This window comes from Carettochelys insculpta, chromosome 16 (genome assembly GCF_033958435.1).
Source record: "Carettochelys insculpta isolate YL-2023 chromosome 16, ASM3395843v1, whole genome shotgun sequence".
In the NCBI taxonomy this organism is placed as follows: domain Eukaryota; kingdom Metazoa; phylum Chordata; order Testudines; family Carettochelyidae; genus Carettochelys; species Carettochelys insculpta.
In genome coordinates this window covers 35,542,073-35,683,846 of record NC_134152.1, presented here as the reverse complement: position 1 = coordinate 35,683,846, position 141,774 = coordinate 35,542,073, and the positions used below count along the sequence as shown (strand labels likewise).

Sequence of the window (141,774 nt, the reverse complement as noted above, 5' to 3'; positions counted from 1 at the left end):
CAACTTGAAATCTATTCAGCATGATGCACTGCTTTCCCAATCTTCATGCTTTACGGCAGGGGAGAGGAGGGAGCTGATGAAATATTTGGAACAGTTGAGAGATATGGTTCTGCACATCCAGCATTATGCAGATTTTCCTGTTGATCTTAGTCCTGAAAAAGCCTAAGAATCCACAGCCGTTGAATAATTTCCACATATTTTAAATATGCTAATTGAGTAACTGTTTATACACAGGTGGTTAATGCACTATTTTTCACCCAAAATGTACACAAATCAAGCCATAAACATCTAGATGGGAGCTTTTCATGTATAGAATGCCCTACTTTTTATTTCAGGGTACACCTTAACTACTGATTACATCACAGCCACTTTGTTTTTTTTTTGTTTTTTGTTTGTTTTTTTTTGTCATTGCCATATCACTGCTCTAATCATGTCCTGACAAATGTTCTGGGAACCTAGAAAACAGTTTGAACTGTACTAGGCAGCTACTTTTCAGCAGCCTTCTTGTCACCACTATCCTACTAAAGTCAACTGCAAACTTCCTTCCGACCCGCATGGTGCAGGACTGAGTCCCATATCATTTCAGATCCCTCCCGAGTATTTGCCATCCAGGCTGAGATGGGTCTGCCAGGTCAGTTCTCCACTTCGGGGTCTGATTCATTTCCCATTGAATTCTACAAATGGGATTCTACAATTTGTCTCGAAATTGTTTTTTGAATTATAAAAGGAAAGCCCATTCCATAGCAGGCTCCATCAAACTGGAAAGGCTGCTGAAATTCACCCAACTCTGGATACATTTTCATCACTGGCTGTGTACTTGGGCAGTCTTCATATGTGTGTTCTGTGCTTATTTAAATGAATTGTTATGGTTGGAATTATTGACTTCACTGATCAATAAATAATACAGGCCAGTTGTATTTCATGCACTCAATCTTATACATGTACCTGCAACTATATTTCACAGGCATAAATAATACTGGTGCATCAGTGGAAATCAACAACAAACAGTGATATCTTAAAACAATTTGTAATGCATGCTTCTTAACGTAATGGGGAATTTAAGGACCTGATGTATATCTTGTTTCTTTGATCACACGTGATGCCATAGTATCAAGTCCTTCTGCTTTCTCGCGCAGGTTTATGGTTGCCAGCCATCCAGTCTAACCAAGATCTGAAAGAGACCGTGGCCTTACCTGTGGATTGCCCTGATTCGTAATCTGCTCTTGAGTTTGCATTGGTTGGCCATCAAATGTTGGAAAGTTGACTTTTACAGTGGAGGAGCTTGTCCCTTCTTGAAACCACAGTTAGCCTCATTGGAGCAAACAGCAGTTTTCCTTGTTGGCACTTGTGGTTTGCAACTTGAGCACCTATGCTAGTGGCTTACTCTTGTTTGCAGGAATTCAAGCAAATTATCAGCATAGACGAGAGTTGCGTTCTGCCCTTGGGACTGGCAACAGGGTCTTCTTCCCAGGAAAAGAAAAATGCTTCCTAAAAGCCCTCTGGGGAACAGAGGCGCGATAAACAAGGGCTTTTCTCTGGAAAGGGGGATGCTCTTTCTTTGGACTGATGGAAACAGAAAAAACAGTGCTTGTATTTAAGTCTCTCTTCCTCCACCTTGTGAGGCCTAAGAAAAGCAGAGCAACTGCGAAGTGATTGCTCTTTGTTTTGAATCCTTTGTGCGGATTGAGATATTTATGATGATACTTTGTGTAGGGGTTACCTGATTTTTTTTCACATAGCACCTGGGTGCCTCTCAGACCCTGGGAACTTTGATAAATAAGAGTCATTTTAGGTTTTTAGGATTGAAAAGGGAATGTTCTGCAGGCAGTGGTATCAAAACATGTTCTCCAGGTGGAATGGGACTTGGTTGAGCTAGATGATACCTCTTCACTAAGCGCACAGAACAAGTGGCAGATCCTCAGATCAACCTTGATTGGTAAAAGTGTAATTGTCATAGGGTGGAAATGCTGTTTCCTTCCAGAGCCCCAGGCTGGAGATAGAAGTACATGAAACTATAGCACACATGAGTCTGAATTAAGACCTGAATCATGAAAGACATTGAGATGAGTGACCAACAGACCTGTATGCTCTATTCTGCGTCTGCGCTTGTGCCATTCAGCAATGGCTTAGCTTTAACAGACACAGACCCTCGTAACATGAGCACAAAGGGCAGTGTGCTGTAGTGTATACCAGGCCAGCCTTGTAGTGCAGCTTGGAAGGAGAGAGGTCGTGTCACAATATACTGCAACTTGCTGCTGGGTCAGAAACAGACAGAAATGCTGAAAGGGTGTAAGATCAAAACCCAAGGAGGGCCTGTTACCCTACCATGAGTGAGTGAAACCCAGCCTGACACACAGCTGACGGGTCTGCCTTACACAACAGCAACACTTGCATGTCTTGCTATGCTACCACTGTCACACTGAAATTACAGGAATGGAAAAACCGTGAGCTGGGAGCATTCTCTGCGGATGGCCCTGTCATGTTAAGACTGGAGGGCAGTTACAATCTGCTCCACTGGTGTGAAATGTCCATGACCTTGAGCTGGACAAGAGGTGAATGCCCCTGCACTGCGACTTGGCCGTGAGAGATACAGACCAGCTGTGCCATGCTGAGTGCCGGGCTGTAGAAGTGAATGAATACAGAAGCGAACACTCCTAGCTTCAGACCTTCAGTCTGTAATCTGGCCCCCTGTTGGGGTCAACTTTCCACTAAGCCCCCATCCTGTCCCAACTGGCTATGACTGCACCAGTGTTCATTTCAATGCCATCTCTTTCCTTTATGCCTATTTTCTCCTCCTGCCATTTATTTTGGCAGAGGGTATGTAATCCTGCAGCGTGTGCTGCTGTCTCTGAGCTATTTGTTTTCCCTGAAAATTTAATATAGATCTAATTATGCGAAAATGAAGTACAATAAATAGACCAATTATTCAGCCTTGCCATCTGACCGTCAGCCATGGGGATATGCCTCTTTCATCCAGACAGACATGCAATGCGTGTGTGCAATGACCTCACAGTTAGCATTTAACCGTTTCCCTCACCCTGGCAATGCAGAAGCCAAGCCTAAATCAATGCAGGTAGAAGGGCATGTGCTTTGCTTTTGAAGGGGCATCAGATCTCTGAACAGAGGGCTTCTTGCTGGGTGATCCTGCATTTCTGGTTCTAATTTCCTTGTGCTAGGTGGGTCTGGAGCCCATTTTGTGTGTTTGGAGAAGGCTCAGTGGGGTGGCGGGGAGGGAGACAAAAACAAATGTCTTAGCTTTGCTGACAAAACCAGTCTTGACACCATCCACCTGGAGAGCCATTAAACCCTCCCGGCACACTTATTTACTAGGAAAGGTCATACATATTGATTTAGCAGTAATCAGAATTAAATGCAGAAAGGTCTGGGCATTCAGGGATTCAGAAAGGCTCCACCAAGGCAACCTGTTCTTATCAGAATCCCAGTCTGAGGCTTGATCCTGCCAGGTGCTGAACAGCCCCCAGCTCCAAGTCACTGGCAGGGGAGGTTGCTCGGTATTGTGTAGGATCAGAAATGAGCAACCAACTGAACACACTCAGCCAGGTCAGACACACATCAGGCGTTTCCTTCACCTTGACCTCCAGGCTACCATCATCTGCGTTGCTGACTTCATTTTGCATGTTGCAGTTTTATCACCTGATGAGAAGGCTATGTTAAACTGAGCTGGTTGGGACAGAATATCAGTTACAATGAACACATCAGCAATCAGCACAGAGCAAACACTGATTCCCCATCGATTGGTGCCAATCATTTTTGGCATGTACATCTCTTAACCGCACTGTTCTGAAGCACCAGAGACCTTTGCAAAATGTCAGTTTGCTGGTATTGTTATGCATGCTGGCCATTTGGAAATGAGTGGATATTGAACTGTAATGAAGCGATTAATCCACACATGTCATCACTGCCCTATTCTGGGTGGAGTCAGCAGTGCTGAATTTTGTGCCATAGTCCCCATACAGGTAACTAGATTCTCCCTGAGCTGAAGAGGAAATGATATCTTTGAAGCACTGGTGGAGAACATCCATTACAGCAATTGGACATACTAGAACAGCTGAGTGTATGTGTACGTTTTGGCTACCATAGTACGCAGGCAGTAGGATTGGACAGGTATAGCTGAAGACACAATTTGGCTCACCCTGTTTGGCTTTTGTGCTTGTTTCCTGTGTCCATCAGCTGGCTTGAAGAAGGCAGTGGCTTGTTTTCTCTTGGCTTAGCAGAGTTTTGTGCTAGTGACAAGCCTGGCATTTCCCCACTTGAAAAGTGGTCATGCTGTGTGTCCAGATGGGCTCTTTGGAAATGGAAACCCTTTGTTGCAGGGATGGTTTGAACGTGAGTGCATGCCGTCTTCCCCTACCAGCTTCAAAGGGGACGGAAAGTTATTGCAGACACTGTCGTGCTTGCTGGTTATTGGAGATACTGTCCCAGTCTGTTTGCAGCTACTTTTCCTGTCCAGTTCCAAAACTGTGATTTTATACAGGGAAGGAGCCTGAGTTAAACAAGGCGTAGTTTCTACTTCTCTAAACCTGTTAAAACAAGGAGATAAAGTGCTAACAGGGAGGCTCTGCACATAGGAAGAGTTGCTGTTTTCAATCCCATTGCACAGTGTACCTGAGCCAACAGTGTTCGCATTCATCATTCTTTATTACTCCGTGGACATTGCACTTAACTGAACAATAGATGGTGTGACAAAGTCCCTTGTCAGCCTCTGTGGGTCCCTGCGCTTCCTGGCGGATCTGAGCTGCCTCAGAGACTCACGGAGGCCCCCCTTTTGCCCAGGCCCTTCCAAAGGCAGGGGTCTCTGCTTAGCGAGCCATCCTCATCATAGGCAGGACCAGTACAGGGAGAATAATACCAGTCCCCTTGCAGGCCTGCGCCTGCTCCAGTAAAGTGATCCCTTGAGGGAAGGGTGGGGGGAGTCCAGACCCACCCTCTACCCTGGAGTCCGGCCCAGGGTCCCTATGAGAACAAGAGGCAACTGGCAGGACTTTACCCCTGCCCCAAAGTAGTAGCCTCACCCTGGGCCACTTCGCCCACCACTTCCCCGTGGTACCTTTTCGCTGTGCTCCTCCTCTGGTGCATCTCCCAAAACCTTCCCCCCGCTACCAATTGGGGAGCACAGGGCCTATCTGACCAATGAAGGCCTGGGCCTAGACAGTGAACAGAAACACTCTGTCCTCTAGGCTGCAGGGCTGCCGCGGGGATCCCATCTGGAGAGCCCCGCAGTTGGGAGGTGAGGTGCTGGGGGGTGGGCAGCCTTGGGCTGCTTCAGGCCCCCCTGGGGCTGTCCTTTCTGGGCCAGCTTCTCTTCCCTGCCTTAGGCAGGCTGCTTTCTTCTCCCCGCCACCCCACCCTTCCCAGCTGGTTTCTTCTGGCCTTGCTGCATGGGTGGTGTGAGGAGGGACTCCTGCTGCCCTGCCTCTTGGCGGGGAGGGGGGTACCCCCCCTTCCATCTTCTTGGGGGGACTCTGCTGGCCCTCTGCTTGGGCCCACCTTTCCATCCACTGGCTGCTGCATCCTCATTGCTCCAGAGGAGGTAAGGGGCTTTCTGGGGCGGCGGCTGGGCTTCCCCCCACAGCTTGCTGTGGAGTGGCTTGGGGTGGTGAGTTTGGGTGGGGGCCCCCCTCCCCTCCCCTCCCCTCCCCTCCCCACCCCTCCCCACCGGGGCTCCAGAGGGGTAGCTGCATAGATGGGGGTGGGGTGTTAGGGTGTGGTCCCTGCCCCACCCCTGCAGCCACCGCCTCCTTTAACCCACCCCCCACACCCAGTTGCCGCCGGGGCCCTCTCCAACTGGGCCCCACCCAAACCATCTGCCCCTTCCTCCTTCCTGCATCTGCGGGGCTCTGCCGCAGGAGCTGCTGTGGGCCCTCCTTCAGGCACCCGTGGGCACCCCCTCCCCCTAACACCCCCTCCCCTTCCTGGTTGGCTCTGCCACCCTCCTTCTTACCCCTCCCTTTGTGCCCACGCCCCCCCCCTTTTGTGTTTGTTAGGGGCCTGAGTCCCTCCCCTGCTCTCACACTCACCTCCCCACACATACATATATTGACCCCCCCATCCCAGTGCAGTAGTAGGAGCCGTTTACCATCTTGTGCTGGGAGTTGTGCCCTTCTTGCACCTCCCTCTCTCCTCCCGCCCCACCCCCACCTGACCAGGTCCTCAGCCTGGCCAGTGGGGGAGGGGAAGCCACTTCCTCCCTCCCTTCTCCCTTCCTCCTCCCCTCCCCCACTCCTTCTTAAAGTGCCCCACCGCTATAAAACTCCTTGCCCTGCGCCCCTCATCATGACCTCCACAACCGCCGGGGGGACATCTGGTGATGCCCCCCTCCCTCTTCCCTCCACTGCTACCCCTTCCACCCTTGAAATGGTGGCCCACTCGTCCAGGGCTGCTGAGGATCTTGCCATTGCGTTGGTTGAGGGCGCAGGCGTGGGCTCCGGGGCTCCTGCTGCCTCCGCCGCGGCGCCCTCCTCCAGCAACCCCACCCCGAATCCACCCCCCCGAAAGGGCAGGAAGGGCCAGGGGACCAAAAAGGGCAAGAGCCCTGCCCAGAAGGCCAAACCTCCTGTGGCCGGGCCCTCCACCCCAGCTGCCGAAACACCTGCTGCAGCTTCCCCTCCTTCCCCCGTCCCGTTCCCTCCACCGATCCTGGGAGCTCTGATCCCCCGGCCCCCAGGTCGTATGCCCAGGTGGCCATGCATCCTGCTCCTTCTGCTTCCACTCGGAATGCCATCCCCGATGGTCGTGGCCCCTTACCTGCGCTCACCAGGAGGCATGGAGTCCGCTGCCTCGTAGTGTTGGCTTTGCCCCACGTCGAGACCTACGTGCGGGCGTTGGCGTGGGTGGTGGGGCCCGCGGCCGTGGTGGCGGCCTCTCGAATGTTCAGGAAGATTGTCTTCTTCCTGGCATCGGAGGCCGCCACGCAGGAGGCGGTGGAGAGGGGCTTGGCGGTCGGGGGCGTCCACGTGCCCCTGGAGCCGCTCGAGGACCTAGGCATATGGGTGGTTTTCTCCTCTGTCCCTCCCTTCCTCCCCAGTTCCGCCCTTCTGCCGTTCCTCATCTCCCTGGGCTGGCCCTTGTCGGTCCTGAGTCCCCTCCCTCTAGGCTGCAAAGACCCCGCCCTACAGCACTTGCTTTCCTTCCGCCGGCACGTGCGAATCTAACTGCTGCCAGCGGCAGCACAGGGCAGGGTGGCCCAGGAGGGGACTATACTGGTGCCTCATCAAGGGGCCCAGTACCGGGTCTATTACACCTTGGGGGAGGCCCGGTGCTTCGTGTGTCGGGCAGCGGGGCACGTCCGGAGGGATTGCCCCCTGGCCCGGCATGAAAGAGGGGAGCCGGGGATCTCCTCCAACCCAGGGGGCGCCAGCCACATGACCGGCAACACCCCGACCGCGGCAGGCCCTGGGACTGCCCCTCCTCCTCCCGCCCCAGATGGAACCATTGCTGCTCGGGCATCACAGGACGCCGAGGCGCATGGCGAGTGGCAAGAAGAAGCAGGCGCCGGCGCCCGAGCGGGCATTCAAGCCGGGTCTGTGGAGGAGAGGGAGGCAGGGCTGGTGGCAGGACCTGGACAGGGCCCACCCAAGGGCGGGCCATCCCTTTCCCTCGCTGTCCCGTCCTCCTCCTCCTTCCCTCCCTCCTCGTTACCTCCGTCCCCTGGTCCTTCCTCCTCTACCACCGAGCCCACCTCTTTGGAGGACTGGCTACTAGTAAGGGGGAAGCGCAAAAAAAGAAACGCACGTGCCCGGCACTGCACCCTGTTGGAGGATGGGGTGGATGTGCCGCGCAAGGCGTTAAAGAGAGCCGCCAGCCCTGATCCACCTGCTGAACCCCCGGCTACTGACCATCTGCCGGGGATGACTGAGGCTGCCGCAGTGGCAATGGAGGATACCACCCTTCTGTCCTGGGGCCCAAGCCCAAAGGGGCAGATGAGGCCTGTCCTGAGCCCGTGCCCTCCTCTGACACCCCTCTGGCCGCTGCCCAGACCGCCGTCGCGGAGCGCCCGGAGGAGGTGAGCCCCAGCCTCGCCCTCCTCTCGCAGGAGGTCGAGGCCCTAGCCCTAACCCCGGCTGCTCTGGACGTAGAGGGCCTGCTACTAGAAGCCTGTGGGCCGACTGCCTACACTCAGCCATCCCCATCGCTTTCCCCACCTGCCGGCGAACCCCCAACCACTACCCCTCCTTGTTCGGGGACGTCGTGGGGTGCGACCACCCCCCTGGCTGGGGACAGCCTCCCAACTGCAATTCCCCAGCCCCTGGATGCTCCGGGAGGATCTGTGTTCCCCTCTTGCTCTCCCTTCCATCCTGGAGTCGAAAACCCCAATACCAACCCTCCCACCTCATCGGTGCCTGCTACCGAATGCACTGGCACCTTGTCCTTTACACCCTCTCCCTTCTCGCCGCCCGGAAAAGCTCCCCCTCCCGAAACCCCTCTTATTTGCACTCCCGCCCCCACTCCCACCTTAGCCCCTGCTCCCGCCCCTGCCCCCGCCCCCACCCCCTTTTCCAATCAATGCCTTGCCCCAGAACCTGTGCCCTTACCCCCTCTGGACCCTCCTCCTCCCCCTCTCTCCCCACTGCCTCCCCCACCCTCCCTCCCTCCTCCTCCACCTCCCCCTTTTCCTCATGACCCCTCCCCCTTCCCTAAAACCTTTACCCCTCCTGCCCCCATCCCTTTCCTTCCTGCCCCCCCCCCGGACCCTGTCTGTTCATAACCACTCCCGAGGCTGCAACCCCTCGGGAGGCCCCCTTTGCTTTGCCCTCACCCAGCACTTTCGGGGCTGCTCTCCCTCCATCACCCCTACTCCTCCCAAAACCAAGCCCCAGCTCCCATCCCGATCTTCTTGCCAACCGTCGGGCCCAAAAAGGTATGAGGCCAAGGGGCATTCAGGACCCCGAGGCCTTGGCACCCCACGTGCTGGCGGACGAGATGCGCGAGTTCTTGGAGGACGTTCGCGGCTCCAAGAACAAAGTAGCTCTTGCCCTCCAGCGCTGGGGTGACTTTCACTTCATCCTTGAGTCCATGAGGGCTCTTCTAAAGGAGGGCAAGGGGACCGGGAGGAGGGATGCCGCAGCCTACCAACGGGCCCGCGGCTTCCGTGACGCTCTAATTACCTATGGCGTCAGCCACGGCTTGCTGTGCAGCCCCATGGGGACTGTTGGCGTTCCCTCCGGCGAGGATCCTCCCCAGCCCTCAATGCCGCCGATCATCTTTGCCACCTTGAACACCAGGGGCTGTGGGTCGGGTCTCCGCAGGTGCTGGCTGCTCTCCTTCCTCCGAGGGTGGGGGGTGGTACTTGGTCACCTTCTTACAGGAGACCCACACTACTCCGGCCGCCGAAGCCAGCTGGCAGCTGGAGTGGGGAGGCGGGGTCCATCTGAGTCACCTCTCGGCCCATCGGGCCGGGGTAGCGACCCTGTTCTCCCCAGGCCTACAGCCCGAGGTGCTGGGGAGCGTCGAGGTCGTGGCAGGCCGCCTGCTGTATCTCCGGGTATGGATGGAGGGGCTGCCCCTCCACCTCATCAATGTTTACACCCCAACATCCAGCCCGGAGAGAACATCCTTCTTCAGGCAGGTTGTGGCCTTCCTTGACTCCATCGATCCTCGCGAGTGCTTGGTCCTCGGCGGGGATTTTAACTGCACCCTCGAGGAGCGGGACCATACGGGGACGGAGCAGTGCCAGGCCACTGCGGATGTCCTCAGGGAGCTCATCAGTCATCGCTCCCTGGTGGACATCTGCCACAGCCACCATCCGGACGAGGACACCATCTTCACCTACGTCCAGATGGTGGGCCACAAATCCATGCACTCCCGGTTGGACCGCATCTACATCTCCTGGCAACATCTCTCTCAGGCCCACTCCTCCAGCGTGCGGCCGGCCTCTTTCTCGGACCACCACCTGGTGGCCGTGAAGGCTTCCCTCTCTCCGGGGAAGCGAGGGTTGGCCTACTGGCACTTCAACAACAGCCTGCTGGGGGATGTGGGCTTCGTGGCATCCTTCCAGAGTTCTGCCTGGCCTGGCATGGGCAACGGCGCGCCTTTCCCTCGGCACGGCGGTGGTGGGCTCTGGGAAAGGTGTGCGCGCAGCTCTTCTGCCACGACTATGCCCGGGGGGCCAGGCGGCGGCAGGATGCGTTGATAGGACAGCTGGAGCGGGAGGTTCTTGAGCTGGAGAGGCGCCTGGCCGCGAGCCCCAGAGATCCATCCCTCTGCAGCATGTACCGGGAGAAGCGGGAAGAGCTCGGGGCCCTTGACACCCTTCGGGCACAGGGGGCCTTTGTGAGGTCGCAGATCCAGCTCCTCCGGGAGATGGACTGCGGCTCCTGCTTCTTCTATGCCCTGGAGAAAAAGAGGGGTGCCAAGAAACATATCCTCTGCCTCCTTGCGGAGGACGGCACCCCTCTTACGGTTCTGGTGCAGATGCGCGAGAGGGCTCGCACCTTCTATGCCACCCTTTTCTCCCCGGATCCGACCGACGCTGACGCCTGCAGAGTGCTTTGGGACCAACTCCCTTCGGTCAGCATGGGCGACCGGGACCGGCTAGAGCTTCCTCTCACTCTAGCTGAGTTCTCGGAAGCCCTCCGTCTCATGCCCACCAACAAATCCCCGGGCATGGACAGGCTGACCGTGGAGTTCTACCGCATGTTTTGGGATGTCCTCGGCCCAGACCTGCTCAGCATCTGGGCCAAGTCCTTGCAAAGCAGGGTCCTCCCCCTGTCATGCAGGCGGGCCATCCTCACCCTGCTGCCCAAAAAGGGGGACCCCTGCGACCTTCAGAACTGGCGTCCCATCTCGCTCCTCAGCACGGACTACAAGATTATTGCTAAAGCCATCTCCCTTCGCTTGGGGGTCTGTGCTGCAGGATGTGGTCCACCCTGACCAGACCTACACCGTCCCGGGCCGCACCATCTTTGACAACCTCTATCTGGTCCGGGATCTCTTGGAGCTCAGGTGTAGGGATGGTCTGTCGTTCGCCCTCCTGTCCCTGGATCAGGAGAAGGCGTTTGACAGGGTGGACCACGGGTATCTCCTGGGCACTCTGCGGGCCTTCAGCTTCAGACCCTGTTTCGTCGGGTTTCTCCAGGTGCTGTACGCTGCCTCAGAGTGTTTGGTCAAGCTCAACTGGACCCTGACTGCTCCGATCAGCTTCGGGCGAGGGGTGCATCAAGGCTGCCTGCTGTCGGGCCAGCTCTACGCTCTGGCCATCGAGCCCTTCCTCTGTCTCCTTCGACGAAGGTTGACGGGGTTGGTGCTCTGTGAGCCAGAGCTGCGGCTGGTTCTGTCAGCGTACGCCGACGATGTACTCCTCGTGGTCCAGGACCTGGGAGACCTGGCGCGGTTGGAGGCCTGCCAAGCCATTTACTTGGCAGTCTCCTCCGCCCGGGTCAACTGGGTCAAGAGCTCTGGCCTGGTGGTCGGGGCTGGGTGGCAGGCAGGCCGCCTCCCACCCACGCTTCAGGCCATTCGGTGGAGCGCAGGTCCGCTGTCCTATCTGAGCGTCTTTCTATCTGCCACAGATCCCTCTCCACCAGAAAACTGGCAGGGTTTAGAGGGCAGGGTGGCTGAGCGGTTGCGGAGATGGGCGGGGCTGCTCCAGTGCCTCTGCCTACAGGGGAGGGCACTGGTGCTTAACCAACTAGTCCTGTCCGTGCTCTGGCACCATCTCAACACCCTTGTCCCACCCCCAGGTTTCCTGGCCACCCTCCAGAAGGTAGTTCTGGAGTTCTTTTGGCCATGACTGCACTGGGTCCCTGCAGGGGTTCTTCATCTCCCCCCAGAGGAGGGAGGACAAGGCCTGACCTGCCTCCACGCTCAAGTCCATGTCTTCCGCCTCTGGGCCCTGCAGGGACTCCTCAACAGCAATAGTGCAGATAGTCCAGCGTGGAGCACGCTTTCCTCCATCACTTCCGAGGGCTCCGATACGACCGGCAGCTCCATTATTTGCCTTTGAGAGGCCATCCACGAGACCTCTCGGAGCTGCCGGCCTTCCACCAGGACCTTCTCCGCACCTGGCAGCTGCTCGCAGTCTCCAGGTCCTTAGGGGCCGCCGCGGGGGAAGACCTCCTTGCAGAGCCCCTGCTACACAACCCCTACCTCCGTGTGCAGGCAGCGGAGTCCCCCGTGGTGTGCCGGAGGCTGGTCCTCGGTGGAATCACCAGGGTCGGAGACCTCCTGGACTACGACCGGGGAGATTGGATGGAGGCCCCGGAGCTCGCCTGGCGCATGGGGCTCTCCACCCTGCGTTCTCCCCGGTGCATACTTGAGGAGGTGAAGGCTGTCTTGCCACCTGCTGCTCACGCCTGCCTACGCCGGGTCCTGCGAGAGGGTACACCCCACCCCCCTCTCACTCCTGGCCCTCCGGATCTCTCTGTGGGCCCCTGGCTCCGCGAGCCATCCCGCCCCTCCCCCCACCCCCGGCATCATCCCAGCCGGCTGCACGTGTTGCAGCCGATCCCCTTTCGAACCGCGCCCTAACATCATCTGTACATGCTCGTGCTTCACACGCTCCGTTTCCCCACCCTCACGTCCCGCCCAGATCACAAGTGGCGGGACCTTCTACCACCTTCGGAGGGTGGGGAGCCCCTGTGGGCCAGCCTTTATTCTACCCTGGTCCCGCGGCCCACCAGGGACATCAGCTGGAGAATTCTTCATGGGGCGGTGAGCACGGGCGTGTACTTGGCTCAGTTCACCCCTCTCCCGGACACTTGTTTTTTCTGTGGAACGAGGGAGACCCTGGTGCACATTTACATTGAGTGTGCCAGGTTGCAGCCCCTCTTCCGGCTCCTCCAGAACCTCCTGCTGAGGTTCTGGCTGCACTTTTCCCCACACCTTTTTATCCTTGCACACCCCATCTGTGGCCCCACTAAGTCACAGGACCTCCTCATCAGTCTCCTCCTGGCTATGGCCAAGGTAGCCATTTATAACACTCGGGAGAGGAGGCTGGCTGGGGGGAAGCCTGCGACTGTGGGGCCTATTTCCGCTCTGCTCTTTGCTCATGAATCCGGGCAGACTTCCTTTGGGCGGCATCCACTGGCTCTCTCGACACCTTGGAGGGGCAGTGGGCGCTGTCCGGGGTTCTCTGCTCGGTGTCCCCTTCTGGTTCCCTCGTTTTAAACCTTTGACCTCCACTCCCCTCCCTGTTTTCTCTTTAGTTGTCCCCCGTACTTTGTTGGGGCCATGGGTTTTTTTTTAATGGGTTCCCTCTCCCTTTAAGAGGGGCCTTCTAGTCGTGGGCGGGCTGTGCCTGTCGACTCCCTAGCCTTCAAATAGAACCCAGTATACTGTCCTTCTAGAAGGCTCCGGAAGCTTCCAGGTAAGGGTCTACTGCTGGGTTTACCACAATGGATATATCCCCTCCCTCGAGTCAATTACACACGAGCTCAGGTATCACATGAAGGCCAGAGAGTTTGAGGGAGAACTATTCCCTTGCTCCCCACAGCATAAGGAGCTAGTCGCAATGTGTTCTGTTCTATATAGATTCTTATACCATGCTCATCCCTGTAGTATCTGAGAGCCTTCCAGTAGTGAATTAAGTGACGTAACTACACACTTGTCATGTGTTGTTCGTTCTCTTGTCCACTCCTCAGTGGAGGAAGCATATGCAGTAGAGGTGCCTTGTTTTGGTTGGGTTTATTTTATTTGTTCTGCTGTTATTTAGATTAGAGAAGGCAAGATCAAAGAAATACACCCTGGCACTTTGAGTGGGAGGTGGGGAGATTTGGGGATGGGCCTTAACTCTTTGAGGTGTTCATTTTACCATCTCATGTACCACCATGGTCCTTGTGTAAGGTCGGGCTCCTGCAAATATGAACTGTAGCTGGATTTTGAGAGCATTGTATCAGAGGAACGCAAGTGCTCCAGGATTAAGACCATGGTCAGCTTCAATTTATTTTATGTTTCCTGGGCTGAGGTCATAGACCACCCCAAAGATAAGGGCTGAGAACTTGATTTGAGATGATAGGGAAAGCCAGCATATAGAGCAGCAGAGGGTATGATGTGCTTGTGATACCCTGTGTTGCACAATGTAGAGAAGTTATAGTGCAGTATATAGCAGTTATTTCGGTGTGGGCCTCCCAGTTGTTACAAAGGGAGGGGCAGAAGAACCAGTCACCTTGGAATATATTGAAGGGGACCATTTGACAGATCCTTAAATGCAATTTCAACACGAAGCTTTGAGCAACAGCTTGTTTGCTCTTCTGTCTTGCTGGGCCATTTCCATGACAGAGCTGGTGAAAGCCAAGCTGTCAAGTGAATGTTCAGGCTGGCCATATGGAGCTCACCTTTGACTGATTTCTAGCAGAAAGCCAGTCAGGGCCAAAATTCACGGCCCTTCTCCACAGGGACGATTTGTGTGAGTAACGGCTACTCGTCTTAAATAAGAGTTGCAAAATCTGGTCCACAGTGCTTATCTACACATGAAAGTCAGTGTTGAGTAAAGTAGGGTATGAATTCAAAGGGGAGTCCATTCTGAACGTGGATTAAGATCATTTGGAATAAAGCACTCTTTTGCTTGAATAAGAGCATCCATGTAGGGAGTTAATCTGGATTAGCTATTCTGGAATAACTCTCCATGTAGACAAGACCTCAGAAAGAAGAGATATATCTTACCTTTGACTGAGAAAAGCACTTACTCAGATGCTTAACTTTAATCACGAGTACGTGATTTCAGAGTTTACTTCAGTGCTTAGAGTTAAGCCCATGCTTTGTTCATTCGAAGTCCTTACCATTTCATTTGTGTTTCCTTGAATCTTCTCTGGTTAAACTAGTGTCTCATCTGCAGAGACATTCTCATAGCTTGAGAAGCCTGAATTTACCTTTAGCATTTATTTGGATCATTATCTATCTTAAAGACCTCAGAAATGAGGAGATTAAGTCAGAATTGCTAGATAATTGCTTTGAGCAAGGTTACTAAGGGCATGTGTACACTACCCACCGGATTGATGGGTAGCAATCGATCCAGAAGGGGGTTGATTTATTGTATCTAATTGGCCTCCGAGCACTCTCCTGTCAGCTCTGGAAGGCCACCAGAATGAGAAGAGTAGGTGGAGTCAACAGTTGAGTATCTGCCGTGGACTCACCACAGCAAAAGCACTGCAACAAATAGATCTAAGTATGTCGACTTCAGTGCCCCTATTCTCATAGTTGAAGTTGTGTGAGCTAGATCAATGTCAAGTAAACTACACCACAGTGCTTGGTGTTCCTGAACAAAACTAGTACATAGAGAAAGAAGTGTACTTTCACATTCAGAGCCATCACAAGCTGATGGACAGTCCTATATGGCTCTAGTATGTAGTAACAGAGCCAGGCATTGGGAAAGCTGTTTTGAGAAAGCAAACCGGGACACCACTATTCTCCATTTATTATTTGTATTACCATGACACTCAATGACAGCACGTGCCACAGACTAGGGCCCCACTGAACGAAGCACTGTACAAGCACAAAACAAAATGCTAACCCTTGTCCTGTGGAGCTGGTGCTGCAGATTTCCTTGGTCTTAGATCAGCTTTTGAATGCACATGGCCATGCATAGGGCTTGCTTGAGAGAAGTACAATAAGAAGATGTGTGATAGAGGCTTACAGAATAATGTGTGGTGTAAAGATGGTGAAGCAGGGAGGGGTGCCATATTTGCCATTTCCCACAAGAGAAGTAAAGGCAGAAATACACAGAAACTGAAAAGACGGCATATTTAGAACTGTGTGTATTTAACTTGTGAAACTCCATGCCACAAGGTATCACTGAATCTAAAAGTTTAGCTGAACAAGAATGAGCCATGGTTAATGAGAACAGCCACCTTTCTGTGAAATAGGGTATGTTTTTAGCTATATAAACCCTAATGCTTCAGGTCACAGGCCAAACACTGAGATTATTCTATAATGGTCTACTGCAGGAGTTCTTGCACCTTCCTCTGAAACATTTGATTTCTGGCCGCTGGAGACAGGACCCTGAGTTAGATGTTCCCTTGCTGCTACATTCATTCATAATGTAACTCCATCTGCTTCAATGGACTTACATCAGAGAGACATTTGGCCTCTTGTATCTACATATTCAAGCTTTACTTTTCCTCTTCACATCATAAACTGGTAGTTAAGTACATTAGCAAGTTATGTGAATCGAGTTAATGAGCATATAAGTACGCTCTAGAAAAGAAATATTAATTTATAGCAAGTCAAGAACAAATTAAAAAAGCATAGAACAAGTTGCTTGTTAGAAATGAAGTATGCTGCCAACTCAATAAATGTGGTTATAGTTAGAGGTGTATGGTGTACAGAAAATGGTCTGTAGGGTTTAATTCCAGGGGTATCTATTTCCAGTACAAGTTGTTAGATTGACCTCTAGTGTTCATATTCTTAATATAAAATTTGTTGGGAAAGTCCACTTTTGATCACCTCTTATATTTGCTGCATCCGCAACAGATATTCTAGATTTACAAATGTGGGTGACAACTTTAAATATCAGTATCAGTCTGAAGGAATTTTCTAAACAGCTGACTGGACACAATTCAGGCATGTAAAAGAAATGTTGACACCATATTACTTTTAGAAAAAGACTGAGTGAAACACTAACTGGTGAAGTCAGTGGGAGCTTTGACTTCTTGGGAGGCAGGATTTTACTTGTTATATTAAAGATATATTTATGCTGTAATATTGAACTTGGATGTGTCGTTTGATTCTCACCAAAGCCCTGTTTCTTTGTGGTGGAAAGCAAACACATCCAATCATTTTCAAATATTTTCTCCTCCCAAATCGTTATTGCCAGTTTCCCTTTGTATGTATCATTTGTTTAAAGCTCATAATGTTCTGTTGCAAGATGCTAAATTTTGGCTTGCCCAGTGTTGGCCAAATTCTGCTATCAGTGATACTGACGTAAAACTGGACTAACTCTTTTGACTACAGTGGAATAATTCTGGTATTATATTGAGAATAATTTGACTCCCAGAAGCACAGATGGTTAAGCAATAGCTCCTTGGCTCCACAAGAAAGTCCTTTTCAACTCTACAGATACAAGCAAGCTAAATTTCCAGCTGATGTCTTTAAAATCTCAGACAAATGGAGCCTGGCAGTCAAAGAAGCAAACATGGCATTAGTCAGTGCACAGAGACGCAGGCAAAGCAGCAGCTAAAGGTTCATCATGCTGTTTATGAACACCAAACCGCTGCACAGACAACCTATTTTAACTATCTGCAAAGGAACTAAGGTTGCAAAAATAGTCATAGTTACAGACATGCAGACAGTAGCTAAAGACACCCAGGTTGGGAAAAGTTCTGGGAAGGCTATTGTCAACCATATTTTAATCCTGCCCCCCCACCCCCCGTTTTTAGTGTTAAAAATTATCTACAATCATAGATTTGCACTATTTGTTCTCACCAAACTGCTCAGTGATCCTGGGGTCTGGAGTGGCTCACGACTCCAGGTGCCTACCTCAGAGCAAACGGTCAGAAAATCAGGCAAATGCCCCTAACTGGTGGCATGTTCCATAATTATATTTCACCAAATCATTTGTACACGTGAACTCCTGGATCACTATGCCAGTAACACCATGGAGTCTCCAGCCTCTTTGCCCACCAAGACAAACTGGATTTTATGATAAAAGGTCAAGTACACCAAAAAATCACACTGCATCAGGTTGCTTTCAGTCCCAAGAGACCAGTCACTTGCCCCAGATCATTTTGTACTCCAGAATTACCCCAAAGACAACAGTAGCAGCCACTTCTATAGTAAACTAACTAAAGTCTTATTAGCTGAAATAAAAGGGTGAGGAGAGATATTGAGAGGCGAAAGATTGTAGAAATGAATCACAGCCCGTAATTCCAAATGGTGGCAGAGATGTAGTAAACTGCTAGTTTTCCCCCAAATCTTTCAACAATACACAGGGTAACTGTGGAGATCAGTTGTTCTGCTCTCTTAGCATCCAAGCAGGCCAGAGATGAAGGATCTTTCCATGAATCCATATTTATAGCTTCTTCTCAGATAAAACATATTGACAAGGTCACTACCCCTGTGGGCTTTGCCTTAGATGAAGGGAGTGAGGAATCCTTTTTGATTCTTTGACCTTCGATCATCACACACAGTGACGACTTGCTTTGACATTAGCACTTCTCTGTGAAAGTTCTTCACTTGCATTCCGGGAGGAATCTGGATTATTTGATAGGCTATTTTGTTACAGTGGTATACACAGTGTAAATGTTTGCTAGTACATAATAACAGGATACACATAAATTAAAGCAAGACGAGTGATATCCCATTAGTTTTCATGAAGCGTAACCCCCAAATACACTGTCACTCATTTAACAGTCACTTGGGTCTACACTAATACACAAGTGTAAGTGGCCTGCAGCTTTGACGTGAGCTGGCACTTTGTCCATCAGTATCACACAGGTAATGTGAACCTATTTCAGCATATGGATTCATTTGGCTATTTGCATTATTCCTGGTGAGTGATGGGTCACCTAAGCCAACACCTAAGCAGTGTTTCTGCTCTCTGGCTGGATGACTGAAGGTTCTCTAAATTAGATTTTCAGCTCTTTGCAGGGAACAGCTCTACCAAGGCACAGCTTGGGGGATGTGAGAGGAACCAACCAGTAAGCCAGGCAAGGTGAGGCCGTGGTCTGACCCCTTTGTGCCTGCCACTGCCCACCTCAGGCAGGTAATGGTTAGGTCAGGAAAGGGGCAGGGAAGGGCACCACTGGAGGAGTGCCCCACCTGCAAACTGAGGTGGGAGCTAGTGGGCTGGAGCAGGGAGCTGGGCCCTGCCCACTGCAATGAGAGTGGTTGTGGGGTGAGCACAGGGTGGGCTTGTTCTCCAACCCCACCACCACAGGGCAGGGGTGGTGAGTTGTATGGGTCCATGGTGCCCAGGCTCCAGGAATATTCAGCGACTGGGGGCTCAGCTCCACCCACCTGCCACCTCCTTGTGTGCCTCCCAAGATAATTGCCCAGCCCTGCCTGCCACCTGTGGGTGATTTAAAAAGGCGCAGGGCTAAGGCAGTTTCCTGTCCATCTGTTTTGCACCACTTTGGGAAAGGGCTGGCACATCCCTGCAGCCCTTGGCGGGAGGATGTCTCTGTGCACTGCTCTCCCCGAGCCACTGCCAGATTGTATGGGTTGCTTTCAGGAGTTGGCAATTCGAAGTAAGTGCCAACCCCCTGACCCCCTCTTACACCCCAAACTCCCTGCCCAGTCCCAGAGCCCACACCCAAACTTCCTCCCAGAGCCCAGCCCCTCTTTTCTTTGCACACCCAAGCTCCCTCCCAGAGCTCAATCCCTCACCTTTCCTGCACCCAAACTCCCTCCTTCAATCTAATCTCACCCCTAGATTCCCTCCCAAGCCTCAGGTAGGTGTTTGGGAGAGATGGGACTTGGACCTGTTCTGGGCATCATCAAAAATTATCCAAAATTGGTGCTAGTGCCCATGGCCCTAACCCCATGTAACTCTCCACAATTTCATTGGTGCTCTGCAAACCCTGTTTCAAGGGGTTTCTACAACGCCGAGCATGATGGGGCCTGACCCTGCCTGGAGACTTTTGGCAATGAGAAATAAAACATCTAACTGGGGGAAGGAAATCAAAGCAATGCCAAGATGGTGGCATGAACACTTCCACTATGAAATTATTTTGAAATAGCAGTTGTGTTGTGCCCTCACTCGCAAAGTTATTTTGGAATAGTGGCCGTTATTCCGAAATAACTTTGCAGTGCAGACACATCCTAACATGGCCTACTGCACCTCTTTAGATTGAAGTGACAATATCTGGTTCACCCACATGGGAAGAGGATTCCTGAGCTCTGGGTCCTGCTTCTGAAGCTGATAACCAAGGGTAGTTTGCAGTTCTAGAGCTACCGGCCAAACTTGCAACAGCTGGACATTAGGCAAAAGATCATGCTTTGACTTGAATGTTCCAATGCAATGCGAGACTTACATTTTGTTTTAAAAGATCTTCAATTGAACTTGCTGATTACTAGGCATTTGGCTCAGGTTCCAGAGAAGAATTGCTAACTATCATAGACAGATTCTTGGGAAATTGTTTTGATTCTCCATTTGAACACCCTTGATGTCGTTTACTCATCTGCAGTCCTGTCCCTTTAAAATTCCTTCTGCCCTCTAGGAAGGGGGAATCTATTTTTAAACAGGCACTGCATTTTATTAAGAAGGTTTGCATTGTATGGCAGCCAGAATTTAAAAGGGCTAGGACAATAGTGACTTATGTTAGTAATGGGAGCCATTTTTACAAAGCACCATGTTTTCATAGATGTCAAGTGCTGTACAGTTTAACACAGTAAGATATTCCATGGTTCTTCCAAGTGGCATTATACTAAATGCACCTCACTAATTGTAATGGTGTGTCCCTTTAAGACCCTCACAGTGCAGTCCGAAAAGCGCAGCACAGCTGAAAGCTCCTTTAGTGCACAATTTTAGGGATATGGAGCAGACTTCTGGAGCTCTGCTAATAAGCACATTAGCCTTGTATGTGCATCTTTGCATGGAGTAACTTACATAAACCTTTGCATTACTCACATGCACAAAATCAAGTAGGTTTATGCCTAAAGGCTTGTTCTTTTCCATCCCTCTTAACACACAGGCCTCACCCGTCAGGCAGCAAGCGTGAGTCATCCTTTCTAAATCTAACCCAACCGCAATTTCTCTCTCCTGCTTGGATACACATATACATCCATACCATTCACTCTGCTGTCTGCTAGGACCCTCAAGTCCAAGCAAGGCAAATCATCTTTGTGGTGGAGCAGAGGAGTCAAAGGTAGGCACCACAGTTACATATATGAGTTCGGGACTAAAGACTACAGTGATTCATTTTCATTTTACAGTGGCAAATGAACATGCATTCCTGCCTCCTTCATGGGCTCCAGGAAATTGCACAGTTACTCAGACTAATGTTAGGACCTGGTCAAAACCTTGTTATGGCGTGAAATCAATCACAATTCATCCATCAGTTGACATAAGTAAAGCAAAAGCCCTGCCTAAGACAAAAGGCATGTGTGAATCACACAGGAGTTTTTGGCTTGAGTACTGTGTTGAATGTGGAGAGGAAAATACAGAGAAACTGAAAACTGGCAAGAACAGAGAGAGGAAGGTGCAAGACAGCCAAGCAGGCACTTGTAGCTCAGGAAACACTACCGGTTGAATCTCTCTAGTCTGGCACTCTCTCTTCTGGAAACATCTGTAATCCAGCATGATTTTAGTTAGCCAGATGACCACTTATGTGTAGTACCCAGAGACACTGAGACCTCATCTGGGATGAGTCAAGTCTCTGCTCTACAGGTTCAGCTGAGAGTCACCTGGGCTCTAGCTCACATGGTAGAGTGCAGGGCTTTAGCCCCTATGCTTGTAGGTTCTATTCCTGGGGCCTGCGATCCAGGTCTGTCAACATTACATATGGATGTAGCTAGGTTTCCTGTATACCCATGAAGTTTGCTTCTAGCCACCAGTCCTGGCTCTTCATATTCTGTGCTGTTACTTTGCTCTAATTTACCCCTAAATGTTTTCTAAGAGTTCAGTAAGCAGTGGAAGTGTTGGTAATGCTGCTAGACAATATTAACCTCCTGTGGTCTGGCAAATTCTCTTGTTTGGCACCAGAAAGGTCCTGAGGGTGCTGAATTAGAGAGGTTCCACCTGTAGAGAGAGACAGCTTTTGGTTCTGAAGTTGGCTAAAGAAGATGGAGAACGGTAAGCTAAGAAACAGATCATTTTGTGCTTGATTTCTTCTGCATTCAGACACACAGGATTTGATGCAGTTCTTGTAAATAAACAAAGTTGCCTCAAAGAAAACACCAGACTCCACCAGTTTCTGCTTCCAGCTGGAACATTCTGAGATCCCAAAACTTTTTTGAGGAAAGGAGCAACAGTCAGAACCTGATGCTACAAATCCTCATGCACACAGGCAGTGCTACTGAAATCAACACAAGGACTACTTGAGCATGTGAGGCTGTCAGGGATCAGGCACTGCATCGGTGAAAGCATATAACAATGGCTTACTGAAGTGATAGTGAGAAGGTTTCGACTGAATAGCTTTCAATGTAGCAAGCATCCATTTCATTGCATCAGCACCTGTATTACTTCTATTAAAGATGTCATCATTACTCAGTCAACGCTCCCTCCCAGCCAGTTCAGGTATCAACCAAAGGCAAAGAACAGTGACTACTTTTAATAATCTGCTGTTTACGATGCAGTCAGTCAGGTCTATTACGTGAAATTACAGGTCTGTCTTTTTCATTTTACACATTCTTTTGGGTCTAAGCATTTATAAATATTAGATGAGTCCACTCAATAAAAACAGGGAGCGGCAGAAAGTTTATGGAGCAAATATTGTGACATACTAGGGCTTTGAGCCTTTTAAAGCTAAAAATAGACATCTTAAATGTCCACAATAGTGATGAGTTCCAGATTAACTCTCCCTGAAAGCATGCAATGTTAACTGTGGTATAACAAATTACGAAGTGAATTTACGAGATGACATTTGGACTCCATGATCATACTGATGAGCATAATTCAAACAAACACACTTCTCAAGGTATAACTATCCAGGCCCATTGGATGCTGTGTAGTATATGGAAATTCTCTTTTCTAGTTACCAGCTCATTCATGCCAAGTGCTGAGTGCCAGTGAAGTCAGTGAGAGGCAAAGTTGCTCAGTCCGTTGCAAAAACCATACCCTAAAACTGAAAAATGCTGATCCCACAGTGCACCCTCTTTCAAAGGGGCAGTCTGGTCTAAAATATAGCTCTTTGGGCTAGAAGTCAGGGGACCTGGGCTCTCCTCCCAGTTCTGCTAGGTGACCTTAGCCAAGTCCCTCCCACCCCATCTGTGTATCATAGTTTTACCAGCTATAAAATATAGACCTCCTTTGTAAAGTGCTTTCAGATATACTGATAATAAGAGCTAGGAGTCATTGTCCTTGAGATAACTACATCTTTTTTTGCAGGTTCTTGTTAATTGTTTTAAAAATCCCTAATGTTGAGAATCTCCTTAAACCACTGTAAACTGGCAGAATATTTTCAAATTGGAGTATTAATTTATTACCCGTATTAGTATTAGCACTATCATTTATGGTTAATATGCATTGTGGTGGCACCTAGGATCCTCAGTCATGGAGCAGGACCAGGCAGATTTAGCAAACTTTATCTTGGGCCTGATATTCAGGCTCACTGACACCATGGAGAGAGAGAGAGAGGGTAAAAGGGGCAGCTGTCCTGGGGCCTGGTGATTTTAAAAGGGCCTGGGGCTCCTGGCCACTGTCTCTGACACATCATCAATGAACGCTTGGCTGGGTGAGGCTAGCCTCTAACCCCACCTCTTCTGCCTGAGGTCCTGCCCTTCCAGGGGCCAGGCCCCACTCATCTTGCCCAGAGCTGGAGGAAGTATCAGCCGCTCTGCTGATATGCTAATTAAAATAGCCCTTTCCTTCCCTCCCACCTGCAATTTTTATCAATTTGGAACACAATACATCCTCAGATCTCTAAGCGGAATTCTTTTATTATTTCTATTGTCACCTCCGAGGCCTGTGCACCTATAATGTGTTGGACATGACTACAGCATTGTGCTTTGATTCTTTAATGCCACTCTGTGGCAGACCTGATAAATTCATTTTAACAGGAAGTGTGACTGGAAAGTAAATTAAGATCTTTTCAAAATGCAGGTACATTAGTTAGCTGACAACAGGAGCAGGCAATTGAAAGTAAACTGCAAGGCCAAAAGCTGGCAGGCTGAGTTACCTGCTCATTAAACATTACACGCCAGCTACAGAGCCCCGTAGCCTACAACAGCACCCTTGTTTTACTAGCTTTGAGTCCAGCAATACCTGGTTACCCTAAAGGTGAAGGAAGAAGTGAAGTCAGCGTCAGACTGGACGTAACATTTGTGTATGCATGAGAAATGACAATTAAAACTAGATCAAGCCTAAAGAAGCTAGTAACTGCACTTTGAGCAAATGTGCAGCACTACGGTTCTCATTCAGTGAAGCATTTAAGTACATGCACAACTTTAAATATGTGCTTATGCCCCTGATGGTGTGTCACATGAGGGGGGAGGCTGTGCCTCCCCAAATAGCCTGGTATAACCCCCAGGCTCTTTCCTGAGTCCCATGCTGCTTGTCCTTCCCCTTTGGCCCTCATGCAGGCAGGCTGCTCCTCTTCAGGGAAGTGTGCTGGGGCTAGATCCAGTGGTATCTGAGATGGCTTGGGCTGCCCAGTGCCGGGTGGCCTCTGGATGCTGGAACTACCCTGCCTATCACTGTAGGGTAGAGGGCTGGAGGCTCTGGGGCTGCCTGCCAGTGTTCCTTGTAAGTTGTGCATTTAGATGGCCAGCCAGGAGAGATTCGGGTGTTGTCCAGCTGATTAGCAGAACACCCACGACCACCACCATGTGTTTCTACTGGTGGTGCTCATGCACATAACAAAATCTATTCTGCAAATGGATTGAAAAAAATAGAGGAAACACTGCTACTCCCACATTGCCCTTCCAATGCTCCAGGGCTGGGGTGGGCTGTTGACCATGTGGGGTGACCCTCCAGCTCCAATGGGGGGGGTCTTTGGGTAGGGCAAGTTGGTGCCTATTCTCTTCTAGTCAGCGGTTCAGCAGCCACTTCATGCTTATGTGACTAATGTCCCACTAAGCACATGTTCTCAAAAGTCATTTATAACTGGAATTCAAGTGAAATCCAATAATAATCTTTTAACAATCTTCAAATAAATATGAGGCCTCATTTTGATCTTGCTTATGCTGGTTTTACAGTGGTGAGATGGGACCAGTGGAGTTACTGATGATTCACACAATGCAACTGAGATAAGCTGCAATCTCGTAATCTCTAGCATTTAACTGTTCAGATTTCCTATGTATATTATTTCTTTTAGTGTGATTAGAATCTTGTGGGTCCATGAAATGTTTTCTGCCCAGTCAAACATTAATGAAAATAGTAGCCATGTGGCTAGCCCCTCCTTGTATTTCTCAGATGTCAAGCGTTTGAAATAAAGTTAGATGAGAAGTTCACATTGTACAAAATGGTTACCTAAAATAACAGGCTGTCAGTTCTCTGACATGCCATTTGTCATCAGCACAGTATAATTATAACGGACTCTATTGACATAATAAATAGGAGAGCCCAGGTGGTATCCATTTTCCGTTGTTTAATTGAAGGATTGAAAGATCCTGCAATATGGAGTTGACTCAGAGAATTTTGTCAGACCACACTAAAGATTTCAATATCTGTGACCTTGAGGTCATAAAATTACTGATCAGGAGTAAAACCAATTTTATGACATAGAAGTGAATTCTATTGATTCTTTTTTAATTTTTATACGTATCATAAATGGACAAAATGGTCTGCTCTATTCTCCAGCTGTCTGTGAAAACCAATGAATACGGCATTTGAATCAATACAAATTATGTCTAAACACATAAATTTTAATTCCATTATGAAATACAGCACACATTGGGTTGTTAGGGCTACTAAAGAAGAGAAAGAGCCAGAGAATTTTTACTACAGAGCAAGGAATTCGGCAGTGCATTTGTCCGCTATTTACGCTAGGCATTGAAAGTAGTTGTCACAGTCAATGTGATTAAAAATAACAGGCTTCGTCCTCACTTGGGCTATGTCTACACTAGAGCAATCTGTTGACAGAAGTTACTGTCGGAAGATATCTTCTGACAATACTTCTGTTGACAGTTCGTGGCCAGGCTGCAAAGCATATCAAAAAAGAGGTCCACTCTATTGACAGAGAGAGGCTGGACTACCTGGCCACTTTCTTGACAAAACAGCCAACCGGAACAACAGCAGACAGGGCTTCCTGGTGTCCTGGAAGCCCTGTCTGTCAACAGGCGGACCCCCAGAACACCCAAACTCACTTTCTGTCAACAGACCTCTGTCGACAGGGGTGTTCTGCCTCCTGGGGGAGCAGCAGAACGCCATCAACAAAAGTGCCACCTTCTGCAAGTTTACTGTTGACAGAACGCCTTGGGAATCTGGAGGTTCCCTGGGTTTTGTAGGCAAAATGCTAGTTTTGTCGACAAAATCTTCTAGTGTAGACATAGCCTTGGTGTGAACTACAGTAGCTTCATTGACTTCAGTGGCGCCATACTGATTTACACCAGTTACAGAACCGGATCATTGTTACTTTAAGCTGGGGCAAGGGGAGATCCAGCATGCCACAGCACGTAATAGTCATCAAAAGAATACCAAGCAAAAGATAAAACTCAGTGGACCAAATGCTGAAATCCTGACCAGGCAAATTCTCATAAATGTGAACGGATCTTTCGCCTGAGTAAGAATTTATGGCCAGATCCTAAAGGGGACCACCTCCCATTGAGTACCTAAATACCTCTTAGGATTTGGGATTATCTGAGTAAACTACAAAGAAAACTCGGGACTTGGCCTGGTTGCAATAACTGGGCCCTTTTGGAGGCATACCTCGAGTGTCTTAATTCAGAAACTCTCTTTCTTCTGTGGGTTTTTTTCCCCATCCATTCTCAGTCTGTGACCCAACTACATTTTTTTCACTCCCCTGGCAAAGTAACAATTAGTAGATGTAAATGTAGCAAACAAATCCATGCTTCTGGTATGTCCCACGTAGACAGGCCCAACATACAAAACTTTGCATTTTGAATCTGAACTTTCCCCGATTTTGGAAGTATTTCTGATTCTGCCTGGCATAGACTGGGAGGCTAGATGTGAAGTCTGGACTGAACACAAACGTTCCCCAAATTTGTGGGTATTTGAATCTCAGGGGAGGAAAGGAGTGTTGGAATGGACCCACCTCTAATCCCACAAAATTATTCTTCAAGCTTCAGTAACGAAGCATTTAAGTGTAGTTTAAATAAAATTCATTTTCCAAGGATACATAATTTATGCCTTCACATGGGAGCTTTTTTTGTGATTCATTTCTTTTGGGGTTTCGTGTGTGTGTGTCATGAGCTAACAAATTGAAGTATATCCTTCAATGAAGAGCGTACAAAATCAGGATGTTGTTGTGATCTTTGTACAGTTTATATGCTGCTTCATTGTGTAACTCAGAGATTTCATTATTTCATGTCCATGCTGACTTTGATTCCCATTACAGTTCTCTGTGTGCAGGTTGAAGTTGCTGCCAACAGATCTGGGACAGTCTGAATGAGAATTCAAATTTGTGAAAAATGGGGGATGCTAAATTCTGATATTTAAGGTCTTGATTTAGGAAAGTACTTAACTGTGTGACTTTGGAGGGACTTAAACATGTGGTGGCCTTAGTTTGGATCTCTTTTGGGTATTTGTGGAACTGTCAGCAGGTGGTTTGTTCTGACTTCCCCCATTTTCCAGGAAGCATAAGCAAAGCCCTCTCTGCAAGGCGGGGTGGCCTAGCTGCAAAAGTCAATATAGCAAGGCCCCCTCTCTGGAGCTCCACCAGCACCCCCCTCTCCCAGGCACGGCTAGCCCCAGCTGACTGGCTCCATAGGCCTTTACAACAAGCTTGGAGATCCAGCATGCCCAGCAAGGCCATAGAGCGGAGCCTCCTTGGACAGATGAGCCAAATTTGTGTGCTCTGTTTCAGTGCAGGGTTGATACACCCTGTGACAGGAACGTGTATTATCAAGGTATAGAAACAATCTCAGTGGCTTCCATAGAAAATATTTTAATGGAATGAAGCATAAGTCACAATTACAGATTTTTTGATTTAATACCCAAGTCAGTCCACCTGTAACAGAAAACTGGATGGACTCTTTTCTCACTATTTCAGATTCTGAGGGAAGCAAATCGTACAACTCAAGGAACAATATTTTTAGAGCTTTCCAGGTACAATGTGTTCATAATTCAGTAAGGACCTGATCCAGAACTCAGTCAGATCTAGTGTTTTTTTTGTGATGCAGGATTGCCTGGGGAGTGGGGCGAGAAGTTGGCTGAGTACTGGCTCCTCTTTTTTTTTTTAAATGAAAAAAAAAAGCACTGATCACATCAACCCAAGTTTGTTTCAGTGGGCTTTAGATCAGACCTGGTGACCCACGTTCTCTCCTCATTATATCTACAGGACTTCTTGTCTAAGTAAGATATGCATGATTTGGATCTGTAATTTTTATTTGGGTTTGTCTTGAATATCACTTGAAAATGTGCCCTAATCAGCTACAATTGTTCTCTTTATAGCTTACGAAGTAATATTGAATCATATTCCTTTTTCCTTTTAAATAACATTACCTGTACCATTGATATGGTCACTATGTTTTTTGATGTTTTGGCACCTGCCATTTTCTGAAGAGATGACAGATGCAATCTGATATAATTTCTCTTGCCATATATGCAAATTATTTCAGCTCTGACCTCTGTTCAGTCACCCTTGACTCCTTTATCAAGTGGCAAGAACCAGACACGTGTTGCCCTCATTTCTGTTCATATTCAAGGCTCTATAATATTGACAAGTCGATTCTATTATTAAGAAGAAAAACCTATTTCACACCATTGTTCCCAGAAAAGGCAGGAGCCATTTCTTTGCACATGAGAAATGCTGAGTTCATTTTTAAGACAGTACAGTCCCTCTCTCTAAAGCTGATCTCTGGAACCAAATGTAATGTGCAGTGAAGCAAGATGATTCTCATGAAAGAGTGGCAATGGTGATGTGTGGAGATTGACTGTGCTAGTACACCCCGAGAGGGAGCTTTCAGACATTTTTCATTTATTTAAATGAAAAACACACCAAAACAAATAGATGACAAAAATATTAATTATATCCCTTAATATCTTGATACTGTTCTTTTGTAGAAGTAATTTATATGTACAATTTTATTATAACTGAAGACTATTTATATTATCACTATCTAAAACATGCAAAAAAAATTCCTGGCCAAGCGAGAAAAGGGCTTTTGAGGGTGACAGAACAATTTGCCTACAGCAAATGTAAAGTGCAGCTATAACAGTACTCAAGTACTTGTTAAAAATAACTGCAGGAAGAAAGCATATTTGCAAGGGCCATGCAGAGGGAAGAGAAAGGAAATGATCTTTTTTGGAGGAAAATGAGAATAGCTCCTTTTCAACCTGAGTGGTGTCACATCATTGGACAAATTATTTTTTTTAGCATTATGCAATTTTTGTTTTGTAACCTCAGCATTAATCCATCTGCACAACATTAACCGCTTGCTTAAAAACAAGCAGGAGAACTCCCACCACTGCCGGCATTAAATGCATATTTAAACTGAAGCCCCCTCCAGTCCTAGGGCCAAGCCCTGTAGCAGGGGTTTAGCTCTGTGCCCCTCTCTGCATTACAAGGGGTTGCAAACGTGCTTAAACTCAAACCCCTGCTGCTTTGTGAGCTCAGGGGAGCGGACCTCGCGCCGGCACGTGGCTACCCCTATCGCCGCGCCTGGGAGACGCAGTCACGAGCTGAAGGACTCGGGGGACTGGACGGGTCTCCTTCGGTAACACCTTCCTCGCGGGCTCTTTAAGGACCGGGAGTGACCGCGCGCGCATGCGCTCTGCGGGTTGGCGCCTTCACCTCCCCCCCCGCCCCAGCTCAGTCTGTTGCTCGTGAGGGGCACGAGCCGGAGGCGTCTGGGTCGGCGACGGGTGAGGAGCGCCGGGCTGCCGGGACCCTCCCCCGGCCCGCTCCCTCACGTAGAGGCCCCCAGGCTCCTGGAGACCTTCGTCCCCTCCCTCTGTAGCACTCCCGATGGGGCTTTTGCCCTCCCATCTCCCCGGGGCTCCACCCCTGCTGATCGGGGCGCCCTGTCCGCCCGGGGCTCTGCCGCCCAGGCTCGAGGCCTCCACCTCGCGCACCCCCCATCTAGCCGTTGGGGCCCCCGCTTCTGCTCCTCGGCCCTTGTGGGGGCCCCCAACCTCCAGGGGGGGCCCAGCCCTTGGGGGCCCTTCCTGAGGAGCCCCGTTGCACCCCCACGCTCCCCGCCCTCCCATTCGTGGCTTCCCTGACCAACCCCCACCCTTCCTTCTGCTGCCCCAGCCCTCTGGCTCCCAAGTGCAGCCAGTGCGAGGCAGCGAGGATGGGCCATAAGTTAGGGCCGGTTTGTAGGCAGAGCTGCCTATTGCCTTGGGGCTGCCTGCTGCCACCCCCAAAGGTTGTTGCACCTTTTGGTGTCTGCAAAGTGTGGGGTGAATCAGGGGTGAGCAAACTTTTTACGTGGGGCCCCACTTTTCATCCCTGCAATTAGCAGCCCCGCGCCCCAACCCATCTAATGTAATCCAGACTGGTGGGAGTTTTGGTTATATACATATGAAAAAGCCCCGCTTTTAGCGTCAAGTAGCAGAGGGGTAGCCGTGTTAGTCTGGGTCTGTAACGGCAACGAAAAGTCCTGTGGCATCTTATAGACGAACAGAAAAGTTTTGAGCATGAGCTTTTGTGAGCAAAGACTCACTTCATGATGAAGTCTATAATTATATTATATTATATTAGTTATATAATTATATTAGTCTATAAGGTGCCACAGGACCTTTCGTTCCTTTTAGTGTGTGTAAGAAAATAGGTGGAAAGTAAAAACTTTATTTGTAGGTATGTAAATGTGAATGCACATCCACAAAAGTAACATTTCAACATTTTTGATGAGATAGGTACGCCTGACACATAGCAGGCAATCATGCTGCCAATTTCACACACCCCCTGAGGGGCCCACCCAAACTTCGGTCACCCTGGTATAAGTGATGATAATTAGAGGCCTGCATGGATGCAAAATTTGTATCTGCACCCGATCTGCATAAATGGTCTGGGGATATCAGTAGATTTGCAGGACTCTCTACAGTAGTTGCTTACCTCCCCAGTCCTCCTTGCAAAGCCCCTGTTGATTTTATTGGGACCTGGATTTGAATAATGGGTGTGTAGTTTATTTTTATGTATACTCAAAAACCAACCAAGTAGACACTTAAAAACAAAACTGAAACAAGACACTAGTTGCTTTTCCTTCAAGGGAGGGGATAAACAACATATCAGATGTTTAGTCATATTGCATGGTTAGCACACCACTGAACGGAGCCCAGATACTAGATTCTTATACAATGCTCACCACCCTATCTGGAACAAACAACAGGCAGTCCTGTGGCACTTTAGAGACGAACATACTTATTAAGCTGTGAGCTTTCATGGGAAAAACTCACTTCAGATGGAAATATAGTGGGAAAACATAATTCAGTTTTTCCACTCCATTTCCTTATGAATCAGTCAGTTTTACCTGTGAAAGCTCATAACCATTAGTCTCTAAGGTGCTAGAGGACTGCTTGTTATTTGTGAAACTACAGACTGACACAGCTTTCCCTCTGAGATTATTGAACAGTGTAGGAACAGATCCATATAGCACTAATGCCAAGACTTTGCATTGTCTTAACTGCTCTAGCAAGTTCAATAACCAAATAAACAATTCACTCCCATATTATTTTACAGCAAAGTTACAGTAAGATATGTAAGGTTGGGTCTACCCAGCATGGCTTTCCCGGCAGATCCATGCTAAAAAGCAGCCTTGAAATTGCAAATGGCTGGTCATTAGCATGGTCCAGCGGCTCATTAGCATAGCCGTGTGAGAGCTCAGTCTCGGCAGAGGGGGGTGCCAGCAGTAAAGAGGCTGTGTGGACGTGCTCCTACCGGCAAAAAGCCCCTCTGTTGCCAGACCCTTATGCCTGAATTTTTTCAGGCATACAGGTCTGGCGACAGAGGGGCTTTTTGTCAGCAAGGGCACGTCCACACAGCCTCTTTACTGCTGGCACCCCCTTTGCCAAGACCGAGCTCTCATGTGGCTATGCTAATGAGTGGCAGTGCCATGCTCATGAGTGGCCATTTGCAATTTCGAGGCTGCTCATTAACATGGATCTGCTGGAAAAGCTGCTCTGTGTAGGCACAGCCTAAAGGAAAACTGATGGCTAAAGGGGTGGGAGTGCCACTTTATCAAGATGTTTATAGAATGATGTGGTATAATATGTATTAATGAGATGGGTTGAGACTTCTGACCTACCAAAGATTTTCTGTTAGTTTTTCTACCATAACACACTGTGTGGAAAAATGCTCTTTATGTTCCTCTTCAGTAATGGGGGGAGCCTGGGAAGGTTCTGAGTATCTTCATTTCCCATTGACTTCAGTGGGACTTGAAGGTGTTCAGCACTTGGGGTTGGGCCCTCTGTTTCTCATTAAAAGTCAAGGGAGTCGTATTGAACGTTACAGTTTAACTGTTTGAGCCTGTAGCGTTTTTTATTTTGAAATCTTTAATAGCCTGTTTAATTTCCACTTGATACATAGGTCATTCACGTTAATCTTTTTTACTGCATTCATTTTCAGTGTGTGGTAAGCTATTTAACAACACATTTGAAGAAAGAATATTGATACAGATGCCTTGGAGATATGTTTGGGAATGACCCTCTTCTCATTTAATGTTAATACTCTATCTTTTTTTTTATTTAATTGGCTGGGAAGAAGAATTGGTCCAGTAGTTCTATAATAAAATCAGTGAAATCTTTATTTTTTCAAGTTTTCTGTTTTGCTTTCAGATATTTTGCTTTGATAAGTTGTCTGAATTAATACTTTCTGTATCATGTTACGTAGGAAATGAGGAAATCTATTTTTCATCGTAGAGAAGTTACTGTAATTGATGTTACTGCAGTTTATATGAGAACATTATAAGAAAAACATGTCTCTGAAGGACACTCGTGACTTTACCTTTCTGCTTACAACCACATTTCATAATGCATGTGTCCTATTGCCCCTATGATTGGAACGGCATCCTCGAGCCTTGCTCTGAGTCAGGCATGTAGTTAAGCGTGTTCTTAATTTTTAACCATGCGTTTAAGTTACGTTGCAGTCAGTGAGACTAAAGCACATCATTGTAGAGATTACTTGTTTCTGATTTTGTTCTGTTTTAAATGTTTTGCTCTTGTTTGCCAGAGTCATTTTGTCTTTTCATAACCTGCACGATTTGTGATTGCTGTGAAGGAGGCCCATTACATGTTGATAAGCATTAACTGCTTGTATTAAATAAATGATATGTTATGAGCTTGCTGTTTTTAACTGTAGTGTTCAGGATAGTGTGATACTCATTAAATCATAGTTGATAAACTGAAGTTTAGAAGCTGGCGAGAATTTCCAGATCTGATTATGGGATCTAGGAATGCCTTATTTAAAATGGCCAAGAAATTGTCCCAAAGTAAGTTTGGTTTAATAAAAAATTAAAAAAACATGCAGTGGGAGATGACAAGTTTTGATTCATTTGTCAAGCCAAGTTTATTATATTTTTTTAGTTTATGGTTTTTAGAAGGTTTATATTTTATTATATATTTTTCTGTGCATGGTAATAGAAGAGAATACAAGATAATGGAATAAACGGATGTTGTGTTAGGATATTGTAATGAATCTAGGATCCATCTTTTTTAAAAAATAAGCAATCCAGATAGAATTGCTGTATGTATGGCAAGGAAGAAAAAGGAAACGATGAAAAGTATCAGTAATTTACTTTTCTTGGACTTCTGCAGTACCCTCATGGCTAGATACAGCATAGTGCTGCCAATCTGAATGTTACTTTCTGTGCTCATATTAGAGGTTTGGTAGTTGAGGACATTAAGCTTTCAATGCAGCAAAAGCAACAAACAGATAATGATGTTACAAATGTAACTTCCTTTCAGAGGAATTAGAGGCTCGCCTGAGATGATTTAATACGTAATATTCTGTGTGTGGTGTGGATATTTTGTAGGAATTATTTTTTATCTTTTTCTACATATTTCTGTACATCTTTGTCAAATCATTACAGTATCTAAGCACTGATGTATTTTTGTTTTTATAAACTTTTATTTTGATAGGATCAACATATGACAAATTCTACTTCTTGATTAGTCACTAAAAGGGTAAGAAAATATAAGTAAGATGTTCTAGTGTTTGAAGAAAAATGAGCGTGAACCATATAGTTGTGAAATCCTATAGCACTGACCCTACTCTTACGATGCTAGAAGCTCTTGGGGCAATTTTTGAGAATACTGTATAGAGACATGGGAGATAGTTGGAATCTGGATCATAATCTATTGGAAAAAAAAAAAGATCTTGAAAATTCTGTAAACCACAGTCCTTGAATCCTAAAATTCCTTAAATGTGTGCTGGATGTTTTGAGCTTCTAAACAGGAAGTATCTGTCTTCCTCTGCTACTTTTCATAGTCCTTCTGGCATCCCTATATCCTGGTAGGTGATATTTAGTATTGAGTGTTGTGAGTTGTAAGAAAGCTGTCTCCAGACTTTACAGGTCTGTCTTCTGAAAAAGCTGACAATTCAATAATTTTTTACTTTTAATATGACTTATTATGTATTAGACATCTTGATGGCTCTTTTTATAAAAGGGGAAATATGATGTCTCTTTGAAAAGTATCAATAAATGCCCCAGGGAACAGCACTAGAATTGAAACACTGAAATTGTAAAAGGCATTCAGCCAGACTAACACGGGCACAAGTGGATGTCTTCGGTGCTCATTATTTCACAGAAATGGGCCCTTTAAAATCAAAATTTCCATGTTGAAAATAATTTCATTGTTACTAATTTCAAAACTCTAGCACATAAATAAACTGAGGATGAGAAAAAGTATGTTCTGGAGCTGAACATCTCTTAGAAACACTTTTTTTTTTTGTAGCGGAAGTAGAACATGCTGCTGAAGAATAAGAATAGGGAATAGGGTTTTCTTTCTTTTTTCTTTTTTTTTATTAAATATTATGTATTTAATTAGAACTTCAAATTAAGATTACTAGTCTACAAACACTTCATTCAGTTAAGTAACTTCATATATGGAAGCACTCCCATTAAGTTCAATGAGACTACATGTGTAGGAAAAGCAGTGTGGGTATTTCTAAGGTCAAGGTCTAAGAGAGTCATTCAGTACTAAATATCTCATAGAGCTGGAAGGGACCTTGTGAGGTCATCGAGTCCAGTCCCCTGCCTTCTTGGTAGGACCAGGCCAAGCACCTCCCTGACAGTTTTTTTTTTAAATCTGTTTGCCCCAGATCCCCCAATGGCCTTGTCAAGGATTGAACACATAACCATGGGTTTAAAAGGCCACTGAGCTATCCTACAGTAACCCCCAAAATGTTGCTGGGAAATGTGGATGGAAAATGAAATTACTAGTGTATATATATACAAAAATGAACTGTAAGAAAACTTTGTTCAGAAGTTCTGAGATGCTTTAAATACTTTTATAGAACACATTTTATCAAACTTTTTATGTCAAACTAAATTTCTTAAAATTACTTCTGTTAACAGTCTCAGTATGAGTAGCTCAAAGTGATTAGTTTGGATTTTTAGATCTAAATTTGTTTTATTTAAATTATAGATAAAGAATGTCATACTCCATTTCAGTACAGAACTTGGTTGCACTTTCAGATCTGCATCCAAATTTGGCTCGCCCTGTAAGTCTAAGCAATATCGTACTTTTGTTCTCAAATGAAATTGTATCTGACTAGATTATATTACTGAAAAATAATCTAATTGTAATTTATTTAGAAAATCATAGCATCAGAGTCATTGTTAGGTATGGAGTACCAGACCATCTTTGTGTATATACCAGGAAAATGAAAATTGCAATTGTTGTCGATATTGTGAGTACTACAGTTATAGATATTGCCCGGGTAATTCATTATCTGGAAGTATCAGAGACTTCTCATACCATTTAAAATGAATACTGAATGAGTGATTTACATATACACAGTCAGCACTATGTACAGGGAGGTCCCCTTTTTACATCCTGGTTAGGGACTGTGAATTTGTGAGGCGAAGTGAAACAATGTATAAAGGGGAATTTTCCTCCAAAAGAACACGTCAATACAGGGGCACAGGGCCCTTCCACATTCCTGGTGAGCTGCCACTCTGCAGGGTGCCCCGGGGCTGCCCCCCCTTCCCCAGCTCACTGGGCAACTTGTCAGCTGCAGCGGTGGTGGGGGCACCAGAGGCTCCCAGTGCAGCAAGGTGGTGAGCAGCTCTGCAAGCCCCAGGGAGCCAGGAAGGAGGTGGCAGCCACCCACCCGCCCTGGGCCGCAGCAGCCCCCAGAGCTCCCAGGAGCCCCAGGGAAGTGGCAGGGACTGGGCAGCCACAGCGCTTCTCTCCCCGAGCCACGGCAGCCCCTGGCGCTCACCGGCAGCCCCCAGCGCTCCCGAGAAAGTGGCAGGGACGGGGCAACCACAGCACTTCTTCCCCACCCTCCCCGAGCCTCAGTGGCAGGGACATGGCAGCTGTGGTGCTTCTCCCTTGCCTTACCTGAGCCTCAGTGGCAGGGACAGGGCAGCTGCGGTGCTTCCCCGAGACCTGAAGAAGCAGCAGGGATGGAACAGCCACCCATGCCGCCCCTGCTTCCCTAAGGGGAATTTTTATGTCTTTGGCCACAGTATGTCCACACCGTAAGTGCTAAACAATGTACATTGGGGTGACATATAAAGGGGACCCCATGTAGTCACAGCATCTCATGGATATGTGATATTCTGTGGCTACAAGTTATAGACATAGGACCTGTTCCTGCAATCTCTGCACATAGAAGTTTGGACCAAATTCTGTAGTACTTATTTATTCAGACAGGACTCTTATTGAAATCAGTCTGAGTAAAGATTTCAAGATAATATACTTGATGGGTGGTTTCTTCTTCTTCTAAAACAAAAAGATGGTCTAGACACTTAATAGATTATAAGAACATAAGGAAACATAAAAGATACCGTGTAGAAAGAAGGGGAATGAGGTGCAACAAAAAGAACTCTCACTGAGCAGTGAAATTTAGTATTTCTTTTGAGTTTTATGTTCTTTGTTTAGATTTATATGTGCATATATCTATACTGTGTTTTGTATCCTGTGTTATCACTTTGAGTGAGAATCAAGAGTATTCATAAGAGTTAAAAGGTTGCGAGATTGGGCCTATAATATACACTGGTTTAACTGTCTTTTGCATGTTCGCTCATTGACTTTGTATTATCAAAAGAGGAAATCCTGATGCATTTATTTAATTTTAATTCTTTGCTATTCAAGTTTAGATTTTAATATTCACGACTATATCATTGTGTGTGCTGAAGGAACTGTATCTCCCTTGTAGTCTGCTCAGTGTTGGGTTATAGTGATCTCCACTAGATCACCAGTGACAGCACATCTCATGTTCCGTGCTACTCGTGGTGTGAGCATGGAGAACAGAGAGTGAATTTGGGCATGGCTTCACTGAGAGCTCTGGGGCTGTATCCAGATGATCTCCACAGATCTAGGGGAATATGCGTGGTTGCAGGACCATCCATGCTGCCGTAGTTTTGATGATATGGAAACAGAGTTAAAACACATGGAATTTTCCAAGTACTTTCCCTGTTTCCATAGCCTCTTCTGTGGGGGAGGACTATTTTGTTCTTGTCTATTTTAAATAATGAAAACTTCTTAATCACAAAAGGAACTGAAACTGATGAAACACACATCAGTATATCAACTTTTTATACAGTCTTCCTGTTCCATCAAAAGGCATTCAAAACTTTGTCATTTGCTGTCAGTCACAAATAAATTAATCTAACAGCTCAGTTAAAATATATTTTCTTTTAAAGGCAAAACTGTATTTTGGGTGCAGCAGATTTGCTTTCATCTGAGAAACACCCACTTACTACAAGTTAATCCTGACTCTAATTATCTTTTGATGGGCAGATAATTTAGAAAACTATAAATCTTTCTGTATGTTTGACATGTTAAACTAATGAATATGTATCTTGGTTAAATTTTGGTTTACTGTAGTTTAATTTTATTTTGTTAGTAGAGGCTGAAATAAATTATAGTTTAGCTTGAAGTTTTAAAGAAGACATTAAATCACCTGTTCATATTCCAAGAACTAGCTCCCCATTACCAGTAAAGACATATGGAATGTGTTGCAAACTAATTACCATCCAGCATGGCATAAAAAATTAAACAATGTTATGTGGATTGATAGAAAATGCTTTATGAAAGAAAGCTCTGAAGACATCAAGGAAGTTGCATATGCTTTTAATTAAATCCTTTAAATTATTAGGGGATAGGATAGTTACCGTGCTCCCTCTAGTGACTAAAAATAAATTATAAACATGACCTTAGGTTCTGAGCAGACTTAAACTGTGTTCCTCCAGAGAAACAGGTGACTAGGATGGGGTTGTAAATTAGTGCAGAATTCAACCTATATTGACCATTAAGTTATTACATTTGCAGATACCAATTAGGTAGGGCATATATTCTGTCTGTTGTTGAAACAACAAAATTGCAGGACATCTGCTGAGTGTACATGCAAGTGCTGTGCAGAGATGTTGCCCTTCTTAAAATTAAATTATACATGATACATGCTCTTGACCACTTGGAATGGTCTTAGAGAGCTAGTAGCAGTATGCCAACTAGTGGGAAGTAAAGTTTTGATGCTAAGAGCGCAGAAGCTGTATACAGCTTAACAGTCTGTACTTTTAAGGCTCTTTACATGCTGTCTTCATTCACTTTGCCATCTTGTCTCAGTCACTGTTAAGATGCTGACTCCTGGCTCTTTTCAACCCACAGAGCCAATCCCTATTGCTCACTTGTTAAATTTTCAAGCAACCAGCTTTGTGCTTTTTCCCTTGCTGGCCTTCACCCTTGGGAGACATTCTGCATAAACATACGCAAGTCTACCTCATCTTCCTTCCAAAACCTCCTTTTCTGGGATGCCTACAGAACACTTGACCATGGTTAGTCTGCTGGTATGCTGAGACCACTGCTTATCATGCTGAGCAATATGGATTATTTCTTTGTAACCCCCATTTCTCTGTTATCAATATCTAGTCTACTTTTATATACTTGGATTGTAAATTCTTTGGAGCAGGAGCCATTTTTGTGTTTGTACAACACCTAGCAGGGTGGGATCTTGGTTAGTGACTTCTACATATATAAATAATAACAAGAGTGAGGCTGAAAGCCGCAGTATGTCTCAGTTGTGAATTGAAGCAAATCCTGGCACAGTACCTTTTTGGGAGCCAAATGCTGTGCCAACAACATGCTTTCCTTGTCTATTTGAAGGGAAGATGCTGGTAGACAGCCAAAATTATAGGTATTTTTAGTAACCTTCTTTCCTCCAAGTTTCATATGCAGACAAATATTTGGGCCTCTTTTACCATTTTGTATTAGCTACTACTTTTGTCTTATAAAACTGAGTGTTTATGTGTAAGCCATTTTTTGTATGATGCTGTGGAATTAATACATTAAAATTGTTACCATTTAATATGTTTATTATCATTAGAGTATAACAATCCATGAAATCTAATTTATCATAGGCATCTGTGTTTAATATTTGTATTTTATAATATTTTTTGTTTTTCAGACTATAATTGGTGTAGTTATTGGGAAAACAGATGTCAAAGGTTTTCCGGACAGAAAAAGTAGAGTTGTTTTTTTTAATATATATATATGTAGATAGTTATCAATTTCATGTGTGTAACTTTGGCTTGTTTGTCTAAACCAAAAATATTTAGTTCTCTTGTTAAAAAAAAAAAAAAAGATAAAACTTATTTTTTTCAGGGACAGAAGTAAGAGCATTAATTTGAAAATATTCTCATCAGTTTTGTCTTCCCAAACCCCAAAGCAGAGGTGCTTGAGATCCGTAGTTCTTGACTCCACCTCATGATCTGAAGGGGATGATACCAATTTTGGCCCCTCTCTAACAGCAACATTTCTGGAACATTCTCAGTTTTTTATGTTTTTTTTTGTCTTAATACAAGTATTGAGAATGTATTTTGAAGAATAAATAGGACCGTTTGGCTCACAATGGCACAGGTTCATATCACTGAATACCTTTTAAAATTGTGTGAGAACAGTATGTTGTGTGTGATTTATTGGAATTGAAAGGTACCAAACAGACAACACTGAAGGGTATGATTGTTCATTTATCCAGAGAACAGATATGGCACAGATATTGCTAGGAAATGCGTTCAGGGAGAGAGAATACATTAGCCTTCATCAGGGATTAAAATTACTTAAATTTCTTACAGGTACTGTCTTACAGCAAAACCCCTGCCCACCTCCCTAAGGAGCCTCATAGGAGGCAGTTGGGGTCTGTGTGTTCACGGTACAACAGTTCAGTAAGAAATGTAAATGAGAGATGGGGGCAGGGGACTTGGGCCAGGAGCGTGAGATATATATAACTGCACTTCCTGCGCTACCCAATCCCCAGGGCTGGCTGAGGAAGTGTGGACTGTGCTGTAGCCATGCTGCCCAGAGGCTGTGGGTGTTGGTTTGGGCACATGGGGGCTGTGGCCTTGGCTCCAGCCATTGGGCGTTGGGACCAGGGGCCGTGGTGGGTGCTTTGGGCTTTTGTGGTGGACGCGAGTAGAAGGGTAGGGGGTGGGCCACATATGCCCCCACACTGGCTCCAGAATCTTGCTTTTGTACTGTGTCCGATGGCATCTAGAGCCCCTCACCCAGCTGTCCACACTCGTATCATACAGTTTTTAGTGAAAACTTGCAAATAGCAAATGTTATCGTGGAGTGTGATCAAAGGAGAAGTTAATGGATGAGAGTCTATGTTCAGTATAGTAATAGCAGTCTGGCAAGAAGAGGGAGCAAAGTTGGTTTGTTTTTTTTCCATCTTTGCTCTCTTCTGATCCTGGACTGTGTCAAGTGCTGGAGAGGCCACTAGTAAAACTTAGTTAGGGTGGCTTCCCCAGACTAACTTATGGGCTGCATTTTTGCCTGGAATCTCTGCAGAGCTGTGTCCCTGTGCCACAGTGAGTCCCTTCTGTTCCCAGACATGTCATCTTTGCAAGGATTTGTAAACAGGTCCTCCAGAGGCTATCTTAAGGCTCTTCACCAGGTTGCCTGCCTTTAGGAATCAGTCCTGTACCCATCTGAGCAGTGCAGAGGGGTTGGGGCAGGGGTGATGATCTCAGCCTATGATTTTTTTTTGCCTCACGTCTACACTTCGTGCTAGCTGCACTGCTGGAGAGGTTGCTGCAGGCAAAATTATCTATCTGTTGACCATGGTGGAATTACACCAACAGATAAGTTAACTCAGTTGGTTCTCTGTTGAGTGTAGTTTTATCATGTTTAACTGATACTTTTTTTATAGTTGGCTGATTTTAAATCTTTGTCTGATGTACACATCACATTTTTTGTGTGTATCTACTGAATGACACCCCAAAACTTTATGATGTTATATAATATAATATTCCATGTAATATAGTGTGGGAAGACTCGCACAGTATCATCTGAACAATAGTATTTATTTTTGCGAGATAGCTTCCATTCATGAATACTCAGTTTCGTAATTAAAAAATCTGCTGACCTCTAGTGGTATTTACCAAATTTCTGTACATTAATTTATTTAATGCTTTTATTTAAAGTTATGGTAAATTCTGGTCATGTACAATCATACTGATTTCAGATTAAATGGACATATTTTAATGCATATCTGAAATTAAAATAATGGTTTCTCTTTATAGACATTGGATCTGAAAGATACACCTTCGGTTTTACCATTCGCGATTCACCAGCTTACTTTATAAATGTACATTCTTGGGGCAGAGAGGAGTATGTTAGATCGCTTTCAGAAAGTTTTAGAATAGGTGATTGTGGTGAGTTGGAATTTACTCTTAACATATTTCTGTGTGAATATTTTTTCCTGTAAACCAGTGTTGTGTTTGCAGTTTTACTATATTTTACTGTATTTTCATCTGCAGATTAAGAGAGTTTAACTGGAAACAAATTGTTCGATTGTATTAGCATAGAAAGGGGAGGCATAAGCTTTCTAATATTTAAAATCAAAACTATAACCATTGCCAACAGCACTTGCCACCTCCAGATATAAACACTGAATATTGCTATTCAGAACTTATCAGTAGTAAAAGGATCTACATTTTCATATGGGGCTCAATTCTTATTAATCTTTAAAAGTGAATTGAGTGTTAAGATAATGTAGCATTTTTCCTTTACTTTTTTATTTCATTTAGAATTTTTAAAGTGATCATGCACAACTGCCCTTTCAACTCCAGCCCCGCAATACAGTTGCTCTAACCTCCATCCCACAGCTCGTGATTTAATTATGTAGGTCATATGCCAAAATCTTGAAATCAGTAGCAAGAGTCCCATTGTCTTCAGTGGCCTTTGCATCAGGTCTATGGGATGAAAAAGACTGTGTAAGAACATGCACCACTTTAGATTCACATAAGCTACATTTTGAGGGCTCAGGTGAGACATGTTAAGAAGGAACAATCCATTACGTACATACATATATACATCCATGGAAAAAAACAATCCATTACACACACTCAAAAAGGGAAGTGACTGCCTAGGAAGGAGTATTCAGAAGTGGATCTAGGGGTCTTAGTGGACCACAGGACTTTTATTAGGAGGAGGGTGAAAATGAGTCCCCTTAACCTCAGAGGACAGAACAATATACAATAGGTTTAAATTATAGCAAGGGATGTTAAGGTTGGGCATTAGGAAAAACTTCCTGTCAGGGTGGGTAAGCAGGGTGGAATAAATTGCCTAAGGAGGTTGTGGAATCTCCATGATAGGAGATTTTTGAGAGCAAGTTAGACACACACCTCTCAGGAATGATCTGGTGGTGTTTGGACCTGCTATGAGTACAGGGGACTAGGTCTGATAACCTCTAGAGATCCCTTCCAATTCTATGATTTTATTGATTCCAATTCTATGATCCTTTTATGGCCCCTCTGCACTGGTGTGAATTTTACTCTTAAAGCATTTTTAAAATATTTGTAATAACTATGTATATTTTTGCAATCTAACTTAGAATAAATAAAAAAAATTGCCCAGGTAAATGTCTCTGTATTAATATTTTCAATTTTGTATTTAATTTCAGTGACCATTGAAAATCCTTTAGTGCAAACAAAAGAGCTAGAAAAGGAAGAAAAATTCAATCCCACAACTCCTAGGTAAATTTAAAGTAGACTTCCAGCTTCTTTTATGAAATGATCATAATATTCTTTATAATTACAATACTAGACAGTTATTATAAGGCAATTTCCCTTGGAAATCTTTAATATTAATTTTATGCAAACATACTTTCCTCCGTACAATACCACCATTGATTTAGAAGATGGAATACCTGATTGGTGCTGGTCAATGTTTGGATAAAATGGGACACATACTGGGGCACTGAGTGCTCTACTGCCCATTGGCTAGTTTTTTATAGAGAGATGTGGGCAGAATGGCTCTTGCTTCCCCCAGTCATTTATTTAAACCATGGCATAAGATTTATCAAGCCTTTTGTTCAATTTTAGCTGAGTGACCACCCCCCTCTCCCGTTATGATTTATAGGAATAGTGTTTTTAGGTTGTTTTGTCTCTAACTGATCACATCTTTTATCAGTAAACTGGAAAAATACAACTTATATGGTGCTGCAATAAGGTAGGTGCATAAGTGGCTGGATAACCATTCTCAGAGAGTAGTTCTTAACAGTTCTTAACAGCTGGAAGGATATAATTAATGGAGTTCTGCACGGGTCTGTTTTGGGACTGGTTCTGCTCAACGTCTGCATCAATGATTTAGATATTGGCATAGTGAGTATGCTTATTAAGTTTGCAGATGATACCAAGCTGGGAGGGGTTGCAACTGCTTTGGGGGATAGTGTCAATTCAAAATGATTTGGACAAACTGGAGAAATGGTCTTAGGTAAATAGGATGAAGTTTAATAAGGACAAATGTGAAGTACTTCACTTAGAAAGGAATAATCAGTTTCACACATAGGCTATGTTTAGACTGGAAGGTTTTGTTGACAAAATCCGTGGAGCGTCCAGATTCCCCAAGGTGTTCTGTTGACAGTAAGTCGACAGAATGCAGCAATTTTGTTGACCGCTGTACGCTACTTGCCATGGTATAAATCTTATGCCATGGTTTAAATAAATGACTGGGGGAAGCAAGAGCCATTTTGCCCACATCTCTCTATCAGAAACTAGCTAATGGGCAGTAGAGCACTCAGTAATCAAGATATTTAAGAGCAGGTTAAATAGACATCTGTCAGGCATGGTCTAGACGGTGTTTCGTCCTGTCATGAGGGTAGGGGACTGGACTTTATGACTTCTCAGGGTCCCTTCCAGGTCTAGTGTTCTATGATTAAGTGATCAGAAAAGGTTTTTTTTTTTGTGCATCATGAACACACTGGCTGTGGCCTAGTGTTTGTTTTGCCTTCCTCATATTGTCCAGTTGACACAATCACACTAAAAAAAGTGTAGAATTTCATGTGAGGAATTATATGAACGCTAGTTCATCACAACTTGTGGCCGGCATCCAATGTGGCTAAGAGGCCAGACGGCCATCAAGACCATCAGTACTACTGGTATTTGTCCCAGAAGTTTACAATCTAAGTACTAAAGACTGTAGTTGTTGTTACTGAGTTGCTACCCTAACAATATGTAGTTTAACACTTCAGAAAATACTTTTAAAGGCTACCTCTACACTACAAAGATCTTTCGAAAGAAACTCTTCCAGAAGATCTCTTCTGAAAGAACTTCTTTCGAAAGAATGTGTCCACGCACAAAAAAGTGATTGGCGCTCTTTCAAAAGTGTGTGTCCACACAGCCCCCGTTCTTTGGAAAGACTGAGCCAGGGATCGAAAAGGAAGACTGTTCTTTCGAAAGAAGGGCTCTGCAGAGCATCTACAGAAGTTTTCTTTCGAAATAAGCTTTCAAAAGAGGCCCTCTTCCTGAAACTGAGAAGGAAGAGTGATTTGGAACGGCACACCACATTATTTCAATTTACTTTTGAAAGAATGCTTTTTGTGTGTAGACGCTCCATGGGCTCTTTTGAAGGAGCTCACATCTTTTGAAAAATCTTTCGAAAGATCTTGCTAGTGTAGAGACAGCCAAAATGTTTCATTACATGCAGTACATGTCACAAAATAAAAACTACTTGTGGTGAAAAAGTGATGGACTTATGTTTTAAATTGCCAGTACTCCATGTTGACTTCTTGGTAATAAATTCTGGGAAGTGCAACATAATCATATCATTTTTCCTTAGGATGAAAAACTGCATGTTGCTATCAAGATAGGAAATATAAGTTGTTCTAACCTTTTATCATCCTCAGTATAAATCCTAAAGAAAAAAAATCAACTGACATTATTTGCTATGAACTGATGTAACTTTTCGCAGGATAATGCATTAGTGATATATAAAATACATATTTGTGTATTCATTTTAGCTGCTACAAATTACTGCTCAGCGAATCTCATTCAGTGGTCAAAATTTGTTGTCGTTATGAAGTGGACACCAAATTGCTTTCCCTGTTGCATCTACCTGTAAAGGATCCTCAGGATTACTATTCTCTGGGTGACATTGTTGCAAATGGGCAAAGCCTTGATGGAAGAATCATTAATGTGCTTGCAGCAGTGAAGTCAGTAAGTTAGAAACGGTATAACAAAATGAGGATTTTTTTCTGCTGAAGCCTCAATTCCTTTCAGTGTAGATTTAGATTTACAGGCTCATGTGTGCCTGAAGTAATTATTTTCTTTTGTTTTGGTGTGCAGTCATTAATATGAGGTAAGGGTGTCATTAATCATTGTTTTAATATTCATAAGAAAATAACAAAGGTTTATGTATGTTTATGTTGCTTTATCTGATAAAAATGCAAGGGGATAAACTTACTACAATTTTTATATCATACATATAGATCCACTTTTAGAAACTAAAAACTAGATTGTAAAATTAAGTTCTTAAAGGTAATATTTAAGTGTTGGGACACTAGAACTTCTTTGGGATGTGTAAAAGTCAAATTGTAGGCACACACCAGCAGTAACTTAAAAGATCTGCTTTGCAAATACAATATGAAAAGGTCTGAGAATACAAGATGTACCTACCTTAAAGACTCAGGAGGTGGGTATGGAATTGACTCAAGAACTACTTGAACCTCATGAGACATCTGCCTCTGAGGAGCCAGTCACAGAACCTGATGTGATCCAAGAACCACTCAGGCAGGAAAACCTGATGCCATGGCTGGTAACATTGTCTTCTGGATCTTTCACCAAGTTTGAAGAAATGTCCATCCCTCTTCTACTGTGCTTGGTCACAAATAACATCAGACTAGTGGGTGTTCTGCACTGGAGAAGTTGGTTATTCTTTCCAGTTCTACTTCCCCTTCTCCGTCCTGTTTCAGGGACCCTTCTCATGAGCAGCTCCTTATACAGGGTGTACAATCATCCCTTGCCATGGGGGAAGGATGGGGAGGCAGCTCCTCAGGAGCTAAGGGTCAAGGGATCTGCTCCCACTTCTTCTTTATCCCTAAGCCAAGGGGGAGTCTCAGACCCATTTCAGATCTGTGAGGAACCAGCTAGTTCATGGTGATGTTAAAGTTCCACAAGGCCTCCCTGAGCATGCTAATATTTTTGCTGGGTCTGGGAGACTAGTATACAGCCCTCAGTATGAAAGATGTGTACTTTCACATTGCTATTCATCAGGACCACAGATGCTTCCTGAGTTTTGTGGTCAACCACAAACATTATCAATTCATGGGGCCCTCCTTTGGTCTTTTGACAGCCCCTGAATGTTCACTAAGCGCAGGTTATTTGTTGTAACCCATCTCTGCAAGATAGCAGTTTTCCAACTGAGTGGTGACTTTTGGGGAGGCACACCAGAGGGGGACACATCCCTGAACCACCCCTAGCTCCAGGGGAGGCCTCTGCTTCTTTCCTGCTCCCGCTCCACCGCACGCACAGCCAGCCCCTGCCCCACCCCTTCCTCCATGCTCCTGCCCATACTGTACCCCCTTCCTGTCTCTTTGCATTCCTGCTCCACAGAGCAGGCTGGGGAGGGGTTACTCTGCTTCCCACTGTCAGTGAATGTAGGGGGCCTTGACCCCAGCAACCTCCACCAGGCCCCCTGGGTGGGGTTTGGGGGATGTTGTGGAACTGTCCCTGCACTCACTGGTGGTGGGAAGTGGAATGACATAATTGAGGTTTTCGGGGAGTGGAGCAGGCTCGTACTGGGTTTGCTCTGCTTCCTGCCACCACTGGTGAGAGTGGGGGACGGAGGACCCCCTACTTGCTGGTACCAGGCCCCCCGTGGGACCTACCCAAAATCAAGGGTCCCACGGGCAGTTGAGTTAACTGTGCTCTGTGTGCTACTTGTCTCTTGCCCCTCCACCCCTGTATTTGAAGGGGACACATGATGTGTCATCCCTCCCCAGCGCCAAATGTTGCCTTTGCTTCAATCAGCAGTTCCTTAGCTTTAAGCTCATCTGATTGGAATCAGTGTAAACAAGCACTCAAAGAAGAAGAAACAGTTACTCACCTTCTCATAATTGTTTTTTGATGTGTGGTTCACATTCATTCCAATACTCATCCTCCTGCTCCTCTATTGGAGCACGCAGCAGGAAGAAACTGAGGAGGGGTTGGGTTGGGAGAGTCATATATTGAATGGCAGGAAGGTGCCACTCTTGATGAGAGTTGCTAAGGATAAAAGCTTCCAATGACCATGAATGCAGTGCATAAACACCTGATTAGAATGGATACAAACAATACACCATGAAAAACTACAGTTACACAAAGGCAAGTAATTTTTTTATGGTTGTCAGTGGAGATTATGAGAATGGAAACCTTCCAAATCACACAGGCTACATCTATACTACGGTGATCTATCAACAGAAGTTATTGTTGGAAGAGATCTTCTGGCAAACCTTCTGTTGGCAGATCACATCCATACACAAAAATGAAAGAGCAGTCCGCTCTGTCGACAGAGAGCGGCCAGACTGCCTGGCTGCTCTCTCAACAGAAGGGCCATCCAGAAGCTCAGCAAACAGGGCTGCCCAGTGAACTGGAAGGGCTCCTCAGAGCATCTACACAGCCTTTTTGTTGACAGAAACTGTTGTCAAAGGCATCATACCTCATTGCGGAGAGCCAGAAAGCTGTCGGCAGAAGTGCTGAGTTTTGTTGACAGACTGTTGACAAAACACATTTTGTGTGTAGGTGCTCAGTGAGTTTTGTCAACAAAGCTCTATAGTGTAGATGTAGCCACAGTGTTTTGTAATCATCACATGCATAGAAGATCTACATGTGGAATCAACATGTATTGAAAGAAATGCAATGTCCAGGGATACCTTCACATATATAAGTCATTCAATTTTTATGAAATACACAAGTTTGGTCCTTTCTCTGCAGGTAAAAAACACTGTCAAACTCTACTTGGCAACAGAATACATAAATCTGTGGAACTTGTTGCAAGGGCATGTTGTGAAGGCAAAACTGTAACTGGGTTCAAAAAAGAATTAGATAAGTTCATTGAGGATAGGTTCTCAGTAGCTAAGATGGTCAGAGATGCAAACTCATGCTATATCCTTGCTTGTCATTATTTTTTATATTTTTAATCATTTTGAATCTTCCTTTCTAGCTTGATTCTTTCTAATTCTTCTTTGTATTTTAGGTGTAGAATAACATTTTTCTTACTTTTCAAGGTTGGGGAGCCAAAGTGCTTTACCACTTCAGACAAAAGGAAAGGTCAGAGGTGTGAAGTAAAGCTCTATGATGAAACAGAGTTGTCCTTTGCAATGATATGGTAAATTATGTATGTTATTTAAATATACAAAGCAAAGCGAAAGTAGATAAAGAAAGAACAAATTGAATGCAGTAAATATTTCCATAATCTTACAGTAGATAATTGAAATACATTATCAATTGAATGGTCACTGTGATGAGGCCGCAAGATTTATTAAATGGCAGCAGTATCCAATGAACAATACTACATATAAAGGATATCTGATTGAATGACCTTGGGTTTGTTGCCTATTTCTGTGAGTTATTGACAAACTTACAGCCCAGTAATGTCAGAATGAGCAAGAAATAAATTATGACAAGCCATCAGTTGTATGGAAAATTAAAGAAACTATTCCCAATCAGACCGCTAGACATTTTATTCATGAAAGGAGATGTATTGTTTGCTCCCAGACATGGGTCTGCTTTTGCATGAATGTAAGTATTCATACCTATCAGCACATTCACAGGTAAACAGTTCTATAATTAAATCTCCTGGAAGATATCAAGTAAACATACTGTTTAGATATGCATTTATGTAGCCCCTGCCATTTTAAAATAGCTGTAAGTGCAGAACATTTCCTCCACAAACCAAATAGTTAAAAAGGGAATATAAAATATCATAAAAGACTAAAGCAGAATTAATAATGGGAAGTGAGTTAGGGGAAAATTGAATTAAAAAGAAAATGCTTAGAAATAATATGGGAAAGTTTTGAAGTTATTTGTTCTATGTTTTCAAATTATAGCAAATTGGCATTTTTAACCATAAGTAAATTTTAGTTACATTTTCCATAAGTACAGTATAGTGAAAGTAAATACAAATAAATACAGCAAACACAATATACGTTTACAATGTACAATACTACTGTTGTTGGTAGATAAAGTACTCTGCATACAGTTTTGTTTGTTTCTTAGTTTCTAATCTTGTTTTTTCGTTAATGTTATGGATTGCTAGGTATGCCTCTTCTATTATCCAGAATATTTGAATATCTAGCAACCTCCCTGTCCCAATGTAGCTGGATATGAAAGTGTTTACTGTTTGCCCTCTATATTCACATAATTGTGTTTACTATATGAGTTTATCTGTGATATAATTTGTACACCGAAATGATCTGTGCTTTTACATGCAGCATACAAATTGTAAACCTAGTAGTTTGTGTGTACAAATGAAAGTATGAACATAGAATTGTTCATGGACAATTAAAGATTAGATGAGAGTACTTCTGACCATTTTAACCAGTAACTGCATGTTTGTTAAATATTTTGTGGGATGAGGGGAATAAAAATGCCCCATAATAGCCTAAAGGCTGACAGCTAATGTTTCTCATATTTCTCATCAGTGTTCTCCCATGCTTTAATTATTAAATGAATAGTGTTTTTTTTCATTTAGTTGGGATAATGAATCTATCCAGCTTGCACAGAGTTGGATGCCACGAGAAACAGGTATCTTCTTTCTGTGTTTTTGTGAATGATTTCTCCTGTTATTTTTTATCTTTAGTACTATACTTATAAATAACAACAAATTGTTTTCTTGTTCAGTAATATTTGCATCGGATGTGAGAATAAATTTTGACAAATTCAGAAACTGCATGACTGCGACTGTTATATCAAAAACCATTATTACAACTAATCCAAGTAAGAGACTACTAAAACCCACATATTGTAGGTTATAATATAGACCTAATTCAAGTGAAAATGTTAAATTTTTTGTTCAAGTTTAGCTTGTCATATTTTCAAATAAATTAGGAAGCTTTAGTTAAAGAACAATGTCATCATTTACAATAGCTAATTTCAGTCTCACCTATGAATATATTTTTCTGTAACACCTCTAGCATTGTAGTATTCGCACAGCTGTCCAATCAGTAGTTAATAATTAGCTGTCTTCTTTTCAGCATTGGATACAAAATACAAATCCAATTAAAAAAACATTTCTATTAATAGGTAGGGTTTGTGGGTCAAATTTAGCCCTCAGATTCTCACATGCATCTTCTAATTCCAATCAGTCATGTATATGAACATTTGAGTGCAGAATTTAGCCCAGCATATTCATAATTTGTCTGTTTGCAGAGACATAAGAAAATTTAATTTTAAATAAGAAAAGAATGGTCTGATCTAACACTAGCTGCTACATAATGAGTTATCACCAGCTGGAAACATTCTCCAAAGACTTTGTCTGTCTTGTAAATAGCATTGTGGTTGTTTTGTAAAATTAACAGTTGCATCCTTTCTGAGGGCCACATGTTCTCATTTCATTGTGTGGGTGGTGGGAAAAGGAGGGAACATATGATGATCTGAGCAGAATAATTCTCTGTGCAGGAGAGTTGTTAGATTAGCAGCAGGACTCCCAATCACTTCACTTGAGTCCAAGTCCTCTTGAACACCATAAATTGAGGACTCTAGACTTTGGGGAGTGGAGACAAGTCAGACAAGAGCTGCTAAACACTGCTTACTGAATGTGCTTTATGGTCTCTGGAAATGTGGCACATTATAGATACTTATGTAAACTTACCTTAGCTCCCTGACTGTGACAAGAACTCCATAAAGGGATACAGCCAAGCTGGGAGGGAGAATGGCAGTAAAACCTTGGAGCTGTTCCTGTGCATAGGAGGAGAATCTCTACTTTACAAATCTTTGTGGCATGGTTGGGCCTTTTTAACTTTTGACTTTCTGGCCTAGGCAGCCCTCTCACACCTCTAGGCCATTGTGATACTGAGATGATGTTACTGATACTGTAATATTTTGCTCATATTTTTAGCGTATTCTTCCCCTCTTGCAGGGACAGTCAGGTGCTGAGAGAACAATAATTTCTGATTTTTTCTGCTGCACCTCCACCTAAGCTTCCTTCATGCATCCCATATGTGTCTTAAGGGTTAGAAAAGGAAGGAGAGAAGCTTCTCTCTGCTAACAGCAGAGAGATGTGGCCTTGGTGATACCAGAATAAAAATAGCAATAATTTAGGAATTCAGATGTTTTACTTGTCATTTTTGCAGGAGATATTTAGCCATAACTAATTTTTATTTTATATATTCAAGACACACCAGAAGCGAATATTCTTTGCAACTTCATAAAGGAGAGTACAGCAATGGGAGCTTTGAATGATGTAACTGAGGATCAGTTAAAAGAATCCATAAATTGTAAGTGTACCTTCAGATATGCCTTTAATATAATGTAACTCTGATGTGTACTACTGTCACACCCACACATTCTCTCTCTCTCTTTCTCTCTTGCTGCCTTCAATGGCAAATTGCACCTTAGAATTTCAGAACTCAACCATTACTGAGTGGTTTTAAAAATAATTTGACAGTGTTGTGTACCTCAAATATGGATGACTATGCTTTCTTGTAAACAGTTTGACGTAATATTCGTGGAAAGTATCAGAGAGGTAGCTGAGTTAGTCTGTCTTCAAAAGCATCAAGAAGACCTGTGGCACCTTACAGACGAACAGATATTTTAGAGCATAAGCTTTTGTGGGCAAAGACCTACTTCTTCAGATGCATGGAAGTGCACTGGCCTTGGAGCAAGAGACCAAAACTGAATAAATTTGAATAAATAAGAAAAAGAGAGGGCAAAATATTACATATAAAACACTTATACATGAATATATTTAGAAAAAGAAGCACACAAATTAAAACAGGACATGTACTTTATTTGGAAATGTTTTAGAGTAAACCTCGTTTTCTCCTGATGGAGCTCCCACTTAGGTATTTTCTTTATTTCACGTCTCACTGTTGTATATTAATTATGAGTTTGATCCAAAACCCATTAAGGTCAATCAGAGTCTTAAATTGATTTCAAAGGGGCTTTGGATCTGGCATAATGTTCCTTTTTTAAATTAATCTTTTGTATTTAGTGGTGTTCTGTTGGACGTATTTAACGTGTTCCTTTCACCTTTAGTGCAGGCTATAGTTGACATGTATACTGTGGAGCAGTTGAAAGTGGAAGCTTTGCAGAATGAGGGAAAATCAGAACCAATCTATGGAATTATTTACGCTTATATTTCCACATTGAATATTGATAATGATACATCTAAATTTATACGAAACAGGTGGTAAGCAACTGTTTATATTTTAAATCTGCATAAAAAACCTTTGCCCTCCTCTCCTTTACCCTTGCACAGTTGAGATCTGGACTCCTGAGAATGGAGGGTTTCACATATGGTAATTTGCCAGAGATTATTAGATACAGCACGACTCATCTGACCTTTGGAGCAACAGAGCAGAGTAAGGGCCAGTTTGTCTCTATGGCTACGTCTGCACTTCAGAGATCTTTTGAAAGAAGCCCTTCTGGAAGATCTCTTCCAACAGAACTTCATTTGAAAGAAAGCGTTCACACACAAAAAGTGGATCAAAAGAGTGATCTGCTCTTTTGAAGGAGAGCCTCCACACAGCCCCATGCTCTTTCAAAAGAACGGGCCAGGGATTGAAAAATCAGGCCCCATGAGAACTGCTCTTTCCAAAAACAATAGCCTGTGGAGCATCTACACACGTTTTCTTTCGAAAGAAGCTTTTGAAAGGGGGTGCTCATCCTGAAATTGGAAAGGAAGAGTGATTTTGAAAGCAGCGCCTCATTCTTTCGATTCACTTTCAAAAGTATGTTTTTTGTGCATAGATGCTTCCAGGATCTTTTGAAAGAGCCCCTTCTTTCGAAAAATCTTTTGAAAGAACTTGCTAGTGTAGGTGCAGCCTATATGAGTATGAAAGAAGGACTCTGGCTGGAAGAGTCCATTGTTGGAGTGGGCTTGGAGAAGATCAGATAGGCCAAGGAATAATTTCAAACTGAAAATAATAAATATGTGTATACCTGTTGTAATTAATACCTTATCGTCTGTTTCTTGCAGTTCAGGATGCCACTATGTGGTCAATGAAGCGTCAAACACATGCAGTTTCTGCAATGACAATTCTTCAGATGCAAAGTCTCTCTTTACTAGTTTTGATTTACTAGTTGATCTTGCAGACCACACAGGCACTCTAAGTTCTTGTAACCTCTCAGATGCTGTAGCTGAGGAAACATTAAGCTGCACGGTAAATAAAAATCAGTTTTCACTCCTTGATCTGAACTTTCTTATGATCAGATATAACATCTGTCTGCAAGCTACTGTGAAGCAAGCCCAAAATTACTATTGTTACTCTGTTATATTTGTACTTCTTATATGGTAGAACTTCACAGTTATGAACACCTCAGAAATGGAGGTTTTTCGTAACTGGGATCTATGTAACTGAACAAAATGTTGTTCTTTCAAATGTTTACCCTTGAAATTTAACTTAATACAGCTTTGAAATTTTACTATGCAGAAGAAAATTGCTGCTTTCTGTTTATTGCTTAGATGTTTATGTTTAACACCATAATGTACTGCATTTGCTTCCCTGATCCCCTGCTGCTGCCTGATTGTGTACTTCTGGTTCCAAATGAGGTGTGTGGTTGACAGGCCAGTTTGTAACTCCCATTCATATGTCTGAGGTTGTACTGTAGAGTTATTGCACCTGTCAAAGAATAGGAACTAACAAAATCATGTTTAAATTTGTGTTAGAATTTATAACAGTGCCTCTTAAAAACTTCCTTTGATTAAAAGAGGCAAGATAAGATCCTTACTTTTTCGTTTAAAAATTACTCTTTTTCTGGAGATATCTGTGTTCTGGAACACACATCACTGTGATATTTGATTGCTTTACAAGTTTATTAAAATGAAGAACTTTCTCCATCCCCAAGTTGGTGGGAAGCATTTCTGTCTGCCCTTTTTTTTTTGTGATGCGTGATTGTTAGAACATTAGCACAAAGAAATGAGTTTACATTTTGCTTTAAGATTTAGCATTAGTTTTGTGGTCATTCTAATATCTTCTGAAAGTAATTCCATTCACATGTATATCTTTGTGTGTTTCAGAAATAAGTGTGTAATTTGATCATTTCAACAGGTCCATGAGTTCCTCACTCTGACAGAAGAGCAGAAGACAGCATTAAAATGGCACCTTCTTTTGGAACGAAGCAAAATTTATTTTAAAGTTAGTATGTAGTGTTATCGCTAAACTAGTAAACCAATTGTTGGTGTCAGTTAAGGAAAGGATTCTTTTCAATAGGATAGTCATCTAATATACTAGTTGACATTTAAACTGTATGAATTCATATTCTATTAATAATTGTAATTATTACAAGAAAACAAATGTTCTCATTATAGGGTTTTTGACAGTGGGATGGCTATTTCTGTAGTCTTTATACAAAACACAAGTAAGGCCTCCAGAATATGGCCTCTACTGACTGGGGCTGTGGTCCTGCAGAGTTGTGCGTGTGCTTAGCTATAAACATATTAGTACTATTGACTTAATTAGGACTGCTCCTTCATAAACTTAGGGACACATATGCTTGTAGGATCAGGAACCAAGTTACATCTGATTATATTGTACAGTTAGAGCCCTTCAAATCCCCAGTTACCTACTTTAGACCTGCCAATGTGAATGCAGATATCTGTGGCTCATTTTTGCAGATACAGACATGGATACAAATTTTGTATGTAAAACCTTCAGGTTGCAGATAAGTGCTTTGTATCTGCATGTATCTGCATTCATGGATCATTTTTACAGATGCAGAGACAAATGTTTGTATCTGCACAGGGATCTCTATACAGTATCTACAATTGTATAAATATATTTCATTTAATTATACAAGTTTTTTAAAGCATGTTTTTTTTCCCTTTAGGGAAGGGAATGTGATAGTATGGGCAGTCCCTAGTTGTCTTGGAAATGGCAACAGATGCACACAGCTAGATAATGGAATTGTCAAAACATTTGCTCCTTCGATGCAAAAGTCCTGTTTTTTGTTTGTTTTTTTTAAATTGTACACTTTACTATGCACTGGACAGTACTCTCCCTCTTTTTCTATAAAGTTGCCAGTTATAGAGCTACTGACTGTAATCTGGCTTCAAGCTTTTAATGTTCATTAAACTTACTCTTTATAACATATACCTCTCCTCAATCCACAGTCTCAGGTTAACATAACATTGGAAGCATTAACTTTGATATTTATAAGCATATTAGCAAAATGCTTCATTTAGATGTGATATTTTATGTGACTTTGAAAACTATAAGTTTTGAAATATTTAACCGAAAAAACCAATTCTTTATTTTTACAGCTGGTTGTGTCACCCAGTTTGAGAACTGGCTTGAGAGTGAACATACTTTCATGCAAATTAGCAGATCCTGTAGAGGCCAGTCAGAGCTTGTCAGGAAAAAGAAGAAAATAACATTGTTTGGCTTTTTAAAAGATGGAAGGAATTTTAAAATTTGTACTGCATTGAAACTACCTTATTATTATTAAAAAAAAAAGTTTGATGCAACATTTGTATTTTGTTAAATGTATTTAGATTGCTAAAAGAGAAACAGGTTTACTATTGATCTTTACAAATGGGTCTATAGAATCTTGATTTTTGTTTTATATTATTCTACTTAGAAAAGTTTAGTTAGTGCTCATTTAGAAAAAAATCTGGCATCTAAATGCCCTCTCTGTTGAATTGAGTCCTTAAGTAGAAAGGGGAAAAATTTTCATTGTTTGTAGTAAATTTTGAAAATTGCTCAAAGAAGTAATAAACCATTATCTAATCTAAACTGCAAACATGTTTTTATTACAATATATCCCACAGAAAGGAAATTCTAAAACTATATAATCATTGATTTATTGTAGTAGAGATAATCTGTGATCTTGTATAGCATGGGAGAGTACCAGATCGCAAAGCAGTAAGAACAGAATTCTGTCTAGCCAAAAATTACCATCTGTGACTGCTGGCCCACTGAAGTTGTTTTCTTTTCCCAAAGAGGATAGTAACTTCTTTATGGGAAGTAATTCTAAGCCACAAAACACAGTAGATGAGTGATTCTAAGTCAGGGGTACTTGTAAACTCAGTAGGATTACTTGACTGACTGAACTGCTCATGTATGAGATTACTCCTGTTTAACTGTTTTGGAGGAACACTCTTAGTGAAGAGATGGTTAAACATTAGCAGGAAAATTTTAAAGATTTTTTTAAATCAGTATGTGCTGTTTAAAGACTGTCTTGCATGTAATCAAGAAGTTTAAACAATGGAAGTGGACCTTTAGGCATTATCTTACATAGAAGGTATGCAGAATTTTATCTTAAACCTCCTTCTGTGGCAACTAGCTTCCCACAGTTGAAAAATTCACCAAAACTATTTTTAATAGCTGGATCAAGTGATTCTCTTTACAGACACAGTTTGCTAGAGGTCATGGTATATTTTAAGTTTGGTAAAGGTCAGAGAGTCTTGTTTATCTCCATTTTACAGTTGGTTTTCCCCTTCTGGCTTCCCTATGACTTATATGGATGCAGTTCTCACCTTTAAAATAGGAATCACCATCTTTCTTCCCAATTTATTGTTAATCAGTCACCAGATTGCTCTCACATAGCTGCAGTTATGAAGACCTTCTGGTATTCACTTGCCTGATTTCTCTGACATCTAATTCTAGGTTAGTAGGCCAAGAACACAGAGATGCACCATCAGACCACTTTCTTTAATTTTTAAAACTGCCTTTGAAAAAAGTTTGTTTTAATGACATTCACATAGGAGGAAACACATACCCATCATGCTGTATAGGGCAGTGGAATTTTCTTTTAACAGGACCAAATTCCATATGCCCATAATGTCACTTTACGCCAAACAAAAAAAGGAAACGTTTAAGATTAAATATTTAAGAAAATCAGATTTAATTTGTGGATACATTTCCAAAGGCCTCTGCATGCCTTAGCAAAAAAAGTTCCTCATGCACTAAATTAGTTAAGATTTTGGCAAAATGGTATGACAGAACATTTAATTTACTACAATTTCATTAGCGTACTTCCTAAACTGTCTTTTCATCACAGTTCTTTTTCTCCCATACACATTCCCAGCGCTACTTTTTAAAGCTACTTCTTTAAAGATTTACCATATTAACCAGATTGCCTGAGTGGCACGCGCTATGTATTTTAGCTGGATTTGTGAGCCATTCAATAATGTGAAATGCTGGACCTTCAGAGCAGTGGTAGTCCTTATGAAGGGCCATATAAGAAATCTCACAAAACCTAATTTTTAAGCTTGATATTCTTGATCGTTTCCAAGTGAGCTGAGTAACACATTCTTTTAGGTGACTAGGAACAGACATGCATAGCTATCTAGGTACTTCTTCATTCTTTGACTATTTTAAAAGGCATTTGTAGAGTGAAATTAATGTTCTCTCCAAGTACTCAGAAAATGGTTCCTCCATCAAGATCGGTATGCTTGCTGGACCACCTTAAACTGCATACTGAGGATTCCTTTGATTCCAGCTTGTATCTCATCATGCTCCTGTACCGCTGAAACACCTTTGGGGCTCCCTGTCAAAATCAGATCCCCTTCTTCCAGTGTGATTATTTTACTGATATAGCTGATGATGTACGGGATACGGAAGATCATAGAGGAGGTTTCCCCTTCTTGCCTCAGCTCACCATTTAACTTAAGCCAGATTTGTAGCTTGTGTGGATCTGGTATCTTTTCCCTGGGCAAAAAGTCACTGACTGGACACGAAGTATTGAAGCCTTTGGCTAAGGTCCACGGAAGGCCCCTCTTTTTGCACTCATCTTGGGTGTCCCTGGCTGTCATGTCTAAGCACAGGGCATAACCTGCCACGTGGTCCATAGCAGCTTCCTGGGAGACAGCATCGGTTCTCTTCCCAATCACCACTCCCAACTCTACCTCATGGTGCAGATTGTTACAGTAATAAGGCTTGATAATAGGGTTTCCTTCCCGGACGTAGGCTGAAGAAGGCTTCAGAAAAAAAAGGGGCTCGCTGGGGACAGCATTTTTCAACTCCTTGGCATGCTCGGCATAATTCCTCCCCACGCAGATGATGTTTCTGCCCCATTCCCAGAATTTGGCCAAAGGCTTGGAAGAAGCCATGAACGCTGCAAACTTCCCTGGCTCAGATGGTGAACTCTGACCAGGGCAGAACAATCCTTTTACAGCTACGGCTGGCCAGAGGAGACACATTTCTCTGCACCAATCCAATTGCTCTCAGCTCAGCATGTCTCAACCTGACTACATTGCCCCGCCTCTGCCTTTTTTTTTTTTTTTTTTTGCTGCGGGAAGCTGCCTCCGTAAGCAGCGAATTTCAAGGCTTCCCTCCAGCCGGCCTCCCTCCCCAGCACTTCATTGCCTTAGTTCCAAAGGCTCTGCGACCTTTACAGCCCGAGCACTTTACCGCTTACAAACCAGAACCCCGCGGGTAAATCGCACGTGTCACCTCGTCCCTCACGCCCTAAATAGAAACGTGACCGAAGCCCAAACACATCAGAAACGAAGCGAGCTGAAGAGGCCAGGCGGCAGAACTCGCCCCCTCCCGGCCCGTGTGCCCCTGGGTGGGTGCAATCAATGCGGGACGGCATCGGGGCGCGCAACCCGGGCTGCGGCGTGGGCAGGCGACACGGAACGCGTCAACCGTGCACAGTTGGGAAGGAAAACAGCTGCGTTTTCTCAGGGTTCCACGTGGCCGCAGTGGAGGAGACCGGCGGGGCCGGGCAGAGCAGGGAGCTGCCCCCCGCAGCCTCCCTGCAGCCCGGCTCGTCGTGTGAGCCGCTGCCTCCCACGCCGGAGTCCCGGGCATGGCTCCCAGCTGGGGAGGGCCGGTCCCACGAGCGGCCGCGCGATTGGCTGGCGGCGGGTCAGGGAGGAAAGGTAAAGGGGCTGAGGCCGGGCTGGGTCTTATGTAACCCGCCGGCCGCCGCCCCGGACCATGGTCTACTGGAGCTGGCGGCGGCTCTGCGGCGCGCTCGCGTTCCTGGGAGCTGCAGCAGGCTGCCGAGCGGGTAGGTGGCGGTGGCGGCGGCGTCTCTCCGCAGGCACCACCTGCGGGAGCCGACTCGGGCGGGTGGAGCGCTGCAGGAGCCGCTCGGCCGTGCCCCGCGCGTTACCGCCAGGAAGAGGGCAGGGAAGTAGCGAGCGGTGGGGGAGGCCTCTCCCAGCCGTCTGCCCGGGGCCGCAAGGGGGAGCCGCTTTGGGGCAGTCCTAGCACGTGTCCCGCCGGGCCGGGCCGGGCCGGGCCGGGCCGGGCCGGGTTCGCCTCCGGCTGGGCGCCACTGAGACTGTCGGGATCAGGCTGGAAATCACCTTGAAGGCGGCCGCACGAGGATAATCACGGGAAATCCTCTCCCAGCTAAAACTGGGCCACCGGGCCAGAAAAGGACCCCCCACCCCCACCCCGCCGGCGTTCTCCTGCTGGGCCCATCGCTCTGCAACCACCCAAGGCCAGTGCTGCTGTTGGGAAGGGTCTTTGGCAGGGGAGGCCACTCAGTAGGCTGACCCGCAGAGGTGAGGTTTGTATCTTATTGCAGGCAGCTTGTTCTCGTCTTCCTATTGACCAGGATGATTAGGAAATGCTCCTGGCCTATATTTTTGCCAATGTCCTAACTGGCCTGTGTGTAATAATCTATGGTGGGCCGCGTTCCCAGTCAGCTGAGTCCTTGGGCAGCCACCCAGGGGAGAGTCGGTGGTGCCCAGCTGATCAGATCATCTGCAGCTATTGGCAGTGGGTAGCATGTTTTTCTACTGGTGGGGCACATCCACACATGCTTTGGTGCACATAAAACAACTTGTTTCACCTATGGATGGGGGAAGAAAATCAGTGGGGATGCTGGTGGTGGGTGAGGGATTGTATTAATGAAGTTAGAAACAGCAGCAGCAAAATTTCTTTAATGCTCCAATTTTTAATGTGAGTTCACCACCCCAGATGCTGGTGAAGCAAGAGGCAAAAGATTTTAAATGAGCCCAGTTGTAGGAGTGGCCCTAATTTGACTATTATTAACTAGACTGGTTGTCAAACTTTAAAACCACACGGTATTTTAGGAGAAACTCTGACATCCCTTTAGATCGTTAGGGAGCTCCCAGTCTGCCAGAACTTTAATATGCAAGTGCTATGTAGTGTTAAGTTACCATAAGTTCTTGCTAGCGTAGAATGGATGTGACTGGCCTCTGGGCACTACTGTGCATGTCGTAACGATAGGAGCACAAACAGCTGCATAAGTCATAGTGAAATTCTGAGGACCATCCAGTTGGTCTGACCAAAAAGATGAGAGATCACAACTAATGTCTCCAATCATCTGAGGAAGTGGGTCTTAGCCATGGAAGCTCATGACCTGATAACTTTGTTAGTCTCTAAGGTGGTACACAACTGCTAGTTATTTGTGAAGTTAGAGTAACATGGTTACGTGCCTCTCAGGTCTATCGCAACATGGAGGAGTAGTCCCAAAAGATATGATGAAAGAACTGGATCTAGAATCCACTGAAGGTGATGGAAATCAGTTTCTCCAAACCCCATGGATGCTACATACGAAGTAAAAGTATGACAAACCATTAAGCCTTAATGTTTTAGGGCAGACCTTATTATGGCTGCCATAGTGATTATTGAAATAAATGGCTGTGATGTGGGCCCAGTAAGGCTGCAGCTGACTTGTCTCTCTGCAATCATCTCGCAGTGAGAGGTGTACCTGTAAGAAGATTTAAGGGGCAGACAATTGTAGCTGGTATCTAGCCCAGAGTTCTTGGTTTTTGCCTCTGTCAGCCTTCTGCCTCCTATTAAATGAGCACTGTATGATCAGCAAAGGAAGAGAATGCAATATGGCAAAAAACAGGTTTTGCTACTTAGACAAAGAGTTGCTGCTGTCAGTGGGGTGTGTGTCGCTTTGGACTAAATGGGTTAGCAGTTGCCATTAGAAACTTCAGTAGTTGGGGTTCATTTTTTGTCCTGCTAACAGTGCCTTGGGGGTGGGGCGGAGAGACTGTGCTATCTGGGGATGTGGTGACTTACTTAACAAGGACCATGTGACTAGAACCCGAAGTGACGCTGTGGAGCAGTCAAAGTGCTCCCTGTGTGAAGCTAGTTCTTGCGATTTCAAATCTCTGTTTACTCTTGTAGCTGCTGTTGGTCTCTGGTGAGGTGCTGCATTTTCAAGTGTCCACCTTTTTAGAGGCTTTGGAACCAGGTCAGGAAGGAGGACGAAGGTGGGTCGTTGGGAAAGGAGCAAGCGTAGTGGGATCTCTTGTTGAACTCCTCTCAAGAGCTGTCTGAGTGGCGCACGGAGTGCGTTTCCCTACGCGTCCTCTGGATGCCTTGTCTCCTGTGGCTCTAGGACTGCGTGTTCAATGTAATGCTAAACATCTCCAGGGAAGGGCAGGGGTCAGTGTTCCATGTAAAGCAAGTGCTTGGGTGGCCATCCAGGGGAGGTTCAAATGCTGCACAGTGCCCATAGCCAACAGCGTGTTTCTCCTGATGGTGCCTCTGGTAGGTCACAAAACTTATTCCACACGGATGTGTGTGAGTGGTGAGAGGAGCAACACTGGCCGGGGTTCAAACTGCCTGTGGTTGTGGTGACAGGCTTTTTCATGTGCCAGTGCTCCAACACTGAAGTGTTTGGGCTGTAACGTCAGGTCTGGTGTGTATCGGTGGGGATGAACAATACATCGGCATCACCACCAAAGACTGTTTTGAAACCTCTTCAGCAACAGGGACATTTCTTCTTTCCTTTTTCCTTTGTGGGAGACATGGTGACTTCTGTCCCAGGGATAGCAAGGAGCATTGTGGGGAAAGCAGAGCAGTGGAGGGACTGGATTCTATTCCTGCCTTTGCCAAATGAGCTGCTGCGTCCTTGGGTCAGTCCCTTCCCCTCCCCAGGCCTATGTCTTGTCAGTTGAGATTGCACTTGAACAATAGGACAGGATTGGTCTCCATACAGCATCCAGCAGAGTCAGGCCCTAGTCTTGCCCTGCTGTGGTTCTGTAATACTAATGTTGTGTCGGCCCTAGGGATAACTGGCTTGCACTGAGGGGAGATTTTACAGGCTAAAATCTCTTCTTCCGGAATGGAGCATGTCTCTGGGGTGGGATTTTCCCTTAAACTACATATTGGAGCCTTGAAATTGGTGAGTAGGTGGCTAGCAGCTCTGGAAACATGAGACCAAGTGGGCTATAATCTCTGCCATTTATATGGCTGATGCTTTTGCCCAGGCTGGTCTCTTGCATCCTTCCATGTGGAGTTAGGTTTCTTTGAGCCAGTTCATGTGCAAGGCCATCTGTGGCTGTGCTTAAATGCTTCACCTGAAGCAGACCAGCTTTTTGTCATGTCTGAGCAGCTGCAGCCCACTAACCTGATCCTCTCCTCCAGAGCATGCGTTGATGAGTAACTTGTGTGTGCCGAGGGCAGTCCTGTGTGCTCTCCCCCTTTGCCCGACCTGGTTGCTATGGTGCCTACAAGGAATGAGCCAAAGGTCTGTCTATACCAGTGGCTTTCAACCTTCTGCACTCGTGACCCTGTGCACGTAGCGAACCTCTGAATGTGAGCCCCCTGCCCAGACCCCCACTTCTATGTATTTTACACCACTATAAATGCTGGGGGCAAGGCAGGATTTGGAGGTGGAGGTTGACTTGACCCCCCCCCCCCACCTTCGGGGTCCCATCCCCCATTTGAGAGACCCAGTCCGTGCCAGGGACTGCCTTGCCACCTTCCTGAGCTGTCTGGGACTGGCACTGGTCCCCAAAGTGGCTGACAAACATTGCTACGGAACATGTTCTTTTGGCTTGGCTGTACTGTGCACTGGTCTTTGCTGATAACCCTGCAGTCCTGTTGCTGTGACAGCGCTGTTCTCTAACCCACCCTTCCTCCTCTGTTACTCGTCTGGTTTCACATGAGGCACAACCCTGTAGTCTCATGTAACTTGGCTCATGCAAATGGGTTTGGTGGTGGTTCTAAGGGGGGGGTGAGGGCGGGCCTGTATCCAACCTCTGTGGTGACTTGTCTGCTCTTCTCCTGGGTGGAGCTATAGAGAGCAAGGCCATTCTGCCAGGTGCTAACTGACTCCTTGTGGCAGGTGGCACCCTACCTGGGAGAACTTTCTCTGTTGCATTGACCTTGTTTCCAAATGCCCTCTCTGCCCCAGGTGCAGCACGGCCAGGGGCTGGCTTCCTCCACAGCAACCCTGATCTGAGACAGTCTAAGTTAGTCACGCAGACCAACATGAAGGTGGAGCTGCTTCCGGCCCTCACGGACAACTACATGTATCTCCTCATCGACGAGGAGACCAAAGAGGCAGCAATTGTTGACCCTGTACAGCCCCAGAAGGTAACTCTCCATGGGGCTCTTGCTAACATGCCCTGCTGGGGGACAAGGGGGCTGGGTTTGGGTTAGCTCACCTGTGCTAGCCCTGCGCTGAAATTCAGGGAATGGTTGGCCATGAGCCTTGATCTCAGTTACGGGTCAAAAGGCTGGGCAAGGTCGTGACTATTGGTCAGTGTTGCTGCTAAGATTGGGTTTGTTGGGGTGGGAACAGGAGGGGTATTCTCCACCTTTTGGTTCCTGCCCCGCATCCTATGCACAACTAACTGCATGGAGGATGGAGGTTTTCTTGGCTTCCTATGAAGTAACATGTCTGCTAGAGGTGGGACTTCAGGCTGGATGGCCTAATGTTCTGATCCAGTCTGGCAAGCCCTGGTGACTTGTATTCTGCAGCCCTTACTTGGGCACAGTTCCCAGCAAAGTTAATGGGAGCCTTGCCCGAGTAGGGATGCAGGTTCAGCCTCCTTTGTGAACTGTAGCAGAGGCACAAAAGCCCTTACATAGGTAGTGCCTCAGTCAGGTTCTGTGCAATCTAATGTATCTGTGATGCTCTGTTTGTAGGTTGTGGAGGTAGTCAGAAAACATGGCGTGAAATTGACTACGGTCCTAACAACCCATCACCATTGGTAACCTTTCTGTTGTACAACATTGTAATCTGTATTCCTTAGGGTTGAATTATCTCTGAAGCAGTTCTTCATCCACAATACAATTCAAGACATGGGTCTTCCTGACATCCTGTCCCCACACTTGGCTTCCTGCTCCAAGGAGCAAGGGTTTAGTGGAAACATACTAACTCATCACCTCTGGGATGCCTTCACAAGGAGTTTTCTGTTAGGCTAATGGGCTGGATCCAAAGCCCTTTGAAATTGATCGCAGTCTGCCCATGGGCTTCACCGAGCTTGGTGTCCAGTCCAGAGACAGGAGGACAGATGTGGAAAGAGCTGATTATTGGAGGCAGAGGGGGTGGGTGCATGCGTGCACCTACCACTGCTGAATGTGGGCTGTTCATAATTGAAAACAGACTCAAGCTCCAGGGAAAATAGAAAGAGAAACCAGTTTAGCAGTTGCTCGGGCTTGGCGTCTTGTTCAGATGGGTGTGATGAGTTTTATGTAAATCTGTCTGATTTTTCCCACCCAGCTTGAACACAAGTTCTAATAAAGCACTTCCTATAAACTCACCTTTCTGAGTTGGAGCGACGCTATTTGCTCTCTCATGATAAAGAACAACAAGGTCTCTTAGGAAACTGGCCTAGCTGTGCACCTGTAGAGCACCCATCATGACCATATCCAAAGCCCAGATCCTGTGCAGTATTCAGGTACCCAGCTGCCACCAAAATCACCAGAAGCAAAGTGCCTGAATACTTTTGAGGTGCGGGCTCATGTCCCATAAGCCACTCTGCAGAGAAGACTCTTCTAAAATCTCCTACTGAAGACTAGAAAATGCTGTTGCAGTCTGAATCCAGATCTGTAATCTTCCTCCGGGTCTCCTGTGAGCTGCCACTTCTTGTCTGTCATGTGCCATGGCTTTTGCATAATTTTAGTAATGAGCACATGCCCCACTGACTTCAGCAGGGACACCCATGGCTGAAATTGTCCCACTCTTACTCTTAAAACATAACTGAGCAATGAAATTGAGCAGTAGCTTTGATGGGGGTCGGGGGGCGGGTATTGTTTGTGGCTCATGGTCACTATCTCCTCCCTGAGGATAACTGAGGAAGTGAAATGCAGGGAAATGGGGTTGGGTAGAGATTTCCACATAGAAGATGTTAAATTCAAAGCCTGGCAACTAACCGAACTTTTTTGAGGAACTTTTTTGAGTAACATTTAACGTCTAGCTAGGAGACGCCAAAGTTATAAGAAATTTGGCTGCCATGAGACACAAGCTTTTGACGTTCTAGGGACCATGCTGGGGGTAATGAGAAGCTGGTGAAGATGGAGCCTGGGTTAAGAGTGTATGGGGGAGACAACCGAGTGGGAGCCCTGACGCAGAAAGTGTCACATGCAACATCATTTCAGGTAAAACACAAACAAGTACCTGGCACAAATCTTCCTCAGGAGAAGCCTTTCCAGAGTGGGATGGTGCACTTGTGTGGATAGTTCATACTGTGTACAGTTCCCTGCTCTGCCACAGCTGTCCTGAGTGAGAAGTCACTGTGCCTCATCAGCACAATGGGGATCCTACCTCTGCCTGGCCTCACAGAGGCGCTGTGAGGATAAATACGTTCAAAATTGTGAGGCGCTCAGATGCTCTGGAGATAGAGGCCAGATAAATATCTGAGGCCAGGTTGACACAAGACCTTATTGTCAATAGTAGAGACATCGATTCGAACTACCGAATTGCGAATCTGGAATCAACTCACCTGGCCGTTCTTGCTGAGGAAGGTCGATGGGAGGACCTCTCCTGTGGATCTCCTTTAGGCCTCATGTGACTGAGTACAGGGTTGATTGTCGACCACTGATAATTTCAGGTGCCATCAGACTGAACCCTGGAAGATTGACCCTGACTGGGTCACTCTCTGGGTAGTGTAGAGGTACCCTAAAATGTCCAAAAATTGAGCTGCTATAGGCCAGCAGACCTGGAACACTGGCTGTCTTCTCTTCTTTCCTCTGGCCAGACCACAGTACTTGGCATGAGGAAGTGAGCAAGTGCTTCAGCACGGTGGTGCTCACCTGGAGCCAAATGGCTGCTGTTCGAACAGAGTTTTAATTTGACTGCTGTGGACATATCTGCCCAGGCTCCCAATGCACTTGGCAGGAAAAAACCCTGCTGTGTTGCTGAGGCATAGACATTCTGCTTGTCCCAGAAATACGCAGAGGGAGGTAGTTAGCAAACAAAACACAGGGTGACATGGGCAAGTGACCTTTGGGTAAAATCTTAAGGTACTCACTGACCTGGGGATGTGGCTGGCCCTTTGGGATAAGACAACCTGTGTGGATTTGGTGAGACTGGCTTTCAGAACCTCTCATCTGTGTAAGGAGGGGGCTGGCTGTGGCACAAGGGAAGCTGGAGTGTGTGAGGGGGTTGGCAGAATGGCAACAGAAGTGTTCTGTGTGACTGGCTTGGTGTGCCTCTGAGCGCAGAACCCACAGTCCAGGCATGTACATAGCCTTGTTTGAGGCAATTTGTCATAGTTTGCCTCTCTCAGCTGTGCCTGGAGAAACCTCCTGTATTATAGTGGTGTTGGTTGTCCGGGAAGGGAGTTTGCTGACCTCTCATGGCAACCTGACTGGAGAGCTTTATTCTGCAATGCCGAGAACTTGCCTGTAGAATACGTGTGCCATCTTAAATCCCACAACCAGAAGAGCCTTGAGCTGAACTCCCAGGCCACCAGAGCACAATGGCCTAACTTCAGTTCTTTTGCTTTCTCTTCAGCTGGGATCTCTTCATGTGAAATGCCTTGCTACGCCATGTCACACTTCTGGACACATCTGTTACTACGTGACTAAACCCAACAGTTCAGAGCCTCCTGCTGTCTTTACAGGTGAGGAGCTCGGCAGCTGCTTTTGCCACTGATCTGTTTTGCCAAGAAATGCAAGCCTTTCCTTGGCTTCTGTTCTTCTGGCTATCCAGACTAGCTCTCTTCCTACATAGCTGCAGGTCTCTCTTTGCGGGGGTGGGGATATGCACAAGGTGATAAGCACTGGAACTGTTCTGCTGTTTGGATTGCTAGCTTCTCTGGCCTGGGTTTGGTACTGATGGGGAATGCAATCTGAATGCTGATCTGTGTCCCCCACCCCTTCCCCCTAGCTCACTTACTAGGAATTGCCATAAACTTCTCCTATTAGTGAGACTTGAGCTAAGTAACTATTGCTGATGAAAATGAACCTGGACCCCTTGATCACAAAACTTACTGAGCCTCTTGTGGATAACTTTCAACGCTCGGATCTCCTTGATATTTCAGCACTTATCTCCTGTTTGCCAGAACCCAAGGTACCTACTGTCACAGGTCAAATAGTGGGTTAATGATACAGTTCCATATGTGCTTTCCTGTATTTTCTTACTGCTTTGTTTATATACCTCACCCACCTGAGGTGGGTGAGAAAACACTACTCACTATCATAAACTTTCTCTATAAACCTGGGTGGTGATTTTTTCCTTGAGTGAAATAGGTTAGATGCCATCATGTATCTCTACACAGACCAACCTCCAGCATTTGGATCCAAAGAAACACTTTCTAGCCATGTCTCTTGGCTACAGTGGGAAGCTTGCCTCTTACACTGGCTGGGCAAAGCCATTGTTGCTTTGCGCTCCACCTTGGGATTTTCTGGTTCTGAATCTGTCCTGTCCCCTCTCTTCCCCAGGTGACACGCTGTTCGTGGCTGGCTGTGGGAAGTTCTTTGAGGGAACCCCAGAGGAAATGTACAAGGCACTGATAGAGATTTTAGGTCGACTGGACCCTGAAACGGTATCTACTTTCATCTCTCCTTAGAATATTAACCAAAATTGAATCTATTACAGACTTAAGGAGAAAAAAACATTCCAAATACCAAGTTGCTCAAAATGGGGGAAGTGATCTTTCTGAATGAATGAATGATCTGTCCAGCAACTGACTCATGTAGACATGCCAAAGGTCTGTGAAGAAGGATGTAGCAAAACTTGTCACAAACAGGCAACCTGTTTAAAACAACCAGTGGTATTACTAGATAGTGGAGGTACACACAAGGGTAGGAAACTACATTATTTGCATCTTCATGACTGAGGATATGAAGGAGATTGCCAAGCCTGAGCTAGTCTCTGTGTAGGTGACATATCTGTGGAACTGTCCCAGATTGAGTTATCCTCTGGTAGACAACTGATAGACAAGTACTAAGTGGCTTCTGTACCAAATGACTGGAGGATAGCTAATATGATGCCAATTCTTAAAGGGCTCCGGAAGTGATCCTGGCAGTTAGACTTGTAGGTCTAACTTCAGTATTACGCAAACTGGGTGAAACTATACGATAACTTGTGGGGAAAGAGTGAACATGGCTTTAGTAAAAGACAACTATGCCAACATACTAGAATTCTTTGAGGGAGGTGAACAAGCATGTGGACAAGGGGATCTAGTGGATATTGTGCACTCTGATTTTGTTCAGAAAGCCTTGGACTACAGGCTAGTATTCAGGGGGCTGCAAATGCACACCCATCCCCACATTGGGTTTCCCGCCCTCCTGCATTCTGCAGAGCCTGATTGGGTGGTGGTGAGGGGAACCCAAGGCACCCTGGGAGCTGTAGTTCCTTGGCCAGCTCCCTGCTTAGAGAGCTGGCCCTGGAGTAGGGAAGGGACTACACTTCACAGTATGCCCTTGGCTGCTAGCAACAGGAAAGAGGGGGACGAATGCTTCTGGGAATCTTTTTTTTTTTTTTGCTTACATTATTACAGGAAGATCCCAGAAAATTTCTATAACACCTCTATTGCTGCTTAGTTTTTGGTAAAATGGCTATTATAACATGCTATTCAGTTTCCACTCAGATTATTCACTAACCTCATGCCCGCTCATTGCATGATTATTCTGAATGCCTTTATACTTAAAAATTGTGGTCCACATTTACAGAAACACCTCTCCACCCACCCAGAGAAATTCCTGCATATTGGCCTAGACAAGGTCCCTCGCCATAGCCACTTAAGCGTTAAGTGGTCATGAAATAAAAGGGGAAAGTCCTTTTCTGGGTAGGAAACAAAAGTAAGAACAGATGATCCATTTTCCACAATGGAGATGTAACCAATGGGATCTAGAGGGATGTGCACTGGGACCAGACCTATCCAACATGTTCATAAAGTCTCTAGAAAAGCAGGTAAACCAGTGGCAAAACTTGCAGATGGTACAGACGCTTCCAGCTCATGAAGTCCTAAGCAGACTGAAGAGCTATTGGAAGGATCTCTCCAAACTGGGTGACTGCTCAACAAAATGGCAGACGAAATTCAATGTTGATTAAATGCAAAATAATGCACTTTGGGAAACCTAATTCCAACGATAGCTATAAAACCATCGCGGTCTAAATTAGCTGTTACCACTCAAAGAGCTCTTGGTGTCACTTTGGATAGTTCTGGCTACATCTACTATGTATCGTGTCAGCCAAAGCAAACCACACTGGAAATCATGGAGTGCCTCTCTATAAATCCATGGTGTGCCCACATTTTGAATGCTGCATGCAGGTGTGGTTGCCCCATCTCAAAGATATATCGGAAAAGGTTCAGAAAAAGGCAACAAATGATTTGGGGTATGGGTTGGCTGCTATGTGAGGAGAGAGGAGTACAGCTAGGACTCTTCAGCTTGCAAAAGAGATTACTGGGGGTGGAGTATGATTTGAGGTCTATAAAATTGACTGGTCTGGAGGCAGGTGCAAGTTACTCTTTATAACACAAGAACTAGTGGGGGGGGGGGGGGGGGGGGGGGGGGCGGCGGCGTTACCAAGCTAATAGGCCATAGGCTTAAAACTAACAAAAAGAAGTACTACTACACGTGACGCATAGACAAGAGTTCCACAAACTTATCTAGTTCTTTTTAGGATGCTGTTAGTCCTGGCCTTCACAACATCCTCTGGCAAGGAGTTCCATAGGTTGACTATCAATGGTTACGAACCAGGATGGGCAGAAACGGTGTTCTCAGAATCTGAGAATGGGCAACAGGGCATGGAACTCTTACCTGTTCACTTCCTCTGGGGCACCTGGCATGGGGCACTGTCAGAAGGTAGAACACTGAGGGAGATGTAAGAATGGCCCTACTCAGGCCAGAGGTCCAAGAACTGGTCCATTGATTGCTCTTCTGCTAGTGATGGAGGCTAGTGGCTAGGAGGGAGAACTTGGAGCCAAGAGTCCTGGGTTGTTCTTTTAAGCTCTGTTAGATAATGTCAGGCAGACATCTTCATTTCCCTTGTGCTGCACTCTAAGGCGTGTGTGTTCTAGGGCATTACAATCCCTTGCCATTGATGCCATGGGAGCTAGGATGGCAGCCCTAACTCTTGTAATAGTGTTTCGAAATCCTGGGATGTTAAACATTAACTTTTCTGCCTTCTCTTAGAGAGTTTACTGTGGTCATGAATACACGATCAACAACCTAAAATTTGCCCGTCACGTTGAACCCAGCAATGCTGCCATCCAACGAAAACTAGCTTGGGCTAAGGTAAGTGAGAGATCCTTGGCATTAGGCTTAGTGGATTGTTATACTTTTGGGATACATCCTCTCTTGGGATCCAGGGCCCTGTAAAGTTTAACTGCTCTGTAGACATACCTGGGCACGGCTCTGACTCAGACCTCCCAGTTGAGTTTGGGACAAAATATAAGTGAACCTAACAAATAGCGCAACAGTAGTGAAGCAAGGTGGTGTGCACACCTCCATCACGTAGTGCAAGGTTGTGTGTGTGTGTGTGTGTGTGTGTGTGTGTGGAGCCAGAGGGCCAGAAGGTGAGGAGGCAGGAGAGGTAAGTGGCTGGTGGGAGAGGCAGGAAGATTTTAGTGGAGGGCAGGGGCTGGTGTGAGGAAGGGGCAGTGATGGGGATTAGGAGGCTGAGACTGGTGGCATTCCAGGTTTAAGCCCAACTGTGTGAAGGGCACTGAGGCTGGTGGCAGTAGCAACAGAGGTGGGCAGATCTCACACATTTCCTTGTCCCAAGGAGGCTGTAGCCATAACATTGCTGGTGACTGCAGCCCCTGTGAGGAAAGGGGGCTCCTCCACAGAACACACAGAGGCTGTGGTGCAGAGCAAAGTCATGGGGTTACTTTCAGATAGTTGCAGGCACTCTGAGCCAGCGCTGCTCCCTACCTCAGCTTTCCTGGCGCTTCCCTGTCTTCCCCAGCCCAGATGTATGTGCTGTTCCTGCTTCTGGACTGGTTACGAATGGGGCCACTCAGCATCTTCCCATGTCTTGCATCTGTTTGAATGCTGCCTGTATGAAGGAGGATTACATTGGTTCTCCTCTGTGGCCCAGATCCTTAGGGCATTCAGAGAAATCACGGCTAAGACTGGGGTCTGTCTTTGCTACCTGGAAGATCGACCCAGTCAGGGCTGATGTTCCAGAGTTCGATTTCATGCACCTAGTAGGGATGTGTGAAATCAAACTATTGTGGGTGGACAGTTGACCCCTGTGCTCCTCAATATCGTGAGAAGCAAGGGAGGTCAGTGTGAGTTTCTCCCATCAACCTCCCTCTGTGAAGACAGTTGGGTAAGTCAATTCCAGCTACATTGTTGCCAGATCTGCAATCGACTTATCTACAATCAACTTTAAGGTCTAGAGTAGACCTGACCTCGGTGTTCGCACATTAGCGAATGACGCTGGAGACGGTTGCTTGTAACGTGTACCTGTTTTCAAGCAGAAATCTTTCCCTTTTTACAGGCGAAGTACGACAGTGGTGAGCCAACTATCCCGTCTACTATTGCAGAAGAGTTCACGTACAACCCCTTCATGCGAGTGAGGTATTGGTGTATGCCTGACGGATCCTGGGTTATAAGGAAGCAGGGCAGGCATGACCTCTGAAGAAAGCAACAACCTTAAATTGTTGCTCTCCACTTTCTTGGCAAAGTTCAGTTTAGATGGAGATCCATGACGAAAAAATTCTGTGGAACAACAGAACTTGTGATTCTGGCATCACTAACTGTTCTGTGATGTGACCTCTAGCATAATAAATACATAAGCATATATGAGAAAAGGTTTATGCCCACAGAGTTTAAGGGGTGGTGACTGGCTGAGTCTAAGAATGCTATAAAACTTGTAACTCTAGCAAGGACATGGCTCAACCAAGGAACAATATGTTCCTGGATCACGCTACATATTTTTGGAATGCAAATATGGAGATGTAAACATCCCCTATCAAGGGTGCTGGCTGTATCGTTTGCAGTCTGTTCTGGCTGCTGCTTTCATCTTTAAAAGGTCTTAAGACAGCTGTGAATGCTGGGGTCTGAGTTGTAATATTTCTGGTTTTGAGAAGATTAATCCATATTGCAGTGACAAAATTGGCTTGTTTTTTGCTTCTGCTAGAGAGAAGACAGTCCAGCAGCATGCCGGGGAAACTGATCCCATTCGAACAATGGGAGTCATCAGAAAAGAGAAGGATAACTTCAGGGTACCAAAAGACTGAGTACTTTGCCTGAAACACTTGTCAGTTTTTACAATGTTTTAGGAACTAGAAGTTTCATTGTTTCATTGTGGTGGAGACACATTCACAGTTAGGCTTTTTTAATTGTCTTAAGGAGAGGGAGGGGGTGGAAAGCACTTTGCTCTTGTTGACATGTTCTATAGCATATTTATAAGATGTGAAAATATTTATTCCTGGCTGTCGGAGGCAGTGAGGTTTGCACGAATTCCTTACAAATGTTCAGCACTGGGTAGTGGGAAGAGAAGACAAATTTCAGGGCCTAGTCCTCTCTTCCTGTCTCTGTTGATCCCACAGTTACAACTAAATGTGTGTTGGTTTCCCGCCCCACCCCCCAATAAAATTCAGCTTCCTAGGAGCTCTGCCTACTTCAAGACTGTAGGATTGGGTGGTGAGGCTTCTGCAGTTAAGGCCAGGAATACAGATTGCACATAACCAAATGGCTGTGTAAAGAAGAATCTTTTTGCAACTTACAAAATCAACCTCTCTCATGGTGGCTTTAATATCTGCTACATTCATTCATCATAGGGCTGTGCTCACTCTCTCTAACAATATGCGTCGCAACTTGCTTGGGATATGGATACATCTGGCAGCAGAGAACTGTCCAAGCTTGCACTGGAGACTGCAGTTCCTCTCACGCACCCCTCCAGCCCCTTGATCATCTGTCAGAGATGAATAGCTTTTAAGATGGTGTGTTTTTTCTCAGGCTAGTGGGAGATGTTGCTTGTCCCTTTCAAGCATGAAGAGCTGAGTATTAATGGCTTAATCAGCTTGCATGTAACCACTGACTCACTGTCAGAATGTACTACATACAGTGCCTGTAACAACACCAAGCCTTAGGTAAGGACCCTGCTGATCCTAAAGAGAACTAACCTGGGCTAGTGAGTAAATGTGCATTGTGCGAGCTGAGTAGAGACGCTTTCCTACCTTTGTGCTATCGGGAGAGCTGATGCTGTATGGTAGAGATGCTATTTTAATGTCACTGGTTTGCCTGAGGCTGATCCGTCTCGCCACAAGGCTTGAGAATTCTGGTTACTCTTTCGGCAGTAAGTACTGTTGTGACCAAGAGCCTCAAGGCAGTAGCTCTTTTGGAACAGTGGCTACCTTTCAGGGCCTGGTGTCCCTTGCGGCAGCAACCCTAGTTGTCTGATTTTTTTTAACCCCTTAGCTCCTCCAACCTCCTAATCTTCCAATAGAAGATTCTTTTGGAAACCAGTTAAATGTAAGGAGATCGGAGCTTGCTGTGGTTGCTCGGCTGTGCTGCAGCCTAACATCTGGGCAGATCCAGAATGTCCTCCAATGTTACTCTTGTTCTTTACGCTTCCCTGTCTTTGCCCATGTGGCTCAGAGCCCTCCCTGGTGTGAACCATGGACCAATTTTAGGTGATCATAGTGTGCAGCTGAAATTGATGTGACGGGAATGTCCTCCCCAACCATGGTACTCATTTAAATACTGTTAATCGTGGCAAACAGAACATCCTTTTAGGAAAGCAGAGTTTTTTTGCAAGGAAAGCCAGCCTCCCCATTGGAGACCTGGCACGTCACAGCAGCAGGATTGAAACTGGGCTTTCCCCACCCCTTCTGGGTTTTGGCTTTCATGCTACCTTGTGTTTTTAATAATCTGCACAGAGTAAAAGAGGGTCTCCTAGCTCACAGTGACTGTTGGGGGGTGGGAGGAATATGGCAAGCACAGCCCTGAAATACCAGTCTGGAAGAGCTTCTGAAAACAGCCCAGAGCAGCCAGCCTGCAGTGGTTTACAAGCTGTGGCTCAGGGTTGTAGCATTCTCTGGTAACAGTGAGTGCAGCTTTTGAATAGCAACATTCCTGCTTGGTCCAGGGCCCAGTGGAATTTTGCCATGTCCCAGAACTGCAGCCTGGTGTCCTCAGCATCAGCACTGCATGATCTGAGCTGAGGCAGCTTGCAGGGCACGTGTACCTTCCATGCCAGGAAGCAGAGTTAGCTTTACCCTCTGCCTTGCAAAGGCAGCTTTTTTTTTTTAAGAGGTGGCCAAAAGCAGCCTGTTAACACAAGCTGCTCACTGTCTTAATCAGCAGTGTCCTCATCTTGGAGCACAGTCACTGGAGTCTTCAGAGAACTGTGCTTTCAGGAGGAGAGTCTTTAACTTCTGTCCCTCAATCTCTGCATGGTTAAACAAGTCATGTATTACCCTGCCTGCCAGGGCAAAGGGCTGCAGGCTTGTAAAGTGGTCTGAGATCCCTGGAACAGAGTTGCTATAAATAACTTTCGGCTCCTGTCCCCTTTAAAGAACCATAAGCCTTGAAGTGCCCACACTTTGATACCTGATAATGACTGAGTGGGTGAAGGTTATCCAATATGGGATTCCTGTAGTATCTATTTAGAGCGCAGCAGTGGTTATTGCTGAAGTGCAGTAGAGATGCACGTTGCTATTTATTTTGACTTCTAGGACCTGTCACTCTGATGGTACACATTGTGTCTTTTTAGGCTTGGGTTTGATGCCCACAGTGCAGGTAGGGCCTTAATAGCAAGGTCTGAAGGGAGAGAAGCCTGTGGGGCCAGCTTTTGTAGAAGTTACTGCAACACTGCCCTGTCTCCCCAGTGGGATGAAATGAGCACAAGGTGGTGCAAAATGCACTTGAAAAAGGGCGACGCCTGTACTTGATGAACTGGGCTCCTAACTGCATTCTCCTCCTGGCTCTGCTGATCCCACAGTGCCAACTAAATGTGTTTTTCAATAAATGCTTCACTGCTGACATTGAGTAATGCTGAGTCACTTTGTGCTTATATGGACTCTAGTTCCTCTTCTGTCTATTGCCTGATAAGCAGTGTGGGCATGGTGGACTTGCTCCTCTTGAGATCTAGTTAATCTTGTGCTCGTATTCCACTGAAGTTACAGGATGAATATATTTTCAAGGGACACGCAGTGTCTAATTTTTAAATGAAACATAAATGTCTGAATTTAAAAACTGCAGTACCAAAGATTTCCCCTGTGTCTCAAACCTATATCTATCTCTTCTATTAGAAAAGGGGGGGAAAAAACAGCTGCCTGTTATGACAATGGGGTGAAAAATGTAAACAAGCCAAATCACAATCAAAAGGGAGAGAGTGACATGTTGAATGATCTTAATTATTACTAATGAGGTGAAGAGTAAAGCCAGCAGGCCTTTGGTAACACTCTGTAAAGGAGATCTGGCTTTTAGTTAACAACATTTCTTTGAAACAGAAGTGAAGACCAAAAACATACTGACACTTGAGCCTCTAGTAGTGTCACTTCTGCTAGCAGAAGTTTCTGCCCTCAGGGTCTGGGGAAAACTGGGGGGGAGGGTATAATTAATTTAGTGAAGGAGCACAAAATTAATTACAACTTGTGGCTGCAGAGAAATGGGAAGTTTTGGTACATCAGCCTGAAAATAGGACCCAAACCACCTTATTCATTATGAGAGGGAAAGCAGGTGACATGCAGGTGGTGCTGGGGATTTAATGAGTGGAAAAACAGACAAAAATCCAACTAGTTCATGGTTTTTGTGTCGGCTTTTTTGGTGGGGGGGGCGGGAGGGAAAGAAGCTGCCTTCTGATTTTTGAACACTTGGGGTTGGCAAATGTCCTCTCTGTGTACAAGTTACCCACCTGAAAACTAATTAAAGACTAACAAATTAGTTATTTAGGTGCTACAGGACTGGTTGTGTCATCATTTCCCCCCTTCCTATCCCCCATGCATGTGAGGGAGCTATTGGCTGCTCTCTGTTGGCCAGAGGAGGTGGAAATCGAGGTGTCATGGCTTAAATTAAGCCATGGGAGAAAGAGGACAGAGTTCCACTTCACCGAAGGGAAATTGACCTGCACAGGAGAGCTGCATGGGGGGTGGTTGCAGACAAGCCAATGAGTGGTACTAGTGAGATGAGATGTGGGGAGTGCTAGTCTCTCTCCCTCACACAACAGGGGTTCTCCTTTATTTCAGTGTTGCTCAGACTTTGAGACCACAGAATACCAAACTAGTCTTATGTAGAATACCTGTGGGAAATGTTCTGAAAACCATCAGACCAAAAAAACCAAATACTTCATTTTGTTTCTGCTGTGGATGTTGCAAATTAGGTCTCTTAGCAATGAAGTAACATTGTGTCTGGTTTTAATTACAGAAAATGTAGAGCAGCTGTATATTTTTCCAAACAATTGCAACTCATCTGCTTGTTCATGGAACATTTATTTGCTCTTTCTTTCCTGTGAGGTAACTGCAATGGGGACCATCCAAAAGTCAAGGTTCTCTTCCCTGCTATTATAAACAAACTGATATGACAATAAATTTACATTCAGAAGCAGGCCTCAGTTTCATCATTTTAGCAAAAGAAGCAATTTTTTTTTTTTTTTTTTTTTTTTTACTTAAAACCCACAGTTGCTCATGGACTGTAAAGCCCAATGATTGTTACAGGAGAGCTACTTCACTAGCCTCAGGAGCTCTGTGTACAAGGCTTAGTCCTGCCCCAGCAAGGCTGCTTGACTGAGACAAGCCCTTGATGATGGTTTTTTATTACTATAGTGTTTGAGAGCTCCTACCAGGACCCCATTGTGTTAGGTGCTGTACAGAGTGAAAGTATTAAGACAGTCAATGCACTAAGCTTTTGTGTAGGTTTTCCAAGCTGTAAAATGGGCTTGTATAACATTGCCACCCTGGGGGTGTGTCTACATGTGCATTCCTCTTTTGAAAGAGGCATGTAAATGTGCATATTCAGCACCTCATTTTCATATTCTAGTTTCAAAAAGAGCTGCTTTCAAAAGAAGAAAGCCTGGGTAGATGCTGCTCTTGGGAAAGTAAACCCATCTTCAAAAGAATCCTTCTTCCCTTTATTTAATGGAAAGAAGGATTCTTTCAAAGAGGGGGCTTACTTTCAAAAAAGAGTCTACACAGGCTTTCTTCTTTTGAAATAAGCTCTTTTTGAAACCAGACTGTGCAAGTGAGGTGCTGACTACATAAATTTATACCTTATTTGCATTTTTAAAATTTACCTCATTTGCATGTCTGTTTTGGAAGAGGAATGCAACTGTAGACATGCAGGGAATGAAAGCCCTGTCTGACAAACCCAAACTCCTTGCGTGTATTTGGGCAAGTTGCCAGCAGCCCATTGCTGCTTAAAGCGGTGTATGTTTTCAAGCAGCAGGGTGAGGGAGAGGCTCAGTTTCAAAAGGCTTCTGAAGGTCAAGGGGAAAGGGCTGAGGTTTGCTTTTCTTTCCCTGGCACAGGGGCCCCTGAAACTATCTTAAGACTTCCCTTTCCTCCAGACCCCCTGGCCGAGATTTGGTGCTCCAGCCCTCCTAACACAAGGCCCTGCCAGGCTATCCTAGCTTAGTGGGGAGGGAGTGGGCCACAGGGAGCAGGTGCCTGGCCATGGGTGTAACGGTTACGGCCTTTGCAGATGAGAAGAAATGACCAGGAGCTGCAGCTGTGGATGTGTGAGGCGTGGAGGAATCAGCCAAAGCTCTGCCCCGTCTGAGGCCAAAGGGCTTTTCCCCTTGTCGCTGCACAGCCAGGTTGGCCGCACACAGCTTTGAAGCAGGGGCCTGGACGCTGGCTTGCGAACGGCTGGGTATGGTCAGCCTGGCCCATTCCTCCCCTGTTGTGCGGGGGGCAGCTCCGAGGGCATCATCTCCTTGGTGTTCCTGCTGCACCCAGCCCAGCGAGGAGCACGCCGCTGCCGCTACCCCTACCCGGGGCCTGCTCCACGGGGGCCGCCCCTGCCGGCCCCTGAAAGCGCAGGGAGCTGGGCGCATGCACCAAGGGAGGGCCATCAGCCGGGGGGAGACTCGCCCCCAGGGAGGGGTTAGGTAAGGAGGGGCCCGAGGGGATGTGGATTAGGGGTCTGCGCTGCTGGGGAGGAGGAGGGGGCGGGAGACTCGTGCCCCACCCCCAGCCCAGCCTAGGCAGCTGCAGCTGGTGCAGTGCCCAGTGCGCCCGGGCGGCGGCGAAGGACAACAGGCAGCGGCGGCCGCGGCCTGTAACATCGCCCCGGGCCTGCGTGCGGGTGAGCAGCGGCGGCAGCCACCCCCCCTGCACTGGTCCTGGGGGCGGGGACGGGCCCTGGCGCGCCGGGCTACGCAGCGCCGGCCGGCTGCGGCCTCCCACCTCCGCAGCGCCGCCCGCCTCGGGCCCGGAGCAGGGAGCTGCGCACCCCGAGCAGGTCCCCTGCCGCAGCTGGCTGCGCAGGGCGCGGGGGGAGGGGAATCCGGGTGGCTGTTGCACACGCGTGTGAAAGGGCTGCACGTCGGCGTGGAGGTGACACGAGCAGATCGCTGGGTAACTTGCATTGGGCGGTAGGCGGCTCTGGGGATGTGAACACTGCAGGGGGTGTGTCACGTGGGGTGATTTGCCCGTGGGCGGTGGGGGGTTCACACGGGGGGCGTGATTTGCACATGTATTTGTTGGGGGGTTCACACTCGTGGGGGTGATTTGCATGTGGGTTTGCGGGGGCGGGGGTCACGTTGGGGCAGGGGGATGTTTTGTAGCTGTTCAGGGGGCTTCCATGTATCTGACTAATTCTCCCAGGGTGCATGGTGGGAACTGATTTCCATCTAGCCCAGGCCCTCTCCTGGGAACAGGTGTATGAGGAGGGCTGCGGCCCTGGGCTGCAATCTGAGACCGGAAACCCTGGGTAGGTAATTAGTTTTTGCTGAGGTCCAAATTTCTTGGTCAGGGTGTAGTCAGGGCCCGGGCTCCAGGGGAAGTAATCATAAACCCCACAGTTACGAGAATAAGTCAACAAATAGATATGAGGATTGTTGGAAGGTGTCTGGTGATCCACATTTGGCCTGTGGTCTGACTACTCTGGCCCAGTGGACCCCTGGGCAAGGTGGGGAGGGGGTGGGGTGCTCCACACTGCTGAAGGGCTGGGAGCCCCAGGCCCTTTTGAATGGCTGGACCCCAGGGAAGTTGCTGCTTTTCTCCCTCCTGTTGTCAGCCTGCCCCTGCCTCAAACTAACTGTCCACGCCAACAGCTCTTTGCGGTGTGGCTATGCACAGTCCCCAGAAAGCCCACGTGACAGTTGTAAACAGTGAATTCAGTAGCACTAACTAGGAGATGACCTCCCTGCAAAGTGCAGGTGAGCACCGGGAGGCTGGGGTTCTGTTGCGGGTTTGCTTAGGGCTGGGTGAGAAGGGCGGAGCAGGACAAGAGGGGAGAGGAGCAAACGGCTGGTTTTCATGGTGGCACTGAACCTGTCCCGTTGAGTCACTGGCCTGAGTCACTTGGCCAAAGGCGGAGTCTGTGCAAACAGCTGCAGGAGTGCTGGGACTACGAGCTAGTCTGATGTGGTTTCCGTCACAGGGCCTTGTTCTAATGTTTCTGCTGCTGCTGGCGATATATATTAATTGCCTGGGATGGTTCGAAAATCATTTAATTTCCCTTACAGCTCACATGTGCAGCTTCACACCCCTGGGATGATGAAGGTCAAAGTTATCTCAGTCTTGGAAGACAACTACATGTACTTGGTCATTGAAGAAAATACCAGGGAAGCTGTGGTGGTGGACGCAGCCGTTCCTAAGCGGGTAACTAGAATGTTGCTTTGCAAAGCCTTGTAGTTAAAAGACGTATGGTCAGGGCCCCAGACAGTTTTTCGGAGTAGGCTGGCTGGTTTGTAGCCACCCAGAAACAGAATACGGAGCTCTGAGAATGGTTAGTGGTTTGGTAGTAGCACACAGTGAGGTATAAGTGAAGAGCTGCAGGAACTAGTTATTCCAGGTTGGGTGCCTGCAGCAGGACTGAACTCACTGGCAAGGCATGATAGGAAGAAGCAGCAGCTGTATTTCTTAATCATGTTGTTGCGGAGTGTGAGGGTCCCCAAGCCCTGCGCCCCATCCGCAGGCATTCATTCAGCAGGGAGAACAGAAGGTTTATTGGGAGATGGGGACACAGCATAGAACAAACTTGTCAGCTCAGAAATCAGAAGCTGTCAGTGCAATCCATCTTGGCGACAGAGGGCCCAGAGGGGTTCCCCGAGCGAGGACCCTGGTCCTCCTCCAGCCAGATCAACCTGCCCCACCCCACAGCCCAGTGCCAATTCAAACCAGCCAGGTCCCTCCTCACTCCTTTGCCCTGTTTCCCAGGGAAGAAAGGTGTCACCTGGTTGCCTTGGTTACAAAGAGCAGAAAGGGCCTGGCCTATGTGTGAGAAGTCATCACACCAAAACTCCCTTCACCAACTATGCACTGATGATGTGCCTAGGAAAACTGAGGCATACCTCGGTTTACCGCAGGACAGTTGAAAACACTTGCAAGCTAACCAGGGGAATAAAACCCTCACATATACCACTTTGTCACACATCTATTACGATACCGCCTAACATTCTCAGTCCCAGTGGGTCTCATTGTGCCTAGGTGCTGTACAGAACGGGTCCCAAACCTGTGAATGCATCTCTGGTTGCAGGATTAAAGTTTGCTTGGAGTGGGTCTGCAGGGTGGTAAAATGATACTGGATTGTGTGTCTCAGGCCTCAAATTCATACTGTTTTAGGGGAAAGCTGAAAAAAGATGTCATAAAGTGGACAACAGCAGAACTGCCTGGGAGCGATTCTTTTTTGAAATTGAAATGAAAAAAAAAATGGTTGGTTTTTGTCTTTCTTGATTCGCAGTTTGCTCTGCCTGGCTGGAAACCCCAACCCAAGAGTCCTTTTGTGCTAGAGAAGGGAATGGCAAGTGAAACTGACCAAAAACAAAAGTGAAACCGTCCAGTGTTGTCCTGATCCGAAACAGTATTGTCAACTCTTGAGGATTTTAGGAGTAGCCTAGTAAAATTAAATTTTTGGACTGACGCTGCTGGCGTCTTATCTTTATAGGAGAATTGCAGCTTTGTTGTTTTTTTTAATGAAAGTTTCTGTCCTCTTCCTGGGGTGGGGAGGAGCTTGAAAATCTGACTCTAACATCTCACAATCCAGACAAAAAAGAGAAAAACCCAAACTGATTTTTAAATTATTAAAACATTTTAATACATTATTTTATTAAAACAATTTACTGATTTTTTTTTTTTTAAATCTGTCTTAAAATAGATCAGACTTCTGTGATTTTTGAGGCCCTCTGCGACTTTTGAGGCCTCAGGCTACATTGACACAGCAACAAAACCCTGTGGCACCAAGTGTCAGAGCCTGGGTTAGTTGGCTTGGGCCATGGGGCTAAAAATTGCAATGTAGATGTTTGGGCTCAAGTGGAGCCTGCGGTCTGAGAACCTCCTCCTTTGTAGAGGCCAGCCCAAGTTTGGAACATTGTTCCTTCTAATTGTTTCCATCCATGGGCAGAATAAATTTTGTTATGTGCACTAAGACATACACCATCAAGAGAAACATGCTGTCAGCTGTGGGCTCTCTGCTAATCAGCTGGGCAGCACCTGAATCTCTTCTTGGTGGCTGCCCAAGCGCTTGGCTTACAGGGAACATTTCGAAATAGGGGCTGTGTAGACAGGGAATAGAGCCTATTTCAAAATAAGATAATGTGTCCCATGGCTCTATTTCGAAAAAGAGCATCTACACACAATAGCGCCGAGTTCGAGATAGCTGAGGGCTATTTCCAAATAAGTTATTTTGGAATATCTCTTCCTGAATGGCTTGTTTTGAAATAGCTTTGTAGATCCAGGGTTCAGAGAGCAACAAGGCTTTCAAGGTCATCATCCGGGTCTTTAACTGTCTGACAGGTTAGTAGCGGGGATCTTTTTCAAACTTGTGCCTCTTTGACGAGTCTCTCTTTTTTCCCCATTTTAGCTGCTAGAGATTGTCAGAAAAGAAGATGTTACGCTTAAAGCCATTCTTACCACCCATCACCATTGGTAAGTGCTGTGGAGGCTGACGGGGTACAGTACTGTAGATTAGAAAGGGGAAAGGTACAGAGAAGGGCATCAGATACAATTATCGATAGGGACCACCTTTCACGTGAGAAGAGATGAAGAAGATTGGCAGCCTTCAGCTGAGAAAAGAGACGCCCCGGGGGGCTGTGACCAAGGTTTACAAAACCATTAACGATGGGAGGGAATTGAGGACGTGTTATTTGGGCCTTTGCGTAACGCAGGCCGTGGGATTACCCAGTGACATTAACAGGCAGTGGGTTGAAAACACACCTCCTGGAATACTTCTTCACATAACGCACACACCTCCTAGGGAACTTGTTGCCGGGCTGTTGTGCAGGACAGATCTGCCGATGGGTATTTGCCAAGATGGGCAGGGACGCTGCCCCATGTGCCCAGTGTCCCTAAACCTCTGGCTGTGGGAAGCTGGGAAAGGGCGATGGGATGGATCAATTGATAATAGATCTGTTCTGTTCTTTCCCTCTGGGGCACCTGGCGTTGGCCACTGGTGGCACACAAGTTATTGGGCTAGCTGGATGTGACCCAGTGTGGCCCTTCTGATAATCTTAATATGTTCTCATTGGGGGTGGCAGATGTGTCCTAAAGGTGTGTGGGGGTGCCTGTAAACCCCCACCACCACCACACTGTGGCCCTGCCCCAGCACCACCCCTTCCCTGCAGCCCCACCCCTTTGCACTGTGCCTTTGCCACAAGCCCATGCCCCCTAGCTCCCACCCCCCACTTGCTTCTCTCTGCCCCTCCCCTGTCACACACACTTAGGGCCACGGTCTCCTAGCTGCCCCCTTCCAGCACCCTTGGCTCCCCTCCAAGTGCATGAGGCTGGCGGGCAGATCTGTGCAGAAATCCCTGCTTGTAAGCCACGACCACAACAGTCTGTGATCTGTGTGATCTCAAGGGAGCCGATCCTGCCCAGTGACAGCCGAGTGCTCTCTGTCCGCCCCAGCATCGGGTCCCGCATGAAGAACCTGTGCTGACCTATGGGGAAGTGGTATCCTGTTCCCAGACGTCAGCTGGCCCTTCAGCATCCTGTGAACTCTCCAGTTGTGGTGTTTTTTGTGTCTCTGCATACGCCAGGGCTGTCCCTGCTGTACTGTAGCACTGGGATTCCCTTGGGGAAGGGCCCGAGGCTCATTATAACCCTGCGCCCTCTCCTGGGATCTCAGCAAACGACGCATGGGTTGGCAGGAGGCTAATCTCGCTCCTTGTCTATGCAGGGATCATGCCCGAGGAAATGAGGAACTGGCCAAGGTGTATCCGGAGCTGCAGGTGTACGGAGCGGATGAGCGGATTGGAGCCTTGACGCACAAGGTGACTCACAATGAGGAGTTAAAGGTATGCGACTGGAGGTTTATCATTGGTGTTGTTGCTGATCTTGTTGTGCTCAAAGCTCTTTGCACAGGAGATGGGGTGGCCCCTCTGAGCCCTGGTAGGGATGTCGGAATCCCTGTTTCACCAAGGCTCAGAGTGAAGGATGGAGCAGGGAAGGAGTGTGCCTAGAGACAGGCAATGAGTCAGTATGGAAACAGAGAGAGAGAGAGAGAGAGAGAGAGAGAGAGAGAGGGACACCTTTGCTTGCTGTGGGCTGACTGTGCATGGGATTGCAAAGGTGTAACCCACAGACAGATTTGGTCTGTGTTCCTGCCACACATGTTCTTTGTGTCTTTAGTTCTTCCTGATGTGAGTGTGGGGACAAGGAAGCTAAAAGTTACAGGTGCTGCTAGTCGGCTGCTCCTGGAGACCAACTGCTAAATCGTTGAGGTCTGTCTCTGATCTAGTGTGCGCGGGACTCTATGGAATCTCTGCTCAGGGGAACGTGCTACCACCCATCATCAGAAACCTTCCCTGGTCTATTCCTGCCAGGTCGCTCCAAGGCTGGGCTGAAATTGCAGCTGATTCTCATGTTAAACAAACAGCCAGTAGGTGGTAGCATCTTCCCAAGGTAATATATTTAGCAGGGCTGGATCTGCTCAAAAGCTTTGTTCTGGAATGGTGTTTTAAACCCACTGCGGATCTAAGTTTTGCAAATGACTCTTTTCTATAGACTGTTCAGTTCTTGCAGCGCTAGAAATCAGCATCAAAATTCTGCAGCTTGTCTCTGTTCGAAATAGATCCCATAGATGGACTGCAGAGCTGGCTTTGTGCACTGTGGGGTGGATGTGAGCACAGATCTGCTAGCCAGGAATGCCCAATTCCTAGTCTAAATGTCCCCACGGGTAACATGGGGATAACTCCCACCAGCAGCTAATCTTAGTTTGCTAATCTTTGTCCTGTTTGTGAAGTACCAAGAAGAGGAAAAATTGCCATACACATATTAGGCAGATTTATCACTTACCAGCCTGTGTTGTCTTTGGCGTTAGCAGCTGGGAGCCTGAAAATTATTTTTTTGAACGCCTGCCTTTGGGAATTCTTTTTGGTTTCCATGTTGTCATGTACTTATTGGGGTGAGAGTGGGGCAGGGACAGCATTTTTTGTAAGCAGTGCATTTGTGTGGCTCCTCAGGAGAGATTCAGATGCCGCCTGGCTGACTAGCAAAGTGCCTGCAGCTAGGTTTTTTGTTTGTGGTGCACATGTGCACATGCCTTGGTGCACATAACAAAATTTATTTCACACATGGATGGAAATGATCAGATGGAACACTGGCCAAGGGTCCATAGCCCCACCATTTTTGAAAGCCCCTATAAGGGCTTTTTACCAGCTGGGGAAAGGGCAGAGAGAAGCAAGCAGGGAGTGGAAGCCTTGGGAAGGTGTGATACGGAGTAGAATCATAATTTGGGCACCAATGGACACCCCCCTCCCCCACTTTTAGGAAGCTTCCACAGCTCTTGGGGAGAAATCTTCATCATTTCAGTGTGCCCAGTCATGCACTTTTTGTTCCAGAAAAGATACATTTCTCCTCCTCTGTGAGGGGTTGCTTCAAAACCGGTTGTAAAGCCAGGCCTTTCCGGTGATTCATTGGGTTGACCGGATCTGCTGTGGCATCATGGAGAGGAGCGGAGACGTCCGTATTGCGTTGTTGGGCAGCTCCGGAGGGCAGCACTCATCTCGTTCTTCTGTGTTTGTGCAGCTCCTGGGACAGGGGAGTCTTTGTCCGTGGCTAGGCTCCTGCGGTGCAGCGGCGAGACCGGTAATGGAAGTCCTGTGTCTGACCAGCCCTGACTGTCCCTTTGTCTCTGCAGTTCGGGGATATCAACGTGAGGTGCCTGTTCACACCATGCCACACCTCAGGCCACATGTGCTATTTCATGTGGGAAGAGGACTCCCCAGATGCTCCCGCGGTCTTTTCAGGTATTCAGCACCCTCAGGAGAAGCCAGCAGGAGCTGAGAAGTTAGAGACGGTTTTAACCCCCATCTCTTTGAGTGAGACACGGGGGTTGGCTGGATCATTAGACTAGAATTCTACCCAGAATCATTCACATTCCATCCTCCTTTAGCTGTAACTGGTCCGGAGCCAGCTCCCCTTAGAGTCAGGCTGAACATGACAGGGTTTGTTGTCCTGTAAAGCGATATCTGTCTAGGCCCTTACCAGCGCTGACCCTGCAGGGTTGGCGCAAGGGCAGAGCTGTCATCCCCATTGTGCAGAGGGGACACTAAAACCCAGAGGTCCAGATGCTCTGAGGTATTTGTGTTTCACTCCCACTGGGGCACTGGCCTATGTGACTTGCCTCAGGGCACAGAGCAATCCCTAGGAATAGGTGCCTGCTCACTAGGCCAGTGAACAGTCTCCGGGGAGTGAAGTCAAGTCCTAGTGATCCCTCCACAAATACAACAGCAGGGTCAGCTTCCCCCAGACAACAGCACCTGGCCGTGGACTTCCCACCTGCCCTGCTGGCAAGACCTTCCTGCCTTCCCCCAAATAAGGTGGCGTTTCCCCACACAGGGGACACGTTGTTCATCGGTGGCTGTGGGAAGTTCTTTGAGGGGACAGCCGAGCAGATGTACAGGAACCTGACGGACATCCTGGGGGCTTTGCCGAAGGAGACAGTGAGTGTCTGTCCCATGTCCCTTGGAGCAAGCAGGTCGGAGCTCCCAGCCCAGGGTGCACCGGTGCCCACAAGCGCCCTAGTCTGCCTGAGCTACTTGCCCTGCCCAGATTCTCCCAGTGGGCACCTGCCTGTTGCAGCCATCCCATTAACCGAGTGCCATAGCCACCGGGCAGGTTGGATGTGAGAGATCATAGCTGGGTGACTTCCCTGCTTTGGGGACCTCTGGCCAATTTCTGGGGCTTGGGGCCCAGCTTGCCCCAAGGACAAGCTGTCTGGGCCAAGCTGACCTGCTGGCAGTCCTTTCTACCATGACGGTGTTGGGCCAGGGCCATACGCACCTCCGCTTGCTCCCCCGCAAGCGTGAGCTCTTCTGTGACTGTGGAGACCTGATTCAAGGTGGTGGGTCTCTCCCGAGGCCCAGAGATGAGCCCCGAGGAAGATGTGTGGTCTGCTGAGGCAGCAACTGCTGGCATGAGCTGCTCAGTGAGTGCGAGGACCAGGCCCAGAATTTTCCTCCAGCCTCTGTCTCCCACCATACCCTGAGCACAAGTCCTAGATTCCAAGGCTAAAGGAACCACTGTAGTCATCTAGGCTGACCTCCTGCATAACACAGGACAGAGCACTTCCCTCAGATAACCCCCAGAAACTCTGAACACAGGGATCACCCACGTACATTAATTGCAGTGGACAAGACCCATGCATTAAGTGCATCACCCCACCTGCACCCCCGGGACAGCCCAGCCCACTAGAGAGAAGCACCCCCGAGAATCTCAGCCCAAGGCTGAGCAGCTGCTTGGCCGAGAAGTGAAGCTTTGTGTTGCATTCTGAAGACCAGCAGCCTGTGACTCTGGCTATGGATGTTCCACATACAGGATCCTCTGTAGGAAAGAACATGTGTTCCCATGAGCTTACCTGGGGAACCTCTGCCCCAGGACACCCTCTTACGAGGTGCTCTCCAGGGCAGGGAGTTCCAAGCCCAGGGCAGCGCGCTGGTCATAAAGGCGCATGGTCTCCTTTGTGTTGCAGAAAGTGTTCTGTGGGCACGAGTGCACCGTGCGCAACCTCAAGTTTGCCTTGAAAGTGGAGCCGGAGAATGAAATAGTGAAAAAGAAGCTCACTTGGGCAAAAGTAGGTGTTTCCTCTTCGGAAGTGGTGAGCCCCAGGGGGAGGGGGGATGCCAGGACAAACGTCGCGCTCTGTGATTAGATGCGTTGCTCCTCTGATCTGTCATGGTGTGTCCAAGGTGCCTGTCCCCGTAACATCCCAGAGCCTCTCAGCATCTGTCTGTTATTCTCTGGGAGTTCAGCAGTGGGGATGGGCTCCTCTGGCTGAACGAGCCTGTGGTTTCTCCTCAGCTCCGAGATGATGAGGACTTGCCCACGGTGCCCTCCACCCTGCAGGAGGAGTTCCACTACAACCCCTTCCTGCGGGTCTCGTGAGTAGCGTTCACTGCCATGGGCAGACCCACGGGAGCACGAGACACCAGGCTCCACGCCAGCTGTGGGAACAGAGACTCCCCCTCATACTGTCTGTGCCCCACATCAAGGGGTAACGCTGGCAGAGTTTACAAAGCAAGGGACTGCTCTTCTCCCAGGCCTGGGAACTGGCCCCCTATAAGCTGTGCGGTTGTGCAGCTGCTCAGGAGAGATTCAAATGCTGCCCAGCTGATTAGCACAGCACCCACTGCTAGGTGTTTGGTTTCTATTGGTGGTGCACAGAAAAAAATTATTTCACACACAAGTGGCAAAGATCAGAGGGAATGAGAGCCTGGGAATGCTGCTGCCTTGCCGCAGCAGACCTTGCGCTTGGGGACTCAAGGTGAAGGGAAATCTCACCTTCCCATCCGCATGAGAAGTGACTGGGTGGGGAGGCCTCATCTCCTCCTAGCTCCCTGTCCAGGATAACTCATTCCTGGCCAGCCTCTCTCCAGGCATATGACGGAAGAAGGTACCCTCGCCATTAGCGCCATCTCACCTTAGGAGGGAGAGAAGAGTGACCTCTACTCCCCTTCCACTGGCCTGCTCCCCACCAGTGAGGTTGGTGGGAGGAGAGAGACTACAGCCTGATTCTGCTCTGTAAAGCCAAAGGGAGTCTGAAAACAAAGACTCCGACGGAGCAGCTCTCCAGGTGGCCACTGGAGTAACAAAAAGCCAAACTTGGCCTGGAATCTCCTTTCCCCTTGCGGCTCCAGACAGCGGGTGTCACTTTTTAACCTGCAGGGAAGAATCCGTGCAGAAATTCACCGGCAAGACAGATCCCGTGGACGTGCTGAGAGCTCTCCGCACAGCGAAGGATAATTTCAAGAAGCCGAAAGAGATGCTGAACCCTCAGGCCATGCTGGCGTTCGAGTGGGGACTCTTCGGCCCCTTCTTGGACAAGAAGTGAAATGTGTCTGGGTTTGTGCCAATACAGACGTGCAACCAAGGCCATGGGGAGGCCAGGTATTTACTAGAATGCAGTCTCCTGATTGTTTCAGTGGGGGAAAGCTGCTAAACCTGTCTCCCTCCCAGCTGGGCAAAGATTGTTCCCTGCAGCACGTTGTGTAGTGCTCTGTCCTGTATAGCTTTAAATGACTTAGCCACTGAGGCTTCCCTTAGTGCATGGGCCTTGCTGCTGGGATGTGGGGCTTGTTAAGTCTGTTTTCCTTTACTACTTGCTGTAACCGTTTGACGCAACCTAAGCAATTCCCCTTTGTCCTTCCACTCATCCAAGAATTGTCTGAGTCTCTGAGCTGTGCCTCTTGAAAGGGCTAAGAGCCAGGTTTTTTTCCCCCACACCTGGAAGCAAACGGTGAGCTCCTGGAAAAATGGGAAATCTGAAAAGAAACTTGAGGGTTCTAAGGGAAAGATGCTGCACAGTGCTATTGCTGTTTTTACAAGGCTGCCTTTTGCTGTTCCCTATTCCCCAAAACAGCTACTTGGGGGAGGGGCATCTAAAACTTTTCTTACAATTATGGAACAGAACTATTCTGTGAACCAATGTAGCATTAGAAGAGTCACTTCCATTTTGCACTAAGCCATACCTATCCTCGTCAAGAGTGACTCTCAAACTGTAATTGAGAAACTTGAAGGTGCTAACTTATGTGCCGAACTTTCCTAAAGAGAGGAAAGAATTGCCTGCAGAACATGTAGTCTGATCTACTGGTTGCATGTGTATTAAGCAGAGTATATAAAGCAGTGTGTTTTTGAGGCAGGGGGTCATTCTGGCCCCTTCCAAGACAGTTGGAAAGATGGTCTCATGTAACAGAACTATAGGATAATAAGGGAAAAATTTAATCACTCAATCACAGCAAGTCAAGTCTTCTGAAACTAGCAGCTGGGTCATTAGAATGAGTGGGTTGGAGGGAAACTGTCCTTTTGTTTAATATTCAGCAGTGTATCTTAAGTGGAAGATGGTTGTGTTTGCATCACGGATTTTTTAGAAGTAAAATTATCAGGTTTTTTACTTGGCATCCTTCCAATATCAGTTCAATTAATATAGCTTTTTTAAAAATCTGCAAACTCAATTTGCAAGGCATTTTAGTGGCTTATTACAATTTTTAGAATTAACTGTCTTCATTGAAGGAAGATCCATAATAACTCCATAAACAGCTGTGAATGGGCACAACTTGGCTGAGCTGGAGCAGTTATAGGGAACAAGGTGCTCCATTCCATCATTTCAGAGCATTTGCTTATTAATAGCAAGCCTCGGGTGAAATGCCTTGAAGTACTGTTTACCACAAAGTGGCCGTGCCTACACTAGCCAAAAACTTCAAAATTGTCATGCAAATGGCCATTTCGAAGTTTACTAGTGAAGTGCTAAAATACATATTCAGCGCCTCATTAGCACACAGGTGGCTGTGGCACTTTGAAATTGATGCGGCTCACTGCCGTGCAGTTTGTCCAGCCAGGGCTCCTTTTCGAAAGGACCCCAGCTACTTCGAAGTCCCCTTATTCCTATGAGCAGATGGGAATACGGGGACTCCGAAGTAGCCGCAGTCCTTTCGAAAAGTAGCCGCGGCAATTCCGAAGTGCCGCGGCCGCCCGCATGCTAATGAGGCGCTGAATATGTATTTCAGCACTTCACTAGTAGACTTCGAAATGGCCATTTGCATGACAATTTTGAAGTTTTTGGCTAGGGTAGACATAGCCAGTAGGTGTAAACACTATTCCATTAAGTGCAATGATTTTACACCTCCTTTACACCGGTGAATGAGATCACAATGGAAGGCCATTTGGGCCCACTAAACCATCTGCTGTAAAACATTTTCACATGGCTTTGATTAACTTGATAGTTTTTTAGCACTGGATTATAGATGACCTAATTTTTCTCTTAGGTTATTTAAAAAAAAATACACTTATTACACACTTTGATACCAATAACCACTGAATGTGCAACTCTGAGGTTGTTTTTGTGATGCGTAGAACACAGGTCTTGTAAATAAAATTCAAATCACTAAGGGGTTAATTTTACAGTGCAATAGCTAATTAGCATTTAATGTCTGAGGACTGCATATTTTCAATAGAAACTGAACTGGTCTCTTTGCACTTTAGTACAAAATTCAATTATAGAACTTGTGTAATAAATTTAAGTATCAGTTAATACTAGAATTCATACATTTTTCTGCAATTAAATCCTGTTTTAATGCACTATTATATGTAAAACTATGCATGAAAAGCTATTCACTGAAACTAGGCCGTTGCTTGCAGAATAGAGGAAAAAGCAATGAGAGTGTCTTGCGAGATGAGCACTTTGTACTTGCTGCTAGAAGTAACGACCATAACTTTAAATAAAGCTTTAATAAATTCATTTTAAATTTTGATTTTCATGGCTTATTTTTGGCAAACATATGATTACATTAAAAAGTGAGGTAGCAAGAAAAAATAAGACTTCTCTTTACAGGTATAAAAGGTAATCAATCATTGTCTTCAACAGCTTAACTTTTTGACAAAACAGAGGCAGAGCTGTTGCTACAGTTTGATCAGAAGCTCTGTTTAAGTCGCAAACCACGAAATGTCTAAGATAAATGGCAAGCTACACCAAAATTGCAAGAGGTCAGGTCTTGCATGAATACCTCAGCAAGGTGACAGGTGCAGAAAGCTGAGGTTTTCAAACTTTATACAGTCAAACCAACAGTCCAGTCTTCCTCTAGCAAAGCAGAAGAGACAAGGCATCTTTCTCCTTGGCTATTTAGTTTTCCCCATTTCTTCATTAGACCTATGCAATATTATTTCAAAGGCAGGACTCCACACATGCAAAAGAGAGAGAATGAAGTCAGTAAGGCTATGGCTACACTACAGAACTATTTCGGCATCCCTGTACACCTCAGAGCAGGGGGAGTAAGGGATGCTTCAAAATAGCACATTCTGACATTTGGCACTGTTTGGACTAGCTTATTTTGAAAGTTAAAATAAGATCCACAAATTGCATATCTTATTTAGAGTTTAGGGTGTACTTTAGAAGTAACCTAACTGCACAAAATTTGAGCTGTATATAATATTTCTGAAAAAAAGAAACAAAAAATGCCGTGGTCCTCCCTATGTGCACCTATCGACTTCAGTGGAACTCCTTGGATACATAAAGTTAACCATGTGCATAAAACTTACACAGGCTCAACGACAGTAAAGTCTGCTGCGTTTTTTGTCTGTGACTGACACACAGTGGCTTGAAGTGTTCTATATTATTGCTGAAAGTAATATGTAAAATGATTCACTAGCAGAGAATTGCCACATTATGCACTTCACAGCACTTTGTAGTAGTTTACCTTCCTTTCTCTGCAGCCTCACACACTCCCAGTGAGCTCAAGTGAAACCAAAAGTTCTTTATCTATTGACAATGAACAGCTCTCCAAATGCTCATATGCAGAAGTCAGATGTGCTGATTTGCAACTTAAAGTATGTGTTTCTACCATACTAGAGACCTTTTGCACACCCCGCTGTGGTACACATACCACACTTTGGAAAATACTGAGGTAGGAGGATTGTAAAATTTAAACTTACATCAAGAACATCCAAATGATGTCACTGTTGGCACAGGAGTCAGTCTTAGTTTCCCTGCATACTTTAAATACACTGGTTGACTCCAGTGTGAATGGGAGTATGATAAATAGACATGCCATATCCAAAGTCAGCCTGGGCTCTTTATTCAAATCATTTACATAGTCCTATAAGATAAAGGAACTAGTTAGCAGTACCATGGTGTATACAGATAACCTTCCCACCTATCTGCAAGGCATTTGCAACGTATCAATGGTTTTCTTCCAGTCAGTGTCACAGAATTTCAGTGCAGAAGTTGGCTTCTGAAGACAAACATGACAGATGACTTAATAGAGCAGAGTCACTGTAGCTTGTGGTTTCACAAATGTACAGTCTCTGTAGAAATACAAGTGAGTTATACATCTTCACCATTTGATATTAAATCCTGAGTTCATTCTCTCTACTGCATGGTACTCCGTGTGCAATATTTTTACAGCCTTTTCTGAGTCTGTGCCATCTAGCCATTGTTCGTACAGTTCTTTCACAGTGAAGATCCTCTCTGGAATTTCAGTTTTAACAGATTCATACAGCTTCTCAACTTGCTGAAGCAAATCCTTGCTGGATTCACCTTGTGCCCTGATCTGACCACCGCCATTTAAACAACCTAGATACAACGAGAGAACGTGACTGTGGGTGTGGAAATGTTCTAACAAATTTAGGGAACTAAAAGCAACTGCTACAAACCAATTCTCTCTATCTGCAATTGACAGTATCAACATAACACTTCATAAATGAAAACATGAGTGAGGAATGAAATCAGTTATTGTAACAGGGTATCACACAGGGCCCGTAAAAGGCCTATTAGTTAGTGATGGCCTTGTCGTAGCTCAGCATGGAACAAATGAATGACAGGGTAGACAGCAATGCATGCTGGTAAAAGGGCAGGAATTTAGGAAGACTTCCTGTTCCTCAGAGAAAAGGGAAGTTGGAGAGGGAGCAGGAACTTGTGGGTCTCCTTCTGAGAGCCTGGAAAAGGGCCATTCTTAGAGCAAGGCAGGAATAGCCTTGGAGTCTTAAGTGAAGGAAGGAGACTGGAAAGTCTCTCCCTCCGTAGATGTAACACAGTGGGATCTTTGCAGGACTGAAGCAAGCAGCTGTGAGGAACCATGGGAAGAAGCCAGGGATTGCTAGTGAGGGGGAGCTGTGCATGTGAAATCAGAGCTATAAAAGTCAGCTTCATAATGCTTAGTTTGGACCTTGCAACCAAATTCGTCAGTGTCGGGGAACACTGCTGCTACTTGATGTCTACATGGACCAGAGGGGAGCAACTGTGGCCCAGAGAAGGTAAAGAATGGCTGGCCAGAGCCTGTGTTTGTTTTGGATTGATTTTTCCTAATTTAACTGCCTAGCCCACACATCCAGACAGACAAGGGAGACTGAGCTGCTGCACGTCCTACACCATAAAGGTAAGAATCTCACACTTTCTAAGAAAGTTAAGACATATTCTACATATTACATACTATTTAAGACCGTTTCTACATATTACTCCTTCCATTTCTCACACCCTCAAGCTGAAACTATGGCTCAACCTCTCATCATCTAAAGGGAAAGAGTTGTGTATTGTGAAGGTAATTGAATGTCGCTGACAGAGCTGAAGGGATTGATTAAGAGAAGTGGTAAAGCTGCACCACCTGTTTCTAAGCTAGGTGATGAATGGAATGTCCATTCTTGTATGGTTTAGGATGCATTTGGGTTTCCAAAGCAGGGGCTATGAGCAATTGTTTACAAGCTGAGCTGTTAATTAAGAATTGCACTGTTTTGACATTCTCAGTTTCAATCACAACTATAAAGTAATTGCTAAAGAACTCAACTGCTAGACAAGAAACACAACAGACCCTGACTTAACACTACACCACCTCTAGTTTCAGACACACACTCAGACTTCAGTCCAGCTCTCAGAATTTCAGAAACCCTAAACAGCCCTACTGCAAACCTTGACATCTAGCAACGTATGAGTGAAAGTCCCAGCGTAGTCTTACCTGATGGGCAAGCCATGACTTCAACAAAGTGATAAGGTGATTTTCCTCGTTTCAGTTTTTGCACTAAGTTCTGTATGTTTCGAAACCCATATGCTAAGGCAAACTGCAGCAGGACTGTGCCATCCTTTTCCAGTGTCACTTCTTGGAAATCCTTGTTTCTTGGGAATAAAAACAGGCAACATCTTTTGTCTAAATTAACTCTGGCACTTGACTGAGTGTTAGACAGTTGGGTTGTGTTTTATACAGAAGCTTATTCTAATAAAGAAACTATGCCCTTATGAAGCAGAGGACAAGAGACTTCATTGGGAATAAGTTAACCTGCATAAATCTAGTTAAATTAGGGACCTAAACCCCAGTTCTACCCAAAATCCAAAAGGAAAAACACTAGCATAAAGATGAACTTTTTGTGTCCACGTAATATATAATTTTGGTCAACAATTACTGGGCATCTTTGGTAGCAACAGAAGTCATGATGCAAGTAACCACAAAACTAGGAACAGTGTGCTGTGGAAGCCACTTCCCTCAAACTGATGGTTGTGCATGTCTTACTTTTGAGTTAATGACAGAAGAAATCCCTTATTTTTACGATAGCTTCAGCTGCTAGACTGCTCTAAAATTTTTCTGTAAGTTGCTGGTGGGAAAATCTACAATGTACTAAGCAGGTGATAGGACAAGGGTCAAGAAGACACCAAGGGAAAATGCTACACACTTCACGCTCATTCATTGCTGAATTGACTGTGGGAGCTAATACTGACTACTGCTCTTTGATTACCCCCAGGAGAAAAGTATAAAGAGAATTGCACTGAAGTCTAGCACTGTGTAACGTAGTTTGTTCCTTACTTTAAAGGTTTGTATTGAACTTCATCCACGTGAATCCCAAACAGTTCTTTTGCTGCATATTTGTATATGTGCTCCAAATAGCCACCAGAACCACCACCAGAATGGCCCAGGAGCTCCTCTTCTGAAACACTGCTAAACCTAGGGAAAGAGGAAGGAAAATAGGTTACCCAGTTCCAGGTCCACTGGCACTGAGAACCAAATTTTAACTACAATGAAGTAGTTTCAGTCTCCTAGTTTAAAAACAAAACAAAAGAAAACAAAAAAACCCACTATTTTAAGAGAGTCCCTTTCCCACTCTTGAAATAGCATTATTACACCATGCACAACAAGGGCCTGTGGAATTTGCAAGTAGTACACAATCAGCTATGAGACCACCTTCCTGTCTGATAGCTGTGAACTGCCCAGTATTGACTATTTATAATTCTAGGACTATGTAAATTTAATTTTACACTGTCAGGTATGGGCTTGATCCAAAGACAACTGAAAACTGAGTGTTTAAGCCTTAAACTCTCTAACATTTTCTAATCCCTACTACAGGTGTCTAGCTGAACTTGCTAATTAATTTTGTTGACTCATTACTGTTCCATGTCTATAATTGTTAAACTGAAGCATCTCCAAAGAAAAAAAGCTAGTAGCTGTGTAAAGCTAGACATTATAGTAGTCTTAGAGACCCTGTTTAGAGAGCCCATCCAATAAAAAACACCTTCAAACACAGCTATCTTAGCTGCTTTAGAAATTACTATTGCACTTGGGTATTTAAACAGTCCTATACTTCACACTTCTGAAGGACCCAGATTATTTATTTTGATAATGCCACTGCTGAGTGTAAAAGTACCCTGCAGAATAACCAGCAGTGGTCTCATAGCTGGTTTTGTATTACTTCCAAAAACTGGTATTTTTTTCTTTTTAACTGAATATTTGCTTTTTGCTACTTACAAACTTCTCTCCAATACTGGACAAATACCAACCTCCACCAATCCACTTCTGACACAGAAACGGGGACATATCCCAAAGGCATTTACACAGATGTTCCAGTACAACTGGGTTAGCTGAGAGAGGAAATGGCCTCAATCATCAATTCTGGCCAGCTGGTTCCTTAACCACCAAACTTCTAGGAAACCAGGAGGAACAAAATTAATGAGGCCAAACTTCTTGAACATTTCCTCAGTCTCTCCTGGAAGCCTATGAGCTACAGGGCCACAGTCATGTTTATATGGCCTAAGTGATGCCAAGAAAAGCCACAGGTCAAACACTTCACAAACAATCCCATTCCAGGAATCTATCAAGGCACAGCTGACTACCTGGAAGGTCACTGTAATGCTTCTTTAGAACAGCACACCACCTGCAAGCCACAACAATGGCTTTTGTTCTGAGAGGATAATCAGCATAACTGTGTGATCAAACTGTGCGATCATCAAACTGTGCAACACTTGCACTCTGCTGCTCACAATTGCAGAAAGGGAAAAAAAGCACTAGGGATTTCAGTCAGATTTAAAATGTTGCCTCTGGCACATACAATCTCAGCTTTAAAACTGGGAAAACAATATTTCACCCCACAGAGGCTGTTTAGCTCAATTCTTGTTTACAGGAACTGAGTTTTATTACTAAGTGTTTCAGTGTCCAGCCTCACCTACTGCTGCTCACTGAAAAGGAGTCAGCCTGTCAGCCCCATCATTGACTAAGGAAAGCAGTTGTACTAGCCAAAGTATAAGGATTTTTGGCACTCCTGTTACATTCTTGCTGTCAAATTTAATAACATCTTAGCAGCTGTTTCCACATGCCGAAGCAATAAAGTGGAATAATAGCCATTTGACTGTGCATGTCAATCCTCCAAGCTCTGTGGAACACATGCTGTTTATAACCAGTCATTTATTGAGAAGGTTAAGGATAGCAAAAGGTTAAAGAGGAGCATCAGCAACACAAGACATAACATTAAACAAGCACTTCTAATAAGTTAGCCAACGATTTTATGAGAGAGTTAGAAATTTTGTTCTCCTGTATAACTGATATTTCCATAGTGGCATTCTCTGACCATATCCAAACATTTTAGAATCACTTGTATTTTCCATTAGTAGCTTAACAAATATGCAGATAAAACTAAAGGACTTGTCTGTAGATTTCTCCCCCCCCCCCCCCCCGATTATACCAGTATGACTACAATAGTTTAAATATAATAGTGTAACTGCCCTCTGTGGGCATACACATTGCAGAATAAAGGTGACTTTTCTAAGTTTAGGGTAAACGGCTTCCAAAGCAACTACCATCATCATCATCATCAATAACCGTGGGCTCAGTGCCCATTGGTGTCCAGTGCCTCTCTCACTATTTCCTTCCATCTTTCCCTTTCCAGCACAAAGTGGCTTAGTTTCTGCAGACTAGCTCCGCACCAATCTACTATATCATCTCTCCATTCTCTGTGGGGTCAGCCTCTCCTATTCAAACAGTCCATTATGCCAGATACCAGGGTCTTGATTCTTCATTCGTTGTTCATTCTGCAAATAGGCCCAAACAGTTGTAGTTTCCGTTTTATAACCTTCTGCAGCAGGTTCTCTTTTGGCTGTATCTTTCTATATAATTCCTCATTGGTGACCTTCTGCATGCATCCTATTCTAGAATCTTTCTAGAACAACTCCTTTCAAACGCCAATATTCTTCTTTTTGAATCTTTCGTTATCACCCATGTCTCACATCCGTACAACACACTGCTGAATACACATGTTTTCAAGACACTCAGCTTTGTTCCTAAGCTAATTGCTTTGCTTTTCCACATCTTATCCATCACCTTCAAACTCGCTCTTGCTTTCACTATTCTAGTCGCTATTTCCTTCTTACAGTCTAGGTCATACGTTATGTTGCTCCCCAGATATGTGAACTTCTCTACATTTTCTAGTTCAATATCATCTACACCGATCTTCCTTCGTATCTCTAAATACCATTGTTTTTGTTCTATCAATGTTCATAATCACCATAACACTAAATTCACACCCTGTCTTTTGGTTTGTTTACACAGGTAAGTCAAACCATTAAGATAACACTACAGCCTCATGCACACATTCACGAACTGTGCAAGTCTTCCAATTCATGAGCAGGAAGTCAAAGCAGCCACCAACGTGCAAATCTTTCCAAGCACTGTTTTATTTGAAGCCTCACATAATCTGAGATGTACATGTACTATCCACATTATTAGACAAGGAAACAAACTCAAAGATTAAGTAACTGGTTCAGAGTCAGCCAGATAGCACTGAAAATAATACCAGCGAATGCTGACTCCTAGTGCCCTGCTCTAACCTGTAGAGATGTCTTTGGAAACCTGAAAGAAGCCCGTTCAATTGAACTAGCTCTCAGCCAGGTCCTTAATCCAAAGTACATACCACTCATTTTCATCCACTGAAATAAAATACAAAGCACTGGAACACGTAATACATCACAGCATGCAAACAGCAAAAGAGATTTTTTTTTTAATCAATATACCTGTCAGTTATGTACAACAAAAGCTCATTACCTAATAAAGAATATTGTTAGTTTTTAAGGTGCTACAGGACTGCTTGCTTTGTTTTGTGAAAATACAGACTACTATTGCTACCCCCCGAGACTAAAAATTACTTTGATATTTTCTCATTTGTTCTTTAGCACTGTAATACAAACAGTACTAAAAAATGAAATCCAGCATAACTATAAATTTCTTTATATTCTCCCTTCTAGACCATTTCATTTTCCCATCTGCTAATTAGTTTCTAAATTTGTACTTGGTGAAATGTCTCCGAAAACACAGATGGAGTGTGAATGTTAGCTATTTAAAAGTAATGAAGACTGAACAGAAAAGTGTGGATAGCAGAACAATTATTTCACTCATATAATCTTGCTAAGTGAATTCATTCACTCCTGCCGGTTTACAGAGAAACAGCTCTTAATAGTTGGGATATGAAATAAACCTACATCAGAGAGTAACTTTGGCTTCTTTTGAAAAGTCTACTAAGCCACTGATCATGTAGATTTCATAAAACAGATTATGATGCATTATTGTTCTTAACAGCTTCAAAATCTGTAAGACAACAGCAAAAATCTGAGTAAGATATGCAAAAGGTGCCAACAACTGCAGCTTTTGTGGTATTAAACCATTTGAGAAAGAGAAAAATTCAGCAGTACAACTCAGCTGTGAGAGTATTTTAGTAAATGTATAATGGAGAGTAGTTCTTACATGGTATCCAAAGGAGCAGAGTCCATGTCTGACAGAGACACACCCTCTTTTTCCAACAACTGTAGAACTTCTCCTGAAACAGAACCACAGATATAAGTGTTCCCTTTTAGGGTAAAAGGGAACGTTTATCAGTAGGAAAGGCTACATGTACAAATTTAATTAATGCCAATAGTCTTAGTGACTATTTTTTCATAATTTATTTCACTTCTAATGTGTGGCAGTTGGAGATGTTTTGCAGGAAAACAGTCTGAACCCAGATGGCTCAAAGATGAATCCAAAAAAAAAAAAAAAAAAAATTCCACGGAGGCAAGTTTTCATTATGCTAGAAAAACAAATGTTCAAACCTGAAGTTACTGATCGCACACATACGAGGTCAGGAAAGCATATTTTACAAAGTACTCTGACCCACAGATATGCACTAGAGGATGAGAGGCATTTCAGAGCTTTCTTTTAGAATCTTGGGAGCACCTCTTGTTCCCTTACCTGTAGTAATTACACAGTCAACCTCACGTGTTTGGTACTCTTGGCTGAAAAAGTCCGGTCTTGAAGCTTCTAGTTTTTTGTCATAACAGGGCATTACTGTCACATGGTAGGTCTGGTCAGGTGAAAAATGCTGCAAAAATAAAACAAGATTGTATAGTTACACTGATATAATTTAAAAGCACAAGTAGGAGTGAAGTATAAATCCATGGTACACCCACATCTTGAATACTGCATATAGACATGGTTGCCTCACCTCAAAAAGAAAAAAAGTCTTGGCATTGGGAAAGGTTCAGAAAAAGGCAAAAAAAAGGAGGGGGGGGATTGAAATCAGTGCCATATGAGAAGAGATTAGAAAGACTGGGGCTTTTCAGCCTAGAAAATAGGAGACTAAATTGGGGGATGTGACAGAGGTTGTTAAAATCATGACAGGTGTGAGAAAATAAATAAGGAAATGCTATTTACTTGTTCCCATAACACAAGAACTAGGGGTCACCAAATGAAATTAACAGATAGCCAGTTTAAAACAAAAGGAGGTATTTCCTCATGCAGCACAATCAACCTGCGGAACTCCTTGCCAGAGAATTTTGTGAAGACCAGGCCATAAACAAGCCCAAACAAGCTTCAAAGAAGAGCTAGATAAATTCATGGAGGATAGGTCCATCAGTACTTATTAGCCAGAATGGGTAGTAATGCTGTCCCGAGTCTTTGATTGACAGAGGCTGGAAATGGATGACAGGGGAGGGATCACTTGATGATTACTTGTTCTGTTCACTCCCTGTGGGGCATCTAGCATTGGTCACGGTTGGAAGACAGGATACTGAGACAGATGGACCTTTGGCATGACCCAGCATGCTGGTTCTTGCATAGCAGCTAAAAGCCAATTGTGCCTCTGAAAATCTCTTCTGCTACTAACAATTTCAGTAATTAATATTTTTTGTTCCTCCCCAGTTATGCAGAAAATAGAATAATAAATCTCTGTAGCCTCAATGGCTTTTAGGCTTCAGAAGGATTGCTGTGCTAGCTTGTTTCAGCAAAAAAAACAAAACAACAACAACGAGTCTGGTGGCACTTTAAAGACTAACCAATTTATTAGGGCATAAGCTGTTGTGAGACTGAACTCACTTCTTCAGATGCTTGAAGAGCAATAAAAAACACCTGTTTGATTTTAGTTATGAAAACTGCCAGCAAGTAGGGTGCTAAGAGGGATGTGATAAATTCAATTCCTCATCTGTTGAACGACAGGGAGGTTTTAACTGATATTTAAATGCCAAACCTGAAACTCTGCTCCTCATATGCATTTGCAGGGAAAAAGGTGGTGGGAGGAGAGGAGGGCTGCTCTAAGACAAAGTATCAGAAGGAAGGTGAAGGAGACAACTAGGATGAGTATGATGTTAGCACACTCTCCTCAACTCTTAAGTGTCTCATGAAATCAAGTGGAGATGGTAGACAGGTTGACTTCCTACTGCTCTACAAAAATTCATATCCATAAATCAGTCCGATCAATAGACTTTGTTTAGCAAGGTTATAAATACAGCTCAAGATCTAATTTTGACAGTTTCCTGTTAAGCAGTGTCAATGTAAAGCTTTACCTGCTGTTTTGCAAAGTGATCCTTGATCAAGGAGCCCATGACCTGCTGTGGGGACTTCGTGGTACTAATGTAAGGAATAACAAAACTTCCATGAGTTTTCTCTGCATAGCAGATCCAACCTGAGAAGAGATGAAGTATAATTAATCGATGCACAGACTTTCTGTGGCTTCAGAATCAGCATTACCACCCACCTATAACCATTTTCAGCCTCTCTTCTGCATACAGAATAAGAACAGATGTTACAAAGAGTTTCTGAGACAAGACCAGCTTCACAAAGTAACAATGCATGTAAACACACCTGTATTGCTAAGGGTAAGAATTTCCACGTCATGTAATGATATTCAAGAACTAGCGTCTTTCTTTGTACGAACATTTAAGACATTTATAATATTCTTATAGCACAATAGTCCTGTCTACGTGGAATGGAACACCTTTTGACAGAAGTTAAGAGAGAACCAGGAGCAAGTCTTATCTCAATTACAAGTGGTTTCAGCCATTATCAAAAATTTTTCAGCAGTTTATTATACTTCTCTCATTTGCTGTTAGATTCTGTCACATTATCACTTCTCTAGTGCTTTTTAACTATTTTACAATATACCTGGACAGGCAGAAGCCAACATGGGCAAAGCCTTTTTATCTTCAGTTTGCTTTCGAAAGCGTTGTACAAACTCTCGTTGGCTCTCCAGCAAGCTGAAGTTTCTTGAGAAAGTTGTATCAAATACATAGTGCACACCTACATAGCATAAAGATTGTGTTAAAGCCACCAACAAAATGACAAATGCCATAAACTACACCAAAAACAATTCAACGCAATTAGGTTAAATCCTGGTATTTTTACATATTTAAAGACTGTTGTAACTAAAAGCCAACAGTTTCTAAGTACCTAATTAAGACAGTTTAATAGTAAAACTATATTAGAAAAATTAATTGATTGAAAAAATGTTTTAAGATATCTTTCCTTGCAACGAGGCTAAAACAGCATCAACTAACAGAGGTCTGAATTCCCAGTAATGTTATGAATTTTGAAACAGGTACTTGTAGGCTTATTCATGTTAGTAAGACATGCCCCAAAATTTCATCTGTGCATATCAAAAGGCAATATGCTCACCTAAATTTTTTAGGAACGCTGTCAATTTTTTTGCAGTCTCTAGAGGAGTTATCTTAAATCTTGCAGCTAGTGATGCTCTGGATTGTGGTGAAATGGAAACAACAACTAGTTTCTGTTGATTAGGAGCTGCAGTCTGAAAATAAGTGGAATATTAACATTTTCTGAACTGTTAGGATACAGTATCTTTGATATGTTACGTAATTTAAGATACCTGTCCGCGATCGCAGTTTTCTCTTTTTAAAATATGATCTAGTGGGGGAGATGTTGCACTTCTAAAACAAGAGACTGCTATACAGTACATCCTCCTGAGTTTAATGTGAGTTTCACACAACGTGAAGCTGCTAAGCAGCTAGGCAGGCTAAGAGCCCCTTCCCCATGCCGTCCCAGAGCAGCGCTAGGTGGAAGGCTTTTAGCTTACTGAGCTACCTGCTGCTGTGGGCAGCCAGGTGGGCTAAAACCCCCTTCCCACAGCAGACAAGCAGACAGTGGTGCCACTCTGGGAAGGTAGAGAGAAGGGTTTCAGCCTCCTTAGCTGCCCGCTGGGTGGGTTAGAACCCACTTCCTCCCCTACCGCCCGCAGCCCCAGCTCACAGCCCCCCCACCCCCGACCCCACACACACACTGGGGGTTCCGGCTCCAACCCAAGCACAGGGCTCTGGCTCCAGCCCCCTGGCTCCCACCCCAGGCCTACCACCCCTGCGGACCTGGCTCCAACCCACTGGCCAGCTCAAACACCCAGCCCAACCCCTACACATCTCGTCTCAACTCTACCTTCCCCAACCCCTCCTGCAGCCCTAACCCACCCTATGCTTAACCCCCCACACCTCACTCCCAAGCCCCAACCCACAACCCAAGCCCCCTCGACTTAAGTGAAATTTGAGGTACATGAGGGCTGCGTGGAACGCTAGTATATTAAATATCATGATCCTTTTACAAACTTATTTTGAGAATTTTTTAAACTGAGAGGAACAGATAAATATGCTGTGCGTGAGGATGTAACACAGTAACTTTGGTTCTTTAAAACTAATCTGGATTCAGAATATCTTTTTACTTATTTTGTATGTACTTCAGCAAACAAATCACTCAAACACAGTATGATTTCCAAATTCTTGCGCCAACCTGCTGGCTATGGCTTCAGTTAGGTACCACCTACCTTGTTAGAACTTAACACTTTGTAGAGCTCTTCATAGCTCTGCTGAGTGATTAACACACTTTCTGCTGATGTGATACAGCCACTACAAGCTAAACAATCATTCAGGGTAATTTTAGCCTTTTCAAGCTTTTGTGCTCCTCCATCCTAGAGAGAGAGAAAATAAAATTGAGTCCTAGCTGTAAGAATTAAAGATTCACACGCAGAATATGTTAAAGACAACCCACTGCATGGTACAAACAGAACTTTGCCCAAAATGTTTGAACTGAGCAAATCAGTTTACAAATGACTGTTCTTAGAGCCCACCCCAATCACCCAACATCACACTTCAGTGAGCCCAAACCCAAAGTCAGAAATCAGGTACTGACAACCACAATCTCACAGCAAACATTGCTATCACCCACTAAATGAAGACTACTCTAGGGCATAACATATTGTGCATTTTTCTTAACAGACACCAGTAATGCAGCAACATCCAGTTTCAGCTCATAGACACAAAGCACTTTGAAAGATCATCATCCCAGGTTTGTGTAGAAAGTACACCCAAAATCCCTGAAGTTGAAAGCATCATCTCTGCAACGTTCCCAGTTCATTTAATTCCCAAATTGCTGGCACTCTACTTTTGCACCCATAAAAACAGTTCAGTAAAATTCTGTTTGTTTTGACTCTATTATCAGCTAGCTCCAAGGTTATGCAATTACATAACAGGTCACTTTACAACCATCTCTTAAAGAATTATAACCAAAAATAAAATTACCAGCATCTAGTCATATTCATTTTGATTAACTAGCCCACACTCACTCTTTTTAATGGGTAGAAGTGAGAACAGGCATAATCTCAGACTGAGTAATTTGGATTATCACTTTGCAATCATTTGTATAAGATATTTAATGGGTGTAACATACTTAAATGGAGAATAAGAAGGTATCTGGACATTCTACACAATGATTACAAGGTGAAAAAACACTCTTACTTGATTAATTTGAAAATAGGTTCCATCATCTTCAATTCGGATCTTAGCTGCTGTTTTTCCAGGTTTCTTTTCCACTTTTATTGGCTTTACACACTCCTAAAACAGTAGTAAAGTCAAAAACTAAGGAGAAGAATCTTTACATATGAAAGAGGCAGGAGAGGAAAGACTGACTGAAACTGGACAGAGCTTAAGGAAAGATCAGTGCCAGATTGGAAATTGCTTATCACTGGTTTAAACTGCATCAGATTCTTTGTTTAGTACACAATCTTATAATTCCTGAAACCACAAAGCAGACAAGCAAAAAATAATCAAACACACAAAATCTGCTTACCCCATTTTTACAAAATGAACATTTTCCAAACATAGTAACAAAAACTGTGGAACAATTTTGCTCTTAGTGTGAAACACTCATATTTAAAGAAGTCTTCTTCAAAACAGAGGACTGTCAGCAAAGTTCCGTCCTTTCCAGAATCCTTAAGAGCAAGCAGGCATTCATCATTGTGAGGTTTAGCAGACAGGAGGCGTGGTCATTACATTCAACATGTGGCTATTGCCAATGAAGTTTCATGATGGTGAGGCCAAACGTATGACTTTATATGGATTGGTTCAAGTTTAGTGTGTTAGAGTTCAGTGATTAAAGTTTTGAGGGTGTTTTATAAAAGTCTGCAAGAGCTGCATTGTTTGTGTACCCACACCTCCCTTGTTTAGAAGCTGTCTAGTAGCACCATCAGAAAACATCCTTCTTTTACCCAAAGCCTTTTCTTCATCTTGACTACAGGAAATCCTGCTCATATGATTTTTGCCCTGAGTTTAGGGGGCTTCAGAATGCTCTCACTGTAGAGAAGGCCAAAGCACTCTGAAGCCACAGGTATGCTCAGTGAATCCAAATACATTAAGAAAAAAACAAACAAACCACCCCCATCCCTGGAATTACTCCCCACTTTTAGCTCTGCACTCCTATGTCCTCTCGCTATACCTCTCATTTGTGGCTCACTATAGCTAGCGCTGCTCTGTTAGCAACTCTCTCCTGTCTTGCTTTCCTATTTACTCCAATTTACAAATGACAGCAAATACACTCACTCACTTCTGGTCCTGCCACTTTCTATTACCTCCATACTGCAACTCTGTGTAGGACTCATGTCTTTTCTGCTCGACTATAGCAGCTTTCCTTTTTAAGTGATTCCATTTGTTTGGTGGACATTATTTACAAATTATATTCTATTGTAGTCCATAATTATCTTAGAGCTGCTTGAAAAATAATATTACAGGGACCTTTCTAATAATTAAAAAAAAATCCTTGAAAGATTCTCAGCTGATTTTCCAGCTGTCTTAGAAGAGCAGAAAAACATTTCCACTGGGCATGTGGCAGTGTTGTGAACTGTTAATTAGCTGCTATATTGTATTCCAGAGGTGGCTTCACTTCAGAGTAAAGGAACAAATCCTCTTTCTGGAGCTATTAGATAAGAAACATAACAACAGTTCATGTAAAAGGTGCGTTCCACCCTACGAGTTCAGAACAGGAAAGGAGAAGCATAAGGACATCTACAACCCTTTGAAGCACAAAACTTATTTCAAATCTACCAGAAAACAAAAGTTTGATTGTGATTTGTCAGCGTGGGTCCAGTCTGGTAGCGATGGAGATGAAGGGCAGAGAAAAACTTCTAGTGGCAACCAGCCTGCAGAAGAAATAGTAGCTGGTATGACCTTCACTCCTAGAGCTCCTTTCACCTGGGGATATCCAGCCCAGGGCTGTGAAGCAGCCATGATGCTACCTATAATGTCAAGGTCTCAGGGCTTCCATGCATGGAGATGCCTGGGGCCAGGGAGAGAGGCCCCTCCTGCTGACCGCTGCAGCTCCTGCAGTGCACCCTTCCCCTGGCCAGGGCAGCTCATCATCTCCATATTGGTGCACAAAACAAAATTCATTGTGCACACGGACCTAAAACCAGAGGGAAGACAGCTGGGAGCACAGAGAAGGGACAGAGGTCCTGGCCTGTGGGTTCCCCCAAAGGAACCTCACCAAGCAGTGACCTAACAGGAGGTAGGACTGAGATGAGAGGGGACAACACCATTCAGCCCCTTCCACTAGCACACATGCCACAGCCCATCCCTACAGCTCCCCTGCAATGCCCCCATAGCTTCAGGCAGACCTGCCTTCCCAGTCCCCAGAAATCCCTCAATCCCCTAGCCTAGTGGTTCTCAACCTGGAGTCTGCAGACCCTGGGGTCAATGAGGGTATTGGAAGGCATCTGCAAAAAAATAAAAATGATCACAGAAAATAAGTCAAATAAATTGCAAAGCTGTGATCAAGAACAAGAAGAAGTCCTGTGGCACCTTATAGACTAATAGATATTTTGGAGCATAAGCTTTCGTGGGCAAAGACCAGTTTCATCAGATGCATCTGATGAAGCGGGTCTGTGCCCACGAAAGCTTATGCTCCAAAATATCTATTAGTCTATAAGGTGCCACAGGACTTCTTGTTGCTCTCAAAGACACAGGCTAACCCGGCTACCTCTTGGATGCTTATCACCATGCAAAGCTACAATCAGTTATTTTTAAATTAAATGTTTTCCAATAATGTTATTAGCTGCGATCTAAAAAGCTCTGTTATTTCCCTTTCACTGAATGAAGTGTACGTAGCACCTAGAATGGGCTTTGATGGGGGGCCATGAACCGCTGGGGGGTGACTGGGAGTCCACAAGGTTTTATTTTTTTTTGTTTTTGTTTTGGCGGGGGGTGGGGTCTGCCTGGAGCGTCCGCACTAGGGACAAGGTTAGGAACCACAACCCTAGACAACTCCCCGCCTCCCAGACGCCTCCCGCAGTGACACCCTCACGGGGCCCCACTGAGCCCCCCCCACGGCTCGATCCCCAGTAAACCCTCCCATTCCCTCCCCCGCCTGCCCCCCTCATGGGGACCCGAACCACTACTACACAGAACTGCCCCCCCCCCGTTACTCCCTCATAGGACCCCGCCCCCTGGCTGCCCCCTCACAGCCTCGCGCCCCCCCCAACACCTCTTCCCAGGGCCCCGCCCCCCCGTAACTCTCTCACAAGACCCCTCCGAGCCCCGCCCTCCTCCATTCAGCCCCATGCCGCCCCTCCACCGCCCGTGCCACTTGGCAGGGAGCCAACCAGAGACGTGTCCACCTGCGCCGCTCCCCCTCGCACCCACCTGCGAAGGGCCGATATAATCATCCAGGTCAGTCAGCTGCAGCACCCCGCTGAACGGAGACGCCATATCAGCCACGCTGCCGGAAAGCGCGGCGGCAAGGCAGGGTCACAGCGAGAAGCCACACTGCCGGAAAGCGCGAAGGTGGCGGTGAGAATCCCCAAGAGCGCAAAGGACGTAGATCTGCGCATGCGCCGACATCTCGCGATATGTTTTTAGGCAGGCGGGCGCGCACGCGCGCGAGTGCCCTCCTATGCGGGGAGCCTGGGCCGGGTGTTCAGCCCTCTGCTGGCTGGGGGGTGTGCTGAGCGTGGTTGGGCTGGGCTGGGCTGGGCTGGGCTGGGCTGGGGTGTTTAACTCTTTCCTGTCTGAGGCCGTGCAGCTAGCCTGCGGCATGGGCTTTTTCATGCTGCTGCACGCGGATTATATGGGAGGTGGGGTAGCCATTAGTTAGATTGCGCACAGGGTGCAGTGCGGTGCAAGCAGTGTCTAAGGGGTAGCTTTTAGTCTGTAGATTCAGAAATAACAAGCAGTCCTGCAACACCTTAAAATCAGCACATTGATTTATTAGGTAACGAGCATTCAGCGTTAAGACCTAGCTCTTCCAATATTCAGATTGGAATAGATAAGAATCTAGGGTTTATATAGTGGGGGACTGGTGGAGGGGAAGGAAAGAGAGAGAAAGGGAAAGCAAGTGTGTCCTATCACCTGTCATTAACAGGACCAGTGAAAGAAATAAATTAAGCGGGATGGATGCCATCCCTGCAAATATCAAAGGTGGGGTAGTTGCCCTTGTAATGACTAAGATAATTGATCTCTTTGTTAAGCCAGAGGTTAAATATGTCAAACTTGACAATGAATTCTAATTCAGATGTCTCCCTCTTTAATTGTCTGGTAAAATCCTTTTGTAGAAGAATGGATACTTTCAAATCCATTATTGAAAGTCCAGGGAAGCTGAAGTATTTCACCTCAAAAAACCAAGCAGTCTTGTAGCACCATAAAGACCAGCAAACTGATTTATTAGGTAATGAGCTTTTGGGGATAAGACCCATTTCCTCAGATTTTGAGAGTGCAGTTGATGATAAGAAGCCAGGGTTTATACAGCAGGGGAAGGAAGGCTTTAAAAAGGGTGATCAGAACAGTTCTACAGAGGGACCACATGTGGGCTGCCAAACCACCATTTGCATTGTGGAAAGTGGCAGCATGCCAGGATTTAGTCTTTTGTTTGGAGCTTTTTTATTTAGTGGATGTTATTGTCCACCTCCACTCAGCATTCCTAGAAAGATTTCCCCTGGAATCTCTGAGATTAGAACAAATGTTTTCATAGCCTATGGATCTTTCCCAAGAACAGACTGCTCTATAGTTGAAGCACTTACGGCTAGATAAACAATTGTCATTACAATTACTGATGGACTGTTTCATGGCATATAATGGATCTAATTATTTGAGTTTTCCACAGCTGGGTGGGGCCTGCTATCGGCCTTTATACTACTTACCATATATCACAATTTCCCTGTTCAAAGCTGCGTACAAAAGATAATCTCTTCCCCTGCTCCCCCATCGCAGTATTTCCATGAAATAACTTCCCAAGGCCACATAGTGGGTTGGAGGTAGTAGAAGCAGGTTTAACACTTAGGTCTTTTTTTGATTCAAAGCCTTTCAAATCATGCTGTCTTAAGCCTTGAGAGTGGGAAGACAGCTGGGGTGCCCACGGAGAGCCTACCCTAATGGGTAATGATACAGAACTCATTTATTCAGATGTTCCTCTATTTGCATTCACTCACATTAATTGTATTTTTTTTAAAAATAGTGGTTTTAAAAGTGATAAAAGGTGCTAGATATTACACAGGTGGCTGAAAATAACATTATTAATAATTATTAGTGTGTGAAGAACAACAATACTTAATTATAATTAGTTAAGATCTGATTCTGAAAACAGTGTTGTGGGTAGTGCTTATTACCATTAATAACCCTAATGAAGTTAGCTGGCTTAGCCATATATTTTGTACTTTTTGAGCATGTTACCACCAGCTGTGCTGATTGTGATTACTCTAGCATAGGGGCCCTCAGATTTCATTGGACTGTGACCCCTTCTGACTACAAAAATTACTATACAACACCAGGAAGGGAGGACAGAACCCGAAACTCACCTGAGCCCCAGCTCTCTGTGCTGGGGGGCCCAAATTTGAGCCCATGACTCTGGATAGTTGCGCTGAAGCCAAAGTAGTATAAGGCCAAGAGGAGGCAGGGGCCCCATCACCTGAGTTCTGATGCCCAAAGCGAAAGTCCTCAGGCTTTGGATTTGCCCTTGGGAAGTGCGGTTCAGCGTCAGTGAGTCTAAGGTCATAACCCATAATCTGAGAGCCAGTGGTGTAGGGTACTGGAATAATTTTATCAAACTGAAATTAAACTTTTTACTTTGTTACATTTTGTTCAGTTAAGAACACAAGAATATACATAAACCAAACGTAACCATGCCAGTGAGATAAATATTGTAATGTCCCCCCTAGAATATTGCTATTTAATATTTGGCAGAAAGCGATACAGCCTACAAAAAATCAGATAACACCAAGGAGATAAGCATGCCATAGAAAAGTTGGATCTTGTGGTCTTTTGCATATGTTGTTGCTCTTCCGGGTATGTGGGGTGCTGAAAGAAAAAATTTAAAAATCGTATCAGTTCTCTTGCATCTCTGCAAACAACAAATCCTTCAATTCAAGGCTTTAATATAACTTCCCTACCTCCTAAGATGTGTCCCATAGCCATCATTTGAAAAACATAATACCAAGATCTTTTCCCATGTAAAACAGATGCCCAAGGAAGGGGATAAAAGCCATCCATTGAATCATTTTACAAATAGACTCTGCAAACCATTGGAGTATAAGGTATAGGACAATCCCACTGTGTCACAGACGACATGTGATCTAATAGGTATTTTCAATCTCTCAACTCCTGCATTATTTTCAATACTCTGATATTGAAAGCCCTGATCCTAAAAAGGGCAGATCTCTTTCAAAATCAGAGACTAACATCTCTCTCATATCATAACCTAGTATTTACTACCCTGCAAACTGAACAGAATCTATGAGAAAATCTGCCACAGGTGAACTAATCAAATTTTTTTCAAGACATATGTTGTGTCCCATGTAAGACTAATTTTGTATTTTGTACAGTGGATTTATATGAAAATTAAACTTGTGTTATGCAAATGCATCGTAGGTGCACTTTTGTCAGAATTAGGTACAGCTCAGTGAGAAGTTTTTGGGGCCAGGCAGTTCACCGGTATCCTTGGCTCCTCTGTAATGAATTTGCTTACCTGATGGAATATCTATAAAACCATTAGGAGGCTGGTCTTGGAGTCCTGCTACAAGATGGAGTCCTAAAGAATTCACGTCTGATTGGTTGTGTGCCTGGGTCCAAGCTTTCACCACAGGATCATCAGCTAAATTGTTCAGCTCTGGGAGATTAGCTCCTAACAAATCTTTCAGATTTTGAGGGCTTAATTTCTACAGCAAAAAAAGAAGTAAAAATAGGTACATTAATGTGAACTAATTCTAAGCTGTTTACAGAAAGGTTACATAACGCAGTTTACAGTAGCAGACTCAGCAGACTTGCTCAGCTCTGCAAGTGTCCCTCTACCAATTTAGTTCTAGGCTCTCTATCTGCCGATCTGCCCGACCATACCTCCTGCTACTCTATTGCTTCTCACTGCTAAGCACTTTTCACACCCCCTGAGGAGAAGGACTACTGTGACTTAGAGTCTGTTTTGTCTTTCACACTGATTTCTCTGTGCATCAAAACCTTGAACCTTCCTCCAGCCAGTTCTGGGCTTCCTGTGGGAAGAGAACAGCTGGGCCACTCAGTGGGTTAATTAAATCATCAACAGACCTTGACTGATTTTGACCACCACAGCAGTTTTACATTATTTCTGCACTTAAATGAAAAATTAACAAAACATTCTGTTGCTTTAAAATTTAATACCAAACAAAGGTACTTGGGCAGATAATGGGTTTAAGTAAGAGCTCTGTAGGGGATTCTTGTTTAATTCTGTGGTCAGGATTATATATGTGCACAAGGTGCATAGTGTGCCCAGTTCAGCAAAATGACTGTGGAAAATATCACTATACAAGGAGTTCAGGCTTAACCCGAGGAGGTTTAGAGAAGGGTGATGAAAATGATTAAGGGCATAAAAACCTCATATTTTCTGAAGAGATTAAAGGGAATATGTTTTCACACATGATGTAATTAGACAGCTAAAATTACAGTTACATAATTGGAGCTCATCGTCACAGAATGCTCTTGAGGCTGAGAAATGAGTAAGATTCAAAAAGGGCTTGGACATTTATCTAGCTAAGAATATCCAGAATTGTCATGAGAACAAACATGGTGGAAGGTTAAACTTGATGCATCAGGGCTCTGTAGCTACTGGAGAGCAGGATGAAATCTAGTGTTGGGGACAGTTTATCTCGCAACTTCCTGCTATGGAGTCCTTTCAGCTCCTTCTGAAGCACTGGGCTCTGAGTCCTGGTGGAGACATGACACAGGGCTAGATGGCCCTTGGGTCTCATTCAGACTGGCATTACTATGTAGCATTGTCTGATAAAGGGGCCATTGTTCCCAGTCCGGAAACCTAGGAATGATTTTCGTTTCAATCATTGCTTTTCTGCTACAGTCAATGGGAGTCATGCCTAAAAATGTCAGGAAAAGCCATGACATTTTCCTTTGCTTGGGAAAAACCACTGTCAAGGCAGGCCGTGAAGAGGATTATTAATTGCTAGCCACAATGAAAAATGCCTCTCACCTTCACCTCATCAGGATTGAGGGTTGTGAATGTGGCAACGTCCATGTCAGGATAACCAGAAGCAAATCTGATCAGATCTTTGGATGGGGCTCCGCCTTTACAGAAGGAAAGCAGAAGCTGTGTTTAGTTGCCATGATCCCACAAACTCTTCCCATTACATTGCGTCATTGAACCATGAAGTCATAGCGTTTCAGGTCAGTTGGCCCACGAGATAATCTAGGCCAACCCTGGGCAACCATGAATGGTGAATGGGCTGCATGAGTTGACTGTCCCTCCTTCACCTCAATGGCCCACAGCAGACTGCAGCCCACTGAGGATCCACCTGCACCCCCACAACCCCAGACGCCTCTCACACACCAGAGCACCACGCTCGCCTGCTCCTCCACTTCCCTTTCGGAGCACCATGAATTACCTTATTCGCGCTCTGTCCACGCTCCTGCTCCTCCTCCCTCCCAGAGCTGGAACACCAGGTTTCCCTCCTCCAGCTTCAGTTCACAGTCACCTGCCCCACTAGTGGTCCTTGTATGGTGAGGCCTGATCCATCTCATCCTTTCCCTAAAGGCTGTTCTCAAGGTGGCCAAAGAGGTCACCAGAGCAACTGGACTCTCTTTCCTTCTCCCTCAGGGTATGTCTCCATTGCAAAGAAACACCTGTGGTGCCCAGGTCAGCTGGCACAGGCTCACAGGGCTCAGACCGTGGGGCTAAAAACAGCAGTGAAGACACCGTGGTGTGAGCTGCAGCCTGCGACCTGAAACCCAGCACAGGGAAAGGGCCTCATTACCCGGGCTGCAGACAGGATGGGAACATCTCTGTTCTCTGTTTAGCCCTGTAGAGCCTTGTGAGCTGGAGTCAATTGCACCGAGCTCCGAGATCTGGCACTCTAGGTTTTGATTTGCAGTGTAGATGTACCCACAGAGGTAAAATGCATGGTGCCTGTTGGCAAAAGCCTAAGCTCAGGCCCCTATGTGGGGCAAATGGAACTGCTGATCATCTACCTCTTTCAGCTGTGCCAATATCAGCAGTGGGACTCACCAATGGCAGGCTTCAGTAGCTGGTAGTAGGCATCTGGAGAGCCCTGGTTCTCCTCATAAGCAGCTCTCAGCTGGCTGTAGAAGAGATTCTTCTGGTGCTGAGAACACACCGAGGTGTTTATGGCCTCACTGGTCCCTCTGGAGAGGAAGTATTTTAGAGGTATACCTTTCGTATTTGTCAAAGGTTTTAGCAATTGGCCTGTGATTAGCCTCTCAGTGAAACAAAAATGCTGGGAGAGGATGGCTAGCCCAGTGCTTGGAGTGCTAGCCTGCATTTAGCAGGTCCAGGTTCAATTCCCATGTCTGCCCCAGGCTGCCCATATGGCCTTGGACAAGTCACTCAGACTGTCAGTGGCCAGATACAATTGGGATAACAGCATTGCCCTGCCTCATGGGGGTACTCTAATGGCACAGCTGTCAAAAGAGGCTGCATAATGCCCTGCCTGTCTCCTTCTTCCCAAATAAATTCTGGTGAGCCTCCCCACCCCCAAGAAGCTTGTTTTGTGACCGTCAGAAGGAGACTACCAGAATTTACACAACACCAACCAATCCTCCTGAGCCTGAGGTACAAACAAAAAGTCCTAATGATAGATTTCTTGATCCACTATTAAAAGAAGAAAGTAAGAAATGACCTGTACTTTCCCCCCAAAGCCGAGTTGTTAAAAGATTTGCAAATGTACCTGATGGCCTCGCTGTGGATTGCTTTGATCTGAGTATCTTCCAAAGCGCAGATGTATGGAGCTAGTACTGTGAGCATTGTTCCATCTAACTGATGACCGTTAGCTTTGAGGTGCTGAATGACCAGAGACTTAACCTGCATGTATGAAAGTTAGAATAAGATGAGGAATGATAACAAAAAACATTCATTTTAATTTTAAAATTGCAGTGGGTGACACTTTATCACCTGATCCACTGTCACATCTAAATCTTTCTTTTATACTAGCAATATATACTTTTATATTGCAGTGATCCATCCACCAGATGTCAGTTCATCACATCTGCATAGACATGATAAATCAAACTCCAAGAGCTCTCCTGTCCATGCTGGGAATCCACCAGGACGAGATGAGTAGACAATGTTGATGGGAGACCAGCTGCTGCCAACCTTACTGTACGCTATCGATGGCTGGGGTTAGTGCAGACTCCTTGATAAAACAGCAGTATATTTTAAGACAAAGAAAAGTCTGCCTTGGGTCCCATTTTGATTCCCACAAGTCTGTATTTCCAGTATAGCTAATTGTTTGTATTTATTACCCTATTCTTGAAAGATCTGTGCCTGAGATCTGCAGCAGCTTGAATTTGCTAATGTTTTGATTAAAGCCTCCATTTGCTACAGGAGAGTGAGTGTTTCTTTATCAGCTTTATTGGTACCCATTCATAGGTTTGAAATGTTCCCTTTTGTGGCCTCTTCTTGTCTAATAAGATTGAGACTAAGAATAAGACTGTTTCCTTTAAGCTCCCGTGCAGGAATCTTGGAGACTTCCTATCATTTTTGGTTTCCCTGCATTGCACCATTTCCAACTTAATAACCTCTTTCTAGCGGAATCTCTATTGCTCTGCAAACACTACCCAGTTGCTCAGACAAGTAACAATATATTTGGGGGCAGGCTTCTACTCAGGAATTTCTGTGGGAAGGTACTTTTTTGTAAATGTGAACCACATTTTTTTTAAATATAAAGGAGTTTTAAATAGTCACACAATGAGTGTGCAAAAGAGAGGTTAATGAAAAATTGAAGTGGAAACAGTGATTGGTAGAATGATTTTGTTACAACATACTAAAACATGATAGAGTAATAAAAGTTTTATAGAATTATGTTCTATGAAAAACAATATTCTCTTGTCCCCCTCCCTCTCCTATTGCTTTTAGCATGCCGGGAAATCCTTAGCAACATCCTTTTCCTGTTGCTAAGGGCATGCTGGGAAATGTAGTCCTTTCCCTGCTCCAGGGCCAGTTCTCTAGGCAGGGAGTTGGCTAAGGAAATACAGCTCTCATGATGTCTTGGGTGTCTTTATCATGCCCTGTAGCCTTCCCCTGCACTGAGCAGCAGGGAGGAAGGGAGAGAAACTGAGCATGAGGGCGTTGCATTCCTGCCCTCCACACCCCTGCGTATAGTTCTATGGCAGGACACTATTTAGGCAACAACAGTGTCTATGTTTTAATCCCTGATTATTTTTTTAATTACTGTCCTAACAACGTTTGTCATGTTTTCCTCACCTGTACCTTACCTTTGGGAGATCCTTTTGCCATGATGCTCCTGTCACTAGGGCTGAAAAGGTCTCGGCTGTGGTGATATTCCAGTAAGCAATTTCAGTTGCAGTGTACATCCTGGCTATGTTTCCTAACAGTGGAAGATAGTCTTCAGGCAGCATGCCAAAGATCTGTTTGTAGCACAAAATAGAGTGAGCAGACTGAGGTAGCATACACTTGAGTTGGTTTGGTGCATACACTTCTCAAATGGATATGAAGCTAATGTGTACAAGATCTACTGAAGTGTGCAGGACTCACCAACTCTACACTGAGTCAAAATCTAGTGGGTAAGCAAGTGGATTTGGTGCCCTTTCTAGCACTCCAAAGTCAGCACCAGTAGTCACAGTCATATTTTGTATCTTTAATGGCTCATGGTTTTTACTGAACTTGCTATGAACTGATTCCTGAATCCTGACCCACTATCCTGACTGTGTTTAAGGAGAAAGGAGTAAGAGACACGGTCTTAGGATTTTTGGATTCTTTTCTTGTGCCCACCTAACAATGATGCAGTCAGTGATTTTTGGTCATTTTAGCCAAAATTTTCAAATTTGGGTGTCCAAAGTTTGGCATCTCAAGGGATGACTTGATTTTTCAGAGGTGCTGAGAGCACATAGGTCTCATAGACTTCCAAGAAATTGTAAGTGTTCAGGCTTCCTGAAAATCCATCCATTTGTTAGTTTAGTTGGCAAAATTTGGTCTAAAAATTCTCAGAGCATTAGTGTCCCTATCTTTAAATGAAGCTAGGAGCGTTATGGGCTGAAGTTCATTAATGTTTGCAATGTGCTCTAAGATTCTCACAGGAAAGGTGCTGTAGACATGGGAAGGGTCCTTGTGTGAATTGCTAAATGGACAATAGTTAAGTTGAAAGCTGTCTTTCAACTCCACCCATTCCCCTCAACAGGCTGAGGAACTGGGAGTTGTCATCTGAATATCTCACCCAACCTCTTCCAGATTCTACACTACCTTGTCCAGTTTCAGCTTTAGCACTTGAAGGAGAGGCTCCTGAAATTCCAGCTTCCCAAAAGTTTCCAAATTGGTTCTCAGCACATCATCAGGCAAGCAAGCATCCAGGTCACTGCTAGAGGTGTATTTGGAAACTAAAAGGTCTCTCTCCTTCACAACCATTTCTGTGGTCAGTGGAGTTCTTGTGCAGTCTGCTTGGGAGAAAGAGATACCATTAAAATATCTACTGCATTTTTAACCTTCATTCCTCTCAGGGAAGCTATCTCCCAGCATGACATGAGCTGAGGCTTCATTGACACTGGATAGATAAGTTGATTGCAGATATGCAATTCTAGCTATAGAAATTTTGCAGCTAGAATTGACTTATCTGCAACTTACCTGGCCATCTTCACAGAGAGAGTTAGAGGGGAGAAACTTTCCCCTCCAACCTCGCTCACCCCTTGTGATATTGAGGAGTACAGGGGTTGACACCTGACCCTAGATAGTTCGATTTTGCACGTCTCTACCAGGTGCATGAAATCGAACTCCAGAAGATTGACACTGAATGGGTCGACCTTCCAGGTAATGTAGCCATACCCGAAGTGCTTAGAGCTAGAATCACAACAGAGGCAGTAGATTCAACCTTAGGGTGATGTAGCACCACCTCTGATGTGGCCAGTCCTTTCCATCCAGAGGGATTCACATGGATTCTGAAGAGGGGCAGGAGAAGGAAAGGAGGAGAGACTCTTAGCTGTGCCTTTGCTGACCTTTCACTTCACTGAAAGTTAATTGGCAGCATCAGATTCCCATAAAAGATTTTCTCTATGTACCAACAAGGAGCTGGTATTTCCTGAGAAGATGCAGCTATCATACGTGAGAGCAGAGGAGAAGGGAGGCTAAACGGCTAGCAGAAACGAGACCTACCCAATACACAGCATATCTCATACAGTACTCACTTGTAGCTCGTTTTTGCCGCTGAGGCTTTGCAAGCTGTTCCAGAATGTAGGTGAATTGGTGCCTATTCCAGGTCTTCAATTGGCTCAAGAAATCAGGGAAGAACAAAGTCTTCTCTGTCTGTGGTGGAAGAAAAGAACCTTGTGGAAAGGCTGCTGCTGGGACAGGGACAGTGAAATTTTTAGGGTGTCTGGAGAAACTGTTTTCAGTTGTCTAAGCTCAGCTCTTTCAAACAGATTTCAATATTCCTAAATTTCAGCCTGTAGTTTAACAGAACTGTGCAGAAGCTCTAGGAGCATGTGCCTGAAGCTCACCATTTGCATTAGCTCACTAATAATGATGCTAATACTTAGCACAGATGTAGTGCTCTGTTTTTAAAATTTTACGTCACTGGGCCTCGCAACACCCCTGTCAGTTGAACAGAACAGAGGCCCAACTGCAGGGACTTGTCCAGAGCCTTGCAGTGAGTCAGGGTTATGACTCAGGAGTTTCCGTCACCTAGTTCCATGCTCAGTCTGGTAGGCCATGCTGCTTCCCCTGAAATGCACTAGCCATAGTGCTGATGTATCCTACCAGTGTGGTACCTCTGAGATCCTTTGAAGTGTCCTGCTCCTCAGGGCACCAGCAATGCCCCCCATGTGTGTCAGGGTGCCGACTGTCCATGTTGAAGGTGATCTGAGAGGACAAGAGATGTATTTTGTACACACCTGCAGCTTATCGATACATCTTAGTGACAGTGATGCGATCCCCCAGTGCAGGAATGGAAATTAAAGTGTGTCTCTGCCCAATGGAATGCATCTCCAGAGACATAACAGACCCCTGATTTATGAGGCCTGCACATCAATCAGGAGAGCTTGAACAAAAGACACCATACGAGGGCAGACAGTTCCTTCCAGTTTATTAGAGCTTTTGACTTCCGTGGTAAAGAATGAAAGGAATTGTCCAAAGAACGTGACAAAGTTGGTCTGGGACGGAGTGTTCTGGGGAGAACAAAGACTTTCAGAAAAACTGGGCAGGTTTGAGCTGGAGAAAAGGAGAATGGGAGGCGCTGTCACGATGGCGCCTGAAAGGGCAACGGTGCACTCTCAAAAGGAGCAGGATCAGGTCTCACTAGTCACCGAGGCCAGAAGGAGAAGCTGCAGTAGCAAGGACTCTGGCCATTCACCATTTGGCAAAAACTTATCTTCTGGAGCAGTTGGGCACCAGAGCAAGCTGCCATATCCGTGGAGATGCTGGAGTCACCCTGACTCAAGGCATCCAGGGATGGATTTGACACCCATCCAGTAGGAATGCCTTAGAAACAGGCCCGCTGACAAGGGGGTGCAAACGGGGCAGCTTCCCTGGAGCCTGGCAATTTAAAAGGACCAGCGGCTCTCAACCACTGTTGCTGCTACAGCAACAATGGCAGTGGCCAGAGCCCAGGCCCCTTCAAATCATCACCAGAGCCCCAGGCCACCCTGAAGGGCTGGCTGGGGGCAGCTAGCTCCAGCAACACCCCTTCCACCTCAGGCCTTGCCCTATGGGGCCCAGAGCCAGCCCTTTTCCACTTGGCTGAGGACCTGGCGCAGCCATTGGGCTGTTCTGCTTAAAAATCAATCCTGCCCCACTGCGGAAGCTATGGAATAGCTCGCAAATTCTCAGCCTAAGGCTTGAAATCCCCGTGGGGGTTGTGATCACCCAGCTTTTCCTCATTGTCAACAAATACACAAGAGAGTTCCTGGGCTGGAGAAGGTTGAGAACTTCTGGAGAAGATGGGCCACTGAGGAGATCTCATCCAACTACAATGAACTCGTAATGCATCACTACAGAGGATCACAACCGAGGTTTAGAACATAACTCCGCATAGGACCTACCCATATTTGTTCTCTAGCTGTTGCTCTATGGCTGCCAATTGGTCTTCAGTGAAGGACATGCAGCTTTGCAATATCGTTAGGATGTATGGGTCAGATTTTGCAATGTCAGAGCCATTGAGGGCACAGGAAAGGTTGCCTAAAATTAGCAAGTTTTCCTTTGAAAACATTGAGGTAGATGTTTCCTGAGAACAGGAAAAACAAAGGACATTGACATGAGCAACCAAGGTTGCCTAGTACCACAGTGCATTTATATAGACATTTCACAGAGTATCTCACTTCAGCTGCTTCTGTTTCTGGATCAGCTGCTCTTACCAACATATACAAGGAGGATAATCAAGCCAGGTACGTCTATGTAAGTTTTCCTGAACCATGGTTGTAAGAATTGGGCCCGACTACTTGTTTAAAAGAGTGATCAGTCATATTGTACATCTTACTTTCAGAGCGTATGAAATTCCCTTTCCAAAATACCCTGAATGATCTCGAGTATTCTCAGAGGGATAGCAGTGTTAGTCTGTAGCTTCACAAATAACAAGCAGTCCTGTTGCACCTTCAAGACTAACACATTTATTAAGTCATCTATTAGCTTTCCTGGGTAAGACCCAAAATCACCTACAGGGACATCCCGGCCATGCTGAAATTGTGTCCATTCACTCAGTGCACCCAATTATAAATATTCTCAGAGCCATAATATCAATTGAAATAAAGGTGGTTGTTTTCTTTTCTTAACAGTAAAATGGAGATAGAATTTTCCAGGCTTATCTACCTGAGGAAATTCACCAGCATAATTATCTATTCTGGAATAGCACCCCATACTCTGGAAGAGAGAGATATGCACAGGAAGTAATTCAGAAATAGCTGCTGTGCTTTAAATTTAGATCCTGTCTTAACCTCCCTGGTGGATAAGCTCTATGACAGTAACTGACCCTCCCATAATACCCTCAGGCAAAAGGCAGTGACAACAAATGTAATCTGTGGATCAAGAAATTTGCTCCATATCCAGAAAAAGTGCATTCTGGAGCTAATGACACGCCACTGCCTGTGCTAGGTCACCACCCCTCCTAAGTGTGTATATATTTCTAGGGATTGTTAGCTTGTATTCCCATTGATAGCAGCTGTTGACTTGGTACCTGGGAAGAATGATAAACACCAAAACCTTTTGATTTTAAAGCCAGAAGGCACCATTAGACCCACTTTGCCCTTCAATGTAACACAAGATAGAGAGTCTCATCCAGGTATATCTGTACTGAGCCCTTTTAGCCATTGCCCATGCCACTAATACAATGCTGTAACATTTCAAAGCTTGGTAGAAAAATGTTAAATAACCAGTGAATGCAATAGCATCTTACCAGGCAGGCCTTAGCACGCTCCAGCAACAGCTGTCTTTTGGTAGACACTCTTGACAAAAGGTCAACATTGGCTTGTCCAACAAGGTGAAAATATTTCTGGCAGTTCACTGTGTTTGAAAATTTGTCTGGTCTAGAAAAGATTAAGCAACAGAAATATCTGTCCTTCTGCAAAGCAAGCAGTCATAAACTTGCAGACTTGCAAACTGAATTGCTTAGCAGCACTGGTCAGATGCCATTAAGAATAAATACTATGCAGTGATAAGTAACAGAGAGGGAGCCATGCTAGTCTATATACTATCAAAACAAAAAAGCAGTCAAATAGCACTTTAAAGACTAACAAAATAGTTTATTAGGTGAGCTTTCGTGGGACAGACCCACTCTTCAGACCATAGCCAGACCAGAACAGACTCAATATTTAAGGCATAGAGAATCAAAAACAGCCATCAAGGTTGACAAATCAGAAAAAAATTATCAAGGTGAGCAAATCAGAGAGCAGAGGGGTGGGGGTGCGGGGAGTCAAGAATTAGATTAAGCCAAGTGTGCAAAAGAGCCCCTATAGTGTCCTAGAAATTTTGCATCCCGGTCTGTATTCATCATCATGGGCTCAATTCAGCTCCCAATAAAGTCAATGGAAAGTATTCTGTTGATTTCCGTGGGAGGTATACTGATCCCCAAATATTTACTCAGTGAAGAATATGTGATCCAGAATTGCCAACTCAACATTTTATTCCAAATTTCAAATATGTGCAAAGCCCAAGTTTCTGGAATCGCATGATTACATGAGATTCTCAGCTTTCTTTTTAGCCTTCATTGTTTCCTAGAAAAGCTTGAAAATGTGCATCCAAATTCTCCAAGTCCAGACGACAGGTGAAAATGAACCCAACCTTTCTAAAATATGAATTTCTTTCTTCTTTCTTTTGTTTAAATATTATGACTTTTGATACCTGAGTTTTGATTTTTGAAAACTTCAGATTCGCAATACTTTTGATCAGGTCTGCTGCTGAATCTCAAATATTACCTACAGAACATTAGTAAGAAAATGGATATCCCACTGTCAGGTGGCTAACATTATAAACCATAGCTGTGACTTGAATGTTCCTCTACAAAGCAAGGAACTCAAATGCAACAGTCCTACACTAGTCCAGGAGAAACAAGAAGTGAAATGGGGCATTGTCATACTTGGAGCTGATTTCCAACCGTAATAATAATCCGGAGATGGGGCAGAGGAGGAGGGTGGAACACCAGGAGTTTAGGGTGAAAATTAGAAAGTTTCTAACCATCAGAGGAATGAGGCTCTGAATGAGCCTCACAGTAGCAGCAGTGGGGGAACACAACCTAACTAATTCTAAGACTGACCTGGTACGTTTACAAATAGAACTGTGTGTTGGGAGATGCTTGTCATAACAACAAGGTGTAATCGATGACCCAGAAAGCCCCTTGTAGGCCTGTGTCATACATTCCAAGATGAGTGAAAAGCAGAAAGTGTACAAATAGCTTAAATACAAAGTAGATTAGATTTTTAAATTTGTTTTTTCTTTACTAACACAGGAATGATTACGTGGGTGAAGGCATCTTCACAAATGGACAGCATTGCCAATCTGAAACATCAGCTATGAGCCAGGCCTCCCAAAATCATGAGACTGGATTAAAAATCATGACATTTTTAAAACTAATTAAAATTGGGCTTTTTTCATTTGTTTTTGAGCTTTTCTGATGCCCTTGGGCCACCTCTGCACATAGGGGTGGCTGGAAACTTAAAACAAAGGCTAATAGCCTCAAGTAGTCACATGACTTGAGGAGCTAGTGCTTTAAGGGTGCATCCAATATTGCGAGACTTGTGAGAGCTGACAACCTTGAATTCATATTGCTGCTGTTGCTTTTTATCTTGTCATTTGACAAGTGAAGGAAGAACTGCACTTGTGGGTCTTACCCCATGTAAAAAAGAACCTCAGCTGGATATTCTTCAAAATCTGATGACGTTATCTCTCCTGTCAGTCTTTTTGTCATGCAGCTGAGCTACAAAAATAAAACATAAGGATGATATACATAAAAGACTGACGCCTTGTTCCCCAACTTATAACTCTCTCGCGGGGTTTCATTAGTCACCCAACCTCAATAAAACAACCAATAATAATGCTGCTTTATTTCGAAGCTTGGTGAAGTCTTTCCCTCAGTCTAAATGGGTGTTAGATCCATGCCTAAAGTGTTGTGCAAACTGGGTATATCTAATTGCCAGTGCCTCTTTTTGTTAGAAAAAGGAGCCAGCTGGCTCCCCTACCCAGCCAATCCTGCGGCTGCGGCTGCCAAGGTGCAGGTATTCAGTACAGTACCAGGAAGTACTGGCGCAAAAAAACCCACTGCTAATTACCAATCCCCTATGGCAGCGACACTCAGAGCCCATGTTTACACTACACTTAGGCTTGTACAATTGTGCTAACAATAGCCATCGAAATGTCCCTGCTTGGATTCTGAGACTACTCCCCTTACTGAGTTTCAGAGCCCACGTAGGAATGTCTACACCATGATATGTAGCACTGTACTGCAGGCCTGAGTCTGTAGATCTGCACTCTGAGGCCATTGTTCCCTGTAAGCTGCTCAGGAGAGGTTGCAATGCTGCCCCACTAGTTAGCAGAGAGCCCACAGCTGAGCTGTGTGCTCCTATTGGTGGTGCGTATTTGCATATGCCTCAGTGTGCATAGAAATTATTCCACACATGGATGGAAAAAATCCACCCATGGATGGATAATATTAGAGGGAACATTGTCTGAGACTTACTGCAGTGGGACTATATTTTTTGTTTGTTTTTTGCTGTCTGGATGTACTCAAAGTGGCCCTGACCCTGCATTATAATCTACGCTGATCTCAGTGAGGCCCTGCTCAGGGATAACGCATCATCTGCAAGGATCATAAGTCAGGGCTGGGGCTTATGCATCCCAGTGAGTCACTCACCATTGCAATGAAGCTATCCCTGAAAGGGAACACAACATCTGACTAATAGACCACAATGTTGGGCAGTAAGTGGGGACAGGAAGTGAAGAACACCACATCTATTTGAAACTTCAGAGGGAATTTAGGGAGGTGGAGTATTAGCCCATGTTGCAATGTAGGCTGGTCAGGAGCTCTAACTCCCTATATCTTCTGCAGTGTCACTAAGAGCGTTGGGGCTGTGACTCAAAAGAGACCTGAAAACGTTTGAAAGGTGCTTGGTCGAGGTAAATAACTAGGTACGTGTATCTTTAGGAGCCATGATTTCCTCTGTGAAACTGCAGGACTCTGATTAGCGCAAGTGTGTATTTGATACACAACATAGACTTAAGCTCCTCTTGGTGCTCTTCAAGCTGCACCTGGAATGAATGTGTTGCCACAGGTGCGCAGCCTTGCTCTGTGCAGACCTCTGAGTGTGCGTATGCTTGTGGATGGAGTGCCCACCGTTCTGACTCACCTGACTATCTGCCAGTCGCATGTGTTTGCCCTTCATGGCTTTCACCAGGCGAGCAAACTGACTGCTGTTTAAAAAGTTTGCTGCTCCGCAGTGGAATCCTTGTAGGACAGCAGAAGATAAACTAAACGAGAAATAGAGGCATCGTTATTAGGTCAGAATTTTGGTCCCTTTGCCTTATTCTTTGGTATACCATGTAAACTTTTGGGGAATATTTTTACCACATGGGAGCAAAGTTCCCTGTAAACTGAGCACTTAGGTGGCCATCCAAGAGAGATTTAGGCATGGCCATCTGATTAGCCAAGAGCCCACAGTTGGCAGCATATGTTTCTGTTGGTGGTGCCCATACATGTGTGGATGGAAAAATTAGAGGAAACCTTATGGGAGGCTCATTCCTTGGTACCATGCTTTATACATGCACATGCAGACACAGATTGTGGCAGGCCTAGTGAGGCTGGAGGAAGTGGCTGTTTCTAGTAGCCATTACCACACCTAGAACTGACTAGCAAGGGGTCACTCAAGGACAATACAAGACACTTCCTATCTAACTACTTCTCAGCCTGCTGCCCATTGAACTAATAAAAGCTATTCCCAAGTCTCGGGAGTTGAGTCCTAATGTTATCATTACATCTAAACAGAGCCCCGGTATACACTTGAAAATGGCAAAACTACATATCCCATTGCAGTGATTCCCCAGTATGTAAAAATTAGAGGCCTTGAGCTTCTTGGGGCCGTCTCCTTCAAGAAAACCATCTCAGATGGGTTCTTTCAGGCATTCTGGAGTTAGCACTCCTGCTGCTTTAAAGGAAATTGCTACTGTCTGCTCTGAGTTGGAAACATCAGCTAACTTACCTGGAGTATTGCTGCATGGATTTCAGCACTGCCTGGAAGAACACATGGGCCTGTGATTATAAAAGGAAGCAGATCTCTTAATGTGCAGTGGAAAAAGAGCATATTCTACAGTTATTTCTTCACGGGAGCACTCATAACTGAAAGTTTTGCATGCAGAAGGAGTGCGGCATGTTCCCAGACTGTAGGATCATAGAATCATAGAACGCTAGGACTGGAAGGGACCTCGAGAGGCCATCAAGTCCAGCCCCCTGCCCCAATGGCATGACCAAGTAGTATCTAAACCATCCCTGATTCCCTTCTCTATTCCCTGCTGCTTCATCACCATCCTGAATTCTACTGAAAAACATCCTTCCTTCCCCCTGAGCTACAGCATCTTCCAAAAGAAAGTGAAAAGCAGCTGGGACATGGAAAATGAAAAGAGAGTGAGCTCTCCTACTGCCTGGCACTCAGTTCTCCAGAGAGTGCTTCCATGGGCTGTTTTTTTAAAAAATAAACAAATGGGAAATAGTAATTGCCCCACCCCATCCCCAGGCAGAACATGTTCCTGCTGGAGAACTATTTTTCCCAGTTTTAAGGAGAAATTAATAATCATGAATTATCTTTCTATAGCATCATTTCTGTAGTGATGCACAAGATACACCAGACACAGATGAATCATCAAGGGAGAGACTTTGGATTTGCAAATTTACACATCCTTAGAGGAAAGCTCAACCCTGAATGTGCCATTCACTCCTGAAATGCAGCTGACTCTGGAGTGGAACATGGCAGCTACTTTTCATCTGGTAACCTGCATTTGAGAAGGTAAACTGGTGCAGATGCACTCAGAGAATAAGGATCCGATCTAGACAAAGCTTTCCAATTTCCTTTTAACAAATGAATAAGAAGAGGAGATCTGGGAGCAATGGCCTGTTCTTATTTTTGTTTCTTTGGAGTGATAAGAATTCAGTGGCGGGAACACCCCTCCCTAAGAAGTGGACCACAAGGGGTGTCTCCAGGAATTTGAGAGGCTGGGAGAAGAGGAGAAGACGAGACACAAAAATACACATCAATAGCAAAATGAGCTACCTGAGCAGCCGTCCATTTCTTCTGGCTGATTTCACTGATACTAATCTGGAGCGATGCCAGTCTAGACTGAGGGATCTGATCAGCCAGATGATCTGGGATATTGAGGAAGGTGCTTCCAGGTGTGCTTTGTAAGATCTGAAATGAAAACAAGCATAGAGGTGCTGCAGGGAGGGGGCTGTTGGGTGTATAAAATTCTGGGATGAGTCTCGCAAAGGGGATGAGCACTGGCCATTCACTCAGAAGGCAGCTGGGGGGCAAGGAGAAGGGTTAGCACCTTGCAGGAAAGGCTGTGGTTTGGGGATACTCTTGTCTGCTCTTTGTAAGCAGTATGGAGCTTGCTGGAGGGCCAGCACTGGGGACCTGTGTTTATCCAGGGCCCAGTGTTTATCCAGAGACCTGGAACCGGACCTGCTTAACCATTCTGGGTGCAGCAGGGGAAAAGCTGTACTCCAGCCAATCTGGAGACTCACCCTTTGCACAAGCTTGTGTTTCGCAGGCAGAGGGGCCTGCTCCATGCTCTTTGTGAAATTCTGATCTGCAGCCAGGAGGAGGATGTCCTTGGTGTCCAGTTTGTCCAGCACACTGACAGGAAGGCCAAGCGCTAGCGTCCCCAGGGTCAAAACACTGCTGACGTCATGGATCTAGTGCAAGGTACACAGCACTGCATGGAACCCTAAATAAACCACCCTTCAGCCTTGCAGTCAGCAGAGCTGTGCTGCTGCTCTTGCTGAATGGGAGTAATGCAAGGTTTCCTTACTCGCCTTTCACTGTGTGTGAGATTGCACAATCAGTTTGCGCAGGAGCCTGTGCAAATTGAGTATTCACACTTGCAAATTGGTAGGCAAGTGTCTCACTATGTCTGCTCTGTGCTCACAATGCCTGACTTTTTTTCCCCTCAATACAGCATCAGCACAGCGGGGATGGTGGAGGAACAGCAGTAAAAGGGTTAAACTAAGTGAAAACCCTAATTATGCTCATGGACTATCTTGTGTGTACATGCCATCACCCTCTTCTACAATGCAACTGTGTGTCTTAGGCCCTATACTGCTAGTGGAGAGTCTCCTTTTGCCCAAGTGGCAGGGGCTAGATTTTTTTTTGAAGCTTTAGCCCACGAATCACTGTGATTTTCTGGGTGGCCATAGGACACAGCAGAGAAGTCCTTGTGCACATGGCTTTGGTACAGCATGTTAGCTATGGAGGCCAAAGCCCTCTCTTCTTTGTACAGACATGTGCTTTACCTGGTATCCGTTCTGAATGACTTTGTTCAGGATGACAGACGCCTGTGCTGGGCTCCAGCTCCCAGTCACTGAGAGCAAGGGGAGCACCTGTTGAAGGGTTTGCCCATCCGCTTTAGCTAAGAGCACGGTTGGTGTTAGCCTGAAAGCGAAGGGGGCAAGTCCTTCAAAGGTCTCCACGGAGAACTTGCTAGTGGTGTTGGGCAGGACTCCAGTCACCTGTGAAGGAAAGAGAGTGCTGCAGTTAGTCCTAAACAGCAGGGGTGGTGCTGCTCAAGGAGGCATTTAGAAGACAGACATCTATCAAGGTTCTGCAGTTTGGTGTCAAGCAATTCATATTTATGTAATACACTGCGAGGGCAGGGGAGCTGATAAATTGCTAGCTGTTCTCTCCCTTCTCTATGTCACTTGCCAGATGAGGTGCTAAAACACAGGGTCCTCTTTCCATCTCTATTATTGGCTCATTGGGTGACCTTGGGCAGGTGTCCCAGGGCCAAGCTTCCAGCAGGGGCCACTACTTGTCCATGCCTACTTTGTAGGTATCCAGCTGGAGATCTGTAGGAGCTTTGGAGGCATGGAACACCCAGAGCTCCAGACAAAGTGCTCACCATTCAGGCTGCCGGTGTTTCAAGATACCGCCCCCTTTTGTGCCTCAGTTTCCTCACTGTAAGAAGGACATAATACCCCCGGTGGTGGTAGGGGGTCCTGGGAATTAAAGTTTGCGAACCGCTTTGAAGTGCTCTGCTCCGATGGCAACATCTTATGTATTGATGAATAGGGCTCTGCAGTCCATGTAAGTATCAGAGTACTCTTCTGCGATGGAGCAGAAGGGAGAGATTGCAACAACACCCTGGATTTCCAAGGCAAAATATGATGCCTATGAGCTTCGTGATCGTTGGATGGGGACTCCCTCACTTCCCGGGGGGCCTTGTGCGGTGGCAGAGGGTGGCTCCTGCTGTCTTGACACAATGGCGACATGCAGGCTACCAGCTCCAAAGGAGAGCTCCCCGCTGGTGTGGGGGATGGGGGCTCACCGTTCCTGGTGGCTCCTGGGAAGGTCTCAAACAGCTCCACAAGGCTGGTGTGGCTGCCATGTCTGCAGTCGCTGTTGTTTCGCTGATGTTCAGTTTGCCAGCCACATAGCAGATCAAATTGTCCGGAATGCTGTGGGGTGTGAGGGAGCAATGATCATCATCAGCTAGCAGCAGAAAAGGCTCATAGGCCTGTCTGCCCTGTCCTTTGGACAGGGGCTGTAAAAACACCCCTGGGTGCAGCTGTGCTGAGTACAAGAGCAGAGGAAGGCTTTCCTAGTGGTTAGGGTGCTGCGCTGGGATATGGCAGAGCTGGGTTTAATTCTCTACTCTGCCACAGACTCACCATGTGTCCTTGGGCAAGTCTCTTGTTGCCCCGGTTCTGTATCTGTAAAGCTTCCCTGGCCTACAGGGATTTTGATGATGAATATGTTAAAGATGGTGAGGTGCTTGCGTGCCATGCTCATGGGGACCATCGGTGTCACACACGGGGGTGTGGGTGGTCATCCCTAGTGGTCACAGCCCCAGAGTCAGAGCTGGAGTCAGGAACCAAACAGGGATAGAGGAGCACAGCTGGGAACAAGGCTGGCCCTGGCAGAGGTAGGGTGCTGTTCTGGGGTGTTGCTGGATTGAGGAACAGGCCTGGTGATGCCTCTCAGCTCAGTGGGGCTGGATCTGATTGGGTTCAGCTATAAGGTAAGTGTCTCATCCCGAGCTGGGCTGCAAGCCCTGTTGCCAGAGCTAGTGAGAGCACCAACAACTCCAGACTGGCTTTAATGCACTTGAGTGGGGAGCATCAGCCCCAGAACAAGACCAAGGCTCAGTGCTGTTACTGTCCCACTGCTGCGCAATGGGGAGACTCAAGCCCAGATGTTGGGAAAGCCCCTCCCTGTCAGTATGAAGACCATGGAGGAGCCCGGATGGACATTCCCTGCACATGGCTGGAGGAGAGGGGGTCACAGACCAGTGGAGCTCTCACTTCACGTGCACACAAAGGGCAGCTGTGTCAAGCCCAGGAAATCCCACTGAGCTAAATGGATTCGGATGAAACTCATTAGGCTGTCTTAATTTGCTGGACTGGCTGAACCCCGAACTCAGAAAGAAACAGAATCATCTCGAAATCAGGTAGCCAAAACCCGGTGGGAATCGCGCGTCATGGCCAGGCATCACTAAAACCACGGTGATGCTAATATTCCTTTGGTGCGTGATGTGTTGGCTTAAAGATACACGCACTGCTGTTCCTGCAGCAGTCACAGACCACTCTTGTTACCTTCCCAGCGGGATGGAAGGATTCTGCATGGTGATCAGATCAGCGTAGTATTCCTTCACGGCTTTCGAGAGGGCGAGTCCCCCCACCAGCGCCAGGTTTTCAGGATCCACTGCGAAGTCTTGCAGCTGTTCTGGCGAAAAATTCGGATGTGACCTCTGTCCTTGTTACTGAACTCCCTTCCCCACATGGAACAGCAGGTCAGAGACAGAAATTGACTGGCTAGGGACCATTCCCTGCAGACATCCCACTGGGAAATGTCCACCAGTCACCAGCCAAGCCAGTGAAAACATGTGCAGAGGCACTGTGGGGCACTCACATTAGCAAGGCAGGCTGCTGATCGCTCCCAGACAGGCTCTATTATCCACCTGCAGCAAATGGCCCTCGCCCTGTTCTTTAACATGTGACACATTCAGGGATGCTTGGGCACCATGCAGCCCAGCCAAACCCTGCATGAAGGGGTCTCTGTTTAACTGCCACAGGCAGCGTGAGGGGTTGTGTCTTGCAAGGTTCTTGGTTGGATCTCAAAGGGTGTAAGCGCACCCCTGGGATAACTCTGCTGGCATCAGTAGGGCTACCCCAGGGATGAGGGGATGGATGGGTGAGGCCAGCACCCTGGAGTCTGTAACAGTATGAATGGAGCTGTGTGGTCATCAGTCATGGCTGTTCTGTCCAGGGGGAATGCTGAATGGCAAGGGAGAAATACACGACAACCAAGCACAGAAAATCCTAATCGCCATCCAAACTGAGAGGGATCCTTTCTGGGCTCCTGATTTCCCAGCATCCCACCCTTGGGCTTGGAGGGCAAATGAAATGAAGCTGACCCAGAGAACAAGTTAGAAAATATGAACCCGAATGATCTACTTCCTCTAAATGGGCAAATTGCCCCTGAAGTCAGTGGATCTGCACTGACAGAGGAACTGGTCCATTGGGCGTTGTGACCGGCCATGCACTGTGGAGCTGTAAGGTGCTTGGCAGGGCACGTCCGAGACAACCTTGCCGCTACTTCTGCAGGGCCTTGCACCTCTGCCGAATCGCATGTCGTTGCAATGGTCCCATCCATACAAAACAACTGCTGGGAACCACCTGCGCGGACGGCCTTCCAGAGCCAATCTTGTCCTGATTGAACGGTCATCTTTGCTTCTGTTTTAGACCCCAACCAGATGAGCCCATCCCCAAAATGAGGCCAGTATGGCCTGTCTGCTGCTTCTTAATAACACTCATCCCTTTTACAGCACAGTTCCTCTTCAGAACCCCTTCCTAATTAATCAGTCCCCATCTTCCTCCACGCTGCAGGGCAACATTCTTATCTTCCTCATACAGAGGAGTCAGGCCGAAGCCCAGAACAAGCCCTGTTGCAATCTTTCCATTGACTTGAGTAGGCCTGAATGGGGCCTAGGACCCCAGAGCACATCAGAGCTGAGGTTCTCAGTGTCCTGATTGATCTGCTAGACCCTGCTGCCTGTCAAAAAACAAACGAGGTATCTCCCTATGAGTCCCTCCCCAGAACTCTTTGCCTACAACTCACTCGACAATGGGTATGCTGCTGGTGTGCAGAGACCAATATTGTCTTATTGCTTCCTTGTATCATTCCCCCACCTACAGCCATGTGTGGTCTCTTGTGTTATACAGGTTGAACCTTTCTCATCCAGCAATCCCGGGACCTGACCGGTGCTGAACAAGAGAATTTGCTGGACCATGGGAGGTCAATATTGCCTAGCACATTACCAACCCTTCCACTGCTTACTGGGCTCTTAGAAGACGTTCAGGGGTAAATTAGAGCTAAATAACAGCAGAGAAAACTGAGAGCCAGGACTGGTGAGTGGAAACAAACTTTATGGGGCAACAGGAAAATTGGCCACACCCATGATAAGGGGTCATCTGGCTAACTAAAATCATGCCGGATTATGGATGTTGCTGGACAAGTGAGCTCTGGATTGAGAGGTTCAACTTGTATTTAAACTGGAAGCTCTTTGGGGCAGGGCCATCTTTTTGTTCTGTGTTCGTGCAGCATCCGGCACGGTGAGGGCCTGTCCACGCCAAGGTCCCTAGTTACTGTGGTAATAAAAATAAATGACTATTATCTATGCAACTGTACACTGCTACGTCTGTAGACATGAACACACACTACCTCAAAGGAAAGTAAAACCTAGTGGAAGAAACCCCCAGGAAACCAAAACTCTGTACATACCAACTGCTGGCTGTCACTGAAGGCTCTGAGGTCTTCACCAGTGCAGTATGTCAGATACTTTCCCAGGTAGTTTAGAAACCAAGATGTTGAGGTCTGGTCCCCATCATTTTTGCTATAGCACTTTGGTTTGACACCTGTCGGGGATGAGATTTATCATTTCTTATAGGTTGTTTAAAAATTGACAATGTCAGTCACCTCCCATTGCCATTGTCCCTTCGTCCGACAGTGTTTCCTACTGATAGAGTGAAAATGCCAGCAGGCCCCAGGCAGGTTTCACTGTGAGAGATACAGGGTCACAGATTTGTTCACTGATGTCCTCTGTTGACCATGGTGTGAGACCTATTCTTGCATTAATTCAGTTCCCTTTGTGAGTCAGTTTCCTACGCAATCCAGCCCCCTATGGTTTTCATAACAATAGATGTAAACAAAATATTAGCAATGTTGCAGCTGCTCCTCCAGAATGGACTGATGTGGATCCAGCTTGTCCTGTGCCCCCTTGCAAACACCAGATGCTTTAGAGGAATGTTTAAAACAGTCAAACACTTAATTGAGGGATACTATCCCTGGCAAGGGGAAATTTCTTCCTGACCTTAAACAGGTAATCAAACACGAGGCCTAGTGATGAAATTTTGGTCCTAGCTAGTGTAATTGCACTTGCTATTTTTACTCATCTAAATGTCTAATTTTTTTTTCAATGTCTGTTACCTGTGTCAAAAATATCCGGCAGTGGAGAGTTCCACAAGTTAATTATACATTAGATGAGGAGATTACCTGGCTGAAGGAGATAGTTCTTGAGAATGGTGTAAATTTCTTGCTGCATCTGCACTGTATAATCATGGTAGTGGATATTTAAGGCCTTCACTCTGGTGCAAGAGGAAAAAAGAAATGTTAGAGCATTAACAAAAAAGGTATTGCATTCAGCAGATGGGGAACCAATTAGGTGATTGGCTAAAGGTGCAGGGAGCTGGCTAGGGGGCCTTTTCCACACCCAGACAACTTCTGGCAAATTAGGGATCTGCTCTTTTGATTACTGTCTTATGTCCCATTCTGAAAAGCTCAGAGTGTTCAACAAATTCTCCAAGCAGCCCAGGAGCATTCAAAACTTAGGCTGTAGGAGATAACACATACCAATGTGTCGGTGTTACTCAGTGGTGGGGAGCCCCCAGGGAGGGCCCCAGACAGTTTCTTTAGTGTATTAAGCTTCGCTTGTGTGTTCTGCTTTATTTTCTTTAGTGACCTCCATTGTCGTGTGTACTGTCTCTTATGACTGCTTAAATCCCACCTTTTATGCTTAATAAAATCACTTTAGTAATAAATCAACATAAATAATTGTTACCTGAAAGTGTGTGGGGGGGGGGTCTGTGCCTCTCTCTCTTTATATTGAGAAAGAAGGAAAATTTCACCAGCTTACAGTGTACAGATCTCTACACAAAAAGCAGTCAAGTAGCACTTAAAAGACTAGCAAAATGGTTTATTAGGTGAGCTTTCGTGGGACAGACCCACTTCTTCAGACCATAGCCAGACCAGAACAGACTCAATATTTAAGGCACAGAGAACCAAAAACAGTAAGCGAGGAGGACAAATCAGAAAAAGATAATCAAGGTGAGCAAATCAGAGAGTGAAGGGGTGGGGGGGAAGGTCAAGAATTAGATTGAGCCAAATATGCAGACAAGCCCCTATAGTGACTCAGAAAGTTCCCATCACGATTTAAACCATGTGTTAATGTGCCCAATTTGAATATAAAAGCCAGCTCGGCTGTTTCCCTTTCCAAAACGGTGCGATAATTCCTTTTCAGTAACACACATACCTTGAGGTCATTGACAGAATGCCCCGGAATTGGGGCATTCTGTCAATGACCTCAAGGTATGTGTGTTACTGAAAAGGAATTATCGCACCGTTTTGGAAAGGGAAACAGCCGAGCTGGCTTTTATATTCAAATTGGGCACATTAACACATGGTTTAAATCGTGATGGGAACTTTCTGAGTCACTATAGGGGCTTGTCTGCATATTTGGCTCAATCTAATTCTTGACCTTCCCCCCCACCCCTCCACTCTCTGATTTGCTCACCTTGATTATCTTTCTCTGATTTGTCCTCCTTGCTTACTGTTTTTGGTTCTCTGTGCCTTAAATATTGAGTCTGTTCTGGTCTGGCTATGGTTTGAAGAAGTGGGTCTGTCCCACGAAAGCTCATCTAATAAACCATTTTGCTAGTCTTTAAAGTGCTACTTGACTGCTTTTTGTTTTGATAGTGTATAGACTAGCACGGCTTCCTCTCTGTTACTAGATCTCTACACAGTATCGGATGGATTTATCTAGGGTTCAGCTCCCGGTGGTGCTGGGCCTTGACAGCTGGAGACAGGCATCTCGTTGTGTTGTTTTTAGTTAAGTTCTGCTGCTTTGGGGGAACGGCCCGTATCCTGTGTCCATGCTGCAGCAAGCTAGCACGTCTGACATTACATAAAGCACTGGGGGCCCAAGCTGGAAGGGCAAACAGGCTCAGAGGCATCTTAGCATGTTGGATAACAATCCCAAGGGGGTCCTGACTTGTCACAACTGTATTATCCAGCAAACCTCCCTGTCTGCTTGTACCATTCCCTTCACTCTCATACGTGTATTTTCAGCTTGGTGAGGGGTGGATTAAATCACCCAAATCCCAACTGTACCAACAGGAGTACATGCTAAAGCCCTGCATCGTCTCCTAGGAATCTGTGCCCTAGTGCCTGATTCTCTGCTAACACCAGTGCCAGGGCTGGATCTAAGGCTCCCTGGAGCAGCATTCCCTCTAATTGTTTCCATACATGAGCAGAGTAAATTTTGTTCTGTGCACCAAGGCATGTGCAGATGTGCACCACCCATAGAGGGTTGCTTGGTTCATATGGAAAAGGCACTCTTCTAACAGCACTGGGGATGTTGCTGTTCTACTTTGAGAAGTGTTTTGTTCTCTAAACTTGGGCTCCTGTAGTAGTGAGTGTCTCATGTTTATTGTCTAAATGATTCCTATCAAACCTGCACTGACCGTGTACTACATGATGCCTTTTCTCTAACTTCTAGGTCTGCAAACTCCACGGGGGACCTGACAGTTAAGCCGGAAATCTTTCCATTCTGTGCAACTTCACCAGCAATTAAGCACTGGCAGATTAAATCAGGCCCTTAATGAGCAACACCACTGTCTCCATCCCTTTCGTTTAGAAATACCTCTGTAATCCTGCTTCTTTCAATGAGCTTGTGCAGGTATAACAGTTTGGACACCCTACAAGGCTTATGCCTTTCACTTGACAATTGAGGAATTATTTGCAGGTTGTCCGGTAAACTTGGACAGCTGATTCCATCTGGCTTTTCAAACCCTCTGTACATTAGATCTGCATGTTTAAAACAGTGGCAAGCAGATACGTACATCTCCTGGAAAGAGGAGCAGCTAATATTGGCTGGGATGAGCTGAAGATGAGTTGAATTTATGTTAGGAAGTAGGAGGTGTAAATCTTGAAACAAATGTCTCCAATCCAGTGGTGTGAAGTTTGAGAAGCTGGAACTAAATTTGTTCCAAACAGCTGTCAGTATTGTCACATTCAGTGCTGTAATTTGGGAATCCGTCAGGTTGGCCTGATGCAGGAGAAAGAGACAAAAATGTCATCAGAAAATGTGGAGGGTTACAAATGAGCTGAGAGTGGAAAGAATTGCTGTTAGCTGAAATGTGCTGAATGTGATCTAGGTTTTAGGACTTGCCAGCCTGGACCACAGCTGTGGTCCCTCTAGGCCAATGTCTTGCTCCCAGCTGGGGCCAGTGCAAACTGGTGAATAGGAGAATTTGGTGAAATGTTTATTCAAGTTGAAGAGATGCATATGAAGCCCAGTCCCAAGAAGCTGATCCCATTCAGCTCATTGAAAACTCCCAAGCAGTGTTCGCTGTAAGCTGAGTGCTTGGGCAGCTGTCCAGGAGAGATTCAGGTACCACCCAGCTGATTAGCAGAGTTCTCACAGCCACCCACAGCAGGTAGCATGTTTTTCTGTTGGTGGTGCACATAACAAAATTTATTCTGCACATGAATGGAAAAAAATTAAAGGGAATTCTGCTCTCATAAAAAGGTGCATTCTGCCCTCATGCTTCAGCCTCAGGGTGAGATTTTCACAAGAGGTCTGCAAACTGAGCTTGTGCTCTTAACATGAATCAAAATGAACTCTAGACTTTCGGTCAGCCAGTCATAGCCAACAGATGTCCAACCTGCCTGGTCCCAGTGCATTGGTCCATACTCTTTCTTTGAGAAAGATCCACAATGTGTATTATATACATATTATTTTATCAGCTATAATTTAAATTCCCTGTATCCCATGACCCTGCCTGGTGGCACCCATGGAGCTGCCCAAGAGATTCATGGATTTCTGGGATCTTCACCACACAACGCCTGGTGTGACACCATCACCTGTGATCACTCGGGCTGGCAGAATGGTCCCTAGTAGACTATATGTGCCTGTGTGTGTTCTGTACATGTCCATATATATTCAAATGTAATGGTTCAATATTGCATGACCATAAGAAAAATATTTGTTCTGCATTAACTATTCTGTCTTTTTATGCTATGAATGTAAAACATAAGCCAAAATGCGAATATCAGAATCAATTAATACCTTTTGAGCAGCGGACATGACAGCATTCAGGAACTGGGTAATATTCTCAGGTGGAATTAATACAGCAATCTTCTTTAGCAGGGTGGTGTTAGCGAAGACCTCTGATTTAGTCAGAAGCTCTGCCACATCATTTGGATGTGCCTTACCAATGACGTCAATCTACATATTTGCAAGCCGGACATAGAAGATAGAATCATAGACAATTAGGATTGGAAAAGACCTCAGAGGGTCATCTAGTCCAACCTCCTACTCAAACCAGGACCAATCACAACCAAATTATCCCAGCCAGTGCCTTGTCAAGCCTGGCCTTGAAAACCTCTAAGGATGGAAATTCCACCATCTCCTTAGGCAGCTCATTCTAGTGCTTCACCAGCCTCCTAGTGAAATAGTTTTTCCTAATATCTAACCTGGACTTCCCACACTGCAACTTGAGATTGTTGCTCCTCATTCTGTCATGTGTCACCATTCAGAACAGTCTGTCTCCATCATTTTTGGATTGGAACGTCCCACTCAGGTATTAGAAATCTTCTCTCAAATTCCCCAGTGTTTTTCTGTCCTGCATACTAAATAAGACCAGTTCCCTCAGCCCTTCCTCATAAGTCATTTGTCTCAGACCCCTAATCATTTTTATTGCCCTCCATTGGACTCTCTCCAATTTGTCCACAACCTTTCTGTAATGGGGGGCCCAAAACTGGACACCCACTCCAGATATGGCCTCACCAGTACCAAATAGAGGGGAATAATCACTTCCCTCAATCTACTGGCAATGCTTCTACTAATGCAGACCAATATGCCAGCAGCCTTCTTGGCAACAAGGGCACACTGTTGGCTCCTTCCATCTTCTTTTCTACTGTAATCCCCAAGTCCTTTTCTGCAGAACATCTACTTTCGCAGTCAGTCCCCATTCTGTAGCAGTGCATGGGATTCTTCTGTCCTAAGTGCAGGACTCTGCATTTGTCCTTGTTGATAGTATTACGTTGTTCACAAATAGCATCTGTTATATTTCATTGCATCTGACAAAGCAGGTCTTTGCCCACGAAAGCTTATGCTCCAATATATCTTTTAGTCTATAAGATGCTACAGGACTTCTTGTTGTTTTTGAAGATGCACACTAACACAGCTACCTCTCTGATATATTTCACTGTGTACTAGATAATACGTGAAAGTACATAGAACATGTCAAGAAATTATATGATCACACTGGTTGATTTCTCTCTGTCAAGACAGGAAGTCTTTCCAAAAAGCTCTAGCAGAACTTATGGGCTTGAAGCAAAAAAAACACTGAATGAGCGAGAGTCTGTGGCTTTGCTATGCACAGAGGCAAATTTGATGATCAGAGTGGTTTCTTTCAGCTTGAAAATTTTATGCACCAATGATTAGTTAGTAAACTGATCAGTAATCAGTTCTTTTCAAACTAAGCACAAAACTATCAGTGCAGAAAAACAGCAGCATCTCATGTCATGGGAATGATGGGGGAAGTCATTATTTCCTGTAGCTAGAGACAAGATTTGTTTGAGTGACATGAGAGATTTCTGACTTACGATGGTGGTGTTTGGATATAGTGCTTGAAGGTCGCTGAGGGGCACGCTGAAGGAAAGTTTACCAAAATTCTTCTCCAGCCAGTCACTGGCTTCAGTGGTATTCAAAACACATGCAGAGCCTGGATGACAAAAGTGTCAAACCCCATTTAAAATGCACATTGGGTGTTTTATTACTTTTTTTAAAGAAAACAAAAAAAACAGGAAAGAATGTCAGGATTTCCGTGTCATCCCCTTTGAACACACCTTTTGCAACAGCTTGCTGAGTCAGGTAAATCTTCATGTAGTTATTGGAAATGTCAGTTCTACTCAAAGACGATAAAGCATCATAGGCCAGGTTAAATCCTTTCACTCTGCAATATAAGGCAGAAGCTATTATGGAATACATTTAACCTGTTTAAGTGATGGTAGTTTGTTCTGGCAATTATTTATTTGCCCCTACTATTAATTTCAGGTTCTCATCAGAAAGAGCAATAAATGACTCCAAATCCTGCCACAGGTAGCCAGGAAAAGTGTAGAATAGAATGTTCCTAAGTTAGGGTTACCATATTTGATCTTTCGAAAAGGAGGACACCCCTGGGAGGAAGTGTATTTGTATCAGTATCTATAGTACATCTATAGTACATGTATAGTATATACATATAGTATAGTATATGTTATAGTAGATATAGTACATTAATACAACTTGAGTTGGTAGACACTGATACATTTTTGAAAATTCAGATATGGTAACCTGACCTATGTGCTATCAAGGGTTAGCAAATCTCTTGTTGCTAAAACACTCTCTGGGAAATCATTACTGGAATTCTTCTCCCATAGCTTTTGTAATGTTTGAAAAGGCGAGCAGGCAAATACGCACATTTCCTGGTAAGAGGAACAGCTGATGTTGTCCGGGAGGAGCTGAAGAAAGGTTGAATTCATGCTGGGAAGCAGTGGTTGCAAGTCTTCTTGGAACAAATGTCTCCAGTCCAGAGGTGTGAAAGTTGAGAAATTGGAACTGTGTTGGTTCCAAACAGCTGTCAGGATCATCACGTTGACTGTGGTGACTTGGGACTCTGTCAGATTGGCCTGGAGCCAGCAAAAAAATTAAGTTGTATTAAAAATGGAGAAGGTTACAGATATTTGGCGAGCCATGAAATGGGACAAGTTTGATGTAGGACTGACTGTCGGTTTGAAAGGGATTGGTCTGGGCGCAACTTGTATTCAAACAAACAATATCTCCTCAAACTTCTAGATCTTATTCTTTGAGCATGGAACTCTTCTAGCAGCAGTCACAACAGCTTCTGTGTACTGTGTCAAGTTCTTTGGCGATACAGATGCTTTCAAAATCCCACCTGCTGTGGTCAGAAGCAAGCCCCCCTCGGCTGGCTTCAAACTGCCAATTATTCCAGCCTAAACACTTCTGGGGAAAAGAGAATGTAATCCTCATTTTTACTGTAACATTACCTGCAGTTAGCAGGTGAGTTTATCTCAAAGAAGGTTTTAAATTAGTTTTGTATTGTTAGATTAATATGGGTCTGATCCAAAACCCCTTGAGATCAATAGGAGTCTTTCCCCTGGGCTTTGTTTCTGAGTCTGTCCCCACCTGTAATACTAAGCCTGATTCTGTGAGGTGCAAAGCAGTTGGGGAGAAGAGGATGCTTAAGGCCTTACAGCAGCTTCTTGCAGGATTGGCCCTTTGTCCGTGAAAGATTTTCATCTGTAGCACTGAGGTTTGCTGCTGTCGAACCCCTGGTGACACCCCTTGACCATGAATGATAATCAAGGGAATCTTATCAGCATTTTACATTTTATACAAGTTTAAAATTGCAGTGCCAGACCGATACCTTCTTAAACTCTGCGTTGAAACTGACAAGGTCTCGTACTGATGATTGCTGAATGAATTTCCCAAGGTTAACGTCAGCCCACTGTATGAGTGCTGCTTGGTTGTCACAAGCAACTCCTAGATTTGGACCAATCAAAGAAGAAAAATGCAGGATGAGTGACAAAATAAAATCAATACCTTCTATTTGAACACATGATTTACATTTGCATGTAATGGTTGCAGAGAGAGATCATGGGCCATGAGGTGTGTACCGGTACACTTTAGTGTGATCATATTGTGAAAAGGCTCAATTCTCCTTTAGGCATTAGTCATTTGATGCTACATGGGAATGAAAAGGGGCTATAAACCAGCCATACCAGCCTCTGGTTCATACTCCTGGTGTGACAGCCTCAGGCAGTGCTTTCATTACAATCTGTGATAGTCCCATACGGGGGGAGGGGGGACGGGGGCGCATAGCAGAGGCATAGCCACAGGAAGTCTGCAAGACTGAGACTGAGTGCTGTGCCTTCGCTATTCTCAGCTGATCAGGTGGCCCTGAGGCTGCTGTTGCAGTCAATGGTATGTGGGAGGAAACCCAAGGCTGCTGTAACTTAGGTCAGATCTACACTAGACATTAAAGTCAACTGTGGATACGCAACTCTGGCTACAGCAATTGTCTAGCTAGAGTTGACTTGTCTATGGATAACTTATTTGGCTGTCCTCACAGAGGAAGGTCCACAGGAAAAAACTCTCCCATCAACCTCCCTTCCTCCTTGTGAGATTGAGGAGTACAAGAGTCAACTGTTGACCCCGTGACCTACCCTTACTATGGTGTGATCAACAAGGCACAGGTCTAGCCAAGAACAGGGAAGGAACATGTAAAGCTTAGTCACCTCATCCCTTCCTGTTGTGTATCCTAGTGCTGCACAAAATGCAATTTGGGTGGCATGAAGAATCGGAGCCCACAAACGCATTGACTCAGATAAATAACTTCATTCTGGGGCATTCCAGAGCACATCATACCTTAAGATGCTGATGAATTTATTGCTTCAAATTTGATTGGTTTTAAGGAAAAAAGACCACCCCAAGAAACTCAAATGGAAAATTCTTTTCTAGGGAAACTACAAATGCCACCAGCTGATTTGCAGGGATATGGTCTTCTCCAGTTCTGTACTTGAAGTGTTTAAATCAAGACTGGACATCTTTCTAAAAGATATATTCTAGCTCACTCCTAAATTACTGGTCTGAATGCAGGCACTCCTGGGTGAAATTCTGACTCCTGTTGTGTAGGAGTTCAGACTCCCTTATCATAATCAATCAAATGTCCCTTTTGACTTTAAAACGTCCATCTACTTCTGTACAGATGATACCTGTTGGAAGTGATTGTTGACTCAGGTAGGTTTTCATGTAACTATTGTATATATCAGTTCTGCTGGAAGGTGAGAGAGCGTCGTAGGCCATGTTAAACCCTTTCACTCTAAGGAGATAAAAAAGAGGAGGATCAGAAAGGAACCTGGTTGGTTCCACTTGAAAGGACAGTGTCACAAGAACATAAGAACAGCCACGCTGGGTCACAACAACAGTCCATCTAGCTCAGTGTCTTGTCTTCTGACAGAGGCCAATGCCTGATACCCCAGAGGGAGTGAATAGAACAGGTAATCACCA

At 45.2% G+C, this 141,774-nt stretch overlaps 6 protein-coding genes across 14 annotated transcripts; 3 read left to right on the top strand and 3 right to left on the bottom strand.

Annotated features, from left to right (window-relative positions):
• Window positions 1-35,267: 35,267 nt before the first annotated feature.
• On the top strand, window positions 35,268-55,633 carry MEIOB (meiosis specific with OB-fold). The gene is made up of 13 exons (XM_075010888.1): window positions 35,268-35,336; window positions 39,249-39,306; window positions 41,365-41,496; window positions 42,747-42,819; window positions 45,084-45,279; window positions 48,327-48,427; window positions 49,793-49,845; window positions 49,942-50,037; window positions 51,435-51,536; window positions 52,297-52,450; window positions 53,240-53,423; window positions 54,312-54,398; window positions 55,523-55,633. The coding sequence occupies exons 1-13, from the start codon at window positions 35,268-35,270 to the stop codon at window positions 55,631-55,633; spliced, it is 1,416 nt and encodes a 471-aa protein (XP_074866989.1).
• Window positions 55,634-57,086: 1,453 nt separating this feature from the next.
• On the bottom strand, window positions 57,087-58,580 carry FAHD1 (fumarylacetoacetate hydrolase domain containing 1). The gene has a single exon (XM_075010223.1). The coding sequence runs from the start codon at window positions 58,400-58,402 to the stop codon at window positions 57,641-57,643; it is 762 nt and encodes a 253-aa protein (XP_074866324.1). The 5' UTR covers window positions 58,403-58,580; the 3' UTR covers window positions 57,087-57,640.
• A 170-nt stretch (window positions 58,581-58,750) lies between these two features.
• On the top strand, window positions 58,751-75,320 carry LOC142021440 (hydroxyacylglutathione hydrolase, mitochondrial). 4 transcript variants are annotated; one of them, XM_075010221.1, is made up of 9 exons: window positions 58,751-58,770; window positions 63,340-63,521; window positions 64,077-64,141; window positions 65,414-65,531; window positions 66,889-66,997; window positions 67,818-67,921; window positions 70,518-70,619; window positions 71,830-71,909; window positions 72,472-75,320. In XM_075010221.1, the coding sequence occupies exons 2-9, from the start codon at window positions 63,417-63,419 to the stop codon at window positions 72,569-72,571; spliced, it is 783 nt and encodes a 260-aa protein (XP_074866322.1). In that variant the 5' UTR covers window positions 58,751-58,770; window positions 63,340-63,416; the 3' UTR covers window positions 72,572-75,320. The 4 variants fall into 4 exon arrangements, with proteins under 4 accessions (XP_074866322.1, XP_074866323.1, XP_074866320.1 ...); XM_075010219.1 differs by lacking the exon at window positions 58,751-58,770 and adding an exon at window positions 58,896-59,217; XM_075010220.1 differs by lacking the exon at window positions 58,751-58,770 and adding an exon at window positions 59,328-59,719.
• A 2,945-nt stretch (window positions 75,321-78,265) lies between these two features.
• On the top strand, window positions 78,266-90,163 carry HAGHL (hydroxyacylglutathione hydrolase like). Of its 5 annotated transcripts, none has more exons than XM_075010862.1 (9): window positions 78,266-78,384; window positions 79,966-80,101; window positions 82,302-82,366; window positions 83,616-83,733; window positions 85,578-85,686; window positions 86,279-86,382; window positions 87,411-87,512; window positions 87,740-87,819; window positions 88,604-90,163. In XM_075010862.1, the coding sequence occupies exons 1-9, from the start codon at window positions 78,329-78,331 to the stop codon at window positions 88,767-88,769; spliced, it is 936 nt and encodes a 311-aa protein (XP_074866963.1). In that variant the 5' UTR covers window positions 78,266-78,328; the 3' UTR covers window positions 88,770-90,163. The 5 variants fall into 5 exon arrangements, with proteins under 5 accessions (XP_074866963.1, XP_074866966.1, XP_074866967.1 ...); XM_075010865.1 differs by lacking the exon at window positions 78,266-78,384 and adding an exon at window positions 78,453-78,581; XM_075010866.1 differs by lacking the exon at window positions 78,266-78,384 and adding an exon at window positions 78,632-78,832.
• Window positions 90,164-90,435: 272 nt separating this feature from the next.
• On the bottom strand, window positions 90,436-108,036 carry CIAO3 (cytosolic iron-sulfur assembly component 3). 2 transcript variants are annotated; one of them, XM_075010427.1, is made up of 11 exons: window positions 107,892-108,036; window positions 104,718-104,813; window positions 103,748-103,891; window positions 102,595-102,727; window positions 102,085-102,219; window positions 101,487-101,605; window positions 99,898-100,027; window positions 99,415-99,487; window positions 95,218-95,355; window positions 94,378-94,535; window positions 90,436-92,734 (listed from the first exon to the last, which is right to left on the bottom strand). In XM_075010427.1, the coding sequence occupies exons 1-11, from the start codon at window positions 107,955-107,957 to the stop codon at window positions 92,718-92,720; spliced, it is 1,209 nt and encodes a 402-aa protein (XP_074866528.1). In that variant the 5' UTR covers window positions 107,958-108,036; the 3' UTR covers window positions 90,436-92,717. The 2 variants fall into 2 exon arrangements, with proteins under 2 accessions (XP_074866528.1, XP_074866527.1); XM_075010426.1 differs by having other exon boundaries at window positions 90,436-93,002; window positions 107,892-108,032.
• A 2,400-nt stretch (window positions 108,037-110,436) lies between these two features.
• LOC142021871 (mesothelin-like) lies at window positions 110,437-128,748 on the bottom strand. Its single transcript, XM_075011116.1, has 18 exons — window positions 128,689-128,748; window positions 127,658-127,873; window positions 126,890-127,060; window positions 126,420-126,554; window positions 125,355-125,404; window positions 124,506-124,626; window positions 122,994-123,079; window positions 121,064-121,193; window positions 119,718-119,899; window positions 118,449-118,539; window positions 117,867-117,984; window positions 116,932-117,125; window positions 115,947-116,099; window positions 114,401-114,534; window positions 113,722-113,858; window positions 112,690-112,784; window positions 111,205-111,394; window positions 110,437-110,537 (listed from the first exon to the last, which is right to left on the bottom strand). Exons 1-18 carry the CDS (start codon window positions 128,746-128,748, stop codon window positions 110,437-110,439), a joined length of 2,364 nt encoding a protein of 787 aa, XP_074867217.1.
• Window positions 128,749-141,774: the final 13,026 nt, after the last annotated feature.

Excerpts from the sequence above, each read along its gene's own strand:
- LOC142021871 (XM_075011116.1), bottom strand. The coding sequence starts at position 128,748 with ATGGCAGCCACACCAGCCTTGTGGAGCTGTTTGAGACCTTCCCAGGAG. Across the intron at positions 121,194-122,993 it reads GAGGTTCTTTTTTACATGGG|ACCAGACAAATTTTCAAACA; the intron begins GTAAGACCCACA and ends AATCTTTTCTAG. Across the intron at positions 112,785-113,721 it reads GCTACTGAAGCCTGCCATTG|GCGGAGCCCCATCCAAAGAT; the intron begins GTGAGTCCCACT and ends CCTTCTGTAAAG.
- FAHD1 (XM_075010223.1), bottom strand. The coding sequence starts at position 58,402 with ATGTGTCTCCTCTGGCCAGCCGTAGCTGTAAAAGGATTGTTCTGCCCT.
- CIAO3 (XM_075010426.1), bottom strand. The coding sequence starts at position 107,957 with ATGGCGTCTCCGTTCAGCGGGGTGCTGCAGCTGACTGACCTGGATGAT. Across the intron at positions 101,606-102,084 it reads GTTGGCTTCTGCCTGTCCAG|GTTGGATCTGCTATGCAGAG; the intron begins GTATATTGTAAA and ends ATCTCTTCTCAG. Across the intron at positions 95,356-99,414 it reads TCTGCTCCTTTGGATACCAT|GTTTAGCAGTGTTTCAGAAG; the intron begins GTAAGAACTACT and ends CTCTTTCCCTAG.
- HAGHL (XM_075010862.1), top strand. The coding sequence starts at position 78,329 with ATGCACCAAGGGAGGGCCATCAGCCGGGGGGAGACTCGCCCCCAGGGA. Across the intron at positions 80,102-82,301 it reads ACGCAGCCGTTCCTAAGCGG|CTGCTAGAGATTGTCAGAAA; the intron begins GTAACTAGAATG and ends TCCCCATTTTAG. Across the intron at positions 87,513-87,739 it reads AGAAGCTCACTTGGGCAAAA|CTCCGAGATGATGAGGACTT; the intron begins GTAGGTGTTTCC and ends GTTTCTCCTCAG.
- MEIOB (XM_075010888.1), top strand. The coding sequence starts at position 35,268 with ATGTCATACTCCATTTCAGTACAGAACTTGGTTGCACTTTCAGATCTG. Across the intron at positions 51,537-52,296 it reads GTTAAAAGAATCCATAAATT|TGCAGGCTATAGTTGACATG; the intron begins GTAAGTGTACCT and ends TTTCACCTTTAG. Across the intron at positions 52,451-53,239 it reads AAATTTATACGAAACAGGTG|TTCAGGATGCCACTATGTGG; the intron begins GTAAGCAACTGT and ends TGTTTCTTGCAG.
- LOC142021440 (XM_075010219.1), top strand. The coding sequence starts at position 59,145 with ATGGTCTACTGGAGCTGGCGGCGGCTCTGCGGCGCGCTCGCGTTCCTG. Across the intron at positions 63,522-64,076 it reads ACCCTGTACAGCCCCAGAAG|GTTGTGGAGGTAGTCAGAAA; the intron begins GTAACTCTCCAT and ends CTCTGTTTGTAG. Across the intron at positions 64,142-65,413 it reads CTAACAACCCATCACCATTG|GGACCATGCTGGGGGTAATG; the intron begins GTAACCTTTCTG and ends TTGACGTTCTAG.